Source organism: Budorcas taxicolor, chromosome X, assembly GCF_023091745.1.
Source record: "Budorcas taxicolor isolate Tak-1 chromosome X, Takin1.1, whole genome shotgun sequence".
NCBI classification, from domain to species: domain Eukaryota; kingdom Metazoa; phylum Chordata; class Mammalia; order Artiodactyla; family Bovidae; genus Budorcas; species Budorcas taxicolor.
In genome coordinates this window covers 105,343,658-105,460,263 of record NC_068935.1, presented here as the reverse complement: position 1 = coordinate 105,460,263, position 116,606 = coordinate 105,343,658, and the positions used below count along the sequence as shown (strand labels likewise).

The following is a 116,606-nucleotide window of genomic DNA, read 5'->3' as shown; positions in this document are numbered from 1 at the left end:
GATCTAAACGTAAGACCAGAAACTATAAAACTCCTAGAGGAAAACACAGGCAAAACACTCTCCGACATACATCACAGCAGGATCCTCTATGACCCACCTCCCAGAGTAATGGAAATGAAAGCAAAAATAAACAAATGGAACCTAATTAAACATAAAAGCTTTTGCACAACAAAGGAAACTATAAGCAAGGTGAAAGGACAGCCTTCAGAATGGGAGAAAATAATAGCAAATGAAGCAACTGACAAAGAATCAATCTCAAAAACGTACAAGCAACTCCTGCAGCTCAACACCAGAAAAATAAATGACCCAGTCAAAACATGGGCCAAAGAACTAAGCAGACATTTCTCCAAAGAAGACATACAGATGGCTAACAAACACATGAAAAGATGCTCAACATCATTCATTATCAGAGAAATGCAAATCAAAACCACAATGAGGTACCATCTCATGCCGGTCAGAATGGCTCCTATCGAAAAGTCTACAAACAATAAATGCTGGAGAGGGTGTGGAGAAAAGGGAACCCTCTTACATTGTTGGTGGTAATGCAAACTAGTACAGCCACTATGGAGAACAGTGTGGAGATTCCTTAAAAATCTGGAAATAGAACTCCCATACCACCCAGCAATCCCACTCTGGGCATACACACTGAGGTAACCGGAATTGAAAGAGACACGTGTACCCCAATGTTCGTCACAGCACTGTTTATAATAGCCAGGACATGGAAGCAACCTAGATGTCCATCAGCAGACGAACGGATGAGAAAGCTGTGGTACATATACACAATGGAATATTAGTCAGCCATTAAAAAGAATACATTTGAATCAGTTCTAATGAGGTGGATGAAACTGGAGCCTATTATACAGGGTGAAGTAAGCCAGAAAGAAAAACACCAATACAGTATACCAACGCATATATACAGAGAAGGCAATGGCACCCCACTCCAGTACTCTTGCATGGAAAATCCCATGGATGGAGGAGCCTGGTGGGCTGCAGTCCATGGGGTCGCAAGGAGTCGGACACAACTGAGCAACTTCACTTTCACTGTTCACTTTCATGCATTGGAGAAGGAAATGGCAACCCACTCCAGTGTTCTTGCCTGGAGAATCCCAGGGATAGCAGAGCCTGGTGGGCTGCCGTCTATGGGGTTGCACAGAGTCAGACAAGACTGAAGCAACTTAGCAGCAGCAGCAACACATATATATGGAATTTAGAAAGATGGTAACAATAACCCTACATGCAAGACAGCAAAAGAGACACAGATGTAAAGAACAGTCTTTTGGACTCTGTGGGAGAGGGACAGGTTGGGATGATCTGAGAGAATAGCATTGAAACATGTATATTATCATATGTGAAACAGATCACCAGTCCAGGTTCGATGCATGAGACAGGGTGCTCAGGGCTGGTGCACTGCGATGACCCAGAGGGATGGGTGGGGAGGGAGGTGGGAGGGGGGTTCAGGACGGGGAACACATGTACACCCATGGCTGATTCATGTGAATGTATGGCAAAAACCACCACAATATTATAAAGTAATTAGCCTCTAATTAAAATAAATAAATCAAAAAATAATAATTTCATGTCTGCAGTCACCATCTGCAGTGATTTTGGAGCCCCCAAAAATAAAGCCTCCCACTGTTTCTCCATCTATTTGCCATGAAGTGATGGGACCAGATGCCATGATCTTAGTTTTCTGAATGTTGAGTTTTAAGCAGACTTTTCCACTCCTCTTTTACTTTCATCAAGAGACTCTTTAGTTCTTATTCACTTTCTGTCATAAGGATGGTGTCATCTGTGTATCTGAGGTTATTGATATTTCTCCTGTCAATCTTGATTCCAGCTTGTGCTTCATCCAGCCTGGCATTTCACATGATGTACTCTGCGGCTGCTGCTGCTGCTGCTGCTGCTTAGTTGCTTCAGTCTTGTCTGACTGTGTGACCCCATAGATGGCAGCCCACGAGGCTCCCCCGTCCCTGGGATTCTCCAGGCAAGAACTCTGCATATAAGTTAAATAAGCAGGGTGACAATATACAGCCTTAATGTACTCCTTTCCCGATTTGGAACCAGTCTGTTGTTCCATGTCCAGTTCTAACTGCTGCTTCTTGACCTACATACAGATTTCTCAGGAGGCAGGTCAGGTGGTCTGGTATTCCCATCTCTTTCAGGATTTTCCACAGTTTGTTGTGATCCACACAGTCAAAGGCTTTGGCATAGTCAATAAAGCAAAAGTAGATGTTTCCTGGAACTCTCTTGCTCTTTTGATGATCCAGCAGATGTTGGCAATTTGCTCTCTGGTTCCTCTGCCTCTTCTATATTCAGCTTGAACATCTGGAAGTTCACGGTTCACATATTGTTGAAGCCTGGCTTGGAGAATCTAGAGCATCATTTTGCCAGCATGTGAGATAAGCGCAACTGTGTGGTAGTTTGAGCTTTTTTTTGCCATTGTCTTTCTTTGGGATTGGAATGAAAACTGACCTTTTCCAGTCCTGTGGCCACTGCTGAGTTTTTTCAGATTTGCCGGCATATTGAGTGCAGCACTTTAACAGCATCATCTTTTGGGATTTGAAACAGCTCAACTGGAATTCCAACACCTCCACTAGCTTTGTTCATAGTGATGCTTTCTAAGGTCCACTTGACTTTGCATTCCAGGATGTCTGGCTCTAGGTGAGTGAGCACATCATCGTGGTTATCTGTGTCATGAAGATCTTTTTTGTATAGTTCTTCTGCGTATTCTTGCCACTTCTTAATATCTTCTGCTTCTCTTAGGTCCATAACATCTGTGTCCTTTATTGTGTTCATCTTTGCATGAAATATTCCCTTGGTATCTCTAATTTTCCTGAAGAGATCTCTAGTCTTTCCCCTTCTGTTGTTTTCCTCTATTTCTTTGCATGGATCACTGAGGAAGGATTTCTTATCTCTCCTTGCTATTCTTTGGAACTCTGCATTCAAATGGGTGTATCTTTCCTTTTCTCCTTTGCCTTTAGCTTCTTTTTTCTCAGTTATTTGTAAGGCCTCATCAGTCAACCATTTTGCCTTTTTGCATTTCTTTTTCTTGGGGATGGTCTTGATCACTGCCTTATGTACAGTGTCACAAACCTCCACACATAGTTCTTCAGGCACTCTGTCTATCAGATCTAATCCCGTGAATCTATTTGTCACTTCCACTGTATAATCTTAAGGAATTTGATTTAGGTCATACCTGAATGGTTGAGTGGTTTTCCCTACTTTCTTCAAATGAATCTGAATTTGGCAGTAAGGAGTTCATGATCTGAGCCACAGTCAGCGCCTGGTTTTGTTTTTGCTGACTGTATAGAGCTGCTCCATCTTTGGCTGCAAAGATTATAATCAATCCGATTTCGGTTTTGAACATCTGGTGATGTCCATGTGTAGAGTCTTCTCTTGTGCCACCTGTACTTGTGGTCAATACCTGTGAGATCAAAGAAAAGGCAGCAAGACATGGTTGAGGGAAAAGTTCAGCTATAATGTAGCCTCCACAAAGGCCTCAGTCAATCCACCAAGAACTCTATGGTCTCACAGAGTTTTTCTGAGCTGGGTGGAAGAGCCTGGGTCCTTAAACATTTGAGATAATTGAATATGGGCTGCTCCCAGGTAGGCAACATGAACTTGGGAAGACAGTTATCTTCAGCAAAAAGCATTTCCAAAACGAGTTGACAGATGCAGGCTCTCAGAAGGAAACAATCTCAGCAGCTAGGAAAATAAGTCCCTTTAAGCTTGAAGAGGGATATAGGCAGCATCCACCTTACTCCTAAAAGAATCATACAGACAAGAGAAGTCCCTCTTTTCCACTAATGTTATACATGGAGGAGATGTGTGGAATATATCAGCCATTTCACAACCAGCTTGAGACTGGTTGCAACACATGTGGGGAAGGGGGGAAATGAAGAAAACTGCAAGAGAAACAAGCCCAGAGCCCAGATCTAGGATGCCTGTAGCCTACCTGGAATTCTGGAATGTTTGATATCAGTGGTAATACATGTCCTTATTGTTTGTAATAGTTGAGTTAGGGTTTTCTCTTACTTGCATCCCAAGAATCCTAGCCAAGGAGAGGTAGTTCTAGCAACAGATAATAAAGTTTGGAAAAACACAAAGAATGGGAAAGAAGGCATAGGTAGAAGAAACATGACAAAGAAAGCACCAGCAAAACCGAGATCCTGGCAGAATATGGGATATAATGATGACTTCTTTTTTATAGTTGCCACAACTTTGTATTTGGAATGGTCAAATAAATTAGATGGTACTAGTATTCTGGCAAATATTTAAAGTGATTGATATTGTAGATATGTGTTTTGTGATAGCCCAACACCCCTTCCAAATAGCACTCCAATTTCTTTCTGGGGAACTCCTACTCCTGGACACCCATGGGATTTCAGGAGGTCATATTCATCAAATTCTTCCTTATTTACCCAATACAGTGTAAGGTAGGTATCTTCTCTTGGTCATTTGGACCTTGAATCTAGAACAAGTGACAGAAAAATTACAAAAAAGGTAGAGGTTTGGTTTTTTTCCCTTTAACCCAGGAGCAGTGCCCTAGTGTTCCTACAACACCTGTTGTTAAGGAACTTAAAATGGAGGAAGTCTTGCTCAGGTTTCAGAAGCAAGAGAGCAGGCCTCTGACCTGCCTGGACACTGCCCGGATTACATGTCTGCCCTCAAGCACATCATGTTAGGCAGCACTTTAGATAAGATAGTGGGTCTTGAATCCTCTTAAGCTCCTGAGGGCCTGGCCAGCCCTCCTGGGCCTAACAAGTTTTATGACTCACAAGGTGAAACAAATAGCATTGTATAAGTTAAACCAGAGTGGCACTTTTGCAAGCAAACTGATGGTATCAGTTCGCAGCCTGGGATTATAAGCGGGAGCCCCCCAAACTCCAATTTGAAGTCTCACCCATGGGATGGACACAATGCCCGAGGCCTTTTTCCAACTGGGACTCCAGGTTGCTGTTAACCTGGGACTTCCCAGTGCTGTTTAATCTGGCTATTGGTTGGCCAATTTGGTGATGTATGTGCTGTTACTTTTCTCTATTGTTTCTATTTCTCTTCTTTTAATGACTGCATATTGAAATGAAATCAAATAATCTTCTATAAAAAATTGAAATTATTTATTTGTGTGTAATGAGTGGTTTCTTTTGGTAATGAATCCTTTGAACCAAAAACTAAAGTACAACTTGTGGAAAAACACCTGTTTCCTGTGAGCCATGCCCCCAGTCAACACTGGCCTCCTTTTGCTTGTTTCCACGTCTTTTTCTTCTGTCTTCCTGTTCATATTGTGCACTCCTGGAAGCTTACTCATTTTCCACCAATACCCAGTCTCTCTCTTTAACAGAAGAACTCCTACAAGGTCCTACTCTATAGCACAGGGAATTATATTCAATATCCTGTGATAAGCCATAATGGAAAAGAATATTTTAAAAAAGAATGTAGGGACTTCTCTAGTGGTCCAATGGTTAAGATTCTTTGCTCCCAATGCTGGGGGCCTAGGTTCAACCCCTGGTCAGGGAACTAGATTCTTCATGTGGCGATTAAAATATCCTGAGTGCTGCAACCATGATCTGGTACAGCCAAATAAATAAATAACTTTTTTAAAAAAAAGAATGTGTGTGTGTGTGTGTGTGTGTGTGTGTGTGTGTGTGTGTGTGTGTGTATAACTGCTGGATAGCAGAAATTAATACAACATTGTAAATCTACTATATTTCAAATTTTTAAAAAATGACTGACACACCCCACTGTCAGAACTCCTGAGCTTTAGCTAGGCACTTGGATTCTGAGCTCAGGATAATATTTCATCTTTGTTTGCAATTTGGTGTCTTTATGAGGTTAAGTGTTGGTCATTGGAGCGAAGCAAAAGTATTGATATTTCCAACTTGTTCCCCTACAACGGAAGGTTCATGTGCTCTCATGAGCCTTTCCCTTTAATCTTGGCTGGGAGACAATGAGAACTGGACCCAAGCTAACTTGAACCATGAAATACATGGAAGCCCTCTATTGAGGATAGCAGAGTAGCTTTACTAGCCTTGGACTGCACATTTCTCAGCTGTGATCTGAGAGAGATATATATACCTTGAATAAGTTACTGAATAGTAGTTCTCTGTTGCAGCATCTTAACATGTGCCCTGAGTGATATAACTTCCAATAAGTTCTTAATTTATGATCAAATATATTTATCTGACATGCAAAAGAAACTAGTGTTAGCAATATGAAAGTTTTAATAAAATTCAAACTTTGGTGGGGTTTTGTATCCTAAATATTGGTGCATAAGAAACATTTAAACAGTTCAGCAGCCAAGAGAAGCTTCTGCAGACACTGGAATATTTATAGTGTAAGACAGGAAGAGTCATGGTATTTGTGTTTCCATAAGCCCAAGGAACCATTTTCATCTTGGATCCAATCTAGAAATTATTTTTCCTGCCAAAGCCTAACTTGGAGAAAATCCTCTCTTCACCAATGTGGAGCAGAAGCCATAGGAGGAGAAAACTGAGTTTCCACTGAAGAGAACAGAGCCACAGCACAGAGAATATGATCTTATTTCCAGAGTTGTATGATAAAAGCCATGTGTTTTTTTTTTTTGCAGGGTTGGAGGGAACAAGCCTGCCTAGTAATGTAGTTGCTACATCTCACAATTGTAAACTTTGAACAATTACTCAAAGTAGACATAATTTTCTATAAATTTTCCAAACACCATATGGCACAGATATTTACTGACCACTGTATATTTATGTGCTCCCCTACATTTCTCAGCCTTCTTGCAATTAGTCAGAACCGTGGGGTTGATTCTGGTTACAAGTGTAATGTATCATGCCTGCTGCTACCGCTAAGTCGCTTCAGTTGTGTCCGACTCTGTGCAGCCCCATAGACGGCAGCCCACCAGGCTCCCCAATCCCTGGGATTCTCCAGGCAAGAACAGTGTGTGTGACTCTGTGCAACCCCATAGATGGCAGCCCACCAGGCTCCCCCGTCCCTGGGATTCTCCAGGCAAGAACACTGGAGTGGGTTGCCATTTCCTTCTCCAATGCATGAAAGTGAAAAGTGAAAGTGAAGTCACTCAGTCATGTCAGTAGTTCTCTGCTGACAGTTGTCTGTCCGACTCTTTGCAACCCCATGGACTGCAACCTACCAGGCTCCTCCGCCCATGGGATTTTCCAGGCAAGAGTATTGGAGTGGGGCGCCATCGCCTTCTCCGGTACCATGCCTAGGTTCTAGCATTTAAGAGTCAACAAGTGTAGTTAAAAACCTCCCTATGAAGAAAATTCCAGGCCCTGTTGACTTCATTGGTGAACTCTACTTAACATTAAGAGATACCAATTCTCATAAACTTGTAGAGAAAATTGAAGAGGAGGAAGTATGTCCTAACTCGTTCTATGAGGCCAGCATTATGCTGATAGCAAAACCAGACCAAGATATTACCAAAAGATAAAAACCACCGAAGAAAACTACAGATCAATTTCCCTCATGAACACAGATGTAAAAATTCTTTAAATTTTAGGAAACTGAGTCCAACAATATATAACATAAAAAGTATAATGAGCATCATGACCAAAAAGAGTTTAGCATAGGAATACAAATATTTTAACATTCAAAATTCAATCAATCTATTTCACATTAACAGACCATAAAAGAAAAACTATATGATAATATCAATACATGCAGAAAAAGTATCTAACAAAATTCAACATCCATTCCTCATAAAAATTTTCAGCAAACTTGAAACTAGAAGGCAACTTCCTCAGCCCAATAAAAAGCGTTTATTTACAAAAGAACTACAACTGATATTATAATTTATGATGAATGACTGAATGTTTTTCCCTTAAGATCGTGATAATCAATCACTCTTGCCACTCCTATTTACTATTGTACTGAAAGTTCTAACTAATGCAATCAGGCAAGAAAATGAAAACAAAGATATTCAGATCGGGGAGAAAAAGTAAAACTGTCTATTCAAAGATAAAATGATTGTCTATGTAGAAAACAGAATCTTCAAAAAAAATTAGAACTAGTAAGTGAGTTCTCTATACTATATATTATACAAACAATTGAAAGTTTAGGTATAAATCTGACAAAAGCTTGTAAGATCTGTATACCCAAAACAATAATGGCTCAGACAGTAAAGCATCTGTCTACAATGCAGGAGACCTGGGTTCGATCCCTGGGTTGGGAAGATCCCCTGGAGAAGGAAATGGCAATCCACTTCAGGACTATTGCCTGGAAAATCCCACGGACAGAGGAGCCTGGTAGGCTACAGTCCATGGGGTCGCAAAGAGTTGGACACGACTGAGCGACTTCACTTCACTTGAAGTGAAATTAAAGTTCATGGATCAGAAGACTCAAGATTGTTAAAATATTAATTCTCCCCAAAGTGATTTATATATTAAATTTAATTCAATTTTCACAATCTCAGTAGGCTTCTTAAATAGAAATTTACAGATTGATTCTAAAATGAATATAGAAATGTAAAGGGCCTTGAAGACAAAAAACAAATCTTTTAAGAAAAACTTGTAGAAACAACACTCAAAGATTTACTAAAAAGCTACATTAAAGACGACAGAGGGGCACTGGTATAAAGGTAGACAAATAAATCAATGAAACAGAACAGAAAGTCTAGAAATAGGCCCACACATATAAGGTCAACTGATTTCTGACAAAGGTGCAAAAGCAATACAATACAGAAAGGGTAGTCTTTTCCTTTAGTGCTGTAACAATTTAACATTCATATTGCAACAAAAAACTTTGAGCAATACCTCACACTAAAGACAAACACCAATTCAAAAAGGATACTAGTCCTGAATGTAAAACAAAACTGTAAAATATCTAGAAGAAAATATAGGAGAATATCTTAGTGACTTTTGGGTAGGCAAAGATTTCTTAGATATGACATTGAAAGCACAATCCATAAAAAATATATTAAAATGACTTCATCAAAACTAAAAACATCTGTTCTTTAAAAAGCAGTGTTAGGAAAGTTAAAAGACAAGCCACAGATGGAGAGAAAATATTTGCAAGTCACATATCCATTAAGAACTCTCAAAACTCCATCAATAATAAACAACCTGACAAATTTGGAAAAGATAATCCAAAGTATATAAATAGATGACAAATAAGCACAGAAAATATGCTCAACATCATTAGAGAAATTCAAATTAAAACCAAGAGAATGCTATGTACCATTCAGAATGGCTAAAATTCAAACAATTTACTGTATGCACAAAGTGTTGGCCAACCCACTTTGCTGATTCACACTGGATTCCTGATCTGAGCTCAAAATAAACCTTTGTTAAGCTATTGGCTTTTTAATTTGTCATCATAGCCCATTCAGGTTTGATTAGGAATGCAGAACCACTGTAAACCACACAGAATTTGAAATTTATCATAAGGATTAGACGTTAGGCGATTGTGGGAACTGGTGAGAACTCTATGAAATGCTGTTGTCTCTGCACCTGGTGATGAGCCTGGACTCCCTGTAGATAGCAGGGGTAGCTGTCAGGAAAGCTGAATGTGAAGCGGGAGAGAACAAGTGGAAACCGGAACATGCAAGGACAAAGTGGAAATTGTCTGTTATTACCATCTCCAGCTTCAGTGATGTGGGTGACCTTCAGAAATTGGCATCATTTGTTATGCAGCTGCACATGTGTGTGGCCCAGAACTTGAAGAAGCTGAAGGAGGTCAGGCAGAAGGTGAAGAACCTGTGTGTCCAACTGACATGTGGTGCTAACAAGGTAAGCCAGAGTATCAGTGGCAGTGTGCGTGCTCTGCAGTATTGCCTGGCACCTTACACTGACCTGAATCTTTACCTTCTAAAGTCTCTTGTGGCCAACCAGAAACCAGAACCATACAAACAAGGCAATTCTGAGAAACATAGTTCTGGGCTTAGCTAAGCTGATACAGTACAAAGTCAATACATGTAGCCTAACTCAATACATACCCCAGCAGAGATGGCAACATGACACCCAGAAGAGGACTTGTCAGCAGAACTTAAGTAACACAACAAAATAAAACAATACAGAATCAAAAGGATCATTTTATTAGCCACACCTGGCTAAGGATATTCATCAATTCTTCAGAGGAAAACAAAGGAAATTCATGTGTAAATGACTGTACACAATGTAAAGCACTGTGATTAAGAACACAGGTTTTATAAAGTTAGAAATCCATTTAAAAGCTGTGTGTTCTTATGCAAGTTCATTATCTTCTCTGTGACTCAAGTATACATTGAAAATTGGGGAAATAAAACTCTTCTCATAGGCATGTTGTGAGGATTAACTGACTTGAAAGCACTTAGAACAGTGTGTGATGCAGCAATGCTTATTAAGTGCTATTGTAATAATTACTGTATATAGTCATGCTTTAACTTTGTAATGAGATATACACATGTATGATTCTTGGTAAATTTATGGGTTGTCTTCATGAAGTTCTGAATGAAATGCTTCTTCCATGTGTTACGGTAGGTAGATACTTGGAATGGGAGTTTCTGCCTGATAGTTGTAGGCAAGATTCTGGCGTCCAGAATGGGGAAAGTCAAGCTTAAAGTCTCTCTTGCTGAATGCTTCCATTTTAGAAGGTATCTGTTATATACCTCATTAACATGAATTATTATCACTTATACATATTTATATGTCTCATCAATACAGGAGTTCCAACATAGGAAAATGATATATTCATTCCATGAATAATTAGAGAGAAGGCAAAAATTGTTTACCTTTTAAAAATCTCTTCTAAAAGCTGCTGTGTGTTCAGTGACGACTTCTTCTCAGGTAAAGTCAGAGTATTTAAGTAAATGTGACTGCAGTTCATCAGACTCAATTCTGGACCTGGGGTGATTTTTCACTAGAATGTGTGTACTTGTGCACACGTGCTTGCACGTGCACGTGTGTGTGTGTGTGTAAGACAGGCTGTTACCAAATGAGAGTTTGTATTTAGTAGATTTTTACAGCCAATTTGGTTGAATGTATTTTGTTATTTTAAAATAGCCAATACCTTTTGGGAGGAAGGCCTGGGGAGACATGATTATGCAAGACCAAACTGGTTAAGAAAGTTTATATAAAATCATCTCTTTTTTGTAACCTAGATGTGGCTGAGCCTTTCAAATTTCTGTTAGCTTAAAGAAAAGAAGTCTTTAATGATATATAAAATATCATGGAGTTGCGTCCTAATGAATGTCATATCTGGGGTCTTTCCAGGGTCTCCAGAAGAGTGAGCAGGGCTCTTCTCTAGTACCTGGTGGTTGTGGACAATTCCATGCCATGGTTCACAAAAGGGGTCGAATCTGTCCTCTGGTATCTGGCGGAGCCCATAAGAAGAAATATTGCCTCAAGTTCCCGTCTAGTTCTGTCCACTGTTCAACTTGAAAAAATAAATCCATTCTTTTAAAATTTATTTAAATTTTTTTTAAATTAAAAACAATTTTTTTTATTTAATGGATTTTTTAAAACTGAAGGATCATTGTAGAAAATATTTGTTTGATAACAGAAGCCTGATTTTTAGCTAAGGCACACTGCTTCCCAGAATAAATGACTACACCTTCTGCCTCTGACCCCCCTGTTGTGGAAACATGATCAAGTTCTAGCCAATGGGATTTAGTAGAAGTGCAACTCTGGGAAAAGTTGTTTAAAGGAGCTGAATCAGTTGGGGGTGGGGGAGGGCTTTTTGTTTTTCTTCGTTCTCTTTCCTACACTACATATAATGGCTGAGGTTTCAACATCCACCTTGGGACATGGGTTGACCTTAAGGACAGAAGCCACATGGTGAAAATGGCTGAGCAAAAGTGAGGATGATTCTAAATTACTGATGGATTTTATGGAGTTGTCATAACAATTGAAGACTGTCTACCTGTGAACTTGTTTTATGCAAGAGAATAAACCATTGCATTTTTAGCTACTATATTCAGGTCTCTATAATTAACACTAGTTTCTGAATACAATTACTGATAACAGTTAGGAAAACTTGGGTTATCTCCTGGTTCAGGTCTTTGCCAGGATGGTACCCTCTGTGGATCCTCCTTCAGCTCCTAATCTAGCTTTCCCACCTCAGGTTGGTGACAACTGACTAAATTCCAATGGTCACTGAATGTTCTCCTATATGATTGCCTCATTCCTTTCTACAGAAGGAATTTAACCCCTGGGTTCCTTTAAGCATCAAGCAGTATCTTTGATTTCAGCTAGTAGACCTGAATACAGACCAGTTGTTAGTTCCAGAGCAGTCTCATTTTTTTGAGTGAGGATGGTCTGAGTCACCCAATTCTAATTTACACACCTCCTCAGTGAAAACTGTGAAGTGGATGGCCCATTTAACTATGCCACCCATGGTATCAGTTTAGGTCCTCCAGAAAGCAACTGCCAATGTGAATTAAATGTAGAAGAGATTTATTGGGGGTACCACCTGTAAAGGATAAAGGGAAGAGGATGAAAACCCACAGATTTGCCAGACAGAAGTGATGAATTTGGTTTGTAACAGAGGGGGAAATCTTCCCAGCTTTGCTACTCCAAGGCTGAGGTCCTAGTTTGGGGCTGATTACAGCCAGATATTTAATGGGGAGATCCTAAAACCAGTGAACCATAGCAGTGCTGAGGTAAGTCCACACCAACACATGGACTGCTAAACTAAAAATATGGGGGAGGTCCAAAAGATCCTGGGGAAAAGTAAAAGCCAAGGGAAATACAAGAACTGGCTGCAAGCTGGAATGCATTCCTTAACCATGCACAGTTTAATCAGCAGAGGATAGAAGTCTGATGAGCACAACTGTTTGAACACAACTTCTGCCAAATTAACTGGCTAACCAACTAAGCTATTTAGACACATGGACAACCTTTAGGAAGTTGGGCTAAAATGTAAAACTAATTAAAAATCTGAATAGAGACATCAGCAGGTAGATGCTGAGTGAGGTGACATTGTGGGGGTTGGAGGTAGGTGAAGACAGATTCTATGGTTTAAGTTCAGGGAAGTAACTAAGCATCAAACAAAAAAAAACAACTACACAAAAAAAACTTTCAGAAAAATAAAACAATCGAGTTATGAGAAATATTATATAAAATATTATAAAAATGTCCACTTTTAAACCAAAAATTACTGGACAAAGAAACTGAAAAATGTACCCCCAAATCAGGAAAAAGTAGTCAATAGAAATCAACTCTGAGTAGACCTAGATATTAGATTTAGCAGAGAATGTCTTCAGAGTAGGTATTATAAATTTGTTCAAGTAATTGAAGAAAACTATGTTTAATGAATTAAAAGAAAATATGTTAAAAATCAGTCAATAAACAGAGAAACTCAATAGAGAAATAAAAATCATTAAAAAGGACCAAATGAAAATTCCAGAGTTGAAAAGTATAATAACTGAAAAAAAAATTTAATGAAGGTATTTAAATATCAGAAGGTGTTAAAAAAATTTTAACAAAGGAGTTTAAAACTCTTGTTTTAAGTTCTATTTTTTAAAGGCAGTTAGGATAAATTACTAGTCTTTACCTACTAAAACAATTTTTAAAAGTCAAAATTATTTTCAAATGTTGCTTATGTTTCTATTTCCTCTTTTTCTGGGAACTTTTGAGGTGGTTAATAACTAATTGTCGAAATATTAAAACAATTTTCCAACTACACTGAGGTTTACACAAATATAAGAAGAAATTTTCCTGCAGTAGTTTCTGAGAGGTCAGATTTTTGCCCCAAGACTTAAAGCATTTGGTAGGCTATTTTATCATTGATAAAACCATTTGTATTATTTTTAGAAACTTGGGCATGGCAGGTAGTTGCTCAAAGGAAAATGTGCTGTGCTTGTACTACACAACCAAATTCCTTCAGCTTCTTCAGCTATGCTTAAATCCAATGGTTCAGGGGAGGGAGGTCCATGTTTTTTTGAGTTATGTGGTTTTCCATTTCTCTCTCAACCATGGCTATTTCAATCCCTTCAAGGCCTCTTTTTACTGCCTATAGTTTACAAAATATCACATTTCTTCCAACTTCTCAATTTTCTCTTTCATGACCATTCCCCTTAGTATTAGATACCAATCCTGACGAAAGCTAGGCCTCTTTTTGAGAATTCAAAATCTATAGAATTGAGTATTTTAGGGAAAAAGCAATATATAGGCTTGCAAATCAAACACCCACTGCCTAATTGACACTGATTTTATCAGTTTACATATACTTCTTATTCCTTTTTTTATTGCTTCTCCCACACACTGTCTGAACCGTGTCTTATATTTCAATTTTTGATGGAAGTAAACTTTGATGGCTTTCTAAATAAAAATCCTGCCACTGTGAAGTCATAACCCTATGATAGAGTTCTGACACTGACCTCATGCTGAAGACTCTGTGGTGTGGTCTTTTGGAGTACTTTCTCTTCTGACCCTTGAAAATACTTACTTTGATATATTTGTGGCTGGAGTAATCGCTTTATTAATGATTGTGAAAGATGGCCCAAATACCATGCAATTATGTTACTCTATTCAGCTTTGCGGAAGGAGGCATAAAATCCCTTGTAAGCCATCTCTTCTTGGAAACAAAACTTGCTTTCAAATCAATGCAAATGCAGTCTGTTACAAACACAGGAAACAGACAAAATGTATTGATTATTTCATTTGTTTGATGTTTAGGCCCTTATACAAAAATAGGGGATAAACTCCTGTTTCAGTAGATCATAGATATTTTCTACTTTTCTTCCTCTTTCTACCTCTTCCCACATGTACAAATGCTGTTGCCATCACTACCACACAAGCCAAAGAATCGCTTTTCTAGCATTTTTCTTAATGAAAAATGGGATAAGGTTACATTCCATGTGTGCATTCTTCTTGGAGTACCTCTGTGATGTTCATTTCACTGACCACATCCTATTTATCATATGTGCTAAGACATACAGTACACATGTTGTGGATATAGATAACAATTTTATATACCGTAAAAATGAATGTGTAATAAGTGAATTTTTCAAGTCCCTATGACAGCATGGGGAGTAGGAAGGGAGGAAACACATCTGTGTGGATCTTCACTGAATACACTGGAGAAGAACAGAGGTGATAACCAAAACCTAGAGGACAAAACCATTCACCAGGGTACAAGGGACACAATCAGGGGTGATGTCAGCAGGTCCTTGTGATCAAAAGCAATAATAGCGTGAGAAATAGGGTGGGAGGACTCCAAAGCCCAAATTAAACTCTTCTATGTATTTTCCAGTATTCTTAGTAACACACAACTATGCTTTGGAAACTTGGCTTTTTATGCTGTTGGCAACATCTTAATAATGAGTTTTAAATTATAAAAAGTATAAAGTATTCCATAGTCCTTCACTCTTATTTGTGAAAATACATGGATATGCCCTCCATTGGCACATAGATTAAGTATATTCCATTGTGTAGAGCCCTTGTTTTCCTAGGCTCACAATTAGCCAACATTTTTCAGTTTCCCTTATAGAAAGTTGGGCCCATGCCATTGAATGCCAGTGGAATCTGGGCATAAGTGATATATACAACTTCCAGGCCTGGAGGATGGCAAGACTCCAAGGGAATACTAAAGCCACCAAATGATAAGAGACAAGGTTCTTGAAATACTGTGTGGAGCAAGGTCATCTACACACCGCTGGTGTATTTTGACATGACCAAGAAACAAACACTCAGTGTTATCTCAGATTTGGAGAGTCTTTGTTACAGAAGTTCAACTACCTAGACTAATACAACTAGGATCTTTCAGAGAAAACGATATGGAAATTTCTTCTAATTATTATAGTAGTTTGCTTGTGAGAGATAACATTCTGAAGTTTTATAATAATTTGTCAGTTCAAATAAATTATTCTCTACTTTCTGTTAGATAATAATTACCCTGGAAACTATTTTAAAAAGATATAACCAATCCTAGCCTTAACCTAGTGAATCAGAACCAGGTAAATCATAGGCAGTCACATTTGAAAAACTTCCCTGTGTTTTACATATACCCTTGGCTAAGAACTACTACTCTAAGATAACCCAAATTTTACCTTTAGATCAAAAGTTAGATTTTCAAGTCTCCTTATTTAAGGTCCATCTAATTTACTTGACTGGATTAGGTTTTTTAAAAAGTCTATTTGATGTTATTGTAAAAAATCAATGTAATAAAATTGACCTTTTTTGGGTGTAGAGTTTTTATAATGTATAGTTTTAGGCAATACCACCAAAATCAAGATATAGAACAGTTCCATCACTCCAAAAACACTGCTTCCTACTATCACTCTGTGGTCACACTCTTCTCCTACTACAACCCACTGCAACCCAAGGTCAGCAAAAGGAAGAAAATAATATAGATTACAGAGGAAATAAAACAGATAAAAAGCAATAGAAAAGATCAATAAACCCAAAAGCTGTTTTTTTCTGAAAAGATAAAACCAACAAACCTCTAGGCAGGCTTACCAAAAAGCAAAGAAGAAGGATTCAAACAAAATAATAACTGAAAGAGGAGAAATAACAACTAATACCACAGAAATAAAAAAAATCATAAAAGAATACTATGAACTTATACCAATAAATTGGACAATCTAGAAGAAATGAAAAAGTTTCTAGAAACATACAGCCTGCCAAAACTGAGTCAAGAAGAAACAGATAATTTGAACAGGCTGATCACTAGAAGTAAAATAAAAACTATAACAACAACAAAAAAAAACTCTGAAAACAAGAGTCCAGGAACAGATGGATACACTGTGAAATTCCACCAAACATACAAAGAACTTATACTTGCTTCTTAATCTATTCCAAAAGATTGAAGAAGAAGGAAAAATTTCAAATTCATTCTATGAAGCCATCACCCTGATACCAAAACTAGACAAGGACACTACAAAAAAAGAAAATTACAGGCCAGTACCTTGATAAATACTGATGTAAAAATATTAAACAAAATATTAGCAAACCAAATCCAATAATATATAAAAAGTATCATACACCATGATCAAATTGGATTCATTCCAGGGTTACAAGGACGGTTCAAGACATGCAAATTAATCAATGTGATATAACATAGAAACAAGAGAAAAGGACCACATGATCATCTCAATAGATACAGAAAAAGCATTTGATAAAATTCAACAACCATTTGTGACAAAAACTTGCACCGAAGTGGTAGAGGAAACATAGTTGAATATAATAAAAGGCATATACAACAAACCCACAGCCAACATAATACTCAACAGTGAAAAGCTGAAAGCCTTCTTGCTAAATTCAGGAATAAGACAAGAATGCCCACTCTCACTCCTACTATTCAACACAGTAATGGAAGTCCTAGCCACAGTATTCAGACAAGGAAAAAAAAAGGTATCCAAATTGGAAGGGAAAAGGTAAAACTATCACTATTTGCAGATGACATGGTACTCTATATAGAGAATCATAAAGACTCATTATAAAAACTATTAGAACTAGGGAATTCCTTGGTGGTGCAGTGGTTAGGACTTGGTGCTTTCTCTACAGTGGCTCAGGTTCAATCTCTGGTCAAGGAACTAAGATCTTGCAAGCTGTGTGGCATAGCCAAAAAAACCAAAAACACAAACAAAAAACAAACCTAAAAATCTATTAGAACTAAGAAACGAATTCAGCAAGGTAGCAGAATCCAAGATTAATATCCAGAAATCAGTTATATTTCCTTATACTAACAATTAAATATTAGAAAAAGTAAGTAAAAAAGAAATGTCAAAAAATATGTAGGGATAAATTTAATCAAGGAGGTGGAAGACCTACATGCTGAAAACTATAAAATATTGATAAAGGAAACTGAAGATGATTAAGAGAAATGGAAAGATATCCCATGCTTTTGGATTGAAATAATTAATATTATTAAAATGGCAACACTACCCAAAGCAATCTACAGATTTAATGCAGATTCTATTTTATTGCTGTACCATAGAAATTAACCCTACATTGCAAATCAACTACTTCAATTAAAAAAAAAGTACATCACATACTCTGCTGGAATTCCATCACCTCCACTATCTATACTGGAAGCAGTGCTTCCTAAGGCCCACTTGACTTCACGTTCCAGAATGTCTGGCTCTGAGTGAGAGACTATACCATCGTGGCTAGCCACATCATTAAGATCTTTTTGGTACAGTTCTTCTGTGTATTCTTTCCATCAAGGAGAGCAATAAAGATAGTGGAGGTGATGGAATTCCAGCAGAGCTATTTAAAATCAAAAGATGATGCTATTTTAATATGTGATGCACTCAATATGGCAGCAAATTTGGAAAACTCAGCAGTGGCCAGAAGACTAGAAAGTCAATCCTCATCCCAATTCCCAAGAAGTGCTGTACTAAAGAATGTTCAAACCACCGGACAATTGCACTCATCTCCCATGCTAGTAAGGTTATGCTCAAAATCCTCCAAGCGAGGCTTTAGCATTACATGAACTGAGAACTTCCAGATGATCAAGCTGGGTTTAGATACAGCAGAGCAATCAGAGATCAAATTGCCAATATTCGCTGGATCATAGAAAAATCAAGGGATTCCAGAAAAACATCTACCTATGTTTCATTGACTATTCTAAAGCCTTTGATGGTGTGGATCATAACAAACTGTAGAAAACACTCAGAGATATGGGAATACCAGACCATCTTACCTGTCTTCTGAGAAACCTGTATGCAGGTCAAGAAGCAACAGTTAGAATCCTGAATGGAACAACTGATTGGTTCAGGACTGAGAAAGGAGAACAACAAGGCTATTTATAGTCATCCTGTTTATTTAACTTATACTCAGAGCACATCATGCAAAATGCCAGGCTGGATGAGTTACAAGCTGGAATCAAGATTGCCAGGAGAAATAACAACGTCAGATATGTGGATGAAAGTGAAAGTGAAAGTGAAGTCACTCAGTCGTGTGGACTCTTTGCGACCCCATAGACTGTAGCCTATCAGGCTCCTCTGTCCATGGGATTTTCCAGGCAAGAGTGCTGGAGTGGATTGCCATTGCCTTCTCCAGGGGATCTTCACGACCCAGGGATCAAACCCGGGTCTCCCGCATTGCAGGCAGATGCTTTACTGTCTGAGCCACCACCACTCTAATGGCAGAAAGCAAAGAGGAACTAAAGAGCCTCTTGATGAAGGTGGAGGAGAGTGAAAAAGCCAGCTTATAATTCAGTATCAAAAAAAATTAAGATCATGGCATCTAGTCTCATCACTTCATGGCAAAAGAAGGGGAAAAGGTGGAGGTAGTGACAGATTTCACTCTTCTCAGGCTCTAAAATCACTGTGGATGGTGACTGCAGCCATGAAGTTAGAAGACGATTGCTTCTTGACAGGAAAACTATGACAAACCTAGACAGTGTGTTAAAAAGCTATGACAAACCTAGACAATGTGTTAAAAAGCAAAGACATCACTTTGCCGACAAAGATCCATATAGCCAAGGCTATGGTCATTGCAGTGGTCATGTACAGTTGTGAGCTGAACCGGAAAGAAGGCAGAGCACCAAAGAAGTGATGCCTTCAAACTGTGGTGCTGGAGAAGACTCCTCAAAGTCCCTTAGACAGCAGGAGATCAAACAAGTCAATCTCAAGGGAAATCAACACTGAATACTCATCGGCAGGACTGATGCTAAAGCTGAAGGTCAAGTATTTTGGTCATCTGACGCGAACTGCTGACTCACTGGAAAAGTCTCTGATGCTGGGAAAGATTGAGGGCACAAGGAGAAGAGGCAATCAGAGGATGAGATGGCTGGATGGCATCACCAATGCAACGGATAGGAACTTGGGCAAACTTCGGGAGATGGTGAGAGACAGGGAGGCCTGGCGAGCTGCAATCCACGGGATTGCAAAGAGTTGGACATGACTGGGCAACTGAACAATAACAACAATGGATTACTCAGCCATAAAAAATAATGAAAGATACCACTGCAGCAACATGGATGAACCTAAAAGAATATCACACTAAAATGAAGTCAGACAGAGAAAGACAAATACTATATGGGGGGCTCAGAGGTAAAGAATCCGCATTCTGATCCCTGCCACTACAGGAGACACAGGTTTGATCCCTGGGTCAGGAAGATCCCTTGGAGAAGGAAATGGCAACCCACTCCAGTATTCTTGCCTGGAAATCCCATGGACAGAGGAGCCTGGTGGGCCACAGTCCATGGGGTTACATAGTTGGACACAACTTAGTGACTAAGCAACAATATATGGAATCTAAAAAATAATACAAATGAACCTATATACAAAAGAGAAACAGACTCATGGACCTTGAAGGCAAGCTTATGGTTATACCAAAGGGGAAAGAGAAGGAGGGAGGGGTAAGTTAGGAGTATGGGATTAAGAGATACAAATTACTGTACGTAAAATAGATTAAGCAACAAGGATTTACTATACAGCACAGAGAACTATAGTCAACATACTGTAGTAACTTATATTGGAAAATAATCTTACACACACACACATAGCTTGATGCAGACCTGAAACTAACTACTACTGTAAATCAATATTCAATTCAAATATGAAAGCTTCAATTCAATTTAAAAAGTTTTCCCAAATTAGTTTACATTTTTATATAACTTTGGTTAATTCTTAATTACTATATACAGTAAGTTAAATAATTATACCAATTAAGGAGTTAATGTAAATCTGATGCCAAGTTGGAAATTATAAGCTACCTAAAAATATGAACTCAAACATTCCTATGTACAGAATTTTAATGATTTTAAGCAATTGATAGAAATTATAAAAGAAAACTTTTGTTATAACAAAAAAGCTCATAGGGAAAATTCTTTAAAATTTTAGAAGTACTGTGCTAATATTTTGACAAATTCTAACAAATTACTTATGAAGATTACTTCTGATAAACTTCAAAAGCTTTTCTAGAATATAAAACTTTTTTTCACCTTGGGATAGATATTTATCACTAAATCAGACAAGTTTTCTTAAAATAAAAATAGTGCCATCATTTAAATTTAGATATAGCTCTCTAATCCACTGCTAACCTTACCTTGAAGACATCTCATCTATCATAACATACATATTTATACATACCAGATGAAAATAAAAGCAAATGGAACTATTTGGGAATGCAGCTTGACCTGGTCAGATAAGACTTCCTGCTGTAGCTTTTGTACATACTTTTAGGGTTAGCATACTATTTCCTGACATTTCGGTGACTAGGATTGTGTATTAACACTACACCAAAGTAGTCATCCATCACAATTGTTGGAGGAACTGCTTATTATTAAGCTTGTTTGTTGTCTTTTAACTTTAATGTAGATTGTTCCAGGAGAAATATCTTACTTTGTTATATTCAAGATAATAATATTCCATCACTCTCCCTCAACTCCCCACGCTCCCAAGAAGGCTTAGTATGCATTTGTATGCAACAAAAAATTACCTTCTTAGCAGAATGATCACTTTTCTAAGTAATCGTTTAACTCTCATTTCCAGAGGCCAAACAAGGGAAGATTACAACTGAGATAAATCCAGGACCTAATTAATTATTTCAACATATTTTTCCTTGTAAACAAAAATCTCTTGCCAAAAATCTGCAGCTACGGTTTGGCTCTCCTTGTTTATATACACATGCATGCATGCATGGAGACGCACACGAATGAATTGCCTATATAAACCCCCGCATTTCCAGGGTGAGATATATGTAGAGAGCAACATGGAAACTTACATTACCATATGCAAAAGAGATAGCCAATAGGAATTTGCTGTATGGCTCAAGGAACTCAAACAGGGGCTCTTTAACAACCTAGAGGAGTGGGATGGGGTGGGAGGTGGAAGGAGGTTCAAGAGGGAGGAGACATATGTAAACCTATGGCTGATTTATGTAGATGTTTGGCAGAAATGAACAAATTTTGTAAAGCAATCATCCCTCAATTGAAAAATAAATAAACTTAAAAGAACCCCACATTTCCAGTGTTTTCTTTTGAAAACAGCTGATAGTCTGGCAATACAGGGCCCAATATTGAGAAATAGCAATTACCAGCTAGAACAGATTGGCAGCAGCTCCAATATGCTTATCTGTTTAGCCTCTGAAAATACTTCAGTTATGCGATCCCTGGTTTAAATGCATTTTTCGTTCAATTTAATAAAATATTCCTTCACTCCTGAGATGAAGACTTTCCAACTTTCTAATTTGAGGCCCTTTCCCAGAATAAAACTGATATTAGCTTTCACTGCTACATAACAACTTACCATAAACTTAGTGGATTAAAATGACATATATTTATTATCTTGTAGTTTTCATAGGTCAGGAGCCTGGGTACTACTTAGCTAGGTCCTCTGTTCAGGGCCTCACAAAGTTGTAATCAGGATCAGCCAGGGCTATGGTCAAATATAAGCATTAAATTCCTCTTCCAGGCTCACTGGTTGCTGGAAGAATTCAGTGCCTTGCAGTTATAGAATACATAGGACCTTCAGATCCTAGAGGTGTCTCACTCTGGCACATGACTCTCCCTATAACATGGCAGTTTGCTTCTTCAGGGCTTCCCTGGTGGCTCAGACAGTAAAGAATTAGCCTGCAATGACGGAGACCTGGGTTCAATCCCTGGGTTGGGAAGATCCCCTGGAGAAGGGAACAGCTACTCACTCCAGTATTCTGGCCTGAAGAATTTCATGGACAGAGGAGCCTGGCAGGCTACAGTTCATGGAGTCACAAAGAGTCGAACACAACTGAGCAACTTTCACACACACACACACACACACACACACACACACACACACACACACACACACACAAGGCTGCTTCTTCAAGGCCAAAAGGAGATCATTTCTACTGCTTTAAATTGCTGTGACTTCGTCACACAGCAATATCCCTCTGATATCTAGAGCTTTTTTGAAAGGGCTAATTCGATTAGGTCAGGATCACCTAGGATCATCTCTCTTTTGCTTAAAGTTAACTGATTAGGAATTTCAATTATATCCCCCCAAATATTTCACCTTCTCCGCATAATATAACATAAGCAATGGAGTGCTATCTCATATTCACTGTTTCTCCCCTATACTCAAGGGGAAGGGATTATTCAGGGCACATATACCAGCTTGCCTATCACACTTGGCATGTCTTAGTATTATTTGCGAGTTTCACTTCCACTTGGATTCTATAGTTTATATTTTTGGCGAAGTAGTCTTACAATACTGTACTATAGTGTCGATAGCAAACATTTTTTATTAAATTTACTTTTAATAATATTAGAATTCTACTAAATCTATATGAGACTGTTTTGCAAGATTTCAAAATCAGGTCTATTCTAGACTAACATCCTTTTAGCCCTTGTGCATGAAACACAAAGACAGAGTTTATCTGTTCAAATGGAGCAATGGTCGCTGTGATTGAATAAGAAAATGTTTTAGTCAGAAGCTAGAATGGGAAAAATGAAGGCAGTTGCTCAATTTTTTTTGAGTTACCCAAAGTAGCATCTGTGAGCACAGGAAAGCAATTTTTCTATTCGACCTGAGTTATAGCTTTACCCTTCCTATTCCTTGTGGCAGAGCCAACCCTGGTTACCACTGCCAGTGCTAGAGACAGCTGGAATGAGCCAGTCAGGCTGTGTCTGGTTCTCCTAGGTTGGTGATCTGTGGCATGGTCAAACAGTGCAGATCACACCACATAATCTGCTGTGTTTTCATGTGAAACCTCAACAGTTTCTCCACAAAGATGTCCTGTTTACACAGTTGCCCTCCTATTTTCTTTACTCAAAGGTAAATGCATTTTATGTCTTTCAATATTTTAAAATTAATATTTTTGCCCCTGTTTTGTATACTGATACCTCCAAGTACCCCCAAATTTTATTCATATTCATCCATTTAAACAGTGGAACTGACCAGATGTAGTTTATTAAAATATGTTCATTCAAAACAATTTTGACTCAGTTTTTAAAAATTGCAAATACATTCAAAACTGTTACAGTGTCATGAGGTTGCAAATATTGTCTTATGAAATTATAATAAAGTTGTTTAGCAAAACTATGAAATATTATAATTTAACTTTCACATATAAAAATATATTTTATATTGCAACACTGAACAGTTAAGGCCACAACACTTGAAGGAGAGCTTGAGATAAACATATTCTGAAATTGCTTGTCAAAACTGTCAGTATTTAAATAAACATTAAAACTGGTCATACTATTCAAACCAGATAAAACATATTATTAAGTTATATCTTTAAAAGTTTGTTATCAGAAACTTTCTTTCAGAACTCAAAAAGTTTTTCAAGTATAAATTACAATGTGCTTGGTGACCATGAATACACAAACATATATTCAGAGTATTGTACAAGATTTTGACCTTCTCTCCATATTGGGGGGTGAGGTTTCCTGATGATTTTGCCCCATGTGGTTCTGGCTGGCATCTTTCTTATTTCTTTTAAAAGCTATTTGGTCTCCTATTGGTTTTATCTCTGGGAGTGGCTCATTATTAATCTGCACAATTTTCTGACTCATCAATGACATTCTTTTAAAGAGGAAAATCTAGGAAAAAAACACACGCAGAGAATTCACTTCAGTAAATGAAACAGTTACTTAGTAGTATTTAGAGGGTATAATTTTCAATAAGTCTTAACGTTATTTCATCACATTTTTATGAGGCACCACAATGGTACATTCTCAGCATCTGCCAGCCTTTTTCCTTTTACCAACTGCTATCGTGATTCTTCCCTAAAACAAGACCTTTCAGTGTTCACGCTTCAACACTATCAGTAGTATTGATATTTGCTATTTATTATATGTCATTTTTCTTCAAAGAACTAATTTTACTTTGTTTTGTTGTAAGAGGAGAAAAGATGAAAACTGAGATATTCTACCACTCCTCCCCGCTCCTATAGATCAGAATTTCTGGCAAAATGTTAGTGCTGCCAAATGAGTGGGAGCCCCAGGGGTCTGAGTAGGCAGTTCAACACATGGACCTGCTGCCCAGGCAGGGCCTGGGCTACAGACAGGCAGAATGCAGATAATAGCTGAAGAGATGAAAGTACCTCATAACCCAGGGACTCCAGGTGGGCAGAAAAGACAGAAGAAAAGAATCGGAGGAAATGCCTAGTGTAAAGGGAAGCAGAGGAAGAGGAGCCAGCATTGGGAACTGAGTTTTCTAGGAACAAAATCAGGATAAAGAAAGATCTCAGAAATCAGAGGAGGAGAATACCAAGAAGAGAGTGGCCATCAAGGCACACGCAAGACACATCAAGGAAGATGATAACTGAAAAGTGCTAAATGATGTGATAACTGAAAAGTACCAAGGTCTTTGAGGATTTAGCCAGAGAGAAAACAGGATTCCTAAAGAATGGCAATCCAAATAATGGTTTTGACATGATGCCAAAACCAAAAAAGCACCTGAAGATCTGGCTCTTTCAGAAATTAAAATGGTGCTAAAAATAATAGCTCAGCCTTCTTTATGGTCCAAATCTCACATCTGTACATGACTACTGGAAAAATCATAGCTTTGTCTATATAGACCTTTGTTGGCAAAGTGATATCTCTGCTTTTTAATACGCTGTCTAGGTTTGTCATAGCTTTTCTTCCAAGGAGCAAGCGTCTTTTAATTTCATAGCTACAGTCATCATCCACAGTGATTTTGGAGCCCAAGAAAATAAAGTCTATCACTGTTTCCAGACCATAAAGAAGGCTGAGTGCCAAACAATTGATGCTTTTAAACTGTGGTGTTGGGGAAGACTCTTAAGATTCCCTGGATAGCAAGGACATCAAACCAGTCAATCCTAAAGGAAATCAACCCTAAATATTCATTTTAGGACTGATGCTTGAAGCTGAAGCTCCGATACTTTCACCACCTGATGCAAAGAGCTGACTCACTGGTAAAGACCCTGATGCTGGGAAAGATTGAGGGCAGGAGAAGGTGGAAAAAGAGGATGAGATGGTTGGATGGCATCACTGACTCAATGGACATGAGTTTGAACAAACTCTGGGAGATGGTGAAGGACAGGGAAGCCTGGTGTGCTGCAGTCTAGGGGGTCGCAGAGTCAGACACGACTGAGTGACTGATCAACAACAACAAATAACAGCTTACCTTTAGTCTTAAACAATGGAGGAACGAGAATGAAAAGTTCTAACCCAAAACATCAAGAGTCTAGAAAAAGAGTCTACGAACTAAAATGCAACAACCTCTGTTCCTGTTATTGTGTAGGAATACACATCTTGAAAAATTCTGCCACTACAAAATAACTAAGAAATGCTGAAGAAGTATACAAAATATAATTTTATAATGTGTAGGCAAGCTCACATAAAAATGAAGGGAAATTCCCATGGGCCAAAAAATGAAGAGGGAACAGGAAGCCTCAGAGATAAGTTGAATATTGAAATGGTATTTATTGATCTCATAACTCTTGGATTTTAACTATTTGATCTCACAAAATGTGGAGAACTAGAACTGAGACTCCTGTGTAAAGTGGGGGCCCTCTAAGGACTAGGTCTTTAATGTAAGTCTATCTACAAATATTGGAAGATAACAAAATAACATCTCTCTCAGCTTAACAGTGTTTTCCTAATGTGAGTTGGGGGTTCACATGTATAGTAATCATGGGAAACCCTTAAACTCAGACATTAACTGAAAATGGTCCTGGAACTGTGACACCAAGGGGAGTTAACAGAATTTTATACAAATTCTCTATGGATCGACTTACCCCAATCCAAGCTTTAAAGCATTTCTACAGAAAGTCTTGGTTAAACATGAACTCACAATAAATTTCAAAGAAGGAAACAAGACACCATTAGCAAGTGAGCCAAAGCAACAAACATATTTAGACTCTGGAGGATGTCTTACATTGGAATAACTACATACAGAATATAAAATAAGTATGCTTACATTGCTTAGAGGACTATAATAAAAAACACAAACATAAAACAAGTTATTAGTTTTTGCAATATCAGATAGATTTGAAAAAGAGTTGAAATAGAATATTTCCCTTCAAAATGTGAAAGATAACTGAAATTAAAACTCAATAGGGAGGTTACATAGCAGATTAGTCTTTAGATGAAAAGATAACTATGAAAAAGACAAGCCCTGAAATTCCCCAAATATCACTTAGATATAGAAAATATTAAAATAATATTTAAAAGACACAGATAACAGAATAAAAAGTTTTATTATATTTGACTTGCAAAGAGAAGAGAGGAAATATTCAAAAATATAATGGATGAGAATTTTCTTAAAATGATGAATGACATGAATTTTCAGATTCAAGAGTCATAATGAATTAGAAGAAAGTTAAAGTAAAAAAAAAAAAAAAACCTCACATCTAGGCATCGTATAGTGAAATGAAGCACATCAAAGACAACGTAAAAACCAGCCAGAGAGAAATGACAGAGTACATGTGAAATTATCAGCCAATATACTCAAGCAAATGTCTTAATAGCAACAAGGGGGGCAGATACTAAAAGAAAATAACTGTCAACCAGCCATACTACCATTAATTTTCAAGTGAAAGAAACTGAAAAAGTTAACTACAGAAAGAAATTTATGACAGTAACTTCCAAAAGATTTCTTCAGGAAGAATAAAAACAACATTATAGAAAGGACATATGAGATGTGAAAAGGAGTGGTGAATAAAGAAAGCAGTATTGGAAGCATGGAGCCGCCCCTCGGGAGCATGGCAAGTCTGTCCAGGGCGCCGCAGCAATGGGCCACTTTTGCCTGAGTTTGGTATCTCCTAGATGGGAAGATGCAGCCCCCTGGCAAGCTTGCTGCCCTGGCATCAGTTAGACTTCAAGGACTGCATAAGCCTGTGTACCATCAACTGAGTGACTGTGGGGATCATGTTGTCATCATGAACACAAGGCACACTGCCTTTTCTGGAAACAAGTGGGAGCAAAAAGTGTACTCCTCACATACTGGCTACCCAGGTGGATTTAAACAAGTAACAGCTGCTCAGCTTCACCGGAAGGATCCAGTAGCAATTGTAAAACTAGCTATTTATGGCATGCTGCCAAAAAACCTTCACAGAAGAATTCTAATGCAGAGGTTGCATCTTTTCCCAGATGAAGATATATCAGAAGATATTCTTAAGAATTTAACAGAAGAGCTTCCCCAACCACGAAAAGTGCCCAGACGTCTAGATGAGTACACACAAGAAACAGAGGCTTTCCCAAGACTTTGGTCTCCACCTGAGGATTATTGGCTGTAGGAGGAAGAAAATTTCAGAAAATAATGATGTGGTGCTTGAAACTCCTTCCTCAGAGCAGGATGAAGCAATAGCTGCCTTCTGATAGAAAGCCTGCTCTGGGGGCTGAAAGCTGGTGGGGAAAGCTCGGGAAGGGATATTCCTTCATTAGGAAATTGCAGTAAAATGTTATTTTATGGAATTGTTTTATTGTATAGTGCTATTTGACTGTTGGAAATTATAAGAATAAAACTGCCCCTTACTTAAAAAAAAAGAAAAAGAAAGCAGTATAACAATAACGTTATTAGATTGATGAGGTTAAAAAATTAAAATACTTGATACAATAATATGTAAAATGGGAAGAAAGGGGTGATAGAAAACTCTTCTAAAATCCTGGTAATATTTGGGGAAAAGGAACATTCATTAGCATTAGATTTTAGGTACTGTATATGTTAACATTTTTAAAGTCAGAATCCAGCTTATAGGCAGTTACAAGAGACGCATCTAAACTACAAATAAAAATATAAGAACGAAAAAAGATATATCTGATAAAATAAAGTAGCATTTTTTTAGGGACAAAGAAAAATACTACCAATGGCAAGAAAATAGACTTAAACCTAATGGCATCAACAATCAGATTAAATATTAAATAAAGATTAAATATAAATGGTCTAAATACTCCAATTAAAAGGCAGAGATTTTAGATAAGATAAAAAAGCAGGACCCATCTATGTGCGTGCATGCTAAGTTGCTTCAGTCATGTCTGACTCATTGCTACCCTATGGACTGTAGCCCTCCAGGCTCCTCTGTCCAGTGGGATTCTCCAGGCAAGAATACTGGAGTGGGTTATCATGCCCTCTTCCAGGGGATCTTCTCAACCCAGAGATCAAACCAGCATCTCTTACGTCTACTGCACTGGCAAGTGGGTTCTTTACCACTTATGTCTCCTGCATTGGCAGATGGGTTCTTTACCACTAGTGACACTGGGGTCTAAATGCTCCAATTAAAAGGCAGAGATTTTCAGATTAAATAAAAAAGCAAGACCCATCTACATGTTGCCTAAATCAAATGTACTTCAAATGTGAAATGACAAATGGTTTAAAAGTAAAGTATGTTAAAAGATAACTCTAATTCAAAGAAAGCTATAAAGTGGCTATATAATATCAGATCAAGTAGATATTAGAGCAAAGAATATTATTAGGGATAAAGAAAGTCATTTCATGATGATGAAGGAGTCAATTCAGAGGATGGAACAATTCTAAACATTATATAGAATACAACCAAATAACAGCTTTAAGATATATCAAGCAAAAATTAATAGAAGCACAAGGAAAAGTAGCAAACCCACAACTATCGTAAGGGATTTTAATACTTTTCTTTCAATAATAGAACAAGTAGACAGAAAATCAGGAAGGAAAGAAACTTGAACAACACTATCGACCAACTTGACCTAACTGCCATTAATAGAACACTCCTCCCAACAACAGTATTCTTCTCAATCTTCTTCTCAAATGAACATTTACCAAGATAAACCTGATTGTGGGGTGATAAAACATGTCTCAATAAATTCAGAAGGAATCAATTCATACTAAGTATTTTTCCAGTCACAATGTAATTAGAAATTAATGACAAAAAGATGACTAGAAAAATCCCTTGCCTTGCTAAGATACTTCAGTCGTGTCCACCTCTTTGTGACCCCATGGACTACAGCCCACCAGGCTCCTCTGTCCATGGGATTCTCCAGTCAAGAACACTGGAGTTGGTTGCCATTTCCTCCTCCAGGGGATCTTCTCCACCCAGGGATTGAACCTGAGTCTCTTACACCTCCTGCATTAGCAGGCAGGTTCTTTACCACTAGCACCACCTGGGAAGCCCAGAAAAATTCCTAAATACATAGAAATTAAATAACCCATGAGTCAAAGAAGAAATCAAAAGGGAACTCAGAAAGTATTCTGAACTGGATAAAAATGAAAACACAACATATCAAGTAGTTCAGGGGAAATTTACAGCACAAAAAGCCTAAAAGAAAAAAGAAGAAAAGGTCTCAATCAGTGACCTCAACTTCCATGTTAAGAAAAATTCAACAAAATATTGCAAAAGGAAATTTGAAAAGACATCAATAAGAGAAATGTCATGTTCATGAATTAGGAGACTTAATATTGTTGAAATAGTAATTCTCTCCAAATTTATCTATAGATTCAAAAACAATTTCAAATCAAAATCTCAGCACGCTTTTTTTTTTTCAGTCATTGACAAACTGTAAAAATTCACATGTTTAAGTACAAAAGGTCTAGAATAGCCAAAATATGTCTGAAAAGGCACAAAACTGGTGGACTAACTTTCTGATTTCAAGACTTACATTAAAGCTACAGTCATCCAGACACTGTGGTACTGGCACAAGATAAACAGATCAAAGGAACAGAATACAGAGTCCAGAAATCAGTTCATACGTAAAAAATCAATTGCTTTCTGAAAAAGGTATGAAGGCAATTCAGTAGAAAAGGGATAGGATTCTTTTTTCAACAGATGATGCTAGAATAATTGTCCATATACAAAAATTTAAAAAAAATAGAACTTCAATCCATACCTTTACCACAATAAGAAATTAACTCAAAATGGACCACTCAGCAATATAAAGGAATGAACTATTGATACATGCCTGGATGAATCTCAAAACAGTTATCAGTGATTTGCTGAGTATGGCAGGGGGATGTGGGGTGTAGACAGAGATTACAAAGAGGCACAAAGAACCGTCTGCTCATAATGGCACTGTTCATACTCTTGATTGTGATTATGCTTTCACGGGTGCACATTATGTTAAAATTAATCATACTACATACTTCAAAAATGCATAGTTCATTTTAGGTCAATTATATCTAAATAAAGCTATTTTTAAAAAGCAGGGGAGTAATTATTGGCTGGGTATGAAAGAGATCCTCTCATGTATTAAGCCTGAGAAAACTGATAGCAGCAGGAAACTAGTGTAATTGATCTAAGCTTTTCTTCACAACACAGTAAAGCTGTGTACTTGGGGCAAACGTGCTGAGTTGTGCTGCCATGGTGAATAAAGCATAGTATCAGAGAAAAGGAAGCCATCAGGAAAGGTAAGACCCCACATACATAATTTTTGGTGGAGAAATTCTCATGTCAGCTTCTTGTATTTATGGTCATGACAATGAATAAGAAATCAATTGACTCTGCACTGGTATGGGGAATTATCCAGGAATCTGCCATGTTCTAGCTAGTTTCTGAGGGACAGCAGTGGTTTTTTAACCTCTGTATATCTGCAGCTTTCAGCCTTGTGCCTGGCACATAAGAGGCTTCCAGTAAATGTATGCTAAATAAATACATAAATAAACTAATTTCATGATGGGAAGAAATTATTATTAATGGCTAAGAAGCTTCCTACTTTTTTCATTAGCTTACTTAGGTGGAAATTAAGCCAATAACACATTTTTCTTAGTGGCTAACTGTGGATCCAAATTTGCTACAATTTGGAAAAGCAGTATCTGGAAATTTCCAGATATAACAATCATCAAAAATCTCTGCCACCAATTAAAATCATGGGTCCTAACCTGGCTATCAGAAACATTTAAAATCATCAAAACAAAATTCAATGGTGAATTCTGTCTTGCAGACACCAAGAGTGTAATTATTTCTTTTTTTTGTTTGTTTTTAGATTATCTTTGGAGTGGCTGTCTAATTAAGGGAAGGGATATAAAATTTCAAACACATAATTATTTTGATATGAGTTAATGCATCATTTATTTCCCAAGTTTTAAAAACAGCTTGATTTGTTTGGCTTAGATGGTATAAATAGATTAGAGACATTGTAAATTAAAATATATCATGTGGGAAGGATTGGAAAAAATCTCATCCAAATCATCTATTACCTTTTTAAAATATATAGAATAACAGCCTATTCTTTAAGTTGGAAGTATATTTATTACTGCTTGACTTTTAAAAATATAATTTTCATTACTTTCTGTTTCTTTAGCCAAGGACATATGTACTTACTGAATTATATTTTTACATTATGTATAAATGAGAAACTAAGCAGAATCAAAGCTTGAGACTGAACTCTTCAGCCTGGACTGTGTCCTGGCCCTGCCTCCCCTTTGTCACGTGGGCCGGCGGGGCTCCCTACTTGGCCTGCTGTTACAGGTGCCTGCCACACGGCATTCCTTTTCTGGCTCAGGCCTCCCCTGGCCCATATATTCAAATGCTACCATCTACCGACAATGCTGAAGACTGGAGAGCCTGAAACGTTCCCTAAACTCGACCACGTGTTCTAGAATAAGCATTTTCATTTGGTCAGAGGTGTGTTTCAGTTATTTTTTTTTCTGCTGCTTTGTTTCACGTTTCCTCTCCTTGGATTCTCATGTCTCCTGACTCCTTTACTTTTCATCCTTTTCCCTCATATTTGATTTTCTTTGCCAGACTCTCTCCCTGAGCTCTTTATATTTGAAAAAAGTTTTCACAGGAAAGCTACAAAGTGTAGTGGTGGAGTATCTGTTAAATGTTCTGTTCTACTAGACAGAAAATCTAGAAAGTTCCTAAATCCTGATGAAATGTTCTAGCGATGCTCATTATGATTCTAAAAAGGATAATTCTGAAGTGTCCTTTGAGCCAGGTCAAAGACATCTTTAGGTACAGTAATCCAGACTTGTAAGATACTTATAGAAAGATAAAAATGGTCATGAAGAAATTTTTAGTAAAAGATAACAATATGGATATTTGGGCTAAAATAACTGTTGACATTTCTGAAGTAATTCTGAAAGAAATTTCAGAGTGGCATATTACCCACAAAGATGGCAAAAGATGACTGTTTACTACCCTAAGGATGGCTCCTGGCTTTACCTTCATTCTTTCCTCTTTCTTACCCCCTTACATTTTACAATTCATTGTCAACCAAAAATGTTTACTGAGCATTTGTCATATACCAGGAACTGTGATGTGTGCCACTAGAAAGCAAAACAGAAAATAGTTTCTGTCCCCATGGAGCTGAAGGCCAGTGGGGAGACAGAGACATAAAGTAAACAAATGACTATGTAATTGCAAACTGTGACAAAAACTAAGAAGTATAAGAAAAAGGGTACTATGCAAGAGAATAATAATGAGACATAATTTATATAAGTGCTGTTGGTCACAAAAGGCCTCTGTGGAAATGACATTTAAGCTGAGACCTAAGGTTGAATAAGAATTTAACAAAGCTTTTCATTTTTCTTGTTTTCCATGTTTCCTTCTAACACTTTTACCTGGAAATGTGGTCTCATGATTAAATAAAGTTCTTCTTCAAGTGGAAAGACTAGTTTACTTCCAAGAAGAAGAAACGTTATCTATCAGACTTGTAAAAACTCCAAAACAAGTATCAGTCAGGAGACACTGAAGTAGCATGTTGTCTTCTAAGCACAATCATCAATTTTTTTAATTCATCCTATTTCTTGTCTTACTTAGCCTTACTCTATTCTAGACTCTCAGGATAGTATACTCTTATAATTAAGCAATAGAGTTCTTTAACGTATCTTTTCCTGTATGATAAATCAGTATGCATGGGATGATTGAAAGGAACATGCTATTACATTTTGGCACAGCAACTTGAATCATAATCTTGAATCATAATGTCCAATAAGTAAATAGGCACGTTAAAAACGTGAAACATCACCTGGAATTTATCACATGTTCTTAGTTAGTTAGTTAGTTAAGTCGCTCAGTCATGTCCGACTCTTTGCGACCCCATGGACTGTAGCCCACCAGGCTCCTCCGTCCATGGGATTCTCCAGGCAAGAATACTGGAGTGGGTTGCCATTTCCTTCTCCAGGGGATCTTCCCGACCCAGGGATAGAACTCAGGTCTCCCGTATTAGAGGCAGATGCTTTAACCTCTGAGCCATCAGGGTTCTTGGGCCACCAAAACTCATATTAAGGGAGTTAAATTATGCGGATCATTATATAAAAGTAGAAGAAGCAATTCAATACTTTGGCCTTAACACTAAATGAAAAATTCATTTCACTTACCTTCGATTTTTTTATGTCTTTAGTTGGTGTTGATTTGCTATCTTCCAGGATTTCTGAAGAGCTACTCTTTGCACGATCACACATATTTCCTATGATAGGATATATTATGAAATTTTTTTTCTAACTAATGAAAAAAAGAAAAGTCCTGCTGCTTTCTGTGAAACACTACCAACCATGAATTATGGGGTAATACTAAAGAGTAGTGGACAACTGCATATTTCTTGAAAAGTTAAGGCAAAATTATCAGAATGACCTAACCAATGCTGTAAATGTTTAGATGATCAGTACCCAAATATAGCAAAGATAATTGTAAATGTTAGGGAAGGTATAAAGTAAAATATAAAGTACCTTTTAAAATAATAAACTTAGTTGCAATGAAATTATCTGTACCCAAATGGACATGTTATATTTTTTGGTGTTTCAAATTAACCCATATGTTACATAGCTGAATAATGATCTTGCAAGTATACTCATGAAGCATGTGCATCCTTCTAATTTTATATGATCAACAGCCTAAATCTTAAATTTAATTTCTTTTTAACATTTTAGGTTATAGGGTGTAGAATACTTAGCAATGACAAATATTTTAACATTTTACTTAAAATATTCTAAAACTTACTATTTTTCTGCAGAAGTTAGAAGGAAAAAAGTATTAGGGGAACTATTCTTTCTTTTGCTTAAATTCAGATGAGATCTACTATGGAGAGTTATTTGTAATGACATTGCAGCAAAAGCACACTGTGATGTTATGGAGTGGAAAATAACACAGGGCTCATAGAGCAAAAACACCAAAGCTTTGGGTGTAGACACTGCAGGTCTCAAATGCAGTCACAGTCTCTTCTGTTCTGCGGCACCTGTTCTCTGACACCAGCAGTGAGGCTTGGGAAAGGATTCCTCTGAAACGCCTGTGGTACCATCAAAGACTCAGGTCTAGGCTCTGGGGGAAATAACTGGATGGCCTGCTGTGGCTCTAGGCCAGCATGGACATTGGTGACAGGGTCTGGCAGAGCTCACCAGACATATAAATGAGGATCTGGGACAAATGCCCAATCTCATAGTACTGATTGAAAAAAAACAAGTAGTAAAAAGGCTGTTCTAAATCACTTAACACTGACACATGAGCAGCCATGAGTGATGGGAATATTTCCATGTAAAGAAGCTATGGTGGTGATCAATGAGAACACGTAATACTGTGCCACTTATTTCATAGCTTATGAGGGTCATGTGACAATAAAAAGTGTACAACAGAATATATGTGTGTCAGCTATGTGCTTAGTTACACAGCACAGTATATATATATATATCTGTAGGTACATATGAATGTAGTATGCTATGTATCTAGCCTTTTTAAAAGTATGCTTTCGAAGTCAAACATGTTCACACCTTTTGGATTTTCATTGTATTCATGAATGGCTCGTTCCTCTCGGTTGATTTTTTCATCCTATAAACAATAAAGAAACAATGTAATAAAAAACATTTGTGCTGGGCTAGAAAACCTAGTCTTGGTTTTAAGGAGAGTTCTAGAGTCTGTCTCTAGCTAATAACATAAACGTGTGACATTACTTCTCTTTGCTGGACTCTTACTTTAGATAATTGCTAATATCCTTCACTAGCATAAAACTGTATGATTAACAAGAACTGTATATTCAAGAATTCTACTCAAAGAAGATTCAGGAACATTGACTGGTATATGAATTAGCTCAACATTTTATAATGTCAAATTGAAATTTAATGAATTCTATGCTAAATAATCGGAGAAGGTGATGGCACCCCACTCCAGTACTCTTGCCTGGAAAATCCCATGGACAGAGGAGCCTGGTAGACTGCAGTCCATGGGGTTGCGAAGAGTCAGACACGACTGAGCAACTTCACTTTCACTTTTCACTTTCATGCACTGGAGAAGGAAATGGCAACCCACTCCAGTGTTCTTGCCTGGAGAATCCCAGGGATGGGGGATCCTGGTGGGCTGCCATCTATGGGGTCGTACAGAGTCAGACACGACTGAAGCGACTTAGTAGCAGCAGCAGCAAGCTAAATAATTTCAGGGACCACCATAACTGGAACTCATAAATATTCCTTATAAAACAGAATTTTACCCTTATTCTGAAAGAAAACAATAACTGCTAGAATATATTTTTCCCTCAGTGAAAGGAGTCTTGGAAAAAGAAGGAAGTAAAGGAGAGAATGACCTCTAGAGCACAATACCATTTCGTAAGTTAAAAATACATACATACAAAACAATATATGTTTTACAAGTACACATTCAAATAAAAGGAAAGCATGTTTTAATGGTTGTCTGTGTTAAGGAAAAGGGGAATGTGGGGTTCAAAGGGAATCAATTTAAATAAAGAGAGAAGAGCCTCACACAGACAAGTGATGGTAGTGTTTCATTAATGAGATAGCATGATTAACTCAGAGCTCTTTACAACTGATCTAAAAAATGAAATGAAAATGAATCAATACAGTATCATTTGGTTTGGGTTTCTGAATTCCATACCTCTGAAATGAATCCAGAGTAGTGCTAGAAAATGAATGATTTCAAACCTACCACCTGTCTCCTAGCAGGGTCACTCAGGGAAATCTGCCAATTGGAAGTGATTGTTTCGGCATCTCTAGCTCCACTTTCAGGATTACTTTCTTTTCCTCATGGAGGCCTCCTCCCATTCCTCCTATAATACTTTCTCCCAGACCACATCTGTGCAGAACCAATCACAACCTCAAACACTGCTGTGAACAACTTTCATTTGTCCATGGCCATGTAAAAATACACATGTATGTGTGCACATACACATCCCATTTCTGCCACTAGTATTGGGCTGCTCATGTTGTAATTTTACCATTTCAAGGACCTGGTGCTGAATCTCTTGGTTAATTTCTCAAGAGTGTACTATACTGGCCCATATTACTTTACTTTCACTCATCTGAACAACAGAATGCTACCAAGAAGTGTGGAAAGAATGCCAGAGAGAAAAAAAGGGTGCCCGATTCATACATCTGCCTAAGTTTTGTCCTACAGTATATGAACAAAGTCATTCACAGAAGTATTTCTGTTCTCCATGGAAGTTGGAATCTGCCCTCTGCAGAGACCAGGAGACCTATAAGCTTTTTCTTGAGCAGGATCTCAGGATTTAAGTACATATCATCATACATTTTTACTGGCTGTCAATACCTTTTTAACAGAGTTGTCAGGGTCACAGTGATCGTCTTTAGGAACACTTTTATTGTCTTCTGTATCTTTCTTCTTGCCTTCTGTATATTTGTCAGTTTCCTCAACCAGGTCTTCATTTTTGAAAAGTTCATGATCCTGTGACAAAATTGATAATCAAGGAAGAGTTGAAATTTTCTTTTTTAAAAAAATAAGAAATGTGATATTGCTGTCATAATAATTTATACCATTTCAAAGAACACACAGACTATGAATTCAAATATGAAAGTCAAAGAAGTAAAATACTGAATAATCCATGTCCCATATCAAGTTACTATATTACCAAGGATTTTATACATGTTAGTTACTCTATTTCAATATTTTCAATGACTAAGGTTACCAAAGTTCTTTTCTGCACCTACGATAAGGTTAAACTGGAAAAACAAAATGCTTTCTAGGCTGTCTCAAAAGAATGCTTTTAAATATTAGAGAAGTTCAAAAGCTTTCTAGCTACTGTAGCATTATAATATAATCCTATGTATATACTATGTTCATTTCCCAAAACATAGGAATTTAAAATCACTTCAGAAGTACAATTCACCAGTACCCAAGAGAGAAGTAACTATAATTACTTACATTCTGGGAAAAAGATAAAGGGACATAGGCAGTTTAAGTGGTTTTCTCTTGGTTATTTGAAGCAGATGGAAAAGCAAACAGAGGCAGAACTTTGTCCAGCTGGCTCCTGTCCAGTTAATCTAAATTATAAAATAGCCTATCTATGGACTTGGTAGACTGATAATAAATCATGTAATGCTCATTAAAGGAAGAAAATATTAGTTTTACCCTTTATTCTATATTTATTATATATTTTTTGCCATTTCATGTTCTGGATACAAAACTGCTTATTTATTGTCATTAAGAGACAGGACTCTTTATTGGACATTTTTACCTACGCTTTTCATTTATGCACTTCACTAAAGGCACAATGGCCCCTAAAACAGGTGACACAGTAAGTAATCTGTGCCATTCACTCCTTTGAAGAATGTTTTCACAAAGTTCACCTTAGCCATATTTGCCTGAGACCATATAGGTCCTTTATATCCCTTCAACACTGTAACTAGCTGCTCATGGTCACCTTCCTAGTGGCTATTTGGCTAAGGAGAAGCCTGATACCCAACAGAATCTTTATTGGGTGGTTAGAAAAGAATGTCTCTACTAATAAACTCACCTTTTTTTTTCCTGGAAAAAAAATATCAATTGTGAGAGTTCAAGCTAGGGAAAGAATGTATTTCACACCTCAGTTACACATATAAGTGGCATCCTCAGGCCAGTAGTACTAAGGGTATGGCCTGATAGCACTCCCAACTGAGGACAAGCAATCCAGAAGTGAAGCCTTGAGATTGTAAGAAAGAGTTTCAGAAGTTACTGTGGGAGGCCTTAATTTTGGTTAATCAAGGTCATGAGGTAGTGCACTCAGGAGGGGAATACAGGAGAAGGCAACAGGGTAGAGAGTTACACTGAAGGATGTGCTACGTGTTTAGGTTGGGTAGGGTTCATGACAAGGGAGCTACTCTTTACCAAGGACTCCTAAAGCTTTCTTCTTCTTCTGCATGCTTTCCCCTCTAAGTGACTTACATATTATGGCTAGCCAAATGCACGTGACAGTAAATGAAATAATCAGAGATCACTTCACCTTGGAAGAGAATGGGAAACAAGATTACTAGAGTTAAGACTTAGGTCTGATAAGTAGATGTATTTATAAATGTACATTATCTGAAGGCCAACTAGAAAGGAACAGAGCTCTTGAGACAGAGAACTTCAGACTCTGCCCACTTATCTCCCAGAGGGAGGGGCAGTGAGCTGTGTCCCATCAAAGTCCTCATTTCTTGGACAGTTTGGATAATCTAGGAGCTGGGTCAATTGTAACTGTGCTAGTCTACTAAGGTATTAATGTAACCATAGGATATCATGCTATTATGAAAAGAAACATGGAGTTTTACCTGATTTTAGAAGCAAGACATCTTGCTTTTTTTTATAATAAACTATTGGGTTGGCCAAAAGGTTCTTTATTTCCCCATAAGATGGCTCTAGTAGCACTTAGTTGTCTTTAACTTCATTCAAAACAATTTTGTTAGATTGTATTGTGATGGCTGTCATATCAGCATACATTAAAAAACATCAAAATTGGTGAATTTTTGTGTAGCCATTTTGATATTGAAGATGGAAGAAAAAAGCAACATATTATGCTGTATTATTTCAAGAAAGGTAAAAATACAACAGAAATGTAAAAAAGAAAAAGATTTGTGCAGTGTATGGAGAAGGTATGGAGAAGTGTATGGAGAAGTGATTGATTGAATGTGTCAAAAGTGGCTTCCGAAGTTTCATGCTGGAGATTTCTTGCTGGATGATGCTCCCCAGTCAGGCAGACCAGTTGAAGTTGATAGTGATCAAATCGAAAGATTGAAAAGAATCAGTGTTATACCATGTGAGAGATAGCTGACATACTCAAAATCATCAAATCAAATGTTGAAAATCACTTGCACCCATTTGGTTATGTTCATTGCTTTGATGTTTGGGTTGCACTAAGTGGGAAAAAAAAACCTTGACTATTTCTGCATCCAACTCTCAATGAAAAACAAAAACATTCTGTTTTTAAAACAAATTGTAAGCAATTAAAAGTGGATACTGTACGATAATGTGGAATGGAAGAGACCACCAACCACACCAAAGGCTGATTTTCATTCAAAGAAAGTGATGTTGTGTATGTGGTGGGATTGGAAGGGAGTCCTCTATTATGAGCTCCTTCTGGAAAACTGAATGATTAATTCCAACAAGTACTGCTCTCAATTAGACCAATTGAAAACTGTCTGGAATCAGTCAACAGAGAATGCATCATCATCTATCAGGATAATGCAAGACCACATATTTCTTTGATGACCACACAAAAACTGTTCAGCTTGGCTGGGAAGTTCTGATTCATCCACTGTATTCACCAGACATTGCACCTTCAGATGCCCTTCTGGTCTTTACAAAATTCTCTGAATGGAAAACTTTCAATTCCCTAAGGCACCTAGAACATTTTTTTGCTCAAAAAGATACAAAATTTGGGGAAGACAGAATTACTAAGTTGCCTGGAAAATGGCAGAAGGTAGTGGAACAAATCGGTGAACACATTGTTCAGTAAAGTTCTTGGTGAAAATGAAAAATGTGTCTTTTATTTATACCTTAAAAACCGAAAGAACTTTTGGGCCAACCCAATACAATTTTACTCATTAACTTTATGTAAATCTATAACAATGAAGAACTGTTGGAACTATATCATTTTCTAAGTTTGAGAAAGCACTTAGAAAATGCATTTGCGATTGAAATCATATCATCAATTGTAGCACTTTGCACTTACTTAAGCACGTTTAAAATTAATCTATACATATCTGGACAACTACTTTAAATCACATACAGCACTTACCTTCAAACTGAAACAATTTAGGAGAGATTGGCAGAATACTGTCATTTTATAAAAAGAAAGGATAAAGTTTAAATACATTCTTGTCACCAGAACCACATTAGATGTAAAGAGGTATTCTGGAGTGATTACGGGAAATCATCTTTGTGCTAGGACCCCAGTGAAGAAGTGACTGGGCCTGGCTCCCACAAAAGAACCCTTGTTTCATTGGTCAGACACAGCGAGGGGACCTGCAGTCTTTGGTCTGCTGCTGCTGCTGCTAAGTCGCTTTAGTCGTGTCTGACTCTGTGCGACCCCATGGATGGCAGCCCACCAGGCTCCCCCATCCCTGGGATTCTCCAGGCAAGAACACTGGAGTGGGTTGCCATTTCCTTCTCCAATGCATGAAAGTGAAAAGTGAAAGTGAAGTCGCTCAGTCGTGTCCGACTCTTAGCGACCCCATGGACTGCAGCCTACCAGGCTCTTCCATCCATGGGATTTTTCCAGGCAAGAGGACTGGAGTGGGGTGCCATTGCCTTCTCCGCAGTCTTTGGTCTAGACCAGGGTGATAGTTTTTACATTTCTTAGGGGAAATACTAAGAAACTAAATGTTTCTCAAAAGGTTTCAGTTTCCTTAAGAAATGAATATATTGTATGCTTTAAAAACTAGAGATTGCAATCAGAAGTTGGCCAAGTGGTCACCCTGGAGTGGGTGGCAGATGAGAGGGGATTGAAGAGGTGCTTCTAGGGAGCTGACACTGTGCTTTTCCTTGATCTGGATGTTGACTATATAGGTGTGTACAGTTTGTAGAAAATACATTGAACTATATATGCATGAGATATATACTTGCCTATGTATTAATTTCAAGAGTTTTTTTAAGTTAAAAAAAAAGACTATAATGTGTAAAATTTTGCTCTACAATTCTGGATTCATGACTTGCCTCAGTGTCACAGAGGACAGAAAATATTTTCCAAATAACAAAATAAAATACAGCATAGAACTTTATACCTAAGTCATCAGGTGGGAAAGTACATATTTTTAAATATCAGTTTCAAGGTATTTTTCTTTTAGGACAAGAAGAGCTGACATATAAGTGCACGTTTTAACTACACTAGAAATAACTGAGACTGGAGTGGAGAGTGGGAAGAGCACTAAACACAAAGATCTAAACACTGTTTTCTAAGCCTTGCTCCACCTCTCTTGGCCTGAGCAAGGCACCTACCTACTTACTGTCTGTCTGTAAAATGGAAAAATGACATTTATCAACACCTATCTAGGAGGGTCTGTATCAAGATGAAAAAGACTGTTGACAGAGAAAATAACATGAGCAAATAAGTATTTGTATGTAAACAGAAGTGATTTTGTGAAGTCCATTCTACAAAAAGTAAGATAGAATCCCAAGTGTGCATGGAGGATTGTCACAAAACAAGAAGCTTGGACACTTTTTGCCATGTCCCAGATCTTATCAATAGAAAGTAGCTCATTTAAAGTGTACAGTTCTCTGTTCTACTCTTGTAACACATCCCTTTATTCTCTGCCAGGTGCCTGGCAGCCAGAGCCAAGAGAGGGAAGAAGGCCTGTCCCTCCACTGGGCTATAGGTCTGTGTTGCCACCAGGCATGATACTTGTAGACACTCAGGTTTTCCAAGCGGAAGCCCACAAAACAAGTGTTTTCAATGTAAAATCTGAAATTTCAATGTTGGCATCTGATTCAAATGTTTATAAAATCACTATGTATACCAAACAAGTCTATCGATAGGCTGGAGTGCACCCACAGGCTGCCAGTTGTGACTACCCAATTCTTTGCTTCTAATGACACCATTATCTCTAAACTTCCCCTTCTTTCTATGTGCCAATCTGTTACTTCATTGCTAATCCTATATTTTCAGCAGCAAATACATTACAGTAAGACTCTGAAAAGAGGCCTGAAAAAAGGAATGTAATCTTATTCTTGTTCTCAGCTTTACTCTATTATTTCCCCCTGTTTTTCCTTAGAAGATTTATCTTCCTCTTTATCTTAAACAAACACATGATCCATGATTGTAATTTATGTGTCTTATTTTTTAACTATTTGATTAAAAAAATTAGGATACAGAGGGAACTCTGGTCCCCTGGCAGCACTAATATCTAAATTTTAGGCTGAGGCTAACCATGTGAATGCCATCAGCCTTTCATCATGGTTCAAATGCTGAGGGGCGGCATTTGACTCATGTATGGTGTGTAACAGGATTTTCACTCCACCCCATAGTTAAGGGTTATCATTATTGTAATCTATTTCATTCCCATGGACCTACCTCCATAAGCTAATTTTTGAGGGGTTGCTATGTTGTGTTTAAATAAAAGTAAGGTTTACAGGCACATGAAACTATATTCATGCACATCGGCCAGTGACTTGGAGATTCGTGACAATAGCATTGTACCTAACCTGATGTGATCAGACAGGATAATTAGAGTGATACAGATTAGCATTTGCTGAGTATCTCTAACATGTTCCATATGTTAACTAACTTAACTATTAAAAGACCCTCTTTCCTTTACTAAAAGGAAGTAAAACTCAGAAAGGTTAAAAAAAAACGTTTCCAGGTGTCCACTCAGCTAATCAGTAAGGGCTGGGACAGGAACTCAGGCCCATGCTCTGAACCGACTCTGCCCAAATAATTTGCAGACTGTAATGGCTGCCCTCAGAGTTGTTTTTGTTTTTTTTTTTTAAAAACCCTTACTGATATTTAAAGCATTGCACACTTTTTAATTGATAAGCTCACATCAGTAATATCCTATTCTTATGTATCATCATATATAATAATAGCAAATAAAAATTTAGAATTTTTCACCCCAGAGCTCCAAACTCTCTGGAATACACATTTCCCTTCCTAAATTGAGAAATATGCCAGCAGAGCTCTTTGATATTTATTTCTCAAAATCTAGTTCTGATTCTACGTCTCTGTAAGGCAGACTTCTTGGAGTTCACTCTGATGCAACGTGGGCTCTGCCCCAGCCCTGTGGCCCTCCACTGCTCCTTCTTCCTTGGCTTTGAGGATCCCTGTCTCCTAGAAAGTGTTTTTACCCTCGCTCCTTCTCAGACTTCCCTTTCTCAACCTGCCCTTACCTACTCATGTTTCCCTGAATTCTCTCTGCAGTTCTCTTTTCTTTTCACATTCTGAATGCTGCCTCTCATTCAAATCCACAGTTTTAACTACATGCATAAGCTGGTGAGAGTCAGCATCTTCCCTGAGTGCCAGACCCAGATGTGTTATTTGTCTATCGAACATCTCCTGGATGAAAAAGCCCCAGGCAGTCTCCTCAATTTGTCCCTGCTCCTCAGTTCTCAGCCTCCATGCCTGGCAGTCTTTCCTCCCAATTCTCCAAGCCAGAAACAGGAAAAGCTTGGCCTTTTCCCTCCCCCCAAGCTCCATATCTTTACCCAATTCTAAGCCCTCCAATTCTACCCCTAAATCTCTCATAATGACACGTTTCCAACTCTCCACCCTACTGTCCTAGTCCAGCTCCCCTTCAGTCTCTGCCTCTTCAACTGCAACTGCCTTCTGACTGCTATCCCTGACTGGTCCTCTCCCTTTCTACTCCACCCTCCATCCTGTTGACAGAAGGATGCCACAAAAGCCCAAGTGTGATCAACCTTACTCCTGTTTAACATCTTTTACAAACGCAGAAGGTCTCATGCCTCTCTATCTAGTTCAAGGCTACTCTAGGCTGCAGTCACACTGAAACACTCTCCTGGCTTCCATCGCCCAGCCCACTCTTTGCCTGGGTAGGCTTTACTTTTCATGACTCATTTACCATTTCACTATCACTCCCGGGAAGCCCTTGCCTTGTCTTTCTCGGTGGCAGCTGAAGCGCCAAACATGAAGCACTCTTATTATGCTGATAAATGTTCTGTTCTATCTGTAGAAATAGCTTAGAGTATAAAAGCCACGTTCTTCTTATTAAGGGATTTAATGGAGGAAAGCCAGAGATTCATCTTCAAATCATATTTTTATCACTGGGCAGATAAAACTATCTGCCCAAGAACACAGGGGTATTGGGAAATACTGTTAAGCAACAGTTAAGGCAGTTATAGGAACTCTTTCTCCCTGGTGTTCCTTCAAGAAATCTATACTTACCTAAAGTCCCTGATAGGTTGGAGGGCCACAGGAGGTTAACTGAGAGTAGCCCTCACTTCTTGAGATCCACCTGATTTGGGGTAGCTTCTGTCCTCTTTTTGGTGCTTGGTACATAAATATTTGTTGACCGAATAATACGCACCAAATATAAGTTATGTGTCAGGTACTGGGCATATAATATCACATTTAACTTTCACAATGGAAAGAAGGAAACGACGGAATTACAGCACCTTCCTCCGTGGTAGCATTTTATTTTTAATCTACATGTATACAGTAATAGAAATACAGTATAGAAATCAATTATTTCTATAGTGAAATAATAGAGAACATTTCAATTACACTCACCTGGAGTGCTGCCAGTCTGCAGCGGCAGATGTTTCTGTGGTCCTCCTTTGTATCTTACCTTATTTTTCTGCCACAGTGCTCATTTGAAACTGTAATTCAATGAATTCTACATACACAACTCATACTTGCCTCAGAAATGATCACTGATAAAGTACAGTAAAAGCCTGATCAACCAGCAGATGTGGACAATAAAGAGGGAACTAGTTACTCCAACCTACTTAGCCAAGTATTAATTCAGGTCTGAAGATGACTAGGCCAGTGCTCTTTTAACCAAAGCACTAGGCCTGCATGAATGATTGCTTCTAAAACAGCACAATTTTTTTGTTTGTCTTTGGCTGCTGCTGCTGCTGCTAAGTCGCTTCAGTTGTATCTGACTCTGTGCGACCCCATAGACGGCAGCCCACCAGGTTCCGCCGTCCCTGGGATTCTCCAGGCAAGAACACTGGAGTGGGTTGCCATTGCCTTCTCCATTGTCTTTGGCTAGAGAAAGGTAAAGAAAAGGCTAAGAAACGCTGTTTACAAATGGTTATCTCAACTGGTTCAAATACTGAGATGGACATATTTTAAGAGCATCATTTCAGTATTGAGGCTGATTATCTCTTGAGTGGAAGATGAACACCCAGACCTTTACCACTGTACTTGAGCTTAAGAGTTTCTCGTCTCCTTGGAGGTTTTTCCTCTATGAGCTCCACTTCTGTCATCCACCCTATTTAATCCTAAGTCTACTACTAAAGCAACCACATTTGGCACTACAATCAACACAACACATACATTTTAATCTAGGTACTAATTCAACTCTAACACTAATAAATGTGGTAGATCACTGCAACGCCAAACCCACATATTTGGTTAGTTAGTGGAAGCTACCGGAGAGTCTCGCAGCTAAAAGATTTACAACTACCTTTAGGAATTTTTCCACTTTCTATCTGAGTCTTTCTCCTCGTGGAAAATCAAATGTGTAAAGAATTCAACCTACACAAAATTCACAGGATGTCTACCATCACAATCCTCCTTGATAAAAGGAAAGTATAAGAAATCCATCATGTCTAAGATATTGAAGGGGCTTGGAAAGGAAAGCCATGAAGAAACAAACAAACTGGCTGCATTATACACAATGGAATTACTCTAGTGGAAATCTAGCCTCTCTAAAATTCAATATCTAAAAGTTTCTCTTTTCACAAACAACTACTGACTGTATACATTTAGTTTTTATTTTACTTGAAACATTCTGACAAACAGCAAACAGAGATTTACAGAATAGTGAATGAAGAATACATTGAAGGTAAGTAATAGACATTGGGAATGGCAGTACTGGGAACGAAGGTCTGACAGTACAGTGAAAGCTCAGAAATTATAGGAGATGGAAATACAGAATTACAGAAGACAAAAGATATTAAAGCTATCACAGTTTAAGAGTAAATAACATTTTATAGAAAACTGGATTAATGGTAAAACATGATTTTTTTCTTCCTTAAAAATTTTCTTAAGCAAATAACAAACATGTTAGAATGAAAGAATCTAAGAGTTACAAAGGGCTTTAATTATCATACCATCTAATCCATTCTATTTTACAGAAAGGGAAACAGAAGTCCAGTGAGTAGCTTTGCCTGGCCAGTAACCACTTAAAAGATTTTCATACTTCTAGAATATATGTTCATTTTCATATCATTATATATTCTGTCATTTACCAAACAGTAACTAAAAGAGACATTAGAGTCTAAACTCTGAACCCAGCTGTCACTTTGTAGATTGTTGCAAAAGGGACACATTAAAGGTAAAAAGCACTACTTAAAAAAAATGTGAATTCCTCATTTAGCTTTAAAATAACACCCATTCTTATAAAATTATTCTATATGGTAGGCAAACTGTAGTCATAGACTGAAAAAAACTATGCTAACATAGAGTTATAAGAGATTAGACGTTTTTATAACCCTTAATCTGTGCCATTTTTAAAGGGACTTACTTATATACACAAACAAAATACTTTTATAATATACTCCTTCCTAACACTGTCTTAGTGAGGAATTAGAATATTAACTATATGCTATGACCTTTGGTATTTTTAGCTATGTATTTATAATTTGGGGGGGGACACCGAAATATTAGTTTAAGAGAAGCCAAAATTTACCAGTGCCTCAAGTTATCTTTACGAGTTTATACTGTACCACATGTAAAGTGACCATGACACAAAATCAATGTAATAGAATGAGTGCCTATTATGCATAAGATGTTAAAATTGTTTGGCTGGACATAATCAGGTCAAATTTAAAATCTGTTACTTCAATTCCAAATAATGTGGTAATACATTATTCCAAAATTTTTTGGAACCTGGTGGCCCATTTTCTAAAAGTTGTTTTGACTGCACTGGTATTTTGAACCTCTGTACTCCATGCCCTTTCCCCTTTCCCTCCCTGTTAGTAGTACACTTTTTTGGATGTGTTCTATCTTTGTCATATTTCCCAGATCCTCTGATTTTGCTCACTTTGGATTCCCTTCCCCCATCCTTTCTTCCCTGCCTTCCATTTTCTTCATTACCTGTCTCCTGGCACTTTCCCTTCTCTTCCTCATTTTTCTCATCTTCTTCCTTCTCCTCTTCTCTCCCATTCTCTTTCCTCTTCCCCACTGCCCCCTCCTTCTCTTCCCTTTCCGTACCTTCCCTCTCTCTCTCCTCCTCTCCTTCCTCCACTCTTTCTTCCCCCTCCTCTTCTCCCTCTCCCTCTCCTCCTGGCCCCTCCCCCTCTTTCTCACCTTCTCCTTCCTTCTCTTCTCCCTCCTCTTCCTCTCCTTCCCCCTCTTCTCCTTCCACCTCTCCCTCCTCCTCTCCTTCTCCCTCTTCTAACTCTTCTTCCCCCTCTCCTTCTTCTTCCTCTCCCTCATCCCCTCCCCCTTCCTCTTCTTCCTCTCCTTCCTGCTCCCCATCCCCTTCCTCCTCTCCCTCCGCATCCCCTTCCTCCTCTCCCTCCGCATCCCCTTCCTCCTCTCCCTCCCCATCCCCTTCCTCCTCTCCCTCCCCATCCCCTTCCTCCTCTCCCTCCGCATCCCCTTCCTCCTCTCCCTCCCCATCCCCTTCCTCCTCTCCCTCCCCATCCCCTTCCTCCTCTCCCTCCCCATCCCCTTCCTCCTCTCCCTCCCCATCCCATTCCTCTTCCTCCTCTCCTTTCTGTTCCTCCCCATCCCCTTCCCCCATTCCCCCTTCTCCCTCCCCATCCCCTTCCTCCTCTCCCTCCCCATTTCCTTCCTCCTCTCCCCACTCTCCTTCCTTCTCCTCATCCCCTACCTCCTCTACCTCCCCATCTCCTTCCTCCTCTCCCCCTTCTGCTTTCTGTTCCTCCCCATCCCCTTCCTCCTCTCCCTCCCCATCTCCTTCCTCCTCCTCTTCTTCCTCTCCTTCCTGCCCCTCCCCATCCTCTTCCTCCTCTCCCTCCCCTTCCTCCTCTTCTTCCTGCCCCTTTCCATCCCCTGCCTCCTCTCCCTCCCCTTCCTCCTCTCCCTCCCCTTCCTCCTCTCCCTCCCCTTCTTCCTCTCCCTCCTGCCCCTCCCTATCTCCTTCCTCCTCTCCCCCTCCTTCCTGCCCCTCATCTCCTTTCCCCTCTCCTTCCTCTCCTTCCTGCCATCTCCCCTCTTCTAACTCCTCCCCCTCCCCCTCCTGCTCTTCCTCCTCTTTCTCTTTCCCTTCTTCTTTCTCCTTGTCTTTCTCTTCTTCCCCTTCTTCCTCACCTGCCTCCTCTCCCTCCCCGCCTCCTTGCTCCCTCTCTCCTGCTTCTTTCCTCCCTGTGCTTCTTTCCTCCTGGTGGCCCTGTTCCCTCTCCTTTTGTTGTTCCTCCTCCTCCAGGTCTTTCTCTCCCTTACCCAGGGTCTCTATTACTCCCTCTCCCACGTCTTCCCCCTCTTCTCCTTCCTCACTTCCTGTTCTACTTCTCTGTTCCACTCCTGAATTACCTTCCTTCCTGATTCCCTTACCTCCACCTTCAGGCACATGTTCTGCCTCTCCCCTTAGCTTTCCCTTGCCTTCACTCACCTTAGCTCTGTCTGTAAGGTCATTTAACAGGAACTCTGCTTCCTCTTTCTCTTTTTCTCCACACTCCTCCTCATTTGCCTCTATCTCTTGCTCCTCTATTCCACTTCCTTCTGAATCATCTTCTTCCTGTTCCTCTGGGATCCTTGATAAGCGATGACACTTAAACTCATATTTTGCCATGATTCTGGATAGTCTGTGTTTAGCCTCTTCATGTCTTTGTTCAATAAATTTTCTGCTATACCACAAATTTTGATTAGTTTCCACTTCATCATCCTCTTTCTCATCATTGCTAAATTCTATTGACTCAGGCTGCTGGAAACCATCAGCTATATTTTGCTGACTTTCACTTTCACCTTCCAAATAACTGTCTTCCTCCTCTATAGATGCTTGTTCACTGTCAAAGATCGTATCTTGCTTGTTCCCTTTACTTTCCTTAACAAAATCTTTATCTTCTTCATCCTCAATATTCATGTCTCTATTTGGTAAGTCATCAAAAAACATATCAATATTTTTTCTATTCTCTTCAGTCTTTCTTATATCCTTCAGATCTGTCATATTCACCAGATCAGTTTCCAACTCAGAGACTATTTCTTTTGCTTTTGAATCCTTCTGACTTTGCCCGTCATCACTTTCCTTTTCTATTTCCTCACTATTAAGTGGATAGACACCACGCTTATTTTCATGTCTAAAGGTCCCTTTTTGCAAACCCTCTGCACTGGTGCTGGTCTGAGGACTTTGCTGGTCTGAGTCATTACCTACGTCCTCATCTGAAAATGCTTCCATAGACATAGTTGCTGGCATCGCGTACATTCCTTGTGCCAAAAGTTGTTTATATACTCTCCCTTCTGTTACTTTTGGGGACATCTCTTCATTTTCATATTCATTACTATCATCACTTTCAGTATAAGTTGTATGCTGCTTCGGTTTCTCAATTATTTCTTGTTTCTGTAAATTTTTTGAAGTAATCGTCATACTACTATTAGTTGATAAAAGTAACTTATTTATTACAAAATACCAAGATTTTCCATTATCATAAATTTCACTTGGAGAATTAAAATGCCCAATTTTACCAGAAATTTTCCTCAGATTTTTTTTTTTGGGCGGGGGAGGGGGATAATTTATGCCATTGTCTGTCTGTGGAGCATCTAATTTTGATTCAGTAACATGAATCTGTGTTTAACTTTCAAATTTACCACCTGCCTTAACTTTGCCATTACTTACAGTACCAATATTTATTCTCTGCCCCTTTTCTTAATCTGAATCAATTCTTAAATATGTTTCCAGACTAATTTTGAAAAATACTGTTAAAAAATGCACTTTTCTACTTTCCCTATTGTTTTGTCAAATTTTGATTGGTCTTTTGAGTCCACAAAATTCTGAAAATGAAAGAAACTAAATGAAAATATGAATTTTTAAAAAACTTGAAATAAGAAAAATCTTATTTCTAGAAGAAAAAATCTGAAAATTACAATGAAATGCTTTTATCAATACACTACATAATAATGAATATATTTTTCTTTTCTAAACAAAATCTTTTGAGTTTTCAAATTTTTGACCCTCTTCCTTTTATTTACTATATTCTTTAATTATAATAATTTGCATACATAAAAAACTATGAGAAAAATACTTAAAGTAAAATATAAATTTTATTAAAATTTTATAAACTTCTATAAAAACTTATGTAATGAACCATTGAGGTTTTAATGATACATTAAGAATAGGAAATTAATTTATTGCTGGACAAAATAAGGCAAATCAAATTGTTGATCTAAATTCTATAAGCTAATGGACTGAAATGGCTGATGAATTTGAGTTTCTAGATAGTAAAAGCTCACTAAATCAAGTTTTATAAATTATAAAGAGTGCTAGACCCAGGAAGAGGTCATTTTTTGCTAAACAAATTATTAAAACAGCACAAGTTAAAAATATACAGAAATACTATAATAAACCTTTTTTATTCACTAAAGTACGCTTGGTAGGGCCTCTAAGTAAAAGGACTATATGAAATATAAAATATATATTAGTTTAAAAGAAAATGCTTTCCTTTTCTGTTTGTTCTCGGTCTCTTCTTTAAAAAGTCACAATTCTTTCAACAGCCCTAAGACAGACAGAGGCCCAGCTGCCAGAAATGATTTCTAAATGCATGTGCCTTTATTTCTTTAGCACAAAAAAGCAGCACAGAAGAGGCAGAGCCCAGAGTCTAAGAGGAAGGAAAGACACACAAAAGATGTCTGCTTGGAAGTACAGTCAAGTCAACAAATCAGTTAGTCACTGAGCTTTGACAACTGTGTTAGGAAAGAAGCTCTTCCATTTTCAAAAAGAATGCTGTTACTCAATAAGGATTGGCACTAAATTTGTACAATTTACCCAGATTCTCTTGCATTTCACTGACTTTTTAGTTTAACAATGTGGCAAAGGTACTAGAAATATAAATGAAATGTTTTCTGTAGCCTTTGTACTTCAATTTGCATTTCTCCAATTTCTATTTCTGATCCTGAACCCTTCATCATTTCACCTCACTGGTCCTTCAAGCCAGAAAATGTAAATAATTTCAGGACAGGCTTTTATCTCTCCAGGGTTGTGAAAAACCAGAATATTCCCTCCTCTTCTATTCATTTGCTATTCATTAAAAGTCTCTATCACTCATGCATGGTTTCTGACTAATTTCCAAATGTTTAATCTTGTTTTTATGCTACCAATTCCTTGATAAATTAAAGCCTATTCCAAACACTGTAAAAGCAATTATCAAATATTTTAACTAAACACTACAAAACTTTAGAACTGGAAAAGAGGTTAATATCATCCTGTAAGGTCAGCAAGGTAACTCACCCAATGTCATACTCAAACAAAGTGTGAGAGGCACTCATAAAAAACTGTAGCCTCTTCCAACACTTAAGAATGGTAATAAATATCTTTTGCCTTGACAGTAACAAAGTATGGATATTGTCACTTATTAATGACTCCAAAGAACAAATTTCAGCGTGAAATTCTGCCAGTCTTGTTGTATCACAGAAAATACATACCGACAGAATAAGCCCAAATGGAGACTATACATATTGTATCCCCATCTTTTAAATCCTAAAGTAAGTGAATACTTACCTTTTTTGAGTTCTTTCCTGAAACCTTTCAAGAAAAATATAAACAATTTAAACTGTTCTTCCCACCATAGTGAAAATAACTCTCTGTATCATACCTTTTGCTTTTGAATTGGCGATAATTTTAGTTTTTCATTGGAATTCAGGTGCAACATGTGTGTCTGAAATAAATTTAAAAAAATATGTTCTAAAAAAATAAAGACTGTATAACTGATTATATACCTACACATATGATTATATATTTATATATCATTATATGTTGATTTAAAATACATATAAATAAAATTAATACAAAAGAGTTCAGACAATCATATAATCAACTTTCAATTGCATAATAATAATGTGAGGGCTGAAATTAATTTTACAGTACTTAATCTATACTTCACTAAATCTGAGTTTAAAATAATAAATGAAAAGACAAAAACAAAAAGCTTTTTTCTATGTATATAATGGCTTAGGAAGTACACATATACACAGACATACAAATACAAATACATGAGGAACTAAAACTCAAATTTGTATCTATATTGCACAAATAGGAAAACCAGTACCATATTTAAGACATCAGCAGTTTCTCCAAGGCTTTCTGAATCCTCTGCTGAAAGACTGTCTGTATCTTTCTCTTTGGTCATTTTATGTTGAAAATAATCTGAATGATTAACAGAGAAAAGATAGAACCAGATTTCAACAGAAAAGTGAAAGACAACTAGACAATAAACAGAAATTATTCTGCAATATAAAAGTACAGTTATAATTTTACTAATAGGTCAGTTGGTAAAGAAGCCGCTTGCAATACAAGAGACCCTAGTTTGATTCCTGGGTGTGGAAGATCTGCTAGAGAAGGGGTAGGCTACCCACTCTGGTATTCTGGCCTGGAGAATTCCATGGACTATATAGTCCATGGGGTCACAAAGAGTCAGACACAACTGAGTGACCTTCACTTTCTTTCACTTTCAAAGGTCCTTTAACCTCATATTAAGGGAACTGAACAGAATTCATTCACAGTGATAGCAGGTTTTAAAATCTTCCTGAAAATTTAAAGACCCTGACACTGATAAGATAACAACTGCTTCATTCATATGAACAGAGAAACATTATTCCTTTGGGATAAATACTACCAGGTATCAAGCACTATGATAGCCAGTGCCCAAAAGATCCCCATCAACTTATACCCTCCTGCTATGCATACACTTGTGTAGTTCCCTTCCACATTTTACCAGGTTGGTCTGTATGGCCAATAAAATAAGCAGATCAATTTGATGTTACTGTGGCTTATGTCTCAGTCCTCTCTCTCTCTCTCTGATCACATGCTCTGGGGGAAGCCATGCTATGAGTACACCCAAGGAGAAGCCCATGTGATGAAGAAGTCCAGCCTCCTGCCAATGGCCACGTGAGTGAGTTTGCAAGAGGAGCATGAAACATCCTGAACCAGAATCACTCAGCTAGACTGGTCCTGGATTCTTGACCCTTAAAAACTGTGTGAGATAGTAAATGTTTGTTGTTTTAGCCTTAAGTTTTAGGGTCATTGCTTATGTAGCAACAGAAAAATAGTACAAAGACCTAGAGACTTTCACAGAAAACCATAAGATTATTACATCATAAAGCAGATAACGAAACGTTACAAGCTTCATTTGACCTTATATTTTTCTCAATTACTATATCCCCATTTAGCACATATATACATATTTGAAAGGAGCTCCTTAATGAAGTCTTCACTGAAAATGCCAGTCCACAGTGCTCTCTCCCTTATAAATTCATTCAATTCCAATGAATGAATTATCAGTTTGTCTTCATTCCATGTGAGGTATTAGGTAGGGGATATCAACTTAAGTAACTGCTGAATCTTAATGAACTTATAGTCTAGAAGGGAATACAAAATATGTGATATAGGAGAATGAGAAATCCCATCCAAATGTGGAAGATCAGGAAATTTTTCACTAAGGAGTTACAGGGAATGATGAATGAGTAGAATTCTGAGAGGTAGGGATGGAGGTAAATGGGGAAGAAAATAAGTGTAGTGCTACCAGAAGCTATGGAACAGCTGCCCTGAAAGTTTACCATGTGCTTGGAACAAAGGCTTTTATACATGTCAGGTTAACTCCATGATAATAAGAGAGGTAAGTGTTATATCCCCATTTCACAAATGAATACATTAAGGTTCAGTGACTCTTTTGGTGTCAAGTGTCAATCTCAAGTCTGCCTGGACTTTATAGGTTTTCCACTCGGTCTGACTATGAAGAGCTTCAGTTTGATCAACATCAGGGCTCAATAAACTTTTTCTGTAAAAGGCCACACAGCAAACATTTTAGGCTTTGTGGCCATATGGTCTCTGTCCTAATAATCAAACTCTGCCACTGAAGTGTGAAAGCAGCCACAGACAATACATAAATGAATGGTTTTAAGAAAAAGGCTACTGAGAGATGAAGCTGGAAAAGCAGGTGGGAGTTACATGGGATATTTACATTTATTAAAAAAAAAAGACTAGGGATCCTCTGAAGACACTGGAGCAGATGGGAACTAAATAGCACCTGAAGGAGATTAACAAAGAAAAGTATGAACCAGGACAGACTGGAGATGGCAGAGAGGAAGTTTAGAAAATAGTATATTGTTTAAGGTCATGGTCTCAGCCTTATGCTTAACTGAGAAAACAGAAGTCATCAGACCTGATCTGTTTTATCTTCTCACCAACAAACGTACACATTTACCTATACTTTCCTGTTAAAATGTAGGATGTGCCTTTCCTCTTAACAAAGACTGTTCTGTATGCCAGCCCCTCCTGTCTTCTCAAGCGCTTTGCACCTTTGGTTACTCTCTCTCTCATGTGCTGCCAGTCTCTCTGGACTACTGGTTCATGTCCATTAGCATACACATATGCTCTCACATTTCCCACTCCCTCCACGTCTCCCTCTAGCTCCCTCTAGCCTAGCCGCCCCATTTCTCTGCTCCTCGTCATGACCAAAATAGGCAAAAGAACTATCTACACACTTTATCGCCCCTTCGCTTCCTCCTTTCCCCTTCATGCCTCAACTTTTAACACTCTGCCTTCTGTCCTGATCCTTCCCTGGAACTACTCTTGTCAGGATCACCAAAAATGTCCATGATGCCAGATCCATGGGATGCTTCTTTGCACTCCTTTTTCTTGAGCTTTGAGTAGTACTTTGAATTTGTGACCCTACTCTCTCCTCATTTTCCTCCTCCTGCCCTACTGGCTGATAAGGTTGAGAAAAGTGGCTTTGGTGGTCCTCCCTCTCCTACCCTCTAAACATCAGACAGTCTCGAGGCAAAATACTGAGCCCTCTTTTCTTCCTGCTCTACTCTCTAAAGCGATGTCACCAACTTCCATGAATTATAAATACCATCTCCATGTTGATGGTTTCCAAATTTCTATCTCTTTGTCCAGATCTCTATTCTGAATGTTACACTTTCATTTTCAACAGCCTGCTTGATAGGTCTGCTTGGATGCCTCACAGGGATCTCAAAGTCAGTTTTTAACTTTTTTCCTTCAAAGCAGTCAACCATCCTCCTGCCTACACATCTATGTGCAATTTATTAACAAGTTTAACAAGTTCACCTGGTTCTATGTCTAAAATGTATTTCCCATGGGCTCCTTTTTATATCCACTGTGAACACCTTAGGTCTGTACACCATCATCTCTTGCAAAAGGCTCTGAAGTTTTCTTCCCACCTCTAGTCTCATATCCCTGCATCCACATGTAGGCAAAAATGATCATCTTAAAAGATAAATGGGATTGGAGCACATTACTCCACTGTTAAAAATCCTTTAATGACTTTCTACTACACTTAAGAAAAACACTCACATCACTTAGGCCTCTCATGGCCTATAAAACCATGAATATATTTTTGCTGTCTTTTTTTCCAACATCATTGTGTCCTGTCTTTTACTTCACTCTTGATTTTCCTTCACTCACTTTCTCTTCAACCCCAATGATCTTCTTTCCTTTTCCTATAGACTGCCTTTAACTACATTATTTTCTTTGCCTGGAATAGACACATCCTCTCTCTTTGTGTGGTTATTTTCTTATCCTTTGTTTTAGCATGAATGTCACCTTCTCATCTATGTCTTCCCTAACCTCCTTATCTCCATAAGAAACACCGAAGTCCGCAAATAATTTAGAAGTCACAGTATATGTTGGATGTGTGCTCAGTCAGTCGTGTCTGACTCAGTGTGACCCCAAGGACTGTAGACTGTCAGGCTCCTCTGTCCATGGAATTTTGTCAGCAAGAATACTGGACTGGGTTGCCACTTCCTCCTCCAGGGATACAACTTTCAAAATACTTATTAAGTTTGTTTGTTTGACCATTACATCTACTACTGTGGGCAGGAATCCCTCAGAAGAAATGGAGTAGCCATCATGGTCAACAAAAGAGTCCGAAATGCAGTACTTGGATGCAATCTCAAAAACGACAGAATGATCTCTGTTCGTCGCCAAGGCAAACCATTCAATATCACAGTAATCCAAGTCTATGCCCCAACCAGTAATGCTGAAGAAACTGAAGTTGAACGGTTCTATGAAGACCTACAAGATCTTTTAGAACTAACAACCAAAAAAGATGTCCTCTTCATTATAGGGGACTGGAATGCAAAAGTAGGAAGTCAAGAAACACCTGGAGTAACAGGCAAATTTGGCCTTGGAATGCAGAATGAAGCAGGGCAAAGACTAATAGAGTTTTGCCAAGAAAATGCACTGGTCATAGCAAACACCCTCTTCCAACAACACAAGAGAAGACTCTACACATGGACATCACGAGATGGTCAACTCCGAAATCAGATTGATTATATTCTTGGCAGCCAAAGATGGAGAAGCTCTATACAGTCAACAAAAACAAGACCGGGAGTTGACTGCGGCTCAGATCATGAACTCCTTATTGCCAAATTCAGACTTAAACTGAAGAAAGCAGGGAAAACCGCTAGGCCATTCAGGTATGACCTACATCAAATCCCTTATGATTATACAGTGGAAGTGAGAAATAGATTTAACGGTCTAGATCTGATAGACAGAGTACCTGATGAACTATGGAATGAGGTTCGTGACATTGTACAGGAGACAGGGATCAAGACCATCCCCATGGAAAAGAAATGCAAAAAAGCAAAATGGCTGTCTGGGGAGGCCTTACAAATGGCTGTGAAAAGAAGAGAGGCGAAAGCAAAGGAGAAAAGGAAAGATATAAGCACCTGAATGCAGAGTTCCAAAGAATAGCAAGGAGAGAGAAGAAAGCCTTCTTCAGCGATCAATGCAAAGAAATAGAGGAAAAGAACAGAATGGGAAAGACTAGAGATCTCTTCAAGAAAATTAGAGATACCAAGGGAACATTTCATGCAAAGATGGGCTCGATAAAGGACAGATATGGTCTGGACCTAACAGAAGCAGAAGATATTAAGAAGAGGTGGCAAGAATACACGGAAGAACTGTACAAAAAAGATCTTCACGACCCGGATAATCATGATGATGTGATCACTAATCTAGAGCCAAACATCTTGGAATGTGAAGTCAAGTGGGCCTTACAAAGCATCACTACGAACAAAGCTAGTGGAGGTGATGGAATTCCAGTTGAGCTATTTCAAATCCTGAAAGATGATGCTGTGAAAGTGCTGCACTCAACATGCCAGCAAGTTTGGAAAACTCAGCAGTGGCCAAAGGACTGGAAAAGGTCAGTTTTCATTCCAATTCCAAAGAAAGGCAACGCCAAAGAATGCTCAAACTACCACACAATTGCCCTCATCTCACATGCGAGTAAAGTAATGCTCAAAATTCTGCAAGCCAGGCTTCAGCAATACGTGAACCGTGAACTCCCTGATGTTCAAGCTTGTTTTAGAAAAGGCAGAGGAACCAGAGGTCAAATTGCCAACATCCGCTGGATCATGGAAAAAGCAAGAGAGTTCCAGAAAAACTTCTATTTCTGCTTTTTTGACTATGCCAAAGCCTTTGTCTGTGTGGATCACAATAAACTGTGGAAAATTCTGACAGAGATGGGAATACCAGACCACCTAACCTGCCTCTTGAGGAATCTGTATGCAGGTCAGGAAGCAACAGTTAGAACTGGACATGGAACAACAGACTGGTTCCAAATAGGAAAAGGAGTACGTCAAGGTTGTATATTGTCACCCTGCTTATTTAACTTCTATGCAGAGTACATCATGAGAAACACTGGACTGGAAGAAACACAAGCTGGAATCAAGATTGCTGGGAGAAATATCAATAACCTCAGATATGCAGATGACACCACCCTTATGGCAGAAAGTGAAGAGGAACTAAAAAGGCTCTTGATGAAAGTGAAAGAGGAGAGTGAAAAAGTTGGCTTAAAGCTGAACATTCAGAAAACGAAGATCATGGCATCTGGTCCCATCACTCCATGGGAAATAGATGGGGAAACAGTGGAAACAGTGTCAGACTTTGTTTTTTGGGTCTCCAAAATCACTGCAGATGGTGACTGCAGCCATGAAATTAAAAGATGCTTACTCCTTGGAAGAAAAGTTATGACCAACCTAGACAGTATATTCAAAAGCAGAGACATTACTTTACCAACTAAGGTCCGTCTAGTCAAGGCTATGGTTTTTCCAATAGTCATGTATGGATGTGAGAGTTGGACTGTGAAGAAGGCTGAGCGCCTAGGAATTGATGCGTTTGAACTGTGGTGTTGGAGAAGACTCTTGAGAGTCCCTTGGACTGCAAGGAGATCCAACCAGTCCATTCTGAAGGAGATCAGTCCTGGGTGTTCTTTGGAAGGAATGATGCTAAAGCTGAAGCTCCAGTACTTTGGCCACCTCATGCGAAGAGCTGACTCATTGGAAAAGACTCTGATGCTGGGAGGGATTGGGGGCAGGAGGAGAAGGGGACGACCCAGGATGAGACGGCTGGATGGCATCACGGACTCGATGGACGTGAGTCTGAGTGAACTCCGGGAGATGGTGATGGACAGGGAGGCCTGGCGTGCTGCGATTCATGGGGTCGCAAAGAGTTGGACACGACTGAGCGACTGAACTGAACTGAACTGAACTGAAGTTTGTTTTAGTAAACAGTCACAAGAAGATAAGAGATGGCTTTTCCTTTTACTCTAAAAAATTCTATCTTCACAATCTAATCTCTGGAAGTGGCAAACAACTTGCCCCAAACCATAAACTTCTCTTTTCCTTGCACACACTGTTGTCAGAATCTACTTTTCCCATGTACAGGGCTGAAGAGTACCAGTAATTCTTATCTCCAAAGGAAACACAAAAGTTGTGGTGAGATGTAAGAAACCCTGCTCCTTATGAGGGTCCTAGATGTAGGGAATATTCCATTCCCATGGTCACCAGTTCTTGCCTGAGTTCCTGATCCTTTGTTACCTCAACCTTTTCTGTAGGTTCCTGAGCCCAAAGATATTAAAATGATCTGTCCCACTGTTTTTAATTCCAGATGCCCAGATTATCTTCTTAATTCCAAACCTACTGCTTACTCTGGTTTCCTAGTCCTGGCTTCCTGCCCTGTCCCTATCATCTGAGCATATGGCATGTGGCAACATAAACACATTCCTAAGATACATATAGTTAATAAATGTTGGAGCTGGCATCTGCTCCCAGATCAATTGGACTCTACATCCCATACTCCTAACCATGATGCTCTATAGCTTTAATACATAACTTCACATAGGGCCAGAAGACCTGTATGCAAATCCTGTTCATTTCCTTTATAAAACTGAGTGACCTTGGGCAAGTCACTCAATCTCTTCAAGCCTTGTTTTTCTCTTATGTAAAAATGAAGAATCTAACTCCCACCTATTTTGGGTTGCTTCTGCGTTTAAAGGTGATAATGTAAGAGAAGGTGATATGTATGTTATACACTGCTCTATAAAGATATGCTGCTGTCATCACGTGGGATTTTTAAGGTCATCAGAGATGCTTTCTATTAGTCAGAGTATTCCTGGATTTGAATTCAAATGAGATGTCAGTCTCTAACTAGGAAGAAAATAACTTAAGTGGAGAAAAAACATCTGAAGATGAACATGAAAACAGTAGGAATAAATGGTACATTTCTTCTGAGAGCAAGCAGAGTATCAAATGTTACCTGGTTCCATTGGGGGCATAGAGTTCTCATTTTCACATATCGTTTTCTCTAGCAGGTTACTTGCAGACATGGAGAAAGGAATTAAGTGAGGCGAAAAACAAATGGGCTGTGGGGAAGTCCCTTCAACTGGAGGTAGTGTTCCTGTCATTCGAATAGAGTCTGGGGATTTCTCCTTTAAAGCAAACAGATTAAATAAACTGTTAGATGATGTTATATACTTAATATTGATGTAAACTACCCTGAGGTTGCAAAAACTATTGAAGAGAGAGACTTCAAATTGGCCAATGTCCTACAATGTTCACTCTTTAATAACCCCCAAGGGCTCAAAAATGTTCTGTTTTGTTGCCTCTGTGTCTAAGTTGCTCTAAATCATCAATCTGTTGGTATGTTTTTCACAAGATGGGGAAAAGTGTATGTGTGTTTTCTCTGCCTTCCCTGAAAAAAAAACAGTTACTCAGGAAAACACAAACCAACTACAAAATACTTACAGGATATTTCTTAATTTTTCCATATATACTTTTTCATAATAAAAAGCCAAATGTAACTTTTTACCTCTAAAGGCATACATCTGGGAATTTAAAGTAATTTTTATTAAAAAAGGAATGTCTCCTTTAAAAATTACTTGGGATTTTACTTTTTATTTGTTTATTTATTTTTTTGGATTTTACTTTTCAAAATGTAAGTGTCATTGTAATGATCATTTTAAAGCACAGAATGAGAATCCCTAAATTTAATTAAGAAAGAACATTCCCTCTCATCCCAAAGTCCTTATTTTTTGTTTTCAACCTTTCATTATTTATAATATATAACCTTTCACTGCTCATGAGGTATTAGCTTTAAAAGACAAAAGCAAAATAGAAGTCAATTCACATATGGTTGAGACAACAATTTAGCAGTACCACTGTCTACAAAGGTTTTCTATGATCATTTCAATTTTCTAATTTGTTTGTTTAACAGTTTAGTTCTGAGTTTTCTTTAAAAGTTTGTAAGCCATTAATTCTAATCATTTTATATAGTAAATTTATCTAAGAAGACCCTTCTTCGGTTTAAAAAAGAAAATAAATTTGTTTTCTTCCAGTTTTCTTTGCAGCACTAGACAGTGTTATTATATAGAACAGGTCACAAATGTACCTTCTTTCTACGGCGCACACGTGCTGATAAAGATCTCTGCAGTATGTTTTCTAAAGGCGGATCACTGATGGGCACATATATAGCTGAAGGTAAACAATAATCATCGATTTCATCTGACTCAATGTCTTCTGCCATACCAAGTCGTGGAGTGGCAAAAACTAGCATGTGACATCCACCACAAGCAACCTGCAGCATAAATTCACGGGTAAATTAATTAACATTGGCTTCAAACACAAATGGGTTTTTAACAGTTTTTAGCTACAAAACATTAACTTAGCAGTAGACTTCCTAGACTGAATGACTGAATCTCTCTTTCTCCCTCTCTCCCTCCATACACACACACACACACACACACACACACACACAAAACACATCAATTACAATATATATTCTTTAAAAACTATTACTGAAAATTAGACCAGGTTTATACATCATTTTACTTTCAACTGAATATATAGTATAGAGAAAAAACTATCTGGCACATTATATTTCTCTTTACAAGTTAGAAAGGGCTATTTTAATCTTGGAGCAACACTAACAACTTGAAAAAAAATCAGAGAAGTTCTACTTAAAAATAAGGGACCCATGGGTCATGTCAATGTATGGCAAAAACCATCACAATATTGTAAAGTAATTATCCTCCAATTAAAATAAATAAATTAACAAATTATTTATTTTAATTGGAATTTTAAAAAAAAGAAATAAGGGACCCATGAATATATCAGTCTCTTGGGATAAACATGTCTTCAAGCCTTTCTCTTTACATGAAGGTTTCTTAAGTTTAATGCTTAGAAGTCCCAAGAGCAAAATGCAATCATGCACAATGGTGAAGGAATGAAAAACGTAATCAACATCTTAAGGACTTTAAGAAATAAGTAATTTTCAATAAAATGCTTAAAAAAACATTGTGTAGTATTTACAATAAAGAGACTTCTGGTATCTTCATAGAGTTCTACATTGCAACATAGAACAGCATACTCTGAATCTTTCCTTCATAATATTTCCAAAGTTAAAATTGATCTGTTTTATGTATAGCATTTTAAAAAAATTATCTTCCCCATAAGATTATACAGGGGCTTCCCTGGTGGCTAGATTATAAAGAATCTGTCTGAAATGCGGGAGACCTGGATTCAATCCCTGGGTTGGAAAGATCCCCTGGAGAAGGGAATGGCAACCCACACCAGTATTCTTGCCTAGAGAGTCCCATGGACAGAGGAGCCTGGTGGAATACAGTCCCTGGGGTTGTAAAGAGTCGGACACAACTGAGCAACCAACATACACACACACACACACACACACACACACACGATTATAAGCTCAGTGAGTGAGAATCTGGTCTCAGTGTTCACCATTGCATGCTCTATATTTCTCATCCTCAGTCCAGTATTTTGTACCAAGTAGGTATTCATCAAATAGGTGTCAAATCACGGAATGGGAAGTGTTCCACAGTATGAGGCTCTGAGCCTTTGGGGAACAAATTCCAAGTGATATTGTTAGGGGAAGCACACTGACTGAAACCACCCACCCTGGCCAGGCACCACAGTAACCATTTGCATGAGTTGTTTTACGACAGGAGGTCCTGCTAAGGAACACAGAACTAATAAGCTACCACCAACCAGAAGAGTTCGGGAAAGGTCAAAAGGAGAAACCACATGTCCGACCAACTCCCAGAATCCTTCTCTCTGGCATCTATCTAGGCTGAACAAGGCATGCACCACCAGGAAGGGCTCTTGCGTCAGAATGACTGGCTAAAGACAACCTGGAAACTAATCCTATCACCATAAAACCTGAGACCATGTGGCAGAGCTGTTCTCCTGGGTTCCCTTACCCTACTGCTCTCTGCCTGGGCACCCTCTCCCAATAAAATCTCTTGCTTTGTCAGCACATGTGTCTCCTCAGACAATTCATTTCAGAGTGTCAGACAAGAGCCCAGTTTTGGACCCTAGAAGGGATCCCCTTTCCTGCAACAATATTATCATCAGTGTGTGTGTGCATGTGTGTGTGTCTGTGGCGTGTGTGCACTCTGTTGCTCAGTCGTGTCTGACTCTTTGCAACCCCATGGACTGTAGCCTGCCAGGCTCCTCTGTCTGTGGGATTTTCTAGGCAAAAATACTGGAGTGGATTGCCATTTCCTCTTCCAGGGGATATTCCTGACTCAGGGATTGAACTCAAGTCTCTTGCATCTCCTGCATTGCTGGTGGGTTCTTTACCACTGTGCCACCTGGGAAGCCCTTATTATCATCACAGACTAAACAAAATTTTCATCTATAGTTCTTAATTGGCAAGTGTTAGAAACAACAGAGATATGGTGCCTGATGCAGACAATACTGAAACAACACTTTATCCAAATAGCACTTAGCTAAATAAAAGTATTTTCAAAACTCGTCATTTATTATCAGCAGGATCTGAGGGTCTGAATATTATCTAACCCAACAAACACTTACAGATGACAACTATGAGTGAGGAAAAACACTAGGAAAAGGACAGATTTTCAGGGTGTTGTGATGTCTGACATTTGACCTTTAGGACACTAGTGTATTCACTAGATAAAGCCATGTTATTATTTCATCTAAACATAAAAGGACTCATTTTCTAAGAAATCCCAAAAGAATCAAATATAGGAGTATGAACATGTAAACAGGGAAATGTGAAGCCCTTACCAAATGTACTATATACTTCAAAAAATTAGAACACAAAGTGGGAAGGAACTGATTGGCAAAATTCTCCATTCCGAGTCCTAGTTTTCCGTGTCGACCATCTCCAAAAGTATACAAAAGGCCTGATTCTAAAATGAAAAAAAAGAGAGAATTATGAAAGTTACTTTGATGGATCTATTTGTAAACAGCAAATATATTAACTGACATTGCAACTTTCCCCTCATATTCTGCATTGAAGTTACTCTGGTCCATTGATGTCTCCACACTTTCTACGGCTTCTGTTGTCCACACATAACATCAGGCAATAGATACCGCGAGAATCAATCACTAGCACTTGGTGGCTTGTGAAGTTGAGACCCAGTCCTGCAAGGTGTTGTATGGAGCAGCAGCAATCCAGAATGAGCTCTCATGATAAATACCACCTTTTCAAAGAGAAGGAGATTTTTGTATTCTGACCTTCTACATCCCAATTCATTTTCTTTTTTCCTCAGGTCATTGATTAGGTGAGGGTTTATCAACTCTGGCACTACAGACATTTGAGGTTCAATAATTCCCAACTGTATGGGTTTGTCCTGTGCCCTGTGGAATGTTCAGCAATATCTGTGGCTTCTATCTATTAAATGCCCATACAATACCCCACCTCTGCAACTGTGACAATCAAAAATATCTCCGACACTGCCATGTGTCCCCTGGGGAGACTAAAACACCGCTAGACTAGATCAATCCTCTCCCTTACTTCTGCTTCAGGGTAGTGGAAAGCTCCTGAAGGAAATGCCATAAACCAACCATGCTGCTTGTTGAGGATACCAATATTGGAGGGGTCCCCTGTACAGCTGGGCCCAAGATAATGATGAGTAATTTTGTCACCTCACCAGTTAATCTTTTTGTCTGTGGCCACAGCAGCTAGTCTGAACCTTCACTCCTCAAGCCTTTCCTTCATACTCTCCATCTCAAGTGAGGTAAGCGCCATGGAAGCAGAAATAAAGGAAATGGTGCCAGTACAGGTACAGAGGAGGGGCTCTCCCTCTAATCCACTGATTAGGAAAGGCTTTCAAACTGAAGCTGAAAGGATTAGGGTTTAGCTACAAGAAGGAGGGAGCAAAGGATTTTTCAGGCAGAGGCCAGCATCACATATCAAGCACAGAAAGAATAACACAGTCAAGAAGCCACGAGGCAACCAATGTGTCTGGGAGCACAAAGGGGAGAGTGGTATGAGATGAGTCTGAAGAGGTAAGAAGGAGCCACACCGCAGAGTATCTTATTAGCTCATATTAAGCATTTTTGAACTCTATATTAAGAACAAGTGAAAGTGAAAGTTGCTCACTCATTTCCCACTCTTTGTGACCCCATGGACTATACAATCCATGGAATTCTCCAGGCCAGAATACTGTAGTGGATAGCCTTTCCCTTTTCCAGGGGATCTTCCCAACCCAGGGATCGAACCCAGGTCTCCTGCACTACAGGCGGATGCTTTACCATCTAAGCCACCAGGGAAGCCCAAGAACACTGGAGTGGGTAGCCTATCCCTTCTCCAAGGGATCTTCCTGACCCAGGAATCGAACCAGGGTCTCCTGCATTGCAGGTGGATTCTAAGGCAGATATTAAGAACACCAATAACGTAAATGAATGATTTTACACTGGGAAATGACAAGATCATATTTGGGAACTTGCACTTTAAGATGGCAAAGTAACTGTATACTAAAAAAAGCCAAGAGAATTATCTGAAAAAATAACCATAGTTCATTGAAGTGGCAAGTTCAAAACTTAATATATTAAAAACAAATAGATTCCCTATAAATAATTAATAAACCAGCATTTAGATTCTCAATTTAGATTATAATTCTTACTACTGGGTATTTGTTTTTTTCTTTACGTGTACTCCCTATTTTTGTTGCTTTCCTCCTTTTTTTGACCCTGATTTCCGCATTCACCAGGGCTTCCCTGGTGGCTCAGCTGGTAAAGAATCCGCCTGCAATGCGGGAGAGCTGGGTTTGATCCCTAGGTTGGGAAGATCCCCTGGAGAAGGGAATGGCTACCCACTCCAGTATTCTGGCCTGGAGAATTCCATGGACGTTGTAGTCCATGGGGTTGCAAAGAGTCAGACACGACTCAGTGACTTTCACTTCCCTTGTTCAAAATGTTAAGGTTTTGTTTTTTTTTAAACTTGAGTGTCTTTAGCCAGAAAAAATAAGCTCTGATCAAGCTGCCTGATCACACTTCCAACCTCAGAGAGCTTTTAAAAACATGAACCACTGGCTATAATGGGGAACTGGTAAGAACTTACTGATAACTCACTACATACCTCTCATTAGTCCTGAACAACAACAACAACAAAACTCATAACACCTACCCCTGCAGAGGATTCATGACCAAAACAGTCAAACAAAATTAATATTCAATTATTTGTGCGATAATTTCTTTTATCAGGAGGAAAGGTATTACAAAATTTTAACCAAATAACCTAATTATATGTTAGAGGATCTGTAAAAAGTGTGTATTTATTATTGTGGTGACCCAAGGACGAAAGAGCAGATAAAACCAAGGAGGGTCTTGTAATGCAGAAATGGAAAAACCAGACCCTTATCGTCCTTCCCTCCCCCATGTTGTAACTATTAATGGAACAGTATAACCAGTCTCCCTTCCTACCCCGTTCAGTTCAGTTCAGTCACTCAGTTGTGTCCAACTCTTTGCGACCCCATGGACGGCAGCACGCCAGGCCTCCCTGTCCATCACCAACTCCTGGAATTTGCTCAAACTCATGTCCATTGAGTCAGTGATGCCATCCAACCATCTCACCCTCTGTAGTCCCCTTCTCGTCTCGCCTTCAATTTCTCCCAGCATCAGAGTCCTTTAAGTCAGTTCTTTGCATCAGGTGGCCAAAGTGCTGGAGTTTCTGCTTCAACATCAGTCCTTCCAATGAATATTCAGGATTGATCTCCTTTAGGGTGGACTGGTCGGATCTCCTTGCAGTCCAAGGGACTCTCAAGAGTCTTCTCCAACATCATAGTTCAAAAGCATCAATTCTTTGGTGCTCAGCTTTCTTTGTAGTCCAACTCTCACATCCATACACTTCTCCCACCCAGTATACATGCCTCATCCAATCAGCAAATGACTCACAAGATCCCTATCCCACTCCTTGTACCCCGGGTATAAAAGTGTACTGAGGACCCCTGTTAAATGTCGGTTCTTCCTTGAGCTGGCCCACTGTTCTAACAGTGTCTCCCACTCTAATAAACTTTATTTTCCTCTCATTCTGTCTCATATCTTGAAATTCTTTTCCAGCCTGCGCCTGGACCATGACAACTATCAGTGGCAATTTAGAGTTGATGGAAAATGGCAGTAAGGACAGAGAAACTGAGCTTAAGGACCCAGCCCTAAGTCATACATTATCAACAACTTTTCTGGGACTATGAATGAATGATTCTTTACATTCTATATAGTTCAATTTCATGCTACATTAACAAGGACTTAAATGTAGTAACAAGGATGTACATTAACAAGGACTTTAATGTAATGGGCTTCCCTTGTGGCTCAGATGGTAAAGAATCTGCCTGCAATACAAAAGACCCAGGTTTGACCCCTGGGTTGGGAAGATCCCCTAGAGAAGGAAATGGCAATCCACTCCAGTATTCTTGCCTAGAGAATTCCATAGACAGAGGAGCCTGGTGGGCTACAGTCCACAGGGCACAAAGAGTCGGACACGACTGAGCGACTACACTTTCGACTATACTTTTAACATGGACACTGATACTGGAAAATGGGCAACCAGTGCTCTCTGAAAGATTCTTTGGGGAAGAAGGGCCAGTACATGGTAGTACCTTGTATTTGCTGATCCCTACTTCCCCTAAGATACCATTAGATGAGCTCCATCATAGCAGAAACCTTTATAAAAGAAGGAGGAAAACACAGAAATACCAGTATCTGGATTATTTCAAAATATTATATGCTGCTGCTGCTGCTGCTGCTGCTGCTGCTGCTAAGTTGCATCAGTCGTGTCCGATTCTGTGCGACCCCATAGACGGCAGCCCAAAAGGCTCCTCTGTCCCTGGGATTCTCCAGGCAAGAACACTGGAGCGGGTTGCCATTGCCTTCTTCGAAATATTATATGAGTTACGACTTTTTAATGCTTTGCTTTTTCGATAGAAATGTGAGCTACAAATACAAAAATTACAGAGCCTTTTGTTCCAAAGCAATTAAAATTGTGCAGTCAGTGAGTGACTCTCACTGGGTGAGTCAGTCGTTTTGGGGAAGCACCTTTACTGAGTCCTACGCTGGCAGCACCTAGTTTCTGAGGTTGAGAAGCAGGCCCAAAGCAGCATCTTCCCAGACAAAAGGGGAAACTACAGAGCAGAAGAGCGAGCACTGCTAGCACTGTGGACAAAGCACGAAAGTCACTCCTGAAAACACCTCCTAGTGGCAGAAGCATTCTAAGAATTTACTCAGCCTGAATGGTACTGTCAGATTGAATACAGAGAATTTTTTTAAATAAGTTCCTTCTTAGGAGATTTTCCCCCTTGGTATGAGCAGAATTCAGAGCCTTCAAATCAATAGTTTCAAAAAGACTCCAGCTTTCTGCCAAAGTATAATACTATGGTCTCACCTCTGAGAGCACTGACATATTTTGAGGCTCTAAATCTTTGATCATTTACACTGATTTTAAATTGAACTAAAATATGAGAAAGGAGTTTACAACTTTACACGTTGGCGTATTAAACAAGGAATTATATTTTCTCACGTATTAATTCCTTTGCTTAAGTTAGATACATTCATTCTATACAGTTATTTATTTTTTAATAAAATATACCCAGTTCCATTAAGTATATTAACAGAAATTTGACCTGTACCTGTTATCAAAGCTGTGTGATTTTCTCCACAGCAAACATGACTTATTTTCTTATCCTTAACACTCTCAATGACTTTGGGTTCCGAAGTTTCAAAGGTGAAAGTGCCAAGACCCAGTTGACCAAACTGTCCCAGCCCAAAGGTGTACACGGCTTTCTCTGAAAGGGGAGAGGCAAATACAAGAAAAGGATTTCAGAGATACAGATACTGTCATCATTATATCTGGAAAAATGGTGATATTCCCTCTTCTATAAAGTACGTTAAGGGTCTCTCAAGGAAACATTCATGTAAGAATACCCAATACTTACCTATCTATACATTCGATAAAGGAAGAGAAAAATGACAAGGTACACAGTTGTAACAATTACGTCATGGGCCTAATTCTATCTCTTACATATAATGATAGAAGGAACTGCTAAATACACAAAAGCCAGTGAAACCGAAAAAGTCTCTATAATTACCATTCAGTCAAAAAGCATCAATTATCTAAGCTAATTCCTTTCACTGACTTAAATAAACGAATAGTGTTTCCCACAGAAAAAATCCTTACTTTTAACAGTAGTTTAATGGAATAATCTATTTTAGGAAACAATCTCAGAGGAGAATTTGCATGAGAATTAAAACTTACAGCAGATATGCTACATTTATTCACAGGTAAAACTCATTTAGGGCTTCCCTAGTAGCTCAGCTGGTAAAGAATCCACCTGCAATGCAAGAGACCCCGGTTTGATTCCGGGTTGGGAAGATCCACTGGAAAAGGGATAGGCTACCCACTCCAGTGTTCTTGGGCTTCCCTGGTGCCTCAGATGGTAAAGCATCCGCCTGCAATGCAGGAGACCTGGGTTTGACCTCTGGGTTGGGAAGATCCCCTAGTGGACGGCATGACCACCCACTCCACTATTCTTGCCTGAAGAATCCCCGTGGACAGAGGAGCCTGGTGGGCTACAGTCCATGGGATTGCAAAGACTTGGACACGACTGAGCTACTAAGCAAAGCACAGCACAAAGCTCATTTATTAGGAAGTGCAAGAATAATCAGAGAGGGGAAAAGCCTTTCCTCTATATTATTTAAATTAAAAAAAATTTATTGAAGTATAGTTGATTTACAATGTTGTGCTAATTACTGCTATACAGCAAAGTGACTCAGTTACACATATACATATATTCTTTTCATATTCTTTTCCGAAACTCCAGTACTTTGGCCACCTCATGCGAAGAGTTGACTCATTGGAAAAGACTCTGATGCTGGGAGGGATTGGGGGCAGGAGGAAAAGGGGATGACAGAGGATGAGATGGCTGGATGGCATCAGTGACTCGATGGACGTGAGTCTGAGTGAATTCCGGGAGTTGGTGATGGACAGGGAGGCCTGGCGTGCTGCGATTCATGGGGTCGCAAAGAGTCGGACACGACTGAGCGACTGAACTGAACTGAACTGAACTGAATATAAAATATGACCTTGCTGTTTATCCATCCTATGCGATAGTAGTAGTTTTGAAGTGATTCCAAACGAACTCCAATAATTTAGTAAGTATTAGCTCATATAGTCTTGAGAAATGGAAAAGCACAAGAACAGGATAAACAAGCGGTGATCTAAGTGTCCTTTTAGACACACAATGCTTCCGGGCCCCTGCCTTACGAAGCACAGTGTCTGCTGCATTTGTGTGCTTCTCCGCAGTGCAACACATTGCCTCTCCTGCTGCAGTTATAGAAGCAAGAGTTTCAGATTCAAGTAGAAACCCAAACCTTCATTACTACTAGCTGTGGCAAGCAGACAAGCTACTTAAATTCCCTAATGCTATAATCCCTTCTAAAAGAGCTGCTGTGAGGATTAAATGAGAAAACATACAGGAAGGTTCAAAAACACAATGGGACAGTCAGTTGTAAAATAACATTTTTCTAAAAAGTAATTATTGTGACAACACAGGATACTGATGAACACATAACTATTGTCATATAGTTTTACATTTTTCTTTCTAATGTTTACTTCGTGAATAAGACACAAAGATATTATTTCTTCAAGACAACATAGTGTGTCAAGGATATGAAGCCACACTGAGGCAATGGCAAACAGACCTTTATTTTAGTGTAAAAACACTATCTCTCATAAAACTAATCATCACAGCATATCTCCAATTCTGAATATTCAGCTTAATAGGAGGATATTGGGTAAGTGAAAAAACTGTCTATCTCGAGCTGGCCAACAATCACTCCAAGTTTCTTGGGCTGTCTGACAATAGCCTGTGAAATTAGGCCGTTCAGGCACACTGAATCAAGTTACAAAAGTTTTGCCCTTTCTCTGTTCCCTTGTGTGCTTGAATGATTAGCAATGACAATAGTTTGTATTATTTTTAAATGACTGAAGACTCTTACCTAAGGACATTATATACAAAAATCAATATAATTTTTAGTCATCCCACCTTTGTAACATTTTTAACAATGTAATTCAATGTTAATAAGTAATACTGTCTTAGGAAAACAGATTTGATTAGTTGGCTTCAGATAAATATTACTCTAATTTCACAGAATACATTTCATTTCACAACTAGATACTTGTGTAGCCCTGTAGAGATCTTACGTTTGTCTAAATATAATCTGGAGAAGTTAAGTTCTTATTTTCTTTGGGGCCCGGACTTCATTGTGGACCCAATCTAATAACCAAGCCTTTCTTGTTCTGATAACTGCTGTGGATGACATATAAAATGACATGAATCACTTGGTCTCACTTAGTTTGTCCCAGTTCCAGTCTGATACTTTCTCAACAGCAATCCATTGTTTCCCTGACTATCGTTACAATCAGTAGCTGTATTGTGTAATCTATCGTAGTTATATCAAAATATCAAGTTTTAAATAAATTTATCAACAATGAACTAATTAAAATTATCTTTATTTTATTGACTTTAAGATCAATAAAGTCTGATCTAAATAGACTTTAAGATCAGAATTACAGACACAAGAAAAAACAAAGCTGGGGAGGACCCCCAAAGAATCATCTAATCCAAGCCCCTCCCTTTAGTTAAGAGAACCATTCAGAACAGATGATTAGCTATTCTTGGCTTTATGGTCTTGCAAAGTATCCGATAACTCTTAGGTATTTAACTTAGTACTTACTCCAACTGATGATCATACACTCTTTAGGTCCATTTCTTTATCAATTAGGACTAAATATTTAATATTTCTATCCATACTGCTTCAGAACACAGGTTTCTCACGAAGACTGGCTCATAATAAAGCCTTCAAAGGTCCATGGATAAATTTTAAAAAATAGGCAAAGTAGTGAATTTTCCATACAGATAAATTTTTACAATTTAAGGGGATGTCTTTTATTATAAAATTAAGAGCTTTTAAATTTTTGTTTTGAAAATGACCCTTATTTTATGATATAATGGTGAAAACAGATTCATTTTTCTTGCAATGTCCATATTTAGCCAAATGCAAACTGGAAGCTGGCAATCTTCTCTAGGTCTTCATATTCTCTTACAAAATAAAAAACTTAAAATATAAAAACTTTAATGGTCTGTGAGATTCGAAAGTCTCCAAAAATCTGGAGAAAACAATCAGGTTCTGGCAATATGGTTTTTAACTTCAAAACAAAGTTCACAGAAAGCTAAATGTCTATTATACTATAAGAAAATATCATACTTATGTGTACTTATGTGCACTTTTAAAATTTTAAGTATAATTAAAATATTATCTTGAAAATATTTTATAATATATGGTTTAATGACACATTATTATATAGTCAACATTACATCCTTCAGAATAACCTTCAATCACTTAATAAATTAATTCTTTCTATAATCTTTGTATAAACCAGAGAAAATACATGACATAATAAATTGCATTTCTGCCTACAGAATAAATTTTCAGATAATTTATAAAGATTAAAGTTTAATTCCTAAAATAAATCTTTCAGAAATTATATAAAAATTCACTTTATCAGCAGAAGTTTAAAAAAAATCTTAAACTTCAGAATTATTTCCAAATTTAGAGTGGAGGACCTGGAAAAAAACATTTCTCACTTTGAAAATATTCCATCTGGAAATTGCAATTCTGGGAAACCATAGCTTTATAAGCATGACTAAGACTAGAATAGGAAGTCAAGGAAAAGTGATGTAAGAGAGGAAAATCTAAAGATAATATACAGCTTAATCACCTTGCAATATTTAAGCATTATCATCTAAGAATTAGATGTTATTTAAAAATTTGTCTAGAACACTTCTAGCTTTGGGCTACTGAAGATTAAGTGGTGACTTCAAAAACTGTTTCTTTTTACTAAAAAGTATCATAATTATTCACTACCTAACTGCATTACCTCTATACTCATCTAAAATAAATCTAATGCTGAACAAACCTGGGAGCATCAATGTAAGCCTATTAATAGGCAGTATATTTTAATTATACTGACTAGCATCCTAGGAAGTCACATGTCATACCAAAAACAAAATTCAGAAGCCAAAAGGGACATTATGATTAAGGTTCTAACTCTGTATTCTTATCTGTAATTTACAATCTTAACTCCCTTTAATGAATTACTATAACAGACATAAAAATCACAAAGAAATCACCAAGTTAGATATTGTGAATATCAAAGAAAAGAATTACCAATGACAAGTAGAAAAGACTATTAACAAGGAGCTTCTTCAAAATAAAGTATTTCAGAAAAATTAATGTCAATTTTAAATAAATATGGAATACATATACATGAGGAAAACAAACTGTTCTTGAAAATGAGCTAAAAAAGTTATTTGCTGCCATTAAAGGTGTTAAGGTCATGAAAATGTCAATTATGTAAGCAAAAACAATTCAACAAGATTCTTTTTTTTTTTTTCTACTTAACAATATCTTCCATAGGCCAGAAATGTTTACTAACTATAGGAACAAAAAGTAGAGATCTTAATGGAAAAGGATGCAAAGTCAACTTACATGAAGTACCTGAAACATACAAACTCACTGAAGCAGAGACTTGAATGGTGGTTGCCAGGGACTAGGGTGGTGGAGAGGGGAGCTGCTAATTAATGGATTTCAGCTATGCAAAGGTGAAAGTTCTACAGACTCGTCATATCAGATTGTGCCTATAGATAACATTACTGTATTATACACTTAAAATTCTGTTAAGATGGTGGATCAGATGTTAAGTGTTCTTACCACAATAAAAATAAGTGAATGTTAAAAAATGTTTCCGTTAGGTACCACGGAAAGCAGGGAACGGAGGCGCACCCCTACCTGTAAGAACAACTGTGTGTCCTCCACCACAAGCAACTTGGATCACCTTCTCAGAAATTCCAGGCACCAGCTGGGGCACTTTGTGATTGACCAGGAGCTTTGGGGGAAGACCTAACTTCCCACTCTCTGGTTCTCCAAAGGTGTACAGTTCTCCCTCAGCTATTGAAGAAAAAAAAAGAGAGCTCAATGATGACAGAGACATGAACAAAATACTGGTCTTTTTGGTACATGTTCTTATGTTTCATAAAAAATTTTGAAAATATAAACTTAATAAATCTGACCTTTCTTGAGATACTTTTACTCAATAGTAAGGAATAAAGGTAGATTTTCCCTTCTTCTTGATTATTCTAATCCAAACCTTCATGAAGAATTCATGACTATCACTACCAGTAACAACTAGAAAATTATTTTATCTGTTTCACAATACATAGACAAGATGATCTTATTTCTTCAAACCTACTTTTAATAAAGCAAAATGACTAGACATTAAACCCCCAAAAGGACATGGATTTTGTCTTGCTCACTATGGTATTCGCAAGAACCTAGCAGTGTGTCTAGTACATTAAATATAATACTTCTTGCATAAATAATTGCTTTTTGTGAAACTTTCTGTAGAAAACTCATTTATGTGTGAAGCAAATATGGTGAGTAAGCCTAAAGATCGCAGGTTTTACTTAGATGGCACTTTTTCCAGACAGACGCTCCTGCTAAGGAACTCATGTCATTTAATTGCTGCCTTGTCCATACCAATACTATTGATTTGCTTCTGTTACCACACTTAGCACACTATACTATGAGCTTCATGAAATCAGGAACTATTTTCTATGAACCGCAGTGAGTTCTATAGAGCAGGAATTTTAAAACTGTAGTAAATACATAATCTAATCATAAGCTTCTACATCACTCATGTAGAAGAGATAACACAGCGCGTCTTGTATTACTCGCATGTCTCCAAAAGAACCACACCACGACTGACTGCTGACTAACCCCTGGGAATGCGGCCTTTGGGAGTGTTCTTTAAGCTGGTGATAGGTGATTCTGTTGCACACACCTGGAGAAATGAATTATGCCAGCTTAGCCAGAAGCTAAGAAAGGGTTGCTTTGCACAAACATCAACACTGATGATGTACACCTGGTTTCACTGTTGAAGGGCCTGATTGCAGGTGCCATGATGAGTTGCTAGCAGGATGTGCCTACATGACCAGCCACCCACAGCAAAGCCTCAGACCCTGAGAATAGAACAAGGCTTCCCTGGGCAGAGACATCACACACACATCACTGTAGTTCAATGCCAAAAAGAAAACACACCTCGTCTGGCCCTGGAAGAGGAAGGACTGGGAAGTGCATACAGGACCTCTCTGAAGAACACAGATCTTTCCTTTGCTGTAATAAATCTTAGCTATGAGTATAACGAGCTGTCGAAGACAGATCCCTTCTAGCAAATCAGAACTTAGGGAAGTTGTGTGACATCTAACACACATGGTAGGTGCCACTTAAAACTTGGTCAAATACTGCAAACACAGCCAAACTAATTTTCTAGATTGATTTGCACAAAAGTGAAGTTTTCTGTACCATAATTTTTTCTGAAGTACTCAGCACAGAAGTGCTCAGGAAGTCAGCATGCCTCCCCCTTTCCCCATGCTTCTTGCTTCTCATATGAAAGGAATTTCTAAGTCCAGACAAGTCTCTTTCTACTGTCTGTAAATTCCTGCTGCTCCCCACACCTTCAATGGATGAATTGCATGGTATGTGAACTATACATCAATATAGCTAATTTTTTTAAAGGCATAAAACAGAAAACAAAACCAAAAAGTTCAATGTAATGCCTATCAGTTAAAACGATTAATTGCACTTGTTTCTCTACTGGCTAAAGCAGCAGTAAATAAAAATTGACATTGGCAATTTTATTAAGGCCTAAATATAAGACAATGCTTTATTTGTTTTTCCATGTGTTTTTCTATTTTTTGTTTCGTAAACAAAGTAAGCACAGACTATACCAATCCCAGGAGCCGTAAAGTTGGAAGTAAGTTGGTATGTGGTATTGGCCCAAGGAAAACAACTTATCATTCATTCACTTACCTCCTCATTCAACAAGATTTATTTATTGTCAGTTTCTTCAAGACACAAACTGACACAGTAGTGAACAAAACTAGCCAAGTCAGAGTTTGCCCTGTCTTAGAACCAAACTACTACCAGTTCAGTTCAGTTCAGTCACTCAGTCGTGTCCAACTCTTTGCGACCCCATGAATTGCAGCATGCCTGGCATCCCTATCCATCACCAACTCCCAGAGTTTACTCAAACTCATGTCCATCGAGTCGGTGATGCCATCCAGCCATCCCATCCTCTGTCGTCCCCTCCTCCTCCTGCCCCCAATCCCTCCCAGCATCAGAGTCCTTTCCAATGAGTCAACTCTTCACATGAGGTGGCCAAAGTAATGGAGTTTCAGCTTTAGCATCAGTCCTTCCAATGAACACCCAGGACTGATCTCTTTTAGGATGGACTGGTTGGATCTCCTTGCAGTCCAAGGGACCCGCAAGAGTCTTCTCCAACACCACAGTTCAAAAGCATCAATTCTTCAGCGCTCAGCTTTCTTCACAGTCCAACTCTCACATCCATACATGACCACTGGAAAAACCACAGCCTTGACCAGACAGACCTTTGTTGGCAAAGTAATGTCTCTGCTTTTTAATATGCTGTCTAGGTTGGTCATAACTTTCCTTCCAAGGAGTAAGCATCTTTTAATTTCATGGCTGCAATCACCATCTGCAGTGATTTTGGAGCCCCAAAAAATAAAGTCTGACAGTTTCCACTGTTTCCCCATCTATTTCCCATGAAGTGGGACTACTACCGAGTCATTGGTAAACCTGGGGGGCACTAAGATGGGACAATAAGCATTTTCTAAACCTGAATCTGAGATGCACGGAATAAGAAGTAAATGTGTAACAAATACTTAGAGAGATATCTAAGAGGGTCCATAAAACTGTTTTCTGCTAGGTGTTTTTACTGTTAGAAAAATCATCAATAGGATAGAAAACCAAGATCACACTTTTGCTGTTACTACTAGAGTAGATGTAGGCTATAATAGATTCCAGCATTTAAAATATTTTAATTAAGGTAGAGAAGGTTGCCAATGAGGCCAGGAAAAGGAGAAATTGGGGGACTTTTCCTGAGAAAAGTCCAACTGAAGGAAAGCATATCCCATACTGAACTCTCCTCCTTTTCCATCAAATCATCAACCCTATTCCTACAATGAAAACCTATGACTTATGTGCTAAAATGATAAAAGCAAACTATCAGGACAAGATCAGAATTGGTCAAAGTACAGAACCAAGCAAACACAGAGAAAAGAGGCTCATAGGTCTTGTTTTTAATGCCAAAGAAATTTGAGGACCAATATTTAGAAGGGTTTTTATATATAAAATTTGTTTTCCTAATAGAGCTAATTCATTAAAATCAGTCAGATAGTTTGAAAATGTCAGATAGTTTGAAATTATAAACATTCATTATTAAAATGAAGAAACACTGTGACCTAAAACAGACCAAAATAATTTCATTACATGGAGTACCATGGCGATAGTGCTATAGAAATATAGGATATTATGTCATTTTATTATTAATTTAGTAATAACTTAGACATGAGAGATAACATAAGAAATTCAACTGTCTTACTTGTTACAAAAGCTGAATGGTAATATCCGCAAGAGATCCAGGAGATAGGTTTTCCAACGGTCACTTGATGTGGGACACATATATTAGTTATATTTTGTAAACCAATTTGCCCTTCGGAATTGTCACCCCACATGAAAAGCTCACCATCCTCTATAGATAAAACATGAAGAGGAAAAAACATTTTAAGAGGTAGCAGGGATAGCAAGTTATTATATTCCCAACAGAACATTTATTTTTTAATTTAGAAAAACGATGTATCTTGAAAGAAAAGTACTAAGACATTTATACCAGGGAACTACTTAATAGTACTATTTCTATTATGAAATGTTTCTATAATGATAAAGGATAGAGAATAACCTAAAGTACATCACTTTAGTCACGCCCATATTTCTACCTCAATAGCAAAGACAGAATGTCCTTTCCTATAATAACCTTTCCTTATTCTAAAGTCTCTAAACAGAAGATGGTTCCCTCCTTTCAAGCAGTCTACTTGTAACTGAACTGAATGTCGGCATGAGTCACACTACACATCTCCCAGACAAGGCCCAGGTCAGAAGGCCTGGGACTACTTTGCTCTGAGAACACTGTGGGAATGACGCTTTAGAGGAAGAAAAAAATTAAATAAATTTATTTTGCTAACTTTTTTTTTTTACAGTTGAAAATACATAATCTAACTTCAGAGACTAGGAGATACATTAGCATACCTAACATCTCAAAACTAGGCTAACTCCTGTGCTTTCTGATAAAGGTTGTGTTGTTGGGAGGAAAAAAAACCTAAGGGAAATATTCTAGAAAAGAATGATCAAGACTTATTTACTTGTATCTTTTAATTAAAAGTTTTTAAATCTGAAGTGTTTCATGATAAAGCAAATAAAAGGAAATATGAAAATAAGAAACAAAAGGAGGAGGTCTAAATGCTAACTGTGTGGGTGAGAGAACTGAAGGGATGGAACTGCAGATCCGACTCTGGCTCTCCTACCGGCCACAGCAACAGCACACCTCACACACCTCCCTAGACTGGAACAAAGAAATACACCGGCAGCTTCTTCAGTGAGACATGTTAATCTCAGCTCCAAATTTTAAAGAAAGTTCTCATATGGGCTTTTGATAGGCAGAGTAGAGTGATGCAATGACCATTACAAACTGTATTTTAGTAACATATATCCCACAGATTTCTGGGATGTTTCTGACAGCAACTTCACTAAAGCTGAAATATAACTTTCAGAACATGCAATGAAGGTACTATTTAAGAATATCTAAAGAAACAGATGGGTAGTACAGCTTAGAAGTTACTTAACAATTACCTTCTAAATGTATGTAAGCATAAAGTTGTAATATTTGTCATGATTTTCAGTTCTATTTTAAATGTCTTCTGAAAACACATGGTCAATGAAAGAAAATGAAACAGGACTGCTGTCTTCCGTTTACTGATTCTGTATATCCTGGTCTGAAAAAAAGGGCTATGTTCCAGTTTGAAATGGAAAAAGAGTCTTACCAGTCAGTGCAGCTGAAGTGTTAGACCCAGCAGATAGTTGTTTAATCTTATGCTGGGATGTAAAGAAACTAATGAGATGGAAGGCACTTCTTTCGTCAGTATCACCAAGTCCGAGCTGTCCTTCATTATTTCCTCCAGTGGCATATACTTTGCCTCCTCCTGCACATGGAAAAGAAAACATCAGTATACCACAGTTGTCATCTTTAGGAGACAGTCCAGTGTATACTAGATAGTATCACTATTACTAGTGAAGAAAGTTGAAAGCTGGCATCATCCTACAGTTTGAACAGCTTCCTTTTGGTGTCAAAAATACAGCAAAATAAGCAAGGCTCTACATTTATGTGAGATTTTATAAATTATTTTATGGTTTAAGTAGCAACTGAAATGCAGAACTATTAATTCAGAGCAAAAAAGAGGAAAGTAATTTCCAAATTAGTTTATAATTCAAATCAAAACTTTTTAAAAGAGATGTGGTTCATTAATTTTAACTTCCATACCATTAAGGCTAAGATATAATAGGTAACCATAAAATGAGGCAAATACAAGAAGAATCTAATTGAAAATGTGGAAACTCTATGTTGCAAAATTATTTTAATTTTCTATATTTAATTTTCTGCCTTCCAAGGCAGTCCAGCATTGTGTCTAGGCAAGAGGACACAGAACCAGATGTCCTGGGTGCAAATTCTGGCTTGCCACTTGTCAGCTGTGTAACTTTGGGCAAGCTATCCTTAACGTCTCAGTGTCTCATTTTCCTCATCTATAAAATAAGATAATAATAATGTCTACTTCATAGAGGTGTTATGAAGACTACATGAATTAACATTTATGAAATTCTTAGAATAGAATTTGGGACACTACAAGCACTACACGCTGCTGCTAAGTCACTTGAGTCGTGTTCAACTCTGTGCGACCCCACATGAAACTGAACCACACAATTTAAAACATATAGAGCATATCAGAGTTGTTGGAATGCTGAAGCACTTTAGAGAATGACACAAGGAAAAAGTTGAAAAGTCACAAAAAGCTCTATGGAAGAAGACATACACTGGATCTTAAAATTCAAAAATCTGAGTGAGAGAAAGAGAAAAGACACTTTAGCAAAGGGAAAGTATTGAGTGAGGGCAGAGAGGTGAGGTGGGGGCTGAAGCAGTGAGAGCAGCCTGAAGACAGAAAAAGCTATGTGTAGGGGATGGAGGTGGGAAAGACTGCTGCGTGGTCAGGGCCTGGATATCTAATTGCTCCAGCAGGATTTGTTGGAAGATTACTTTTCCTCACGGAATTGCCTTGGCACCTTTGTCAATTATTACTTGGGCATAAACATGTGGCTTTATATCTGGACTCTACTCCATTAATCTTTGTCTATCTACTTACTAATAGCACACTGTCTTGATCATTGTAGCATTGTGTGTGTGTTAGTTGCTCAGTCATGTCTGACTCTCTGAGACCCCATGGACTGTAGCCCACCAGGCTCCACTGTGCATGGAATTCTCTAGGCAAGAATACTGGAGTAGGTTGCCATGCCCTTCTCCAATCCCTAGATCTTCCCAATCCAGGGACTGAACCCAGGTCTCCCACACTGTAGGCAGATTCCTTACCGTCTGAGCCACCAGGGAAGCCCCACTGTAGCTTTACAGTAGGTCTTAAAATCAGGACCTCCATTCTGATCTTTTCAAAACTGTTTTGGCTATTCGAGGTCCTTGGCTTTTCCATATAAACTTTAGAATAACCTTGTGAATCTCTACATACACACACTCATACACACACATGGCCTGTTTGGATTTTGATTGGAACTGTGCTAACTCACATCAAAAGCCTTTTAGGAAGGGCTTCCACTCACCCTCCGAAAAGAAGAAGGAAGAGCAAGATCAGGAGCATGTGGCCCCTGAAGGTGTGCACACAGGTAAGGAGATGCTGTTCCTTAACGTAATCCAAGAAAAGAAGCTTTTTCTTCATCCACTTAACATTTATCTGCATATTTTCATGGGCAAACAAGTGTACTATCCATTTACATTTTTTAAAAAAATCCTAATCTTACTGTTACCAAGGCACCGTTTCTATCAATTTTACAAAGTCACAAATGTTACTGGAGTGAGACCTCGGTCCTCAGATTGGACAGGAAGTCATACAGATTGAGTGAAGTGAAGTGAAGTGAAGTGAAGTGAAAGTTGCTCAGTTGTGTCCGACTCTTTGTGATCCCATGGACTATACAGTCCATGGAATTCTCCAGACCAGAATACTGGAGTGGGTAGCCTTCCCTTCTCCAGGGGATCTTCCCAACCCAGGGATCGAACCCAGGTCTCCTGCACTACAGTCGGATTCTTTACCAGCTGAGTCACCAGGGAAGCCCACAGATTGAATACTATACCTGTTAAAACTAGGGTGTGATTCCTTCCGCAAGCAACAAATTTCACTTTTTCCGGTTTTAAAGCTAAAAATATAAAAATATGACAAGTAAGATATTTTATGATTATATGGAAATGATAAAATAATCCAGGTCAAATGATGACCAAGTTGTAGAACAGATTTAAACCCAGGCCTGTCTGACTTCTAAGTTGATTTTCATAACTAATAAATTAAAAGTTTTTGGAGGTAGTTATGTATCATAATAACTAATGGTGTTCTGAAAAAAAGAAAAAAATACAGATAGCTTAGCCTGACCCCTGGAGAATCTGAGTCAGTAGGTCTGAGGTAAGACCTAGGCATCTATATATTATTTAAAACTCCACAAGTAATTAGTATGTGCTGAGATCCACCACATTGTTATGCTGTCTTTTCTCCAACCTGATCTATTCCCTAATCTGGCAATACCATCATCAAGTTTACTTTCTACCTCACACAACAAAGCACTAAGTTCAACATTCATAGGCATTTGTTGTTGTTGTTTAGTCATATACCTAAAGTTCTTCATTCATTCATTTACATATTAAAAACATTTACAGAACATCTCCTAAGTGCTCAGCACAGGGGCTGCAAATATCACTAAGACAGAGTCCCTGGCTCAAAGATCTCATAGTCTAGACAATCTTGTTAGCTTGTCTATTAGATATTGGACTTCCCTGGTGGCTCAGATGGTCAAGAATGTGCCTTCAATGCAGGAGACCTGGGTTCAATCCCTGGTCGGGAAGATCCCCTGCGGAAGGAAATGGCAACTCACTCCAGTAATCTTGCCTAGAAAATCCCCTGGACAGAAGAGCCTGGTGGGCTACAGTCCAAGGGGTCACAAAGAGTAAGACACAACTGAGCAACTAACACGTTCACTTTCATTCGATTTTGAACAGTAAGCATAGTAGGCACTATAAATAAACTCAAGGGTTTAGTCACCTGTGCTCAGTAAATATTTTTTGACTTAGTGGAATACTTTAAAAGTTCCACAACAATATCTACAAATAGCATGTGTGTGTATGTGTGTGTTAGTTGTCCAATAGTGTCCAACTCTTTGCAACCCCATGGAACCCACCAGGCTCCTCTGTCCATGGAATTCTCCAGGCAGGAATACTGGAATGGGTTGCTGTTCCCTTCTCCAGGGGATCTTCCTGACCAGGGATTGAACCTGGGTCTCCTGCATTGCAGGCAGATTCTTCACCATCTAAGCCACCAGGGAAGCATGGATATGATAAATTACACTGAAATTCTGAGCTCAAATTAAAAATCTGGCTACAAAGATAAAGAATCCTATTCCTGTCATATCCCAAGGAGTCTCTATCACCATTCAAGTATAGCTGATGTTCATGGGTTAAACCAAACAGAAGCTTTTGCACATAATGGCGAGAAAGCTTTGTAAAGGTATTATATTTTCTGGGACAATCCTGATTTGAAACATTTTGTCCTGTTGTTCTTGTAAGAACACTGCTGCTGCTGCTAAGTCGCTTCAGTCGTGTCCAACTCTGTGCAACCCCATGGACTGCAGCCTTGCAGGCTCCTCCATCCATGGATTTTTCAGGCAAGAGTACTGGAGTGGGGTGCCACTGCCTTCTCCGTGTAAGAACACGAGTACTAATCAACGCCTAGGCCTGATGTTTTCTTCAGCACATCTGCTAACTATATACAGCAGGGTAAAGTGTGTTTTATAAAACCTGCAACTACATAGAACCATGATGTTCACAACTCTAACAAGTGAGACAGAGCTCAAAACCCTATCATATTGTTTGTTCTCTGTATATACAATAACAGTAATATTTAAGTAGGTTTACAAAACAGGCAAAAAAAATGATGTTCAAGTACACAGTACTATAGAATCATTATTTCTTTTGTGGTCTCTGGGTTTAAAATCAATGCGATTTTTAAATCCTAACATATAGAAGTAGTTCTGAATATCACATGAAAAATAAAGTTAAATGCCAATAATATTCAAGTAAATCTCAGTGAATAAAGAACTAAAGGCTTTATTATTTATATTAAAGAATTACACAATCAACAGAAAAGTACTTTATATAATTTAAGTATTTAAAGTGATAAGAAAAGACCCCAAACCTTTGATACATGTTGGCTTGTTAACAGTCGCTTTTGATCCTAATCCTAACTGTCCCCAGTTGTTACTGCCAAACATGAAAAGCTTATTATTTCCTGGTGGGAAAGAAACAGAAATAATAAACTGAAGCATCTTCAACATAATGTGAGATGAAGTCATCAGAAAACAATAAAAAAGCTGTACTTAAACAACGAAACTGGAGCCGATTATACAGAGTGAAGTAAGCCAGAAAGAAAAACACCAATACAGTATACTAACACATATATACGGAATTTAGAAAGATGGCAATGACGACCCTGGATGCAAGACAGGAAAAAGACGCAGCTGTCTATAACGGACTTTTGGACTCAGAGGGAGAGGGAGAGGGTGGGATGATATGGGAGAATGGCATTCTATCATGTATACTATCATGTAAGAATTGAATCGCTAGTCTATGTCTGACGCAGGATACAGCATGCTTGGGGCTGGTGCATGGGGATGACCCACAGAGATGTTATGGGGAGGGAGGTGGGAGGGGGGTTCATGTTTGGGAACACATGTAAGAATTAAAGATTTTAAAATTAAAAAAAAATAATAATAATAATTAAAAAAAAAAAAAAAAAAAAAAAACAATGTTATCAGTTTTACAGGTTACCTTGCCTATCTACTTATAGCTATATTATGTTAGTTGTAAAGAGTTTCTAAGATTATACAGCAACAGTTTTTTTTGATGTTATGAATATATTCAAATAGATTTATTCTAAGAAAGCAATATGCATAGAAAATCATGTGTCAGTATACTAAGGGAACTTAAAAGTCTTCCCTGATAAATCAATTTGTCAAGAATTCTCTGGCAAGGTAAAAAAAAAAAAATTCACTTTCTGTATATCTTCAACATGTTTTGAATAACACATCTACAATACTTAGGATTCTCTAAGTTATTACTATCTTCATTTACGATTTTAACACTAACCTGTAGTAATAGCAGTATGTTCATCTCCACATGAAAGAGATACAGGTATATCCTTTTTAAACCAGAATTTGCTGGGAATATTTTCAGCAAATTTAGTTTTGCCAAATGTAAACACAGCACCCGAATCTGCAAATAAAAGAGACAAATATATGAGAGTTTTGATTTCACAAGTTTTATCATGTTGCCTGTTAACTAAAATATTTTTCCAGGACTTTATCTGCTCCACATGGCCTACACCCTCCTTCTTCCAACTTAACTCAGTTTAACTCCTCAGACTTCATTCTAGTTTTATTTATAAGATCTAATAAATCAAGTATATATTATCTGTTTACGGGTGTAAAGTAAGAAATATACTGTCACAATGACTAAGGAGTCCTGCTGCCACTAGGTAGACCATCTACTCCTTGGAAATAAGCTGATACCTTTGATGCCCCACTCACACTGGTGAACATCGCATAGTCTAGCCTCTGACTGAAGGCTTTTCTCCACACGCAGAAACAGGACAGCATTGAGTTTCATCAGTAACATCGTGAGGACGCAAGATGTTGAGAGTTGGACATTCTTAAATGAAGTCACTAAATACTACCTGATAAGATGAGTATTCACAAACTGGTTTACTCCAGTACCATTTTGGAGAGAGACTAAAAACTTCTATGAGATTCCCAAAGCTATTAATATCTAAACACACACACACACACACACACACACACACACACAGACCAGATTCTTGGAGAGAGACTAAAAACTTCTATGAGATTCCCAAAGCTATTAATATCTAAACACACACACACACACACACACACACACAGACCAGATTCAGCTTTTGAGGAAACCTCAAGGAGGATGACTACACACAAAGAGATTAAACAGGTTATCAGAAGGAAAGACACAGAAAACCTAAGTATTAATAATAAATACTAATGCTCAAGAGACTTGCCACTGTGGAAAAACCTTTTGAGAACAAGTGTGAGGTGTGCGAGTTCAAACTGATAACGATAGATATAGGAGGCCAGGTTCTAGAACAGGCTCTGAGTTTTTAATAGAATGAATAATTACAACTGTTTTGTCCTGCTCTGGCTCCCCAAGAAGCCTTCCCCCGGCTACCCTCACCCCAAGCCAGGGGGCCAGTGGCTCTGTGCTGCCCTAGTGGCATCTTCTGTCAATCGATACTGTCATTTTGTTTAGTTTCTTATATGTCTCACTACCTTGTAAACTCGAGGCAGGAACTGAATCATGTTTGAACCCAAGAGCCTGGCAGAAACAGAACGATTCTGCTCTAGTGTTTTTTTTCAAACTGTTGGTCGTGACCCATACAAGTGAAAGTCGCTCAGTGGTGTCCAACTGTTTGCCGACCCTATGAACTATACAGTCCATGGAATTCTCCAAGCCAGAACACTGGAGTGGGTAGCCTTTCCCTTCTCCAGGGGATCTTCCCAAGAATCTAACCCAGGTCTCCTGCATTGGGGGCGGATTCTTTACCAGCTGAACCACAAAGGAAGCCCAAGAATACTAGAGTGGGTAGCCTAGCCCTTCTCCAGATCTTCCCGACCCCAGGAATCGAACCAGAGTCTCCTGCATTGCAGGCGGATTCTTTACCAACTGAGTTATGAGGAGTGGGTCAGCAAATCAACTTAGTGGGTCATAATGACCATTTAAAAAAAGTAAAGTATTACAGGAAAGATCTGAGCACATCCCAAGTGGCTACAATAAGTACTGCTTCGTGAAACGTCTATTTCTGTTACAAAGAACGTACGTGGTACCCAGTCACAAAGCCAAAGGTTATTTCTGGAGCTCGGGGGTAAAGTCTCAAAAAACCACTCAGTAATGGCTCCCTCCTTTCCCCATCCTCTTTTACCGCACGTCCCCCGGTCAGCCACTCTTTACTGCGTTCAATACACAATCGGGTTCTGAGGACCTCAAACAAAGTACTCTGGGAAGATCATAGGGCGGTGAAAACTGCCCCTTCGAGAAACTCATCGAAAACTTATTTTAAAAGAATTAGAAGAAGAAAGACCGGCACCCCCTTTCCCCGTAGTCCCCCTCCTCTCCCTCCTTTCTTTCTCCTCTCAGTCAACCGCAAGGGTGCGGCTAGACTCTGACCGTAGTCGGGTGGCCGCGGCCCAGGCCTGTCCCCCGACGGGGCCAGCCCAGAGGCGGGGCCTGGCCGTCCGCCCGCCCGCTGACCCTCCCTCCCGGCCCGCCGCCACCGCCGCGGGCGCCACTCACCGGGCACCATCTCATAGGGTTCCCCCATGGTAATTGCGCTATGGAAAGCCTGCTCCTCGGCCAGAAAGTCGGCGGGGTCGACTCGGCCGGGCCTAAGGCAGTGCCTCAGCTCCGAAGCGGGCGCCGGGAGCCCCTTGGGCCCCCATAGCGACTCTCGGAGCATCCGCTACGCCCGCGTTCCCGGAAGTCAACAAACGGCCGCTAGGGGCAACGGGGGCGGAGCGTTATGGCGCGAGGCGAGTGGAGGGCGGGCAGCCAGCGCGGCGCAGGCGCAGACGCAGTGGACCGTTAAGGTAGAGGTCGCGCGCCCTCTGGTGGCCGGAGCGGAGGTGTGGTCGCACCGCGCGGTAATCTGGAAAGATAGTGACCAGCGTCACAGATAGTGACCAGCGTCACAAATGTCACACCCTGTCGCAAGCTACGTGGCACAGGCAAATGTCAGCACACAGCTGTGACCATGTATAACTAAATGAGATAAGCACTCTGCCCAACATCCTAAATCATATTTGTATCCCCATCACCTAACCCCAAACCTGGTATATACTAGATGCTCATTAAATACCTATTAGATGAATGAGTTCTACTACAGCCCTGCAAGCTGGTTAATGTTACCCCCGTTTAGAGATGTGAAGATTATACGGTGGAAGAACTGGGGTCCAGTTTAGCTAGTCCTGCTGGTAATCTGAACACCTCCTCCACCCCCCCCACCCCCCCCACACACACACAGAAGGCTGAGGTTTCCTGAAATCCACAACTGACTTGAACTTGCACAGAGATTCACCCACACTAGAACACTACTGTTCTAGTATTAGCCAGATATGTTAACATTTTTCTCCAGTTTCTCCTGTGGAGGAGAAATGTTGCCAGTCATATTAACAAACAAAGGATGGCCATCAAGCCATAAGGCACCTACCAGAGGCCCCAGTAGTGAGCCCTGAGGGAATTTAGGATGGATACAAAGGAGCTGCCCAGAGCTAAGCACCCCTCCACTGCAGCCACCCCCAAAGGTGCACCCTGAGGGGCCTCAGTGTGGGGAAGAACAGGATATTGGCCCTAGAGAGCTAAGGTGCACATCAAAGGAATGATTTCCCTGAGCACAGACTCCTGCATTACCCAAACATAGAAGAGAGCTAAATTCGTAAACTTGGGTTTCCCAGGTTGGCCCTAGTGGTAAAGAATCCACCTGCCAATGTGCAGGTTGGATCCCTGGGTCGGGAAGATCCCCTGGAGGAGGAAATGGCAACCTGCTCCAGCATTCTTGCCTGGAGAATCCCATGGACAGAGAATCCTGGTGGGTTACAGTCCATGGGGCTGCAGAGAGTCAGACATGACTGAGGGATTAAGCACACACACACATTAATTTGAGCTATCTAACAGTAAACTTTTGACTGTCTGGTTTTTGTTATAAAACCCCTATATAATCCTGGCTCCTTCCTTACCTCTTTGGAACAGTCCCTCAGAGCTGGGAGGCTGTCTTCTGGGCTTAAGTCCTCCAAATAAAGTCCACCAAATAAAGCCTAATTTTCAACTTTAAGGCGTGAGCTCTAAAATCAGACAAAGTTGGATTCAAGGATACTGGACTTCCTGTGTGTACTAGAGTGAATACTGACTTTCTCAGGGAGTTTGCTTGAGTTTTCTAGAGTTTGTAGATTAGGAGGGGAGATTAAACTATCCAATATACAAATAATTGTTTACTTACAAAGCAAAGTGGGGGTTACTAAGAAAGTATTTAAGCCAGGAGCACTGACCTGGAGTAAGAGGTTAAGAAAAACTTACCAGAAGAAAGGACACTGAATCTAAGAACTGAGGAAGGAGAAGCTGGGAGGGGTGAGAGAGCTCTGGAGCAGAGTAAATCAGCTACAAAGATGTTTAAGGACCTTGGCTCTTTCCAGGAGCTCAAAGAGGTGACACTGGCCCATGGCAAACTGGCAGGATCTTGGGCCTATTGCAAATCTGAGATTTTATCCTGAGGACAATGGGAAGCCACTGAGGATTTGTAAACAGTGAATTGACGGAATCAGGTATATATATTCCTGCAACCACCCTACCTGGCTTCTTTGTAGAAAATAATTTGGAGCAGGGAGGAGGATTCGGAGCTATTGCAGAAATTTAGATACTCATCACGCAGCCTTCAAATATAGCACATTTGGCACCTGAGAGGAGCAGACAGGTTCAAAAATATTTTAAGAAGGAGAATCAACAGGAAATGGTGTCTGATTATTGACTCCTAGGCAGGCCAGGGGCTCTTACAGCAACAGCAAAAGAAGGGTCCAAAATTATTTTGGAAAGGATCTGATATTCTGTTTTTAAAGCATCAGAATAGTCCCTGTGGGGAAAGCAGAATTTAAAAGACTTACTTTAGTTATGATATGCTTTAGTTTGTTTTTTTATTTCAAAATAGAATTAAGCACATCTTTGTGCTGAACCCTCCCAAAAGGATTGAGGCAACACTATTCCCAAGTTCCAACATAAGCAAATAGGCGGAGGCTGGTGCCATTTACTGAGATGCGGAACTCAGAGGATGGAGCAAGAGGGGTTGAAGTGAAGTAAGCAGAGACTTTTCCCAGGTGGCTCAGTGGTAAAGTATCCACCTTCCGATACAGGAGACACGGTTTGATCCCAGGGTTGGGAAGATCCCCTGGGGGAGGAAATGGGAACCCACTCCCAGTATTCTTGTGTGGGAAATCCCATGGACAGAGGAGCCTGGCAGGCTAGAGCCCATGGGGCCACAAAAGAGTCAGACACGACTGAGGGACTGAACATGCACGCACTGAAGCAAAGAGAGGAAGAGAAGCTGATGGTGCAGCCTTGTCCACGCTAAGACGTCAAAGTGGAAGCATGGAACTGAGCAGACAATTGGTGAGCAGAAGCTCCAGGTGGAGTCGCCCACTTGAGGGATGCCTGGGTCGACATAGTGATAGCAGCCTTAGCAAAGACTGCTAGGTGAAAGACTGAAAAGTGCCTACAGGGTGAGAAGAAAAGAGAGGCTAAGACGAGTTGTGACAAAGGCTAAAATTTAATCACCCAGCACCCGATGACGCAGCTGCAAAGGAGACAGTGACCAGAGAGGAAGAGCCTACAGCATGAGGTTTCATCAGGAGGCTGTGGATAATCTTGTCACGTGATGCTGAGAAATGATGGAAGGTGAAAACTGTCCACTGAATTTAGCCACATGGAGATCATCATCAGTGTTGAAAGTAGCTCTTTGGTAGAGTTGATGGCAGAGAATGGTATCGTAGCAGTTGGAGAGGGGGGACACTGAGGGAAGGAAGAAGAAATGGGTGGATGGCAGGCTTTTGTGAAGCTTGGAGAGATCTGGGAATGCTGAGGGACAAACTGAATAGAAGTGGGGAAAACACAGATTTGGGAGAGTGCAGGAATAATCACTAATGGAAGGGAGGAAGAGATGGCATCCAGATCTCATGTGGAGGGACTGCCCTACTGAGAAGAAGAGACACTACTTCCAGCATAACAAGAGGAAGGGAAGAACACATCCTTTCACAATATATTCCAGCTACACATAAAGCTACCATCCCTTGTTGGCTCAGATGGTAAAGAATCTGCCTGCAGTGCAGGAGACCCAAGTTCAATCCCTGGGTCTGGAAGATCCCCTGGCAAAAGGAATGGCAACCCACTCCAGTATTCTTGCCTGAGAAATCTCATGGACAGAGGAGCCTGGTGGGCTATAGTCCATGGGGATGCAAAAGAGACATGACTTAGCAGCTAAACAATAACAGCCCATATATCTATATCTACACAGCAATGATATCAAATACTATTGATACATATGATATAGATATCTCTCATATAGGATAATACTGTGATTTATCTCAGAAAGTTGTTATGGGGTACTAGGTACCTCTTACTGCTTGGTGTCTGGCATAGAGTAACATTCAACAGTATTAATAAGGCAGAGTCTGCTATGCTCTCACTGCATCAGTCAGTGTAACCCAGGCTATGCTGCAGTGCGACCACCACCCACATCTCAGTGGCTTCACACAAACAAAACAGTTTCTCCTTCTTATCACCCATTGGCCAGATCCCGTATTCTGGGCTCCTGAACACTGCATGGTGGTGGGGACCTGTGGGAGCACTTCTGACATTGAGTGAATAGGAAATACCTCTGCCACATCCTTGTAGCAAGATGTTTTCAACCTGTGGAGTCACCTGCTTCGTGTTGCAGAAGGCAGGGAGTTTGAAAGTAAAATTTCATGACTCCCCACTGCAGTCATGTGCTCTTTGGTGCCCCCTTCATACATGGCCAGCCACTCATATGTGCTATGCTGTGCTTAGTCACTCAGTCATATCTGACTCTTTGCGACCCCATGGTCTGTAGCCCACCAAGCTCCTCTGTCCATGGGGATTCTCCAGGCCAGAATACTGGAGTGGTTGCCATGCCCTTCTCCAGGGGATCTTCCCAACTCAGGGATCGAACCCAGGTCTCCTGCATTGTAGGCAGATTCTTCACTGTCTGAGCCACCAGGGAAGCCCAAGAATACTGGAGTGGGTAGCCTATCCCTTCTCCAGGGGAATTTCCCGACCCAGGAATCAAACCAGGTCTCCTGCATTGCAGGCAGAGTCTTTATCAGCTGAGCTACTTGGAAAGCCCAACCACTCATATGCTCCTTAGCAAATCACGCTGATATACACAAGTCATCACACATCTGATAACAGATACAACTCTTGGCAATTTCCGCTGTTAATTCTTGCTGTGACTCATTTCTGGAGCATTTTGTGTCAACAAAAAATAGACACACTTATGAACAAGGAAGACATTTGATGGATTATACATCCTAGCTGAACTAGTTCCTTCCTTGACAGCATTCAACAAAACTTCCAAAGCGTGCATTTTGAATGTTATCACCACTCGGCTACTATCACTACTTATTTCTCTCTTTGGAATCAGATAAACAGGTGTGTCTCCACTTTGAGAACCTCACTATGAAATCCCATAAACATGTGAATTTACAAATCAGATTCTAATGGCTTCTTTGATTTCTGAAATTTTGTAGTGTCCTTGGTAGCTCAGATGGTAAAAAATCCATTTACAATGCAGGAGACCTGAGTGTGATCCCTGTGTCAGGAAGATCCCCTGGAGAAGAGAATGACAATCCACTCCAGTATTCTTGCCTGGAGAATCCCCATGGACAGAGGAGCCTGGTGGTCTATAGTCCATGGGGTTGCAAAGAGTGGGACACTACTGAGAGACTAAGCATACACACACACACACACACACACACACACACACACACACACACACTCCAAGATATATGAATTGAGGACATACAGGTCCAAGGCAGGACTTTTATTTATAAAGAAGAAAGAGAAAGGTGGGGATTACTGGGCTATTACCCCAGGTAAGAAAATTTGCGTATTTCTTAATCATTTAATCTAGTATTTAAAAATCATTCACACACATACAGATCATCTACTGGTCTTGTTAAAATTTAGATTCTAATTTAGCGATCAGAGTGGGTCCTAGGAATCTGCATTTATAAACAAGTTTCCAGATGCTATCAATGCTACTGGTCCATGGATCGCACTCGGGGTAGCAAGGGATTAACTTGTGGAAGAGCATAAGTAGTTTATAGACACAGTAAAGTAAAAGGCTGATAAATGTGATTTTTGCTGTTCATCACTGAGTTATGTCTGACTCTTTGCAACCCCATGGACTGCCAGGCTCCTCTGTCCACGGGATTTTCTAGGAAAGAATACTGGAGCAGGTTGCCATTTCCTTCTCCAGGGGATCTTCCCAACCCAGGGATCAAGCCTGCATCTCCTGCACTGGCAGATGGATTCTTTACCACTGTGCTACCAGGGAAGTCCCTGGTAAATGTAATTATGGACATTTAATGGATAAAGGACTTCCCTGGTGGCTCAGATGGTAAAGCGTCTGCCTGCAATGCAGAAGACCCAGGTTCAATCCCTGGGTCGGGGAGATCCCCTGGAGAAAGAAATGGCAACCCATTCCAGTACTCTTGCCTGGAAAATTCCATGGATGGAGTAGCATGGTAGGTTACAGTCCATGGGGTTGCAAAGAGTCAGACACGACTGAGCAACTTCACTTCACTTCAATGGATAAAGGATCTAATATTCAGAATATGTATAGAATACTAACAAATTGATAAGAAAAAGACAAAATCATAAGAAAGAAAAAATGAGCAAAGGACATTACATTAACAGAGATAAAAATTCAAGTGGTCAATAAGCATGTAAAAAGATATTTAATCTTACTGGAAATGAGGAGAATGCAAAATAAGTGATAATGAAATGATATTTTATATTCACATTATTGGCAATATAATAATATTGATAAGTGTATTTAGGAATACGGGAAACTTGCTAGTGAAAGTGAAAATTAGTACAAATGCATTAGAAAATAATTTGTCAAAACTGAAGTTGAAAAGATAACCTGTCCCAAAGAGGCATACATGAGGATATACATCTCAGCATTGTTTATCTTGGAAAAAAAGTGGAAATAACCTAAATTTCCATCAGTTGAGGAATGGATACTATTCATTCACACAGAGGAATATCATATAGCAGTTATAATGTCTGGACATGAGGTTTTACATATCTGGACATGAGGAATTCTCAATGATTTATCTGTTGAGAAAAATTTTAAAAATACAAAATATGTGCTATGTCATGCTATTTTATCTTATAAATTTTAAACACATGATAAATAGAATATTTGTATAGCGACATGCAACATGATCATTCATGGGAAGGAATAACATCATTTTAGGAAGAGTTATTTCCTCTGGAACAGGAAGGAAGGGTGAGAGATGAGCAGTGAAACTTCATAAGTTTCAGTCATGATTTATTTCCTTCAAAAGAACAGAGATCTCAAACAGATATGGTGAAATGTTAACATCTTTTCAATTAGGGTGGTGATGTGTGAGGGACTGTTGTATTATTTTCTGTACTAATTTCCTGTACTTTAGTGTACAAGTGAAATGTTTTGCTTCAGGAACAAAACAATTTATTTCTCTTTAAGTCAACATGATTGAAGCATAATTTACTTAAAAATGGATACACCCATTTTAAGTGAATACTTTGATGGGCTTTGACAATTGTATATACCATTATGCCATTTAACTACCACCCTAAGCCAGATATGTGTTTTCCTCCTCCACTTCCACCTTCCTGGAAAAAAACCCACCATTCTGATTTTTCATCATACATAGATTAGTATTATCTTTTGTACAATTTCTTTTGTGTCTGGTTTCTCTCAAGGAAATGCCTTTGAGAAGATATCATGTTGTACATATTGGTAATTTGTTCATTTTAATGGATATACCTTTATTTCTCTGTTTACCTATTGATGGACATTTGGGTTGTTTCCAGTTTGGGTCTCTGATAAACCAAGCTGCTATGGATATGCACAGGGTTTTTTTGTGGACAAATGCTCAAACTTCTTTTGGATAAACATCCAGTATCCTTTGTCAATTTATGTATTGCAAATATTTTTCCTTAGCCTATGGCTTGCCTTTTTTCAAATTTTAAAGACAAAAAAAGGAAAAAAATAAAAGGAACTCCAGCAATGGACAAAAGTAGGAAGCTTGTACAGAAAAATTCAAATTTTAAACATATGAAAAGATAATTTACTATTAAAAGTGCAAATAAAGCAATAATATTTATTTATTTTACCTATTAGACTGGCAAGGATTAAGAAGATTGCCAGGACCTAGTCAGCAGGAGAAGTGAGCACATTTCCTTTTCAAAGGCAATATAAATTAAACATATATATTTTAAAAGCATATAATTCTTACTCATCATAATCACTTCTGGAGATACGTGGTTTCAGAGCTTTTTTTTACAGAAAGTTTGTTTTTTTACAGAATTTACAGAAATATACAAATTTGCACCAAAAATATGTACAAGGATGTTCATTACAGCATTGTTTAAGAAAAATTAAAGACACATAAAGTATGTCAATAAGTTAATGAATAAGTAAATTATTAGGCTTCCATACAACAGAATACTATGCAACCATGAAAATCAGTATAATGAGTTTATGTGTACTTATATGGGAAGATATCTAAGATCACATTTTTAGTGATAAAAACAAGTTGTAAAATAATATGCAGAGTATTACCCTACTATATAAAAGTAAATTAATAGATATAACTACATGAATAGGTTTGATATACACATAGGTAAATATCTGGACCAACCTTTACTATGCTATGCAGTAGTGGTTACCTCTGGGGTGAGGAATTAGAGGGGACTTCTAATTTCTAATTCATTTATATCTGTATGGCTTTAATTTTTAAATAATGAACACAATTTGCTTTTTCAATCAAAATCAAAGAGATTTAAAATGAAAATAATAAATACAAAAGCGGATTGAAACTGACAATCATAACAGCTAACATTTAATGATTATTTATGATGTGGTACGCATTGTTTCTCAGTACTTTACATTTATCAACTTATTGAATCCTCATAAAACTCCTTGGGTGCCGGGGTCCAGCCCCCGCAGGATCCAGGGGAACCTGAAGGAAAAACGGTGTCGGCAGATGATTTAGAGAGAGAGATAAGGAAAGAATATTGTAGATAAGAAAATAGAGGAGAGAAAGAGGCTGATATTCCTTGGTTTACATAGAAAGCCAATAAAACTTCGAGACAAGAAGTTTGCCCTGTTCACGGAGGCCACAGGTGCCTTCCCGGTCTCCCGAGGGAGTGATGACGCAGAACGTCTTCCCGTTCAGGTCTTAGAAACCCGGGCAGATAAGTGAACGCAGGGAGCCTCTATGCTCCAAGAGATCAGCCTGAAAAAGAAAGTAAGAGAGAAAAAAAGAGAAAAAAGAAAAACACAGGGTGACCAAGCTGCTTCAAGCGAGGCCCATTGTTTTTATTTTTAAAAGGGTCTTTTATACCTTTACTTGTACACAGAGGGAAATTAAAGATGCAAAGTCATACAGAGTCAGCCCAAACATTACATCTGTCTTGTCTTTTTCGAAACCAGGATTTTTTCTGCAAACCTTTCCCATAAACAATATTGTGTACATTATCTTCTGTCCTTGGAGGCCTGTGAACATTTTATGACCCTCTTTTGATAAAGGCTCTCAACCAGAAAACTTATTTTCCCTTGAAATGTTTTTTTCTTATATTTTTAATCTATGTCAGCCTCAAAAAGTATTAAACAAGTTACATTTCTCACGGAGTAAAGGTGCAGTGAGTTACAAGAAAGAACCAATTATCTCAAAAGTCTGATGTGGTTAATTTCAAGGCTACACTTGTTTTTCTTACATTCCAACTATGTTAACTAATGCACTCCCAGGTGCACAGTGGATAAGAGATATGGGAACTTAGCAACAAGCATTGGCCCAATAATGAAATCCTACATTAGCACTACTCTAATAACTTTTAACTCTTTGAAAGGCTCTATGTTTTAGGCTTTCCGTGCCTCTCACAGTTGGGAGGATGTAAATAATCATATGCATAGCTGCAAGGGTATGAATATACCTGCCAAGCAAGCTATGATGCTAACAGAGGGGTTTTGATTGGAAATATTCTTTTCATGTCCAGGAGACTTATTAGCTATAGCCCTAAGTTGATTTTCTCCAGAGAAATGTGGTCAGGAATAGACCCCTGTTAATGTCAGAGGAGTTGGTGAAAGTCATGAAATAGTAAAACAGACAGATTCTGGTTTTTCGGTAGATGCTCGAGAAAGCCTAGGGAGCCCGTTGAGTTCTGAAGCCTTGCTTAACAGTTCTCTTCCACATGAACTTTGTCATGGGCGGGATCTCCCGTGGTGGCTCCGGGCACTTGGGGTATATTTTATTGAGTCCATTTTACAGATGAAGACCCTGAGGTACAGAGCGATTAAGCACCTTGCTTATGATCAAACAGCTAGTAAGCAGTAGAGTCAAGATTTGAAGTCATACTGGTCTGTCTACAATACCCTAACTCTGGGGACTATGCTATTTGTCTACTGAGGAAAAATTAAAATATATTAGGAAGGAAAAGGATATCTTAGAAGATCCTAGTTCATAACAGTCCTGAACAACTGGCTATCCATTGACTACTGTATAAGTTGTGAGCATAAAGTAATAATGACTGTGTCTTTTTATTGGTTTCAGTGTATACCAGCTACCTTATTGGGGCCTTTTATTTACATTATTCCTTTTGGCTACAGAATATCAAAATATATCTGCAAACTCCTCATATCTTATCACCTTCAAAATTACCTCCCTGCTCCAAAATACCATCACCTCTCATCTGGAGTACTGCCATCATTTCTTTTATTTATTTATTTTTTTAAATGGTCCAAGTTTTTATTTGTAGCCCTAGAGTACAACATACATTATCAATTATCTGTTAAAGTCAAATGTCACTGTAATTATTTTTTTAATTGAAGTATAGCTGATCTACAATGTTGTATCAGTTTCAGGTTTACAGTAAAGTGATTCAGATGTGTGTGTGTGTGTGTGTGTGTGTATTCTTTTTCAGATTCTTGTCCCTTAGAGTTTATTGCAAACTACTGAGTAGAGTTCCCTGTGCTATATAGTGGATCTTTGCTGTATTTATCTCATATGTAGTAGTGTGGATATTTTTCTAGTTATCCCACCCAACCCTTTTCCTCTGTGAACCTAGAGATTATCATACTAAGTGAAGTAAGCCAGACACAGAAAGACAAATACCATATGATATTGTTTATATGTGGATTAAAAAATAAAATGATACCAATGAACTTATATACAAAACAGAAATATACCCTGCACATCACTTCTTAATCAGTGAACTGCCTCCATCCTAACAGTTTTCACAACCCAGGAGTCAGAATGATCCTTTTAAGGGATATGCCTTCCTCTTTTCAAGACCCTCTGATGGTTTCCCTACTCATTCAAAATAAAAGGCCAAGTCCAGCCAATAGCCTACTCGTTTGGCTCTCTACCTCACTGAGCTCATCTCCCATCCCAGACTCATAAGCAAGGAATCATTAAATCACTCTACACGTGTTAATGATCTGTAAGTGATTCTATTAGCAAGTATTGAACCGGTAATCAAGCCGAGTTTTGACACTGGTTACTGGACTCCCTACATTACACTGTGCTTTGATAAAATGGTTATATTTTTTGCAGGAATATGAGACATAACTTAGATATCCAAATGAAATTTCTCCTTCTCTGTGCAGTCACTTGGTCTAGCATTGCTGAAACTGCTGGAGATGTGCTTTGACTCTTTTGGAAGAGACTCTGGAGCTTGAGTTACATTTTTGTAAAAAGCCATGGAAGTGAAAATCCTAAATCTCTATACTTGTATTAGATTCATAAAAGAGATTTATTTTGAAGAACAATTTGGAACTTAAATGGATGAAAACTATAAAAGATTTTCAAGAAAAAAAAAACATGCTTTGGGGTGACAAAAAGTGACTATAAAGAAATGGACTTGATGATCTCCTGTGACTCATGGACTAACTCAAAAGACGATTCCAAAAGAAGAATTAGGAGAGGTATATGGTAGTAGTTGTATGATTAGGTTATTTCCTAGATGACTACTTTTAAGGTTCATGTGATGGGATGATAATGCCTTAGATTATGACACTCTTGTTTGTGCCAGACATTGGTTTAAGCACTCTATGTATTAATTATTTAAGTTTGCCTATCACAGAAAACTGAGGTACAGAGAAGTTGTGACCCAAAGTTAGCTAAAATGTGGTAGGGCTGAGGTTTGAATACAGAGTCTAGTTCCAGAATCTAAGCTCCAAATAACTACACTATGTTGTTGTTGTTGTTCAGTTGCTAAGTTGTGTCCGATTCTTTGTGACCTCATGAACCATAGCCCACCAGGCTCCTCCGTCCTTTGCCATCTGCTGGAGATTGCTCAAATTCATGTCCACTATACTGCCTTTTGAAAGAGCACAGAGTAGTGGTCTTCAAACTTGTAGATCACACATCTCATTCATAACCAACCAGAAGGCAGGAAAAAAAAAAAAAGAGCTCGTCAATGTACCCATGCACCTCAGCTTTCCTAGGTAGATATCTAGCATTTGAAGCTCTCAGCTGGTAACAGAATCAGTGAAAAGTTGGAGGAATGAGGCTCAGAAAAAACAAAGGCAGAGATCAAGAAAAGCTACACAGGAGAAGCAATACGTGTGTGTATGCATGTACTAATATACTGTGTATATTGTAAAACATACACAAAAGCTTAAATGATGAGATAAAGAATAAACATAACTAAAAGCTCTAATATTTGGTTTGCTCCACCAAGATGGATTATCTTGAGCATCCCCTCGGTGGAGGAGGGGAGGGTCACACACCTCAATTGAGGAAATAGGCTTGCTATTGCATGCTTTTGAATTCTGGCTTTACCACTTGTTACCTGAGTCATCCGGACAAGTTACTTATTCTTAGCCTCTGATTCTTTATCTGTTAAATCAGGATAATAACTCCTAATGTGCTCAAAACCTGTAGTGCCTGGCTTTCAGCAAGTCTTTTCCATATGGTTTACTTTCCCTCATAATACAAAATTCCCCTTATTTGCTTTATGGTCTGTGTCTTAAAATTCAGTATTCCACTAACGAAGTTGGAGGCAGCTCTGCAGTTTGATTTGGTGTGTCTAGGTGGCGCTAGATCAATAGCTTTGTCATGCTGCATAATTCCAAACACTGTGCCGCTGTCTGACAGCAAGAAAACTGTTGGGCAGAGACATGGAGAACCAGTGTGCATTTTAATTTGCACAAAACACTATTGGAACTGGGAGGGAAGGAGGACTTAATGACTGTCCAAACACTTAAAAAATGAATGGCCCAACTGTTCAGTAATTGTATATCTGTGAACAAGAGTTTCCTTTTACATATGCTATTTGCCATTGCCCTTACTACAGTCCATGGGATCGCAAAGAGTCGGACACGACTGAGCGACTTCACTTTTGTGATTGGAATCGGGCTTAAAGACTCTAAGAGTATTTTGAACTACTTTTATATATGCCTTTACACGGGTAACTTTTTCCTAACAGGGTCCCTTGGCTACATTCAGCCTCATTTATTGCCAGTGACTGAAAATTTCACCTTTGACCCCAACTCTGGGCTTTTGTTTCTTCTTTCCCCTCCTCCCAGATTGCTAAGACTGTAGGCTTTCTTTGGCACAAAGCTAACCGGAAAATAAATATACTTGAAGGCATGTCAGTTAGGTTTCCGACAAACAGGTGAAACCTTCTTATTAGAATAATTTGAAATGGATTTATTGACAAAGGAACAAATTTCAAAGGGTTGGAAGGGAGTTGGGGCACAACCACAAGGTATAGTGCCAAGACCCAGGGCTAAAAGCCGTGGAACTGTTGCTCTCCCTTGGCCCAAAGAGATGGAGGGATGGAGAGTTCATTGGAACTTGGAAGGAGAGTGGTGTAAAGTAGGTCACCTTGATAGGAACATGCATTTCTATCAATGAACAGCCAACCCAAGGCAATCTCATGGGAAACAAGGCGAGTCTGACTTGACTCTACGCCCCCTCCCAACTTTCCTGGGTAGGTATTTCGCACTAGAGGCTATCAGCTGGTGAAGAGAATTAATGGGAAGATTGGGGAATGAGGCTCATTAAAAAAAAGGCAGAGATCAAGGAAAGCTACCCAATAAGAGCAATCTGACTGGGATACCACTGCTGGATGGACACCTGCTCTCACTATGCTTCTAATCTCTTCCTTCATCTTTCAGTTACATTCTTGAGAGCCAAGGCCTGGATGGGAACATCCAATTGACTGAGGTTAGCTCACCTACTAGATCACCCTCTTTGCTAAGAGGTGGAGACAGGAAATATCGCCTCCTTTGCTTTGTCGGGGGCTTCCCAGGTGGCTCAGACAGTAAAGCGTCTGCTTGCAATGCAGGAGACCAGGGTTCGATCCCTGGGTCGTGAAGATCTGCTGGAGAAGGAAATGGCAACTCACTTCAGTATTCTTGCCTGGGAAATTCCACGGACGGACAGTCCATGGGGTTGCAAAGAGTTGGGCATCACTGAGTGACTTCACTTTCTTTCACTTTGGCTTCCTTCATGGGAACTGGACTGCTACCTTCTTTTAAGACTCATACACTTGGGAATTTCTAGATATTCAGAAGGGCTCAAAAACAAGGAGTTTTCTGTCTCCTCCAAAAAAAGACAAATCTCCATTAACAAATGACTTCCTAAATATCCTTTGTAATCTGCAGCAGTAAGACTGTCAGACAAAAGTAGAGACTTGGTTTTTATTTCCAGTTGTCTGTTTTTTCTCTCTCATTTCCTTCCTTCCCCATTTCGTGATCTTAGGAAGTTCCCTTTATCTCTCTAGATCTTTCTACAAGAAAGCAGGACTAAGATCCTCAAATCTAATCGGGGATTCAACTGTTGGACAGCCAAGTAATATAATCAGCCCACCCAATAGAATGCCCTAATTAATGATTTCCTGATAGAACACCTAAACCCATTGTGCTGTTAATATCTAAACTTTATTGAGCATGTATTTCTCTCAATACAATGTTGAGGATTTTTTTTTTTTGTAGCTGCTATTTATATAGAAGGGCTTCCCTGGTGGCTCAATGATAAAGAATCCACCTGCCAAGTAGGAGACTCAGGTTCAATCCCTGGGTTGGGAAGATCTCCTGGAGAAGGAAATGACAACCCACCCCAGTATTCTTGCCTGGGAAATCCCATGGACAGAGGAGCCTGGTGGGCTACAATCCATGGGGTCACAAAAGAGTCAGACATGATTTAGTAACTAAACAACATTAATATAGAAAGTGTTTATATTTATGTCCATAAAATTCAGTGTAGCATTTTTTTAAACAGATACAGTAATAAATGAGACAGACATAACAGACTTTTGCTTTTTTGTGTGTATCACAAGGAACATCAATATTTCCTCTGAGAAGCCTACTCACAATTTTCTTGAGACTTCCTTGTCTCCAGTCTTGAATCTTATTCCTTCCATGCACCCAATCATCTGGCCAAATTAACTAGTGCTTATGAATCAGAACAGACCCATGCCTCAGGGCTTCTCTCCCTCCAGGTCAAGTGACAGGGAGGTATAAGGCTTGATACCTGGGAACATTTTCCTTCTTCATCCCTTGGATTCAATATACCTGCTCAATCTACAGTAATCTTTCATTATTGTATACAGACAATCCAAAATCACATTTCTCATCCTTGATCAAGCATCCTTAGGCTCTCTTCTCACATACACTTCCCAGAGTTTTTCAACATAAACTAGAAATCTGGGAGTTCTTTGGCCTTCTCTGGCTTTGACTTTGTCATTGCCAGCCTGCTCCAAGGGCCATGCTAGAATCTGACAATCTTGGGGGTTGGTGGGGAAGGATGAAGTGAACTGACTTCAGCTTGCAAGGCAACTCCCTTAAGTAATAGAATGTCCTCAATCAAGAAAAGGACAGTTTCATCAGATAAGCTAAGGGAGATTTCTTGTGCTGACAAAGGAGATTCAATGAGACTTAAGGGTTCAGCATTCTTAGGATTCTCTAAATCCTCTCATATATTTCTATGTCAATTTTCCAGCATTTGGTCTAACCCAAATAATGCCAAAATCTGCACCTCAGAAACCTGGCAGGGTTGTGAATACCACTGTAATTCATCAGCACCCAGGATCAGACCAAGGTTTGTGTTTATCTTTGACCATCTCAGATCAGTACAGGCAGATAACTTTTTCCTGCCATTAAGCCACACACTATAAGAAGCAGCCATTTCATTGGCTGTCATTGAACTTCTTCATGCCCTTCATACTATTCTTAAATCATATTCTCCATCAGCATTCCAGGTGGCCATAAGCAATGGTTTAAGCAGCTGTTTTGCCACTGTATTTCTAAGGGGGAGTTTTAATGTCATTTAATCATTCCAAATTTTTTATCACTTTTTCCCAAGTGTCAGTTGCCTGCAGTTCACTTTGTAGTACTGATTTCTGAATCAGTCAGAGTTCTTGGGGTTAAAAAAAAAAGACAGTGGGAAATCATCAGGAAGCTCATAGAACCGACGAGAGGAATGCTTGATTAAGGTAGGCAAAGTAGCGAGGCAAGGTAGCAGATTGGGTTAGAATGGTATCGCGGCTCTGCTGTAGTCCACGGCCACCAACGGGTCTAGTCACTATGGCAAGAGTGTGCAAGTCACTAGACACAGCTAGAAAGGCTGGTAGATTACAGCATTGTCGACTCATCTCCCAGACTCTTTTTCTTTAGTCCTTCAAGATTCAAAGCCCCAGGTGAGAGAATCTGCTGGCTCATGTGCCCATGATCTGACTTTGCAAGGAGTGGAGAGAGGGAGAGAACGTTTTAACACCAAGGCTCTACACCAACACTCACACAGTGAGAACTGGAAGGGGATTTGGATGTTGAGTACAGTAAGTCCCCTACATATGAACCTTCAGGTTGAGAACTTTCAAAGATGTGGACATGCCTTCGCATGTCTAATCATGTAAGTTAGTGTTCGTGTGTGGTATACACCTTGTCATGTGCGTGCATCCTGTATAAGTGGTTGTGCTTTCGTGTACTTTACTGTACAATACAGCAGAGAGTATAGTATCTTTATTTCAAGCCCAGAAAGTCTGGAAGCAAGTATAAAAGCAGCGGTGATGTAGCTGGTACTGCTAAGAAGTGCCACATGATAACAATGGAAATAAAAAAGAAAATAATTGAGAGAGTGGAGTGAGGAGATAAGATGGTAGACATTACTCATTTTTTGTATTTGCTTTTTATGTATTATTTGTGTGAAAAGTATTACAAACCTATAACAGTACAGTAATATATAGCTGATTGTGTTAGTTGGGTACCTAGGCTAACGTTGTTGGACTTACAAGCAAATTGGATTTATGAAAGCGCTCTCAGAAGGGAACTCATTCGTATGTAGGGGATTTACTTAGTGAAAATTCCTCCTAGTCAATCATGGAAAGAGCTTTCACTAGGAGTCCACAAGCTGTTTTCTGTTTCTCATTCCCTCACTTGCTTTCTCTCTTTTCCCCTCCATTACCAGATTTTGAGAAAATCAGTGTACCTCTCTGGTTCCCTGGAGGAGAGAGCTGGACTAAGATATCCATGGTCCATCTATGTCTAACACTCTATGATCTCAGATCTCTCAAGAATCTAGTAAGAAAGGTGCTATGCTTACATTAAAAGTTTAATAAAGGCAGAATCTAACATCTTTCCTTTTATCTAATGAGTAGTTTTAGACGATCATTTTTGACACTGTTTCTTATTGTATATGAAAGTTCTACATATGTCAACAAGTCATACTATGTATACAATTCCTCTTATAATAGTAGATATTGAAACATTTTGACCTTACTTGCCTTTTGGCACTTCATTTTTATTTCAATAGCTCCGTCGGTATCCGTCTCCCCCTCATTCCCCACCCCGTGATCCCACCCAAGTTAAAATATATATAAAAATCAAGGTGAACCTTAGGGAGAGCAGTGATTAAGGAAGTTAATATTCCAAGAGGCCTTAGGGTTTTATCAAGGTTGAATCATCAGTTTTACTTTAAATCTCTTATCTATCTAATTATTTCACCACTTTGATTAAATGAAGCTAAAATGGGTATTGATAAAAAGAGAAAGCACAATCAAAGAAGCAGATAAGCAAATAATTGAATGCAAATAACTTTTAATTATACTCACTTAATAAAGTTAAAGAATAGTGTCAGGTGCCAACATTACTTTGTCAAATCAAAGGGCAGTGTTGGGATAAAAATAAAATCACAGAAGGATTTGAAAATTGTAATCAATTTCAAAATCATTAAATACTTTTATATGAATCTGGTTCCAAAACAACCCTGTATCCTGGGTTGTGAATATGTTCAGAGCTTCTAATGGAAACTCAGTTCTTTGCATCATGTCACATGTATTATTCATTTGTCAAATCCTACTAAAGTCCCTAGTCTTCCCCAAACACAAAGAATTAGGTGGGCTTCCAGGTAAGGCAATTATACTTGGCTAGTTTAAACCACTCTATATAAAATAGATAACCAATAAGAAACTACTGTAAAGCATAGAGAACTATATTCAATATCTTTTAATAACCTATAATGGAAAAGAACCTGAAAATATATATTTTATATACATATATATGAATCACTTTTCTATACACCTGAAACTAACACATTATAAATCAACTATACTTCAATTAAAAAAAATTTTTTTAAGCTGTCCTATCCCAGGTGGCTCAGTGGTGAAGAATCTTCTTGCCAATGCAGGAGACAGAGGAGATGTGAGTGCAATCCCTGGGTCGGGAAGATCCCATGGAGAAGATGGCAACCCACTCCAATATTCTTGCCTGGAGAATCCCATGGACAGAGGAGCGTGGCAGGCTACAGTCCATGGGGTCACAAAGAGCTGTACACAACTGAGCAACCAAGCACGCACACGCACATAGGTATCATAATAGGAAAACTAGCAAATAGCTTTTCTGTAAGTCGATTAAACAGTGTCTTCTAAACTCAATAATGCATTTACTTTGTCCTTTACCTAATCCAAGGTTACCTGGATGATTTCTTCTCTCTGTCCAGTTCCCTGCTGCTCTGAAGCAGGATGCATAGGAAACACCAGGTAGTGATATAAACTAACAAATACTTGCCGGAGAGATGCGGACAGCACATTCGTTGCAGACAAAGAGCTTGCAGGTGAGGAAAGAGTCACTAATATCATTAGAAACTGAAGATGATGGTGATGTGTTATTCTCATATGGACGCTGCAAAATGAATTTGCTCACATCTCCAGAGTCATTTTATGTTCAATTGATTAGGGACACTGATACCAACTTTAGAAAATGACAGGGTTGTTTTCATGTCCCTCGTGGCTTTGAACAAACAGGCTATAGTTGTAAATTCTAACTGGCAAAAAAGAGTAGGGTCCATGGTAGCAAAGAGATTTTATGATCTATTTTTATGATACCATTTTGTTATACTGAAAGGCAATAATGACTCTTGGCATTTAGAGAGTCCTTTACATCTTCAAAGCACTTAGCAATCAGGAATTCCTTTATCTCCCTTCCATCTCAAATGGGATAGGCTGGTTAGCATGGCAGGGTTTCAGAAGGAAAATACTATCAGACAATAAAAGATTAGAAACCTGAATAGTTAGGCAGTTGAACTACTAAGGGTGAATAAGTCCCTGGTTTTTCCATCATTTAAGGGGAAAGGGGAAAGAGAGAAGATAACACATCACAGGTCTTCACTGAGAAACATTGTTTTTGTTTCTTTCTTATTTCTGATTAGTTCAGAGGATAGCAATTTAAAAAAGGACGGCACCTCCACATTTCCATTTAGGAAAGCGAAAATCATAAGGCAACAACCAGGGCAAGCATGGGGGCTCTCACCACATGTACTGATGCTAGTAACTAATAACAGCTAAGATTTATTAAAAACTGAGCGAGGTACTGTACTACAGGACTCTATATCCATTACCACATTTCATCTAAACAACAAAACCAAGGGATGGGGCTGCTGGTACCACCAGTTAAAGAAAGGGGAAACTGAGGCTTAGAGAGACATTTGCTCACAACAAAGAGCTCTCCAACAGAAATGGAATGACTCCCACATCCCTAGATTCATTCTCCTTCTATTGCTTCCCAGGTGATTTGCTTATTCCTTAGTAATAACATGGGCTTCCGAGGTGGCACAGTGGTAAAGAATCTGTCTGCCAATGCAGGAGACATGGGTTCGATTCTTGGGTCAGGAAGATCCCCTGCAGGAGGAAATGGCAACCTGCTCCAGTATTCTTGTTTGGAAAATCCCATAGACAGAGGAACCTGGTGGGTTACAGTCCATGGGGGTCACAAAGAGTGGGACAAGACTGAGAAACCGAGCCCTAGTAGAAACATACTGTAACAACTGAGGATGACCTGGGAATCCATGAACTCCAGTTAATGAATGCTGGAGGATGAGGGACTTCCCTGGTGGCCCAATGGTTAAGGCTCTTCATTTCCACCATAGGGGGCATGGGGTCAATCCCTGGTCCAGAACTAAGAACTCTCACTTGCTAGGAGGCAAAATGTTAAAAAAAAAAAAAATGCAGGAGGAATGAAACTAGTATTGGTAAATGCCCAATCTCCACAACCTAGACACCAAATACTCAGAAAAATTCCAAGAAAAGGGCTTGTTTCTCTCCTGTTCTGGAGGCAAGATTCCCATAGTTAATCTTCTGGATGCTGGGTAGGTCCCATCTTTAGAAGCCGCAGAATTATTACCAGTGGAGCAGCCTTAAGAGGAGAAGGCTGCGATTTCCTGTTGGCTTAAGGTGAGGACAAAGCCCTTCCTTAGCAGAGGTGGCCAAATACAACAAGCATAATCAGGTCAAGTGAATTTTCCAAGTACTATCTAGAGGGAGACACCAACCACAAAGATGATTATAGCTTTCACCAAGAACTAGAAATGGGCGTGGAAGTCATTCACTAAGCTGTAATTTTTGAGAACATACAGTATGTATGTCCTAAGCTCAGGAGAGAATATCCCTGTGGAAGTTATTATGGGGACAGTGCTTCTTTTGGTTTTGTTGTTGTTTTCTTTGCTTGTTTTTGGTCACACCTTGCAGCACATAGGATCTTAGTTCCCTGATCAGGGATCGAACCCATACCCCAGGCAGTGAAAGCATAGAGTCTTAACCACTGGATCTCCAGGGAAATCCAAGACAGTGCTTCTAAGCCAAGTCCTGGGCAGCAGTAAAGTAATCCCCATAGCCTCACAGGGGGCCCACATTACTCAAACTCTAGAAGGATCTGGCTGTCCTAGAGAGCATCATGGATGATTATTGAGATAGTGGTGAACTTTGAGCCTCTGTGATTTCCCTGTTTGCTTAATGCCTGATAGCCTCTGGTCTGCTAATAAATCTCCTTTATGCCCAGCTTGACCTCTATGCTTCCAAGGGGAGGAATTGGAATCAGCCTATGGGGGAAGAGAAGGCTGTAGGATTCTGGGTGGGAGCTTGAGTAAACAAAAGTGCACTCCTGAAAGAACCTCACCTTTTGGATCTCATCTGCCATTGACATAAAGGTTGGATCAGATTTATTTACCCTTTATCTACCTCCTGAATTTCATGTGAATTTCCCAATCTTGTTTTCTAATGCTGAAATTTACCAGATCACAAAATAAAAAGCCCCAGGCTTGAAAACTTGAGATTTTTATCCCTATCTAAGCTCTGAAAAATCCTAGGCTCTGCTTAAAATCAACAACTGCCAGAGTAAATGATTAACAGAAGAGTGACTTCAGTGGAAATATGGTTTAATAAGACAACAGAGAAGAGCGATTACACTTGAATTTGATGATCAGCATTTCACGCTCTGGTTCAGAATTTTGGTCCTATTTTGGTCTTCATGTAGGACCCTGTCTACCTTCTTCATATGCCTTGGTTGAAAGGGTATGGTGGGAAAGGGAGTGGAGAGGGGATCAGAGATCTTCTTCACTGATTTCACAATCTCCCTTAGGGCCTGCATGTTTGAACAAATACTTAGCAGTGAGGTAGCAAGAAAACACCCCTGAATCAATATTTTGACAAAGTCCTATTACCATCTGTTAATTAAAAAGTAATTTTCAGATTATCAGGTGCTTTGTGGTTGACATATTTATGAGTGGAGGGGAATATAATAGTAGCCAGTTGATGGGTGGTTTACTTCATAATTCTGATTTATTTTCTTTTGCCAATTCCTATGCAGATCCAGACCTCATAAGAATACATTTTTACAATAGAGCAGAGGTTTATATTTTATGACATAATGGCTCAGATGGTAAAGCGTCTGCCTGCAGTGCAGGAGACCCAGGTTTGATCCCTGGGTCGGGAAGATCCCCTGGAGAAGGAAATGGCAACCCATTCTAGTATGCTTGCCTGAAAAATCCCATGGACAGAGGAGCCTGGTAAGCTATGGTCCATGGGGTTGGTCCATGGGGTCGCAAAGAGTCGGACATGACTGAGTGACTTCACTTCACTTAGTTTATGAAGCACTCCAGGGACATTAACACAAAAGGATTTTTTGGATTCTTCAGCAAATTAGATATGACCAAGGACATAGAGAGTTCTTCATAAAAAGGAAGCTGTACATTCTTATGCCCCAACTGCCCCCACAAACCTAAACCCCTTACCTTAGACAAGGCATCTCAAAATGGATCATAGATCTAAATGTAATTTATAAGGCTATACAATTTTCAGAAGACATAGAAAACATTTGTGACATTGGGTTAGCAAAGAGTTCGTAAATATAGCAGCAACAGTGTAATCCACAAAAAGAACTTGGTCAAAATTTAAAACTTCTGCTCTGCAAGAGAATGAAGAGACAAGCTACAGTCTGAGAAAAATATTTGCAAGTCACATATCCAATAAAGGTCTTGTATCCAGAATATATAAAGAACTCTCAAAACTAAAAAAAAAAAAAAAAAAAAAATCAGAAAACAACTCAGTTAAAGAATAGGCACGTGAAAAGATGCTCGTTTCACTAATTATTAGAGAAATGCAAATCCAAAATACCTCACATTGGTCTGAGTGGCCATTATTTAAAACATCTACAAATAATAAATGCTGGAGAGGGTATGGAGAAAAGAGAATCCTTCTACACTGCTGGTGGGAGTGTAAATTGGTGTAGCCACTATGGACAACAGTATGGCAGGCAGTTCCTCAAAAACTAAAAATAGAGTTGCCATATGATCTAGCAATCCTACTCGTAGGCATATATCTGGATAAAACTATAATTCAAAAGATACTTGCATTCACAGCAGCACTATTTACAATAGCCAAGACATGGAAACAACCTAAATGTCCATTGACAGATGGATGGATAAAGAAGATGTGGTCCATATATACAATCGAATACTACTCAACCATTAAAAGAATGAAATAATGCCATTTGCAGCAACATGGATGGACTCAGGGATTATCATACTAAGCAAAAGTTAAGTCAGACAGAGAAAGACAAATACCATATGATATCACTTATATGTGGAATCTAACATATGACACAAATCAACATATCTTTGAAACAGACTCACAGATAAAGAGAGCAGACTTGTGGTTGCCAAGGGGGTGAGGGAGGGATGGATTGAAAGTTTGGGATTAGCAGATGTAAGTTCTTATATATAGAATGGATAAAAAACAAGATCCTATAACATAGCACAGGGAACTATATTCAACATAATGTGATAAAGCCATAATGGAAAAGAATATGAGAATATGAAAAAGAATATGTATATATACAACTGAATTACTTACTGAACAGCAGAACTTAACACAACATTGTAAATAAATGATACTTCAATAAAAAGTTATAAATAAACAAATAAAGTAGCCCAACTTGTCAACAGATACTTCACCAAAGCGTCCCAAATGGCTAAGTTGGTAAAGAATCCGCCTGCAATGCAGGAGACCCCGGTTCAATTCCTGGATCAGGAAGATCCGCTGGAGACGGGATAGGCTATCCACTCCAGTATTCTTGGGCTTCCCTTGTGGCTCAGCTGGTAAAGAATTTGTTTGCAATGTGAGAGACTTGGGTTCAACCCCTGGGTTGGGAAGATCCCCTGGAGAAGGGAAAGGCTACCCACTCCGGTATTCTGGCCTGGAGAATTCCATGGACTGTATAGTCCACGGGGTCGCAAACAGTCGGACACGACTGAGTGGCTTTCACTTCACTTCACCAAAGAAGATACATAGATAGCATGTGGAAAGATGCTCAGCATCATTAGCCTTTAGGGAAATACAAACTAAAACCACAATTAGAAACCACTACATACCCATCTGGGCGGCAACTATGAAACATACTGACAATGCCAAGTGCTGCCAAGAGCACAGAGCAACTGGAACTCTCATGCTTTACTGGGGGAACCACAAAATGGCACAGCAACTCTGCAAAATATTTCGGCAGTGTCTTCAAAAGTGGAACGTGTACTTCCCATATAACCCAGCCATTCTACTCCTAAATATTTACCCTAGAAATAAAATTTCTGTTCACACAAAACCCCATACATAAATGTTTGTAGCAGCTCTGTGTATAAGTTCCAAAACCATGAAACAACCCAAATGTCCCTTAATGGGGAATAGATAAACTGTGATATACTCACACAATGGAATACTAGTCAACAACCAAAAGGAAGAAACTAATGATAAACACAGCAATACAGATGAATCTCAAAGGCATTATGCTGAATGAAAGAAACCAGTCTCAAAAGATTACATAATGTATGATCCCATTCATGGTACACTCTGGAAATGGCAAAAGTATAAGGAGAGAGAAAGCTCAATATGCCAGAAATTAGGGATAAGAGGAGGATGTGACTACAAAAGGATTTAAAGGAAGGTTTTTGAGGGGAACTGTTTTGTATCTTGATTGTGGTGGTGGCTACATCAATCTATACATATGTTACAACTCATAGCACCACACACACACAAGTCATTTACTGTGCTAATTCTAAAATTTTAAAAATTACAAAGCATATCAAATACATTCATTTAACCAGAAGAATAAAGAGAGAAAAAGAATATTGTTTTCATTGGCAGATAAACTAACTTACAATGTCCAAGGTCATTCAACCAATAAATGATAAGTTCTGAAGTAAAACCTGGACTTATGAAATACATGATTCTTTTTCTGTTTTTACACAAGTATTAAATTTCAAAAACCTAGCCAAGTTTTGTATTAGTTAGCATGCATTTGGTTGTGTGTGTGTGTGTGTGTGTGTGCTAAATTGCTTCAGTCATGTCTGACTCTCTGCAACCCTATGAACTGTAGCCTGCCAGGCTCCTCTGTCCATGGGATTCTTCAGGCAAGAACACTGGAGTGGGTTGCCATGCCTTCCTCCAGGGGAGCTTCCCAACCCACGCCCCTTATGTCTTCTGCATTGGCAGGCAGATTTTTTACCACTAGCACCACCTGGTTGGTGGTAACAAAAATCCCAACTGGAGTGACTTAAAGAAAAAGATCATTTACCATTTTATTTATAATTTTATCATTTATTTTTATTAATGTTTTTGGCTGTGCTAGGTGCAGGCTTTCTCTAGTTGCTGCAAGCGGGGGCTGCACTTCCTTGTGGTGCTTGGGCTTCTCATTGCAATGGCTTCTTTTGTCACAGAGAATGGACCCTAGAGTGCACGGGTTTTCGTAGACTTGGCTCCTGGGCTCTGGAGCACCGGCTCAGCAGTTGTGGCACACTGGCTTAGTTGTCACTCAGTTTGTGGGGTGCTCCCAGACCAGGGATCAAACTTGCGTCTCCTGCATTGGTGGGCAGATTCTTTACCACTAAGCCACCAAAAAAGCTCCTATTATTTTACTGAGTTGGCCAAAAAGTTCATTCAGGTGTTTTTGTAACATCTTATGGAAAAACCCAAGCAAACTTTGTGGCCAACACAATATTCAGATGGTAAAGGATCCGCCTGCAATGCGGGAGACCTGGTTCGATTCTTGAGTCGAGAAGATCCCCTGGAGGAGGACATGGCAACTCACTCTAGTATTCTTGCCTGAGAAATCCCATGGACAGAGGAACCTGATGGGTTACAGTCCATGGGATCGCAAAGGGTTGGACACGACTGAGTGACTAAGCACAGACAGCACAGCAAAGCATAACAAGGTGTCCAGTGGCAGGGAGAGTTGTGAGATGGGTTGATTTTACAACTTGATGATGTCGGAAATGATCACGATTCCTTTCTTCTTTCACTCTGCCAAACCACAGTTTCATTTTAAGGCTGCTTCTCCTCATGGCCACAAGATGCCTGCTGGTCTCAGACGGATACATGCTTTTTTATTCATATCCAGTGGAAGCAGACTACAGGCAACAACCCAACAGAGCTTGTAGCTGAAGTGTGTATTGCATGCAAATGCTGTGGTTTCTTAGGATCTTAACGACTCTAGACAACCTGCCATAAAAAGTATTTATGTAAATAGTAACCCTTTGAAATAAACAGAGCCTCTCACTGCAATTAACAGCCATATGTCTTATTTCTACAGAGCTCAGATTTGCAATAGATCTTTGGCAAAAGAGCTATGTCAATGCTCTTAGACACTGAACCCCATGTTTGGTTGAAGCTGAAGGTGAAAGTTGCTCAGTCATGTCAGACTCTTTGCAACCCCATGGACTGTAGCCTGCCAGGGTCCTCTGTCCATGGAATTACCCAGGCCAGAATACTGGAGTGGGTAGCCATTCCCTTCTCCGGGGGATCTTCCCGACCCAGGGATCGAACCTAGGTCTCCTGCACTGCAGGTGAATTCTTTACCCTTTACCACCTGAGCTACTAGGGAAGCCCATGTTTGGTTAGCATGTTAAAATTTCCCAAGCAGTGTCATAGCCCATTTTGATAAAACCTTTAGTTGAGCAGATAAAGAGTCTGAGGGTCTTAGAGGAGTCAAGCGACTTGGCCAAATTCACCATTTGTTAGTGACTCACCCAGAGATCACATGTGATCTTCAAACGTCCTTCCCATAATTCTTTCCTTTACGTAACATTGATTCCCTCTTCAGTGCTTAGATTTCACTAGGGAAGTGCAGTAGTGATTTCAAAGAAATATTGCAAGTTCATATATGATACTTACAAGCTCTAAATACCAGGAAATGATTTTTATATCCCTAATGGTGACGTTTAGCTATTTGGAATTTTAGACCAAGTGTGACAGAATACACTTGAAATCCTGGAGTCTATTTAACTTCTCCATCTCTCTTCCCTTACCATCCACCCAATTGTCCTGATAGGTGGATTCTAAACCCTAAATCTCTCTTGCATCCATCTCTAGTTTTCCATTTCCACAGCCCTAGTATGTTCTCAGGCCTTTATTATTCTATTTATTTACCTTTACTTGGAGGATATTTGCTTTACAATATTGTGTTGGTTTCTGCTACACAACAAGGCAAATCAGTCATAACTATATATATATATATATATATATATATATATATATATATACACAGACACACATATATATATATACACACACACATATCCTGTCTGTCTTGAGCCTCCCTCCGACCCCCTCAATCCCATCTCTCTAAGTCATCACAGAACACTAGGCTGGGCTTCCTGTGTTATAGAGCAGCTTCCAAGTAGCTAACTATTTATACATAGTAGTGTATATATCAGAGAAGGCAACGGCACTCCACTCTAGTACTCTTGCCTGGAAAATCCCATGGACGGAGGAGCCTGGTAGGCTGCAGTCCATGGGGTCACTAGAGTCGGACACGACTGAGCGACTTCACTTTCACTTTTCACTTTCATGCATTGGAGAAGGAATTGGCAGTTCACTCCAGTGTTCTTGCCTGGAGAATCCCAGGGACGGGGGAGCCTGGTGGGCTGCCGTCTATGGGGTTGCACAGAGTTGGACATGACTAAAGCGACTTAGCAGCAGCAGCAGCAGCGGTGTATATATGCCAATGCTACTTTCTCAATTAGTCCCACATAATAACCTCTCTTTGTCTCCATTTTCTCCCCACTGTACTTCTTACACAGTGCTGCTGGATCAAAGCTTTCAAAACACAATGCAGACAATGGCATATGTCCCCCTGTCTGCCCCAGCTCTAAAACTTTAATAATCTTCCTCTGACTATAGATTAAATTCTTAATTGCATAATCTGGATTTCAAGGCCCTCAAAAATCTGGTTCCATTATTCTTTTCCAGTCCTGAGAGAATCCTCCTTTCTGGTGGGAGTTGTCAGCTCACAATGACTTGCAAGAGCCAATCGTACACCTCTCTTCCCAACTCTGCGTTCAGTGATGGGTGTCACTTTATAGCCTGAAGCTGTCCATGGTGGGAACATTTATACCACACAAATTGGTCAATGCCACAAGTCAGAACTTTTTTCTTTTTTAAAGAGCTGGTTATTAAATATTTACCAGCATACCACCAGGTACAGGGTAACAAGGACCAGACCTGAGAGTGTTTGAAATGGTATAGGATACAAAGATGTTGACACTGAAAGCCCAAATCAGAGATAGGAGGGCCCCGGAGAAACGAGTAAGAAGCAGAGCACTGAAAAACTGTTAAGAAGGTAGACCTGGGCAAAGACTGGGCTCCCAAAGAAGCAGTTATTGAGAAAGGGATTTGGGTTCAAGTAGTTTATTTGGGAGGTGATCCCAGGAAGCACTGGTAGGGGATGGAGAGAAGTAAGACAGTGAAGGGAAGGCAGTTAATAGAGGGTGAATCGACAGGCAGGTGACTGCTGTGGGCGACCAGGGCTTAGTCCCACTGGGGACCTATGGAAGAGCACGTAAAACATGCCTCATGGTTGCCCACACAGGACTGAGGAATATGAGGACTTTATTCTCAGTCAGACAGCTGTGGGCCTGTGCATTAAGAAGTGACAGGGGACTTCCCTGGTGTCCAGTGGTTAAGACTCTGTGTTTCCCCTGAAGGAGGCCCAGGTTCAATCCTTGGCTTAGAAACTAAGATACTTGGATGCTGAACAATAAATCCAGAATTTAAAAAAAAAAAAGTGGCAGGTATGCTTCCCCAACAACAAAAGTCATCACTCCCTCACCATGATCTCTGTCCTAGGAAACTCTTACAAATGATATTTTTAAGCTTATTTCTATGCCAGTATTATCCTAACCAGTTGCTGTTTTATACATTTTATGTTATAAATTTCATCTGAAGTAATGCTTAATCCCAAACAATGATACTATGGATGAAAATTTCAAGTAGAAGAAAACTTTTGGGGGAAGGAAGGATTTTGTACCTGAAATCACCATAATAATAATCACTCATTATTACGGTGTGATTAATAATATGTATCAATAAATGTAATCACAATAATAATCATTTATGGGAAAAAAGACAATAGAAAAATAGTGTATTTCAATTATAGACTTATTCTCTATTTCCTTCATTTTGAATAAAATATTATGTTAGGAAATTTAAAAAAGAATCGGCAGGTATGTAGGGGAAGACCAGACACCAAGGGGATACAAACAGGACATGGATGCTCGTGGTTTTGTATTTTTCATAGTGGGCCTAGTGGTGGCAGGGCTTCATTTAAATGGTCAAGGATAGAGTGGATCCATTCCCCTAATTCTTGTTACCCCACACGCCCTATTTGTTCTGTTGGGTCTATCTTTTGTGGGCCCCCTCCAGTTTTGACAATTCCTTGATTCATTCCAGTTCACCAAGGATCAGTGCTACTGCCTCCAGGAACCCCACCTAATCCCCAACCACCAGTAGTGGAAGCTGGATGAGGGACCCTCCAAGCTGGAGGTCCCAAAGGGCCTGAAGCAAGGGCACAAGGGATAAGCCCTACCCTCTTGGTGAGGATGCACGAGGTCAGGGGACAGAGACAGAAGTTGTGCTCTGGAGTCATTCCAAATGGTGAACTCCCTGTGGGAAAGGACTCATGGTTCCTGGTTATCACTGTATCCCTCAGAGCCCGCCCAGCACAGAGCCCCGGCCTACTGGTAGTGGTGGCAAAGGAGAAGGAATGGATGAAGGGCTGGGTGAACAAAGGTACCAGGTCAGAAGCCAAAGCTGGCAGTTGAAGTGGAGTTAGAGGAGTCGGGGGGGTGGTCCATAAGAGCACCTGGACGAATTCTGAGGGCCGACGGCAAACCCTGTATGCTGTCTTTCCACCTGTGACCCAAATGTTCATTGAGATAGCTTGTCTTCTGGGATTCAGTGAAATGACCTTTACGCTCATCGCACTTGTGGTACAGCACCTCTCTTCCAGACTCTCTGGGGGTTAAGTGCAGGGTAAGATTTTCTTAGTCCTTCCTGGGAGACTGAACTCCTACCTGCAAAGTAGGATGAGAGT

General features: G+C 39.1%; 2 protein-coding genes and 1 non-coding gene across 3 annotated transcripts; 2 read left to right on the top strand and 1 right to left on the bottom strand.

The window, feature by feature from the left end:
• Window positions 1-24,183: 24,183 nt before the first annotated feature.
• RPGR (retinitis pigmentosa GTPase regulator) lies at window positions 24,184-87,098 on the bottom strand. The gene is made up of 18 exons (XM_052663358.1): window positions 86,936-87,098; window positions 84,710-84,835; window positions 83,760-83,852; window positions 81,655-81,717; window positions 79,290-79,448; window positions 77,795-77,944; window positions 74,125-74,283; window positions 68,904-69,059; window positions 64,063-64,187; window positions 61,403-61,588; window positions 60,272-60,443; window positions 52,761-52,858; window positions 52,308-52,370; window positions 49,115-50,059; window positions 37,215-37,349; window positions 35,429-35,486; window positions 34,046-34,134; window positions 24,184-24,390 (listed from the first exon to the last, which is right to left on the bottom strand). The coding sequence occupies exons 1-18, from the start codon at window positions 87,096-87,098 to the stop codon at window positions 24,184-24,186; spliced, it is 3,147 nt and encodes a 1,048-aa protein (XP_052519318.1).
• On the top strand, window positions 27,519-28,052 carry LOC128070051 (39S ribosomal protein L13, mitochondrial-like). The gene is given in 1 exon segment (XM_052663360.1): window positions 27,519-28,052. A coding segment is annotated over 1 exon segment (534 nt).
• Window positions 87,099-92,801: 5,703 nt separating the features above from the next.
• Window positions 92,802-92,874, top strand: TRNAC-GCA (transfer RNA cysteine (anticodon GCA)). The gene has a single exon. It is a non-coding gene; the product is annotated as a tRNA-Cys (tRNA).
• The last annotated feature ends 23,732 nt before the right edge of the window (window positions 92,875-116,606 follow it).

Coding starts and splice junctions, on each gene's coding strand:
- RPGR (XM_052663358.1), bottom strand. CDS start 87,098: ATGCTCCGAGAGTCGCTATGGGGGCCCAAGGGGCTCCCGGCGCCCGCT. Junction 83,853..84,709: donor ACATACTGCTATTACTACAG/GTTAGTGTTAAA, acceptor CTTTCCCACCAG/GAAATAATAAGCTTTTCATG. Junction 74,284..77,794: donor CCATTCAGCTTTTGTAACAA/GTAAGACAGTTG, acceptor TTTCTTCAATAG/CTGAGGGAGAACTGTACACC.